Below are 109,424 nucleotides of genomic sequence, written 5' to 3'. Positions count from 1 at the left end.
TTATTTAAAAGGGTATAAGAGGCATTAACAACACAAACCATTTAACGTAATAACCAAATAACTTCTTATATATAATACACCAAATACAATCCGCCACTTTCTCAGCCAGATTGTGTAACACCAAGCCTCTATCCACCTCAACACAGAGGCGACTTTTACCCCAAAGCCGAAAACTCAAACATTGAAGTTTTCGGCCCCTTCCACACAAGCTACGGCTCTCTCCAATAAACATTGTAAACTACCGTATTTGCTCGATTATAAGACGAGTTTTTTTTCAGAGCAAATGCTCTGAAAAATACCCCTCGTCTTCTAATCAGACCTCAAATAGAGGTCTGATTATGAGACTAAGATCCAGATCCCCCGCACCGCTGCAGGGGACCTGGATCCTCCTGTCGTCCACCCGCCGCCCCCATACACACACACTTACCGGTGCTTCCTGCTGTATTGCTGGGGCAGCGATCTGTGTAGACAACGTCTGCTGCAGCCGGAAGGAGGTGTGGCTAGCAGCGGGGGTTGTCTGCGTCCGTCGCGCATACCTTCCCCGACTGTCAGAGATCAGAGTTCCCCCGCACCGGTCTCCTCCTGGAATGCCTTATACCTCCCTATATGCCACTCTGCCCCATAATATGCATTTTAACCCCCTAAATGCCAGAATGGGATATAGGGGTATAAGGCATTTCTGGAGGCAGAGTGGCACATAGGGGGTCAAAAGGCATACCATGGGGCACAGTGGCATATAGAGGGTTAAAAGGCATATCATGGGCCACAGTGCCATATTGGTGTGGCAAGCCTGGGGGCAGATGTGCGTAACTGGGGGACAGGTTGGAAAATACAAGGAAATAAAAACAAAAAAAATATTTTTCTCAATCATAGCTTTTATTAAAAAAAAATAGTTTACATGAATTAACATTTACTGGTAAAACTTTTTTTCCTTTAGGGTCGTCTTATATTCAGGCTCTTTTTTTCCTAAGTTAATATTCAGATTTTGGGGGGGGGTCGTCTTATAATCGAGCAAATACGGTATTATTAAAAATATCGTTACCGATGTCTGAAAGATGAATACCATCTCAGAAATAGAAGCCTTCACAACCCCCTTCTAAATCAACATGCCTAAAACTAAAACCACCAATTTTCGGCATAAATCTTTCCAGCGCCCTATGAACCTGTCTTCTTGTTCTCTCTAAAGGTTTAAGACCTTTCTCAAAACACCAAAGCCAGCGCGGAATGATTTCAGAAAATATTAACAATGTATCCGGAAAGGCATTTTTGATTTGAATAAAAACATTCTTTAAACATGACATTAATTGTAGCGATTTGATGGAACCAATATCATTTCCCCCAACATGTAGAACAATAATATCTGGCTGAGGAAAAACCATGTAACAATCATTTAACACCTTTAAAGCATTTGCAACTCTTAAACCACCGATGCCTTTCCAATAAATTTCAATATCTTCTTTGTTAGCTCCTAGGATCGGACCATAAGGCCGGATACACGCTCTTTTGAACGCCCAAGATATATAAGAGTGACCCAGGATCCAAACGCAAATGGACTTTTCTATAAAAAAGAGATAACGTTAGATAGCAAAAACTCACAACATTTCTGGTCTGACGTAACGTTTAAAACAGTTGGATCTCCATCTGCCCAATCTTTTAATGACTTCAGGGGAGAAGCCTAATTCAGCTGCCATCGTTGCTGCACCTATACGAAAGGAATGAGATGAAATCCTCTTTTTCCAAACCCAAATTTTTGATGCATTTCTTAAGCATTGCATTAAATTGATACATAGTCAAAGGATAGGAATCCTCATGTATTAGTAAAGGGCAAGGTTCCTTCGGTCTGCTATCCAAAAATATCTGTAAGCTTAATACAGGGCAAAACTCATTTATAGGGTTAATTTGAATCCACAGACCTTTGTTTTCTTTGTCAGTCTTAGACTAATACATAACCACAATTTACCATCACTTAAATCCACATCTTCAATTTGCAACCCCGATGGACTGAACTTAGATTTTGACACTAGCTCACTTAACCTTAGAGCCGCAAAAACCGCTAACAAGAATGCGGCCTTGAACAACATGAACTCGAAATAATTGAAAGTTAAACCCAGTAAGGATTTTATTAGTCGTTTCAATAGCAAAAAGGAGATTGGTTTTCTAGTATTTTTAATTGTTTTACCCCTCCCATAACCTTTAACCCCTTCGCGACCTTTGCCGGTTCAGGACCGTCATAACAAGAAGGTCACTAAATGACCTTTGACGGTCCTGAACCGTCAAAAAATTAAATAAGCTTAGAAAGTGATCAAGGATCACTTTCTTCGCTTAAACGGCCTTGCTGCAATGCCTCGATGTCGAGGCATTCAGCAAGGCCGAGATCGGCATCGGGGGCCATGTCTGGCCCCTCCCCGGGGCGTCAACAGCCGCCATACATTGTATGGCGGCGGACGCCCGTTTTAAAAGCGTTTAGGAGGCGATCAACGATCGCCTCCTAAACTTAAATGGTGTCGCTGGAATGCCTCGATCGGGAGGCATCCAGCGACACCAAACACTTACCTCTGGGTGGGCTGTGACCGCTCCGGAGAGCGGTCACAGCCGCCGCTGCCGGTGATCTTCGCCATCAAGTAAGATGGCGGCGGCCCGGGAACTACAACAATAAAGACGAAAAAGTTCGCTAGAGGGTCTCCAGACCCTCTAGAGAACTGGCTCCACTTGCAAGTCAATGGAGCCCAGCTTTCTAATCACTATGTGATTAGTAAAATATTCAAAAAAAAATAAAAAAAAAATAAAAAATGGAAAAAAAAATAAAAAAAATGTGCTAACATTTAAAAATAATTATGCAGTGATGTCACTAGATGAACCATCCAGTACCAGCAAAATGTGTAAAAAAAAAATATAAAAAAAGTATTAAAAAAAATAAAATAAAATTAAAAAATAAAGTTTATTATTTTGAGCAAGTGCTAAAATTTCTCAAAAATCTCAACAAAGAGTTAAAATAAAAGCACTTCAAATACCCAAGGGGTGTCAAATATAAAAAAAAAATGGCTGATGGGGTAAATTGGAGTGGCCTAGCTCAAAGATAAGGCATAGTGTACCTATCCAAAATGACTGACCAAAATGGAGAAAAAAAGCGCACTTCCCAAATGTGGCATTTTAAATCTGAAACAACCCAACAAACCCATGCATGTCGGGTATCACTGCACTCAGGAGATGTTCCTGAACACACATTGGGGTGTTGTTTGACAGTGACATATACCAGAACCTGTATATCTATAACTAAAGTACAATTTGTGTGAAAAAAAAAAAAAAAAATTACTATGACAAAGTTTGACAAAGTGTAGTTCTATAATTGGTGCATGGAAAGGGTTAAAATAACAGCATTTGGAATACCCTGGGGTGTCTAGTTTTCAAAAATATATGGTTTGAATGCGTTAAATTGAGTTAACCGGCTTCAAAGATTTTCCAAAGAGGAGATGGAGGCAGAATGACCAAATGACCACCTGAATTACGCATGCCCCAAAAGTAGCCTTTTACCAGCCAAACAATCTGACAAACCCATGCATGTGGGGTATCGCTATACTCAGGAGATGTTCCTGAACACACATTGGGGTGTTGTTTGATAGTGACATATACCAGAACCTGTATATCTATAACTAAAATACAATTTGTGTGGAAAAAAAAATAAAAAAAATTACTATTACAAAGTTTGACAAAGTGTAGTTGTATAATTGGTGCATGGAAAGGGTTAAAATAACAGCATTTGGAATACCCTGGGGTGTCTAGTTTTCAAAAATATATGGTTTGAATGGGTTAAATTGAGTTAACCGGCTTCAAAGATGTTCCAAAGAGGAGATGGAGGCAGACTGACCAGATTTGTTAAAAAAGATTTGGAAATCATAAAACGCTGCTTGTACTTATTGCCCTATAACTTACAAAAAACAGCAAAAAAACATAAAAACATTGGGTATTTCTAAACTCAGGACAAGTAGTAGAATCTATTTAGCTAGTTTTTTTACTTGCTTTTTTAGGTGAGTAAAAGATTTCAAATTTTTCACCATGTTTTTTTTATTTTTTTTATAGTAAATAAGATGATACGATCAAAATAATGGTATCTGAAGAAAGCCCATCTTGTCCTGAAAAAAACAATATATAACTTATGTGGGTACACTAAATGGGTGAGGAGAAAATTACAGCTGAACACAAGCACCACAAAAGTGTCAAAACAGCCTCGGTCCCACAGGGTACAAAACGAAAAATGAGCCCGGTCCTTAAGGGGTTAATTAATTGCCTTATAATAAAACTATTAAGCACCGGCACACCACCCAGTAGCTTTATACAGAAATCAATACCACTACACAACTTTTGCAACGAAGATTTTGACAATTTCTTCCTCATTACCTGAAGCATGAAACAAATGGCCGCTTCTAAACTCATACATAACGGGTTAACTTTATTATTGGCCGCAAAACGCACCCAACACTCCCAAGCCTTGGTGTAATTAGCCCAAGTAGCCTTAGCCACTGACGCCAACAGCAAATTATTTAACATGGTAAGATCAATTCCCAAACGTGGGATGGTACTGGACACGGCTCTTTCTCCGCATTCGGCGCCAGCTCCCTGAATCTCGTCCACTGTAAACGAGAGATGGAATCAGCTATACAATTAACCTTTCCTTCAATATGAACAGACTTAAGCCAAATATTATTGCAAACATAAAAACACCAATCTGCGCAATAAAGAAATCACCTGAGGGCAAGAAGCGTGTAAAGAGTTTATTGCCCCCACCACACAGGACTGTTATACGTTTATTAGCAAACTGAGAACCCCACATCTCAAGCGCTACCACAATTGGAAACAGCTCTAAAAGGGGTAAATTTCTCGTCCAGCCAGCAACAAACCAGCTTAAAGGCCATTTACCAAAACTCCACCTATTATCCCAAAAAAAAAACAAAACCAAAAGATCCAGAAGCATCTGTAAACAAGTTTAAATCCGTATTACATATAAAGCCCTGTTGCCAAATCGTGCGACCGTTAAACTGGTCCAAAAATTCTAACCAAACAGCAGTATCCTCTTTCATTTCTCTAGTAACCCTTACATGTAAGAAGGGGGATTTCTTACCAGAAATTGCTAAAGCCATCTTCCTTGTAAACACTCTGCCCATCGGAATAACCCTTGAAGCAAAGGCCAACAAACCTTGTAAGCTTTGCAAATCCCTAACCTTAACCTTATTCGCACCTTTCACTTTTAACAACATGCCCTTCAACTTAGTTAACTTTTCCTCAGGTAACCTGCATTCCATTTTATTGCCGTCTATTATTATACCCAAAAACTGCAAACAAGTTGTAGGTAATACAGTTTTATCTTTAGCCAGAGGAATACCGAATTTCTCTGCATTGTCACAAAACTCATAAAGCAGCTTGAAACAAGTCACCGAACCACAATGCCCTATAAATAAAAAAATCATCCAAGTAACGAATGATAGAACCAATCCCTGTCTTAAACTTCAGAACCCAATCAAGAAAAGATGCAGACATTTCAAAATAAAAGCAAGATAACGAACATCCCATTGGCAGACATTTGTCAAAATAAAATTTCCCATTTAACTGAAAACCTAGAGAATTAAAGCATTCTGGGTTGATGGGCAATAAACGAAAAGCAGATTCTATATCAACTTTAGACATTAAAGCATTTTTTCCAAAAGCAATAATCCAATCAAGCGCATCATCAAAAGAAGCATATTTTACAGGAAAAAGGTCCATATCAATTTCATCATTTAATGATTGCCCTGGCGGAAAAGAAAAGCGTTGAATCAACCTGAAGGAACCTTCTTCTTTTTTAGGAACTAAAGCTAACTGGGATAAACGAAAGCAACCAAACAGAACATTATCAAACGGACCTGCTATTCTACCTAACTTAACCTCTTTTAACACTTTCTCGACTGCAACATCTAAATTGTCTTGAACTGATTTTAAATTATTAACCCATGTGAACTCATTACAGACATAAACTGGAACTCTAAAGCCACTGCTAAACCCTTCAATTAGTATTCTGGCTTTCTCCTTGTTTGGGAAGATGCTTAAAAATGGAAGCATTTCTTCCAACTTCACTGGCGTCGGCAGTTTTGACACTTTGAAAATTAACCTGTGCATTGCTTTTCTTAAAACACTTACTAGCCGAATGCACTCCACCACATACTGAACATTCATGCTTATATTTGCAGTTACTCTGCCATCTGCATTGAGACTCATTAAAAGCCCAGCAGACTCCTTTCTTTTGCATAAATGGACCACTATTCGATGCTTTAGCTGCTGGTAAATTCTGCCTTTGTGGGAGCATAGTGCTGACCCACAAACCCACATCTTTTAGACCCCAAACAAGTCATCATAATTAAACCAGGCAAAACCCCCGAAATTTCTGTAAGCCTCTAACACCGCTTCTAAATGCTGAAAAAAACCAACGCTTAAATTAGGCTTTTTTTCACATATTACACTCGCAAATATACAAAATGCTTGCAGCCAATTGTTAAAAGATCTAGGTATAGGTCTACGGCGGTCCTCATCCTTATCCTTATCTTGTTTCATCAAAAATTCTTTAGACGCGGGTAACAGTGACAAAATATCTATATATTCACCCTTCCAGTTCTTCTCTTTCATACTCTTACTAAGATGAAAACCTAATGAAGACATTTCTCAAGTTAAAGCTTCCTTTAAACATACCTCATTAACCCTATTTGAAGTTACACAATTAACCGTATCCTCTAAACCCTGCACCCACGCCGGACCTGGACCTTGCTGAACCTGACCTAAAATATTATTTAATAAACCCACTACTTCCCTTAGCTTTTCTAAACTTTGTGCCCCAGGGAAGCACTCACCCATCCTTGGACCTGCTGCAGCACTGCTTGTCCCTTCGCCTGGATCCTGACCATCAGCGTGCAGCTGCTGAAAGCTGTCATTCTCTCTTCTTCTTTCTGGTCTGCAGACAGGAGTTTTCTTACTGCTAATCCTCTTCTTCTTTGACCCAGAAGATAGCTGAGGTGAAAAAACTTTTCTTTGCCGGCAGATTCTTCTCTTTCTCCCAGAAACCACTTCTTCTACCTTATCTTCGTGTTATTCATGCTGATAGGAGTCTCCTCTGTCAGTCAGAGTTGCAGAAGAACTTGGCACAGATCAAGCTCCCGCCTCTTCTTTCCTCATAATCACAGCAGAGCCATCACTGCCTACATCAATCAGCACGCCGTCCAGGAAGGAAGACACAGATGGAGAAGCCGATAAACAGCTTCTCAGCCACTCCAGACCCCCGGCTCTACTTGCTTCTTCTTCTAGCCGACGGACAAGATCCTCCATGACGCTTGCTCAGCAACAGCTCCTTGAAGATTTTTCTTGAGGTGAATTTAATCACCCTGCGCGCGGCTATTTATTTATTTTACAGTTGCCTCACGCTGTAAGCACAGCTGACTGTACCAATCAGCTGTGCTTATTTTTCCCGCCGCCCAGAATGCCCAATCAAACCTCGTGCTGCAGCACAGCTGATAAAACCAATCAGCTGCGCTAAATAAACTGCCTGCCCAGTAACCTAGAATTAGATTTAGCTAGCCTAGCCCACCAAAACTTTATGCCTCAACTATCCTGACCTTTTAGTGACCCTTATTATATAACTAATGTCCAGCAATGGAGAATTAGCGCGCCGCTTAGGCAGCTTGCGCTTTCAATTCCCACCCACAGATATAATTTATCTATACATTATACAGGGGGCCGGTCACTGATTTATCTATACATTATACAGGGGCCGGTCACTGATTTATCTATACATTATACAGGGGGCCGGTCACTGATTTATCTATACATTATACAGGGGGCCGGTCACTGATTTATCTATACATTATACAGGGGGCCGGTCACTGATTTATCTATACATTATACAGGGGGCCGGTCACTGATTTCTCTATACATTATACAGGGGCCAGTCACTGATTTATCTATACATTATACAGGGGCCCGGTCACTGATTTATCTATACATTATACAGGGGGCCGGTCACTGATTTCTCTATACATTATACAGGGGGCCGGTCACTGATTTATCTATACATTATACAGGGGCCGGTCACTGATTCAGAATTGAGGTCAGGACCGGGAAGACGTCTGTTCCCTGTGAAATATAGGAACGGATCACACAAAGGATCCTGGTTAATAAGTACCGGGGCTCTTGGCCACGGCACAGACCTCCATTGAGAAGAAAACAGAGGGTCTTCTCAACTGGCCAACGATCCCAAATGCCTGCAAAAGAGAGACTACCCAGGGCTGCAGAGCAGTATCTGAAAACTGGGACTGTTCCAAAAAACCCATGACACTTTGGAGGTATGCACACAAGTTGTTGTGATGCGTTGATTACACAATAAATAAAAACTTTTGGCTTGACAGGATGCCGCCGTTGAATAAAAAATCCCCTGCATTATACAGGGGGCCGGTCACTGATTTATCTATACATTATACAGGGGCCGGTCACTGATTTAACTATACATTATACAGGGGGCCGGTCACTGATTTATCTATACATTATACAGGGGGCCGGTCACTGATTTATCTATACATTATACAGGGGCCGGTCACTGATTTAACTATACGTTATACAGGGGCCGGCTCAGTCCTTCCTGTACGAGAAGCCGTTCATAATGACTTGGGGTTTTCTGGATAAACTCGGTTGCTCCAAACCCTATCAGCAAACCTTAACCCCTGGATGAGATTCAGTAAACATTATCCTCGCGGCAAAAACCCAGATCAGCGATTCGGTTTTATATAAACCCATAAACCCAGATAACCCGATAATCAAGTCCAGCTCTGCGATGCCAAAATATTTACTGATTGGAAGTCGACTGAGTTTATAGGTGAAAAGTATTTCTTTATATCATAGAAATGCCATTTTCAGGCATTTTAATGGTCGTTCATACAGGTATTCTATAGGCTCAGAGAAACCCTACGCTCTCTTCATTCATTCACCTTTACAGCCCGGGCTTATTAACAACGGGGAAAATGACAGGAAAATATCATTTTACATTTTTTTCTGACTCTGTTATACAAAATCAATGATTTTCAAGATTTTCTTGATATTTCTGACCCTTAAAGAAGATCTCGGCATCGCATGAGGACCTTTGGGCGTTTTTACTCTTCTTATCTTTTCAGAAGTTGCATTTATTTATATAAATAGGGTGTCGTAAAAATGTATAATAATCATATTGGTACAGGAGGAGAATAGGGCCCTGTTCTTGCAAGCTTACAATCTATTCCATGGTCGAGGTGGACAGTAGGAGATGACTCCTTGGGTGAGGATGAGCTGATTATGGGTGAGGATGAGCTGATTATGGGTGAGGATGAGCTGATTATGGGTGAGGATGAGTTGATTTTGGGTGAGGATGAGTGGATTACGGGGGTGATACGGATTTTAATCTTGCAGGTTGGGGTAAGAATGTAGAAAGAGACGATAAGAGATGGGTGAGGGCGGTGGACGATTTAATGAAGCCTTGTCACAGACACCGGTGTCCATGTACCAACACTTTGCCTATCCCCGGTGATGATAGCGAGAGAGCCGTGTGATTTGTGGCAACGGGCTGCCTTCGGAGGGGTTAAAGGTGGAGATGGATTGAAGAAAGGAGAGAAGAGCATGATTGAAATGTTATTAAAATATCTTAATCTCACTGTTACACACCGAACACACCACTGTCATTATTACCCGGGGGCCCTACGAGGGGCCAGCCCTTAAACATGTCGCTGTCATTAGTACCCGGGGCCCTAGGAGGGGCCAGCTCTTAAACATGTCGCTGTCATTAGTACCCGGTGGCCTTAGGAGGGGCCGGCCCTTAAACATGTCGCTGTCATTAGTACCCGGGGCCCTAGGAGGGACCGGCCCTTAAACATGACGCTGTCATTAGTACCCGGTGGCCCTAGGAGGGACCGGCCCTTAAACATGTCGCTGTCATTAGTACCCGGTGGCCCTAGGAGGGACCGGCCCTTAAACATGACGCTGTCATTAGTACCCGGTGGCCCTAGGAGGGACCGGCCCTTGAACGCATTACTGTTGTGGCTCCAAAATTCCTTGACTGCTTTCAGACGAGAGGTATAACCCTCCACCGCCGTCGGCACACAGACTGTGATTACTTTGCACCGCCGGCCAAGCTCTCCGGATAACAGGCTTTTCAGTTCACAGACTCCGAGCCATACTAGAACTTCCCTCCAAATCGTGTCGCGACACAGAACATGGTTCCGGAGAGCTTTACTCGAGTGCCGACAGCGGGAACGGCCCTTACAAAAAATTACTGGAGTTTTTTCTGAAGTAATAATGCAGTTTGTTTGTAGAAAACTGCAGTTTCTTGGATGTGAAATACCGTATTTTTCGCTCTATAAGACGCACCTGCTGATAAGACGCACCTAGATTTTAGAGGAGAAAAAAAAGGAAAAAATATTTTGAGCTAAAAAATGGGCTAAAATATTTATTACAATAACTGAATAACTTAACATGAACAATAGCCAACAGCAGCATTAAGAACCATCATTACCAATCCACAGATTCCACACATACCAATCCACACATATACCAATCCACAGATTCCACACATACCAATCCACTCTCACTGTCACTCAGTCTTACTGAATGATTTCCTACCTTCTTTTCTACCTCTTTTCTTCTTACAGCAGTCTTCTTCTTACAGCAATCCTCCTCTTTGCTCCTCTTCTTCTGTCTTCTTCCGGGTCAGAGGGCACTGTGGGCGCGGCTTCAGTGCCGCCGGGGTTTGTTGTCAGATCCCGGCGGCACTGAAGCCGCGCCCACAGCAGCAGTTGCCGCGCGGATCGCAAGGGAGCAGTATCGGAGGTCTTTAACAGACCTCCGGCTCCCTTGAGTGATATTAAGCCGGTTCAAGGGAACCGGCTTAAAATCACTCAAGGGAGCCGGAGGTCTGTTAAAGACCTCCGATACCGCTCTCTTGCAAGCCTGCTCCTCCAGCGGCGGACATTACTGTCCGTCTCTGGAGGGGTGCCGGGTGCCGGCAAGTTGGCACCCCCTGATGAGCGGCACCCGGTGCGCTTTTGGTGAGTATATGCCCCCCCCCTCCCTGCCTGCATCTTCGCTCCATAAGACGCGGCTGATTTTTCATCCTACTTTGGGAGGAAAAAAACTGCGTCTTATGGAGCGAAAAATACGGTAACTGCAATACTGCACTTTTACTGCACTTTTACATCATTATATTGCAAACCTACAGTTGTACTTCAATGTACTGTAGCTTTATTGCATTTGTTCTTCCTTACAAAAATAACTGCAGTACAGTGAGGTACAAATGCAGTAAAAGTGCAAACATCGTCCAGGGTGGCGGGACCACTAAAGAGTTTGAACCAACAAAAAAAGTTCCCTTACATGTTACACAGAGGACACCCTTTAAAAACACACTAAAATAGAAAAAAAAACCATAGAAATAGTGACTTTGGGAAATTCAGACGGAATTTCCTGTCTGTTTCTATCCACGGTGACCTGATAAACATAAAGATGTAAAGTAATAAAGATTATTACTATTATTATTGTTATATTTATATTACAATTATAACTATTATATTATTATTATAGTTATATTATTATTATTATGTTATCGTTATATTATTATTATATTATTATTATTATTATTTATATTTTTCTTTTACAGCCGCATTATCAGATTCCGAGGCGCTGATAAGACGGCAGCAGAACACAAATACAGATCAGACTTAATGACACCGCAGGAGACGAGGAAGCTGCACCTTTGAGCTCACAATCCATGGCCGGAGCCGTCATAATAACCATAACATTTATTGCATTAAAAATCAAAGTGCGGGGCGTGCGAGAGACCCCCGAGCGCTCTATAGAGGCCCCCCGGAGAAGAAGCATTCTGTGTATGGCGCTGATGACCGGGTCACCTGCGACCTCCTGTCCTTTAGACCTGGGAGCTCCTGAAATATTTCGCCATCAGGTGGTCACCGAGGACAAACGAGTTCCTCTCGGCTTAATATGAAGTAAGCGGGCAGGGAGCCAGGCTCGGGGCTATTGTGGGATCTCGTGTATAAATACCGTGTGGAACACAGGTGTGGCGATTACCTGAGAACACGGCCCCAGCATGGAGCTCCTCGGACTCTCCACCTTACTGCTCGTGGTCTGCGTCGTATTCCTGCTCTATGCTTTAACGCAAAGCAGTCCGAATCCGGGCAAAGCGCGGCTCCCCCCCGGACCGACCCCGCTGCCCGTTTTGGGGAACATTCTTCATCTCAACGGAAAAAAGATCTTCACGTCGCTTGTTAAAGTAAGTGAGAAAAAGAGCTAAAACACGGGAAAAAAGTAAAGAACCAGAAACGACCTCCGAAGGCAGGAGGGGGGGGGGGCTGATTTTATACACATTTTTCCCTGATTTCTTAATTTAGAAACATTTTCTAAAAACCGAAAAATAAAAACTACTATTTTAGTATTTGACGGTGATTTATTTTCAAGGAATTCTCTGGCGGTTTTTCATTTATTTAAAGGAAATTTGGCATTTCGTTTTTTAATATATTGTTGAAAAAATGAGGAAGCAAATTTTCTGTTAAAATGTAAAGTTTTTTAAGGGCTAAGTAAATGTAAATGGTTTATTTTGTCGCCCACAAATTCATTTAAATCCAATAATTTTGTTGTAGATTTCTAGGAATAATATTGTCTATTATTTTTGGAATCTTACTATTTTTGTGCCCATTCGGTATATAATATTCTACAATCATAAGTTATATTTTAACTTTTTAACAAATCTTTAACATTATTGTCCAATTTGAACGTATTAAGCTGGACTTAATGACTAGTTTAATATTGCCAGTACTTTTTTATCTGTTTACTATATTTCTTTAACCGAATTCCTATTCTGCCCGTAGAGATAAATTTACCTCCGTAAAATGATTTATAATAATTGTATTATGTTGCTGTTTTTGGACATTTTCTGTTGCTCTGTTATTTGTTTTGAGACGATGATGAGAAACACATCTTTTTGGCTCCACAAACATTTTGTTCATTATTGGTTAACAAGTTAGGAGAAAATTAACTTTTAGTAGCTTGAGATTTGATATTTTGTTCGATATTTTAATACATATTTTTTTCTGGGTAGATCAGACTAATAATACTAATAAACACAAAACATTTAATAACATATTAAATAAATAGAAAAAAAATAATAATAATAATATTAAAAGAAAAATAATAATAACAATAATAAATAATAATAATAATAAAAATGATGACAATAATAATAATATATTGAATAATAATAATAATAATATATTGAATAATAATAATAATATATTGAATAATAATATATTGAATAATAATAATAATAATATATTGAATAATAATATTTAAGGGTCTGCATTTCCCGCCCCTCTAGCTCGGTGAGAAATATGGTCCGGTCTACACCGTTTACATGGGCATGGAGCGAGTCGTGGTCCTCTATGGTTACGAGGCGGTGAAAGAGGCGCTGAACGACCGCGGGGAGGAATTTTCGGGTCGGGGGCACATGCCGCTTCTGGATAAGATAAGCAATAACGGTCACGGTGAGGATCGCTTCCCTCGTAAGGAAGGGCCGCCCCGGTGAGCATTACTTGTTTAATGCTAAATGACTTAATCGGCCCATTAAATATCCCCGGGCTTTTGTTCTGCGGGGGCGACCATTTCCGCTGAAAATACCCTGCCCTCATCTCGCCCCCCTCCCGGCGTTTATCCCCCTTCTGTCCATGTCGGCCCGCGGCGCGAGGGACTTTCTTATCCATTCTATTCTCTATTGCAGGCGTCATCGCCTGATTCTCTTCCACCTGGTCTGTTGCAGGCGTCGTTGGCAGTAACGGCGAGCGCTGGAAGCAGCTGCGCCGATTCTCTCTCATGACCCTGAGAAACTTCGGGATGGGGAAGAGGAGCATCGAGGAGCGAATCCAGGAGGAAGCGTCTTTCCTCATCGAGGAGCTCAGGAGAACCAACGGTGTGTGAATTATCCGGAGAATATCGACCCCGCCAACAAAAACACTTTATACAGAATCCAAGATATTATCACAAATCGTACCAAACCGAGGCAGATATTTTGAGGCCGAAGGGGGATAAATTTATCAGAGCGCCAATAATTTCATTCCATTGTCAGCAATTTGAATCCTTTGTGGGAATGTATAAACTCCGATCTTACAGAAAATGAAGGGTTAAATGGTCCTCTTGTGTTGGGGGCTTCAGCGGTAGTACCACCAGCTCCAGACGGTACGTTATCTGGCAGGAGTTTGGGTTTCTGATCGTTCTTTGGTCTCCGTTTCCCTCGTAGGGCAGCCTTTGAATCCCACCTACTACTTCAGCAGAGCCGTGTCTAACGTCATCTGCTCGGTGGTCTTCGGGAACCGGTTTGAGTACGAAGACAAGAACTTTCTGCGGTTACTCGGCCTCTTAAATGAAACATTTAGAGGCTTCAGTTCAGTTTGGGGTCAGGTGAGTGACACTCGGTTCAGTGTTGGGGAGCAGGTCAGGACAGTTTGACCTAATCCTCCCCAACGTTTGCTCTCTTACAGATGTATAACGTATACCCAAAGGTCTTCGGGAAATTACCCGGACCCCACAACAAGCTCTTCGACGCCATTAAGGGGATAAAAGAATTTGTTTCGGAGAGAGTCAAAATGCACCAGGAGACCCTGGACCTCAACTCCCCCCGAGACTTCATCGACTGCTTCCTCATAAGGATGGAGCAGGTGAGTCCAGCAAGCAGCAGAGAAGCTTCGTTGTGGAGTCCGGGAACCGGGTCTGGTGACGCTCGATAGACGAGGACGGCAAATATTCTATTCTAATATTTATTTCAGGTTTCTGATGGTTTATGTAGAACGCGGATGGTTTTGGGGAACAGCGTAGAATGTGACGTCGGATGCAGTAACATAGAACCCTACGATGGTTGCGTTAGAACGTGGGGAAGATGGGGAGCCCAGGACTCCATCTCGGGATTAGAAAGCAAATCGGAGAGGCCATGTTTGTGTTTTAACCAGAATTAAGCAAACCCTTATTTTCTGCCTCTCTCCCCCTTAATGTCGTCGCAGGAGAAGAACATGCCAGACACCGAGTTTCACATGGATGGGATTCTTAACACCACGTTTGATATGTTCGACGCCGGGACAGAAACTGTGAGCACAACGCTGCGTTACTGCCTCATGATCCTTCTCAAGCACCCGGACGTGGAAGGTACAGAGTCAGCCATGTTACCCCGAAGGGATAATAATAGAGCGAATATATCGGTATCATGTCTCCAGTGGGGATATCTTCCCCAAACTTATGTCCCTTGTTGTCTCCTTTGCCCCTAGAACGTTTACACCAGGAGATTGACCGGGTCGTTGGCAGAAACAGAGCGCCGTGTATCGAAGACCGTTCGCGCATGCCGTACACAGACGCCGTCATCCACGAGGTCCAGAGATTCATCGACCTCATACCCCTTGGACTTCCACACAAAGTGACTCAAGATGTTGAATTCAGAGGATACTTTATTCCCAAGGTGAGAATCACAAAGATAATTCAATATCAACTCAATGCTTGGCTCGCCCACCTTTTCCAAAAAATATCCAAACAACTGGACGGCCACCATCAGCCGTGGAGTCCAAATGTTTATTGCCCTGTATAGGAAGAGGCTTTGCCTTTATTATATCCCAAACTATTCCGAGACCAGGGCTTAGAATGTCTTCACCTCCCAGAGGGACCATCAGAATAATGAGAGTCTATGGGGAACGGACTTCATTAGCATAGCCATAAAGCATCAGCTCAGTGTGTTTATTGGGTCAAAAGCTGAAAGTTCCTTTTTTCAAACATTTTATTTTATTAATAAGCTAAACAAACGGTTTGATGTCTGATTCCCCTCGCTGTAAGACGTTCTCCCTCATTCTCAGGGCACCACCATCTACCCGCTGCTCGGTTCAGTTCTCCGCGACCCCAAGCAGTTTAAGAATCCGAACGACTTCAACCCGGGACATTTCCTGGATAACGAGGGAAAATTCTCCAAGAAAGACGGATTCATGCCGTTCTCCTCAGGTACCTCTCTCTGCCCAAATCCCATCACACACATCCGCATTCAAGTTAAAAACTCCCCCCATTATGTTTTTTTTCTACACAGTTTTAAACTTTTTTTCAAAAGGTTACAAGAGATCGGGCGGTCAAATTCCTTTTTTTTAAATGATGTCATCAGAAAAAAATAGGCGATCTCAGCGATTCCATGTCTCTTCTCTCCCACCCCGCAGGGAAGCGGATCTGCGCCGGAGAGGGCCTGGCTCGCATGGAGCTCTTCTTGTTCCTCACCACCATCCTGCAGAACTTCACGCTTAAGTCTGCCGCGGACAGAGAAGAGCTCGACCTCACCCCGGAGATCAGCGGATTTGGAAACATTCCCCGAGCCTACCAGCTGAGCTTCATTCCGCGCTAACAGAGACCGACGAGGGCGACGTGTTTTTATTATAACAAAGGTAGTGATACCAACAGCCTCCCCCTACGCCGCCGCCATACTTCACATAAGCTGTTAGAAAACCTTAAATGGGCTTCTTCATCCACTTTTTTTATTTTGACATTTTATTATTAAAATATTAGTGATATTATTCCGGATATTAATTAATAATAACTAAGGTCTCCCCAGAAAATCATGCAGAAGAGGCCCCATTCATAAATTTACCGGGAATGCTTAAATGTCATGTGATACAAAAGCAGGCACTGATAGGTTGTTGCACAAATAAGAAACTTCTGTAAACGTTTTGTTGTTTCTTTATGTGATTAAACCTTTTGATTAAAAAATGTAAATAATAATTATAATGATAATAGTAATAATAATGATAATAATAATAGTAATAATAATAATATTAATGATAATAATAGTAATAATAATAATAGTAATAGTAATCCATCCTATAATGTGATTGAAAGGTTACAGATATTTTTTGTAATTGGAAGCTCTTTTTTCTGTATATTTAGAGAGATTTTATGATATTCATTTTAAATAAATGCTATTTTATTCTACAAAATGAAAAGCATCTTTTTTTCTGAGCAGAAATATTATAATATTAATAGAATGTGGGCGCCAATAGCCAATAATGCGTATTTGGTTGGGTATATCGATGATATTTCTTCTGTCCACTTGTTATGGATGGAATCCATGGAAACAAAATAGAACGGTCACAAAGCGATTAAAGGGTTAAAAAAAAGGGTTAAGAAAATATTATCTTTAACAATTTTAAGATAAGGATTTGTTGTACTTTTCAAAGAATACAGAAGACGTGAAGCTTAAATAAAAATAAATTACACCATGACTGGATCCTTTTAGAATCCATTCAAGAGAAGAAAAATGTAAAATCTATTAATAATAGGGGACAGAACTCCTGCGAATATCCAAAAAGTTGTACTTTCAGCCCTGTGAAACTCCATTAAAAATCACGTCTTTATGGTTTTCCACCTTAAGTTGCGTCACAGGTGCCCACATGTGACATAACGAAAGAATTTTGATGTCATCAAATAGTTACCGCAGAAGGAATAGGAGATCTAACAGTGAGAGTAGAATCCCAGCAGGGGTGGAAGAGACATTCTAGCCGCCCGTTTCTCCTGCTGTAAAGACTCAACCCTTAATCAGTCGTTGGTCTCGTCTTAGATTCAGGAGCCGTATGTCTATCCCATGCATGTTTAATCCCCTCACTGTATTACCCTCTACCACCTCTGCTGGGAGGCTGCTCCACTTATCTACCACCCTCTCAGTAAAGTAAAACTTCCTCACATTCCATCTAAGCCTCTGGCCCTCTACTGTTCTAACGAGCGCAGGGCACGGTTCGGGTGCGTACTCAGACAGGCCAGGTTGTTCGCTCTGTTGGGATTAATTCAACGAAGTTGGCCGATTGTCAAGAACTCCGGCTCGGTTGGGGTCCACTGGCAAGATTAGCCGGTACCTCCCACCCCACGGTGAAAAATGAGGACACCGGATTCAATAACCGAAAGCAGACCCTACAGCAGATGGGGAATCCCTCGCAGACGGGAACCGGCAGCGGTCAGGGCCGGGTTACGAAGATGGGGAGCAACGGTGGTAGGAGTCTGGTCAGGACAACCTAAAAGGTCTAAGCCAGGGTCAGCGAGTAACAGAGATAAAGTACTAGATGGCAGGAACACTGAGTATGAGTGTTAGTGTTTAGATTGAGTCCTTCTAAAACTTTAATTTTGCTCACCTTGAGCTTTAACTGGTCCGCTCGCCTGCCCGCCATCCTCTGGCTCTCTGCCACCTCTTTCCTTCTGACCTGAAGCCTCCTGGAGTTCCGGACATTGAAACGACGACGTAATTACATAAGTATGGAGTCCACAAATGGCGTCCCACGCCCCATACGGAAGGCAAGAATTGTTCAAATGTTCAGAAAACAGAGATTTATTTCCAGCAACTCAGGATTTCCCACAATAGGTGTCACCAGAGGATGTCACGGCCCCATTCGGTCTTTGGTTTGGGTGGGAGAGGCAATGTTGGAGCACTGGACGACTCAGTGATTAGTGACTGCTGGGGCAGTGTGAGGTCCATGATGTAACAAGGGGTGAGCGTGATGTCGTGGATGTCCATGTGCTCACAGCCATGTCCTTCCGCTGTTACTCATGTCAAACTGGGAACAGGTCACTGACGTGGAGTCACCCTGCTCAACCTCAGTGCCACCACGATGCGTTAATACTCGTGCCATCTTCTGGCATGATGATGGATGATTAGGAGAACCTACGCAGTCCCGTAACTCCATGTTCTGCAGCTTCCATTGAACATTTAGTAATAATGGCACAATATACCAAATAAGCTCACAGATGTGCGAAGGACGGTGCGAAGGACGGTGGCCATGATAGTGGCGCATTTAATTTCCTTAAATAACAAGAATATTTCTTTCTTTATTAACAAAATATTGACAATGGAATATCGAAAGTCTGCATTTTCTGTCCCCTGTAGTTCAGTGAAAAGTTTGGTCCGGTCTACACCATTCACGTGGGCATGGAGCGAGTCGTGGTCCTCTGTGGTTATGATGTCGTGAAAGAGGCGCTGAACAACCGTGGAGAGGAGTTTTCTGCTCGGGGACGCATGCTTTTGGAAAGGATAATCGATGGCGGTCACGGTGAAGATGGCCGGACTCCGTGTCCCCTACTTCTGTCTGTGCCGCCCCCACAGGACAGATTCCGTGTCTCATAGCTCCCTCCTGTCACCCACCAGTGGCAGATAGGTCTCTCTTTATATTACCGGTTTACTGATTCTCTTCCACCTGGTCTGTTGCAGGCGTCGTTGGCAGTAACGGGGAGCGCTGGAAGCAGCTGCGCCGATTCTCTCTCCTGACCTTGAGAAATTTTGGGATGGGGAAGAGGAGCGTCGAGGAGCGAATCCAGGAGGAAGCTCAGTTCTTAGTAGAGAAAATCCGAAAAACCAAAGGTGAGTAAATTTACCGCGTCTGTTTTATCGAAGGAAGGGCTAAAGTTTATCAAACACAAATGGAATGATGGCAAATGTTTGGCAACACAGACAATGTAGGGTTAGAAGTGTTTGAGCTCGTTGAGTGCCATGTAAGGCAAGCCATTGGGCAAAACAAGGACCCTCTTGTTAAAGGAAGGGCAACCTACAGTCTCCTGAACCCTCAGGCTAAAATACCAGTGGTGTATACTGGCCTGATAGCCCCCAAACACCTTGTCTGTGTCATATTTGTCCCCAAACAGCTTGTCAAGTGCCCTAAGCAACTTTTCTAATCCATCTTTTTTCCGCCAAACACTCTGACTGTGTGACCAGTGCCACTAAACACCTTGTCAGTGACCCCAAACAGCTTGTGTGGGTCATCTTTGTGTTTCAAACAAATGGTCAGTGCTGTTGTTTCACCTTTGTCCCCAAACAGCTTGTAAGCTCCCCCAAACAGCACACATGCTTTCACATACACATTCATGCTAACACACACTTATATGTATACTCATCGTAATGCACACACACGGTCAGTAACACCTCATTACCTGGTGCCGCACATCCTGGTGGGCAAGCTCTTGTAAATAATGTCATATCCCGGCTCTCGGTAAGGACGATGGTGGTCATTAAAACACATTTTGGAGGAAGGGTTGTCTTGAGGTTGCCATGGGTCAGGCCTAAGGCAGAACCCAACCAAAATACATAGAAATATGGACTCTGACGACATAGCCACCATTTGGTCTATCGAGTTGCTCTCTTTTTCCTGCCTCCTTATTCAGTGGTAGGTCTTGCACATCTTGGTAAGATACAATGTGTTCATGTGTTATAATTAAGAGGGAAGTAGAAGCATTATTAACTCATCTACAGACACCAGAAGGCTTGTTTATCCCTCACAAATCTCATGGTGCTGCCACAACCACAATGGATTCTGGGTAGACACATGCAAATAAAGTTAACAACAACCACCTTTTGCCTCTACACCCACTTTAGACATGGATCCCTTGGGAGTAATTGCCCACTGTACAAGACAGCCTTCAGACTAAAGTCAAGTAAAGAATTCAATAACCAAATCTCCACTCATTTTTTTTCTTGCAATCTCTTTTTACACATCTTATTTTACACCAAGAAGGCTCAGGACCCCAGCTTTTTCAACTAATCGTCAAAGTCAGAAAGCTGTGTGCAATGAGCCCCAAGAGGCCCTGCTAGCTTTTCAACATCCCAGCCAGGAAGATGCAGCCTGGCAGAAGAGTTACTCAGCCAGAGACTATAGATGAAGAACTGAACTCAGCAATCCCTCAGAGGGCTCAGCTGGTGGCAATCAGCTCATCCCGAGCCTCAGAAGAAGCCATAAACATGCTAGCTGCTCTTTTTTATCATCAGTTAGAGAAATACCCTTTTTTAAGTTATGGTGAGCAAAGCTGATGGGAAAACCTTTCCACTTAAAATGAAGAGGGAAATAGAAGTATTATTAAACGCTCATCTACAGACACCAGAGAAGCCAGAAGGCTTGTTTTTTCCTCAGAAATCTCATGGTGCTTCCACATCCACCTTCTGGGTAGGCGCATGCAAATAAGATCAAGCCGGTATTAATCTAGTACCCCAACCTCATGCTGATGACTCCCATTAAGGATGAAGCAGCTGTCTGTGAGTGGTGATCTGGCTACTGCATCTCTAACCCGAGTTTTGTATAAAGTCTGTCTTGTACAGCGGGCAATTACTTTCAAGGGATCCATGTATAAAGTGGATGTAGAGGTAACAGGTGGTTGTTGTTGTTGTTCATTTGTTGGGTTGTTCTGTCTAGCAGGTGAAGCTCCTCAGGAAGCGGTCCTTTATAATCTGTAGTGAAGGCAGAATGAGTAGACATTCAACTGTCCTCCAAGCTCGCAGTTTAGTGAATATACCCCACCATGTGGTGAGGTAAAATTGAGTTGTCTGTTACTATGTTCGCTGCCTTTGTTTCAGGAGAAGGATATCCCGGACACTGAATTTCACATGGACGCGCTGGTTGACACCACTTTTGATATGTTTGGAGCGGGTACTGATACAGTTAACATAACCCTACGTTACGGCCTGATGATTCTTCTCAAGCACCCAGACGTGGAAGGTGTGTATGTGACGGACTGCCGGGATGCACGTGGCGTGCAGACAGACAGGTTGTTTATGCTGTGTCTAATATTCCTCAGTTCCTTATGTGTCCACAGAGCGAGTTCACCGCGAGATCGACCGGGTCATTGGCAGAAACAGAGCCCCGTGCATAGAAGATCGCTTGCGCATGCCATACACGGACGCCGTCATCCACGAGATCCAGAGATTTGTTGACCTCATACCCCTCGGTGCTCCACATAACGTGACCGAAGATGTTGAATTTAGGGGATACTTTATTCCAAAAGTGAGAAAAAAATTGAGGAGACAGAAGATTATTTATTTATTTTTGGTGGGGGTTTTTTTGGAAGCCAAAGGCCTTGAGCTCCTCCCGTTGTCTACTGTACATCCGGTCTGGAAAAAAGGGACTGGTGATCCAAAGAGATAAGGCCACAGTAAATATCAAGTAGTCAACCTTCATCATCTGAGGCTGTTCTCCCACAAGGGGATATGCAACCTCATCCTTCCTTCCCAGACCAAAGCCTAGGGATGGCCAGACCTTTTTGGGACTTTTTTCTGAAGTAATACTGCAGTTTTTTGGACATGAAAAAACTGCAATACTGCACATTTACTGCACTTTTTTTTTATATTGCAAACCTACAATTCAATGTACTGCAGCTTTATTGCATTTGTACTTCCTTACAAAAATAACTGCAGTAAAACTGCACTACAGTGAAGTACAGATGCAGTAAAACTGCAGTAAAAGTTTTCATGTCCAAAAAACTGCAGTAATTTTTTCGTAAGGGATTGGTCCGCCCGAGCAGGAAGTTGGAAGCCAATTCCTGTTCTCTCCCATCAGCCCGAGCAGGGTGAGGGGCGATTTACACCATTGATGGGGCAGCAAGATGGCGGCTCCTGCATACAACGCATCGGGGGGGGGGTAACAGATAATTTTTTTAAAAAATTAATAGTTTCATGATTAGGAATGGGGATCACGATCAAATAGACACTTCTCAGCACCAAAATATTTAAACCAGTCAGGTTTTAGCGTTGATGGATTTCAGTTAGAAGCAGAAAAAGTTTTTAAAAATAATAAAATTGTTTAAAAAAAAAAAAAGAGTATTAAAAACTGCTCTCCCCCCCAAGCAGGCTGAGACGTAAGCCTTCGAATGCACTCACTGCTGATACTCAATTTAGAGTGTGAGTGCGAGTGAACCTAGAAGAAATGACGCTGTTTTGAAGGAGGTCACCAGATACTGATTTGATTTTCTTCTGTTCAGTAAACGATAAATGTCTATTTTTTGAAAGCATTTTTACTTTACAGCATTTTTTGACACCTGCCTAAACTAAAACGCTCGGGGGTCCAGCCCCCTTAGCACGCCCCGTCGGGGATCTGTCGCCTCCAGGTTTTCATCAACTTTACCATCTCTGTTGGGATTCTGTACCGTCTGTCCTGGCAAACAATACGACGTTCAAACCCTTCCCAGAAAAATGCCATACATTTTTGCCGGGGACCCATTAATGTCATGTGACAAAAAAAAAAGATGGCACTTAAATATATTTGCTGTAGAACGTAAAAAAAGCTCCTTAAAAGTTTCTGATTTTTTTTAATGTGATTCAATCTTCAGAAGAAAGAGTAAAATGGCAGAAACACAATAAAGAATCAAACAGCAAAGTACTAAATAGCTAGAGATATTCCCAACAATCCAAACAGCCAGGGGGCGCTCTTGCTTTAGTGGGTGTGGCTATAATAATAATGGGGTTTATTTACCCCGTTTAATTTATAAAGCCGTTTCCTGCTGTTTCTATACACATTATCGGGGCTTTTAGGACTGTAGAACCCTGCGATCCCCTCATACCCAGCAAACATTCTGACCTCCTAGAAAAGAGGGGCATCAGTGGGGGAGAGAGGGGCATCGGGGGGCATCAGGGGAAGAAAGGGGGCATCAGAGGAGGAGAGAGGGGCATCGGGGGAGGAAAGGAGCATCAGAGGAGGAGAAAGGGGCATTGGGGAGGAAAGAGGGGCATTAGGTGAGGAAAGAGGGACATCAGGGGAAGAAAGGTGGGAATCCGGGTAAGAAAGAGGGGCATCAAGGGAGGAGAGAGGGGCACCCTGTGATACCTTCATACCCAGCAAGCAGGGCATCATGGGAGGAGAAAGAAAGGCATCATGTATTTGGGGGTAGGGACTGGCCAAGCTAACAGGGGTATGTGGCAGGTATGGGAGCATCGTATTGTTTTCCATGGTGACTGCTCCACATTTAAGGCTTTACCCCCGATGGCTCTCTATAAAAATGCCCCACTGATCCATACGATGCCCGGAGTGTAGCTATACATTATACGCAGCGGCGGCGGCACGTGTTATAACGACGCGGCGGCGCATGCAGAGAGCTTTATTATCATCACCCCAAAAGAATAAAAATCATGAATCCCTCAGCCCGGTTTATTCCGCCCTGCAGATTATCACACATTCATTACTCCGGCCCTCAGCGCGGGATCAGACACATTTTATAGGGCCACGGGATGTTTCCTAAGCCGCTGCTTGCAGGCGTAATGTCAATGTCTTTGGGGTCCACGAGGGGCTTCAGACTGAAGTTTTGAAGTATTGTGGTGAAGAAAATAAACAACTCCATCTGAGCCAAACCTTCCCCGAGGCAGATCCGCTTCCCTGCAGAGACAGAAGGGAACATGTCTAATAAGCATATCTCCTATACCCACAAAGACCCCCGTAACACACCCAGCTCTCCCATAATACCCCATAACACACATCCAGCTCTCCCATAATACCCCATAACACACATCCAGCTCTCCCATAATACCCCATAACACATCCAGCTCTCCCATAATACCCCATAACACATCCAGCTCTCCCATAATACCCCATAACACACATCCAGCTCTCCCATAATACCCCATAACACATCCAGCTCTCCCATAATACCCCATAACACACATCCAGCTCTCCCATAATACCCCATAACACATCCAGCTCTCCCATAATACCCCATAACACACATCCAGCTCTCCCATAATACCCCATAACACACATCCAGCTCTCCCATAATACCCCATAACACATATCCAGCTCTCCCATAATACCCCATAACACACATCCAGCTCTCCCATAATACCCCATAACACACATCCAGCTCTCCCATAATACCCCATAACACACATCCAGCTCTCCCATAATACCCCATAACACACATCCAGCTCTCCCATAATACCCCATAACACACATCCAGCTCTCCCATAATACCCCATAACACACCCAGCTCTCCCATAATACCCCATAACACACATCCAGCTCTCCCATAATACCTCATAACACACATCCAGCTCTCCCATAATACCCCATAACACACATCCAGCTCTCCCATAATACCCCATAACACACATCCAGCTCTCCCATAATACCCCATAACACACATCCAGCTCTCCCATAATACCCCATAACACACATCCAGCTCTCCCATAATACCCCATAACACACATCCAGCTCTCCCATAATACCCCATAACACACATCCAGCTCTCCCATAATGCCCCATAACACACATCCAGCTCTCCCATAATACCCCATAACACATCCAGGTCTCCCATAATACCCCATAACACATCCAGGTCTCCCATAATACCCCATAACACATCCAGCTCTCCCATAATACCCCATAACACACATCCAGCTCTCCCATAATACCCCATAACACATATCCAGCTCTCCCATAATACCCCATAACACATCCAGCTCTCCCATAATACCCCATAACACACATCCAGCTCTCCCATAATACCCCATAACACACATCCAGCTCTCCCATAATACCCCATAACACACATCCAGCTCTCCCATAATACCCCATAACACATCCAGGTCTCCCATAATACCCCATAACACATCCAGCTCTCCCATAATACCCCATAACACACATCCAGCTCTCCCATAATACCCCATAACACATCCAGGTCTCCCATAATACCCCATAACACACATCCAGCTCTCCCATAATACCCCATAACACACATCCAGCTCTCCCATTATACCCCATAACACATCCAGCTCTCCCATAATACCCCATAACACACATCCAGCTCTCCCATAATACCCCATAACACACATCCAGCTCTCCCATAATACCCCATAACACACATCCAGCTCTCCCATAATACCCCATAACACACATCCAGCTCTCCCATAATACCCCATAACACACATCCAGCTCTCCCATAATACCCCATAACACACATCCAGCTCTCCCATAATACCCCATAACACACATCCAGCTCTCCCATAATACCCCATAACACACATCCAGCTCTCCCATAATACCCCATAACACACATCCAGCTCTCCCATAATACCCCATAACACATCCAGCTCTCCCATAATACCCCATAACACACATCCAGCTCTCCCATAATGCCCATAACACACATCCAGCTCTCCCATAATACCCCATAACACACATCCAGCTCTCCCATAATGCCCCATAACACACATCCAGCTCTCCCATAATACCCCATAACACATCCAGCTCTCCCATAATACCCCATAACACACATCCAGCTCTCCTATAATACCCCATAACACACATCCAGCTCTCCCATAATACCCCATAACACATCCAGGTCTCCCATAATACCCCATAACACACATCCAGCTCTCCCATAATACCCCATAACACATCCAGGTCTCCCATAATACCCCATAACACACATCCAGCTCTCCCATAATACCCCATAACACACATCCAGCTCTCCCATAATACCCCATAACACACATCCAGCTCTCCCATAACACCCCATAACACATCCAGCTCTCCCATTATACCCCATAACACATCCAGCTCTCCCATAATACCCCATAACACACATCCAGCTCTCCCATAATACCCCATAACACACCCAGCTCTCCCATAATACCCCATAACACACATCCAGCTCTCCCATAATACCCCATAACACACATCCAGCTCTCCCATAATACCCCATAACACACCCAGCTCTCCCATAATACCCCATAACACACATCCAGCTCTCCCATAATACCCCATAACACACACCCAGCTCTCCCATAATACCCCATAACACACATCCAGCTCTCCCATTATACCCCATAACACATCCAGCTCTCCCATAATACCCCATAACACACATCCAGCTCTCCCATAATACCCCATAACACACATCCAGCTCTCCCATAATACCCCATAACACACATCCAGCTCTCCTGCACACTATATATACGTTATTATATATATACCTAGATTATTTTATACACCTATAGCTTCCCAACACAGCATCCCGGTTCCATACCTGCCGAAAACGCCATGAACGCTTCATTTTTCTTGAATGCTCCGTTCTCGTCCAAGAAATGCGTTGGGTCAAAAGCCTGGGGGTTTTTAAACTTTGTGGGGTCGTACTGGGACGTGCAAATCAGGGGCATGATGTTCAGACCCTAGAAAATTGAGACAAAAGGGGCTAAAGGTATTAAGGGGTTAACTGTCTACGCAATCTGCCCCATGCAGGGTAACAGAGATGACATAATGTTATGTTACCCCAAACCTTTTAACGGTGAAAGGACGCAGATCATACAAAGGGCTGTCACCCACTGTGACCCAAACTGTTACATAGCAAGAATCTGTCCTCGTTTCCCCTCGAGGGCCACGTCATGAGTTAAATATTCACTATTTCATTGGTCAAAAGGTAGCCCAGAAGCGTAACCTTTGCCTAATCTTTGTGGGGCAAATGTCCCCCCGTATAAAATCTAAATTATAATCCTCCGTTGGCGGAGATCCAGGGAATTAAGAAATAAAAGCTCGCAAACTGCCGATCCGGCAACCACTATTAAAAAGCAGGTGAGAGATTCACGGACAGGCGGAACGATCCAATCACAAGCCCCGGTACAATGTGTAGGGCGTGCGGCGACTACCTCCAGAACAGGCTGTTCTGAAACCGTCGGAGAGACGCCCGCCTGCCGAGGATTGTGTGTCAGCTTCAATGTCTGGCAACGGTAGCAAAAAATGCCCGTTATTTACACAGAAACATTCTGGGGTAAAGTTCTAGAAATGGAGCGATTTTCAGCTGCTTTCTACGGCGACTGGGGACGTAACCGGCGCGTAGACCTTGTTCAACGCTCTACTCCAAATGAACGCACCTCTGGCAGGTCGTATCCCCGAAACTTGATGTCCCGGGTGACGGTGTGAGGGACGCTCATGGGGACGATGTCTGCGAATCTCTGGATTTCGTAAATAACGGCTTCCGTGTAAGGCATCTTGCTTCGGTCATCCATGCACGGACTTCTTTCTCGGCCGATCACTCGGTCTATCTCCTCATGGACCTTCTCTGATGGGAACCACACAAGAAACGGGACAAACGGGCACATTTAACTCGAAAGCCACCATTACCCCAGGTTACACCTCCCCCTGACCCTTACAAAGGCTGCCTGAACCAATCAGCAAGAACCAGCAACTTAACGATAGGGGAGAGATTGCTTAATGGGGATCATGAGGTAAAGTAAGATGGTGGCTCATGTGGGAAACATAGAAGGAGGGTTTCTGATACATATATATATAGTGCTTATTTAAATCTGATAACCCCGTTCCATGGGTTCCTTTCCATGGGATTTGGGGAAAAATGGTAGATCTCCGGTTGGTTGCCAATATCATTATCGCATGAGAGTGACTAAACCAGCAACTGGATCACCTGTGCGCAGCCAGGAATGACCTTAATATTTGCCTAGAACCTGACAGCTCTATGTCTCCAATTACTACTTTGGGGTTCCTTGGCCATTCGTCATAAAGCAAACCCCTCTCCCCATTTAGACAAAAAAAGTTTCTAAACAAAGAATGTTGTAAGGAGCTTCCTTCCCAAAATGCGTTGGTTTACCTTCTACCTCTGGGTGCCGCAGTAAGATCAGGAAGCCGTATCTCAGGGTGGACCCCACGGTCTCCGTCCCGGCAAAAAACACATTTACCGTTGTCTTCAGCATCGTCTCATAGCAAAAGTGGCTCTGGGGATTCTTCTTCTCCTGTAGTGGGGGGTAATGGAGATCGTGAGCGGTTCTCTCCGTACTCTTGCGGCACAGAAGATATGGGGGCGTCAAGAAGAGTGGACAACAAACCAGGACTTTGGAGACGTCTCACCTTTGACCCGCTCCTTAACAGATCTCCGGTCAGACCTCACCTAGAGTAGTGGGTACGGTTCTGGAGACCCCATCGCCAGGTGGAAATTGAGTTTAGAAGAGAGCAACTAAAATAGGGAATGGTTTGCAGGAAAGGCTAAGAGATATCAATATGTCCTGCAGCATCAGACCTTAGTGCATATGGGGCACCAACGGGCAAGAAGGGACCCTGTGTCTGCGCAACACTAAGTGACGGCCCAGAATTGACCCGGAAACTTTTTAGAATATCAGCCATGCCAGCGACCGACCGTTCCAAGTGTAGACGACCTTCAGCCATCTCTTGGTCAATGATTCACCCAATCCTAGACTAACGCTTTTTCCCAGCCTTTACCATTCCTGTCCTTCTTTACTTTCTAACAAAATACCGCGGGTCCGGGGGGGGTCCATACCTGCTCGATTTTAATGAGGAAGCAGTCGATAAAATCCCGAGGGTTGTTGGGGTCAAGAGTTTCCTTGTTCATCCGAAGTCTCTTGGCCACGAAAGCCCCGAGTTTGACGTAGTTCTTGTATATCTGCTTGTGGGGACCGGGGATCCACTGCATGATTTTAGGAAACACAAACAGTAGCTGCAAAGAGAAGACCAAACACCCCAAACATATCAATTTATGGCTGTCCGGTCATCCGAGAGCCAAGATTTTTGGTGTTTTTTTTCATGATTAACCATTATTTTATGGATGTTATATATGTGGGTCCTATTTAAGGAGCTCCCCACATGGAAATGGCCGTCTTGTACATGTCCACATGTGTCTCAGATAGAAGATCCATCTGGAATGCTCTCCTTGTAGTCTATATAGGAAGGACATGGGACCTCGAGCCCCGTGGCTTAGCATAGACCCCATAAATCATTGTGTTTGCCCACCTGGCCCCACGTGGAACTCATTAAGTGCCAGCTGTTGTTGATGAGGTAGAGGAGGTTGAGGAACTCCTTGTCCCTGTAGTCAAAGCGGTCTCCAAACACCAAGGAGCAGATGATGTTTGACCCGGCTGAGCTGAAGCCAAACGTTGGATCAAAGGGTTTCCCTGTCAAGAAAAAGGACCATAGTGTGTCGACCCAGAAGCCCCGTTTCCCTGCCCCCCATCACCGTGTTAACTTCTGTCCAATGTCCGTTAAAAAATACAATATTTGGGAGGTGCAATGAGCCTATCTCCATACCCCACCACAATTCAGTCCTCTGTAAACATACCCCTGCTTGAACACAGGTGGAGGATGGAGATGTAGAATAAGTTCCTGTTCAGTTTCTTAGTACATAGTCATTCATGTCTCCTAAGATGCAGATTCTGAGAAAATGACTTTTTGGGCCAAGATATGGATTCTTCAAGACTTATTGTAAAAATATACTAATCGCCATGGCAGATACCTTCACTTTTTTGGAACTCTTCTATCAGGTACTGGGCCTCCTCCTTCACCCTCTCCTCCAGGCTCCTCTTTCCCATTCCGAAGTTCTTCAAGGTGGTGATCGCAAAACGACGCAACTGCCTCCACCTCTCACCCGTGCCGTACACTATTCCTGTATGGAAAGGGGCAACAAAATATTGACGTTGTTTATAAAGGCGTCGTGCTGTTTCTATACACATTATCGGGGCTTTTAGGGCTGTAGAACCCTGCGATCCCCTCATACCCAGCAAACATCCAAGAAAAGAGGGGCATCAGAGGAGAGATAGGACATCAGAGGAGGAAAAGGGGAATAGAGGGAAGAAAAGGGGCATCCGGGGAGGAAAGAGGGATATCAGGAGAGAAACAGGGGGTATCATGGGAGAAAAGAGGGGCATTAGGGGAGGAAAGAGGAGCGTCAGGGGAAGAGAGGACAGAGGGGTGTCTGTAGAAGAAATTGGAGCATCAGGGGAGAAAAGAGGGGCACAGAGATTTGGGGTCTCAGTTCAGTTGGGAGGCATGTGCTGTCCAGCTGCTTATTACATAGAAAACAAACCCAAATCTCTGACAAGACAATAAACCCCAAATACTGCGGCTGCAGCCATTAAAAAGTTCCAAAATTCTCCAAATAGGAATGATTTAGAAAGAAATGAAGCCACGCCGCCTGTCTGACGGGAGACCTCTTACCGTTTCCCTTGCTGTACATCTGGACGGCAGGGAAGTCTCCCCTCCCGCTGAACTCCTCCGCGTGGTCGATCAGCGCCTCCTTTAATACCTGGTACCCGCACAGCACCACCGTGGGGCGAGAGCCAAGGTGGAAGGTATACATGGGGCCGTACGTCTTACTGAGCTGGCGAAGGGAAGAAACGCTGCTTCAACAGAGCATCTCAGTTATAGAAATCAGAACCCGCCCGCAGATCGGCCCCATTCGGCCCCCCATCTAGTCGCGGGTTTCGCCTACTGTGAAGACTCAAACCTTAATCGGTCGTTGGTCTCGTCTTAGATTCAGGAGCCGTATGTCTATCCCATGCATGTTTAATACCCTCACTGTATCACCCTCTACCACCTCTGCTGGGAAGCTCTTCCACTTATCTACAACCCTTCATATTACTGTGAGCCTAGAAAAGAGGGGCATCAGGGGAGCAAAGAGGGACTAACCAAACTAAACAGGGACACTTGGGATAAGAGAATAAAACTATCTATTAAAACGAAGCACAGATCATTGAGATACCCATGGAGCAGGTTTTTATAGCTCGCATTAGATCGCGATTACATACACATACATGTTTAGGGTTTAGTTCCCAGCTGCATGTCGTGTGGAGGGATACTCATTAGAACTCTACGCTACGGTCAGTCGAAGGTTTTCTTAGACTTACATCCACCAGGGACTTGATGAGGTCATTTATCTTGACCTGGTGCATGTTTCCAATGAACGGCAGAGGAGTGGGACCCGGGGGCAATTTCCCGCGACGCTTCCTCTTGGCCAGGAAGATTACGCAGGTGAGGAGGAAGACGAGAAGGAGGGTGACAGAGCCATCGAGGTCCATGGTGAGAAGCCGAGGAGGCTGACAGCAGGGAGGCACGGAGCTTATATACCCGTCCTTTCATAGTCGTCATAAAAAAGGGATCATTGCACCACCTGTACTGGGTAAACACCACGTACAGATGTTACTGGGGCATTGGGCTTGGTACACGACCAACACAAACACAAGAGCCAGGGGAACAGCACAAACAAAGCGACATAAAGACGAACTGCACTCATCCGGCTCAGTGAAACGCAGAATAGAGTACATTTTGCAAGCACCCCGACGCGTTTTACGGCATGAAAATCAGTGCAGGCATTCTTTCGTTATCGGGGTTAGAAAATCAGACTTCGGTGTCATTTCCCCTCCCTCTCCTGTCCGTTCTGAAACAGGAAGTGTACTTAAGTATGCCAAAAGCAGTCACTTGCCACGTATATGGTAGCGGAACGCTGTGATTGGCTGCTGTTACCATCAATGACTGTACTTCTTAGACAAGACATTGGATTGGACCTTCTCAAGAAAATAAACCTTCGCAGATCTGCCATTATATTTTTCTACTGTTAAGGTTATGTCACATGACAATGAAGCGTTCCCGAAATAAATTATGAATGAGTCCAATTTTTTTCATCATTAAATAATTATTTCTCTGGAAAGGTTGATGATTTATTAATTTTTTTTTTTTTTAAAAAAACAGGTAAAGGTTGATTTAAAAACCCTCTAGGAACAATGAAAAAAAACCTTGCATTAGTCATTAAATATCTTGTGTTTTTTTTAGTAATGGTTAGAAATATCGATTTAAAAATTTTGGGGACCAAATAACCGATAATACTATTTTTTATGCTATATACTATATATATATATATATATATGCTACATTTATATATTCATTAGATCTTTATGTAAAGTTCTCATTTATTATATATTTATGAATTCCACTTATATGTGTAAAGTATATATATGTAGATATATATCCCCTCCATTTATTTTATATATGAATATATATTTTTCTTTATTTATATATTTAAAGTTTTCATATATTATTTGTATATTTACTCAATTTATTTAAATAAAGTTTATTTTATTTGCACATGTACATTTTCACTTATTATATATTTATTCATTTATATATGTAAAGTCTTCATATAGTTTATGTATCTCAATATATATATATATTCATTCCATTTTTTCATATATAATAGATTCATTCCCCCGATTTCCATTTATGTCAACTTTTCGGGTCCTTTTTGTGGGAAGTTTGGATAAAATACAAGATTTTGTTTTTTTGTCAGGATTTTATAGAATGTTAAACATTTACAAAACGTCGTATCTTCAGAACGAAAGGGGTGTGAAATGTTCCAAGTTTCTGACCTTTGCCGTGAAAGAAAAACAAAACACTTCAGTTAAAAACCTCAATCCACAAAGAACGCAGCCAAGAAATTGCAAAATCATTTAGTCCGTTTACGGATTTCGCAAGAGCTGTGAGGGCTTTGTAATAGAAGGAATACTCAATTCAAGTATTTTATAGCTATTTCATGTGGAATATCTTCTTCCAGCTGAGAGAATATATGTAATATATAATACATAATATATATATACACATAGACGCACGCATACGCATACACACACCACACTACATATATATATATCTATAAAACAGCCACAATTTAGATAATAAAAATCCGCCACACAGCCTCATAAACCTTAAAGGAATCCCATCATAAAGAGTGTTTATTGCCCCAAAAAAAACATTTAATGGCTCTCAGATCAAAATAGAATGTTCATCTGTATAAAATGACATATAAAAAACTATTGCTCTCATTCAAATAACAAATCCTGCTTTTTTTACAAGAAGGCTCGGGTTTAACAGTAAAAATGCGATCCCAGGACCCGTCACGGAGGTGGTGGGAAAAAAAAAAAATGCTAAAAAGTATTCAGTCAAAAAAAGAACAAAAATAATCACTGATGAAAGACTTCAAATATGTTTTTTAAAATCATTTACATTTTACTCTACTCTTAATTTTTAAAACTTTCCATTATTTTCAAACCCTTTCGCTGCGAGTTTTTCACTGAAATCCATCAACGTTAAAACCTGACAAGTTTTTTTTTTCCAATACATTTTTATTACATTTTGATACATATGAGGCATATTTAAAAAAAAGTTTTTACATATTTTTTTTATTTATTTTTATTTTTTGACACAATAATGTTCACGTTTAGGTAAGTACATTAAATATTATAATTAAATGGTATATAAAAACCTGACTATTTTTTTAAGGTTATTTTTATATTTTATATTATATTTTTTCTTTTCATTAAAGTATTAAGAGGGGAAAAAAACTTTGTTACTCCTTGTTGCGGGAACCGCCATCTTGCTGCCCCATCACAGGGTATAAATCGCCCGTCGCCCTGAGATATCTGTGATAATAGCGTTACGGAGGGACCTGCACGGCTGGAAACAATCTCTAGCGCTAGAGACTTGTGTGCCGTCCGCTAAAACAACGCGGGGAGAGAACAGGAAACGGCTTACAAGTTAAACTTCCTGCTTGGGCTGACGGGAGAGAACAGGAAGCGGCTAACAACTTCCTGCTCGGGCTCACCAATGGGATTCTGATACCATCTGCACTGAGGGATCATGGGAAACAGAGGTGGGAATTCGCCCCAATTATGCTTTTGGTGGCTGTCAAGGATTATTAAGTCCACATCTAAATAATTTGCATATGGAGTATTAGAGACAGATATCGTATAGACTTCTCATTACTTTAGGTCTGGGGGGAATAATCTGCCAGCTAACGATGATGAAACCACAAATTAATTTAACAATTTAATACCCGCATTGTCAGAACAGCAAAGGTTTAATGAATAATAAACTTTAGAATATATAATAAACTATATAATAAAGCCGAGGCGGTTTCCTGGTTCTCCACCCACATAACATCTCGGCGGCTAAAATGTAATTATTATCGCGTGATGAAGCAGAGCTGGTAGGGATGAGGACAATTTCCAAACCCGCTCATCTCTGGGCTCAGGTCGATGTCTTCTGGGTCCACGGGGGACTTGAGGGCGAAGTTCTGAAGGATGGTGGTGAACATTAGGAAGAGTTCCATCCGAGCCAAGCCTTCCCCGAGGCAAATCCGCTTCCCTGTAGGGAGACAGAAGACAAATCCCATCATCGCGCTCCCGCGTGTGCAGGACCTTGCGGATGGTCACACATGGTGGTACGGGGGGCTTTGGGGCAGAAACATACGAGCAGAATATAAAGAAACCCATTGGTTGACTGTCTTTTTTTGAGGAATTCAGCCATAGTTGTATCTGGAATCAGCCACAAAGTGATTTTTTTCTCATTTATAGTATTTGAAGTTTTATGGCCATTTATATCCAAGCAGAGCAGTTTTGAGGCAGAATCACCAAATGTATCTAGCCTGTATTTTTATGAATTTGTCTAGATGTTGGAATTTCCATTGGTTTTCTGGAATTATCATCACTGTGATGGCTCCATATGCAAATTAACTATACTTTGTTGCTGGGGTTTATTTGCATATGGTGTCTCCTGTTTCTATAGTAAATAAGGAATGGGAAATCCGTTCTCCATATTCTGTAATCACCGGGAAAGCTGTCGGGGTCACAAAATGACTGCCCGAGCCGACAGAATCCAGCGCGAGGAGCGGTTAATAATTATGTGAAATCTCAGATTGTGTTCGAGAAAATGCAGATACCTGAGGAGAACGGCATGAATGCGTCTTTCTTGCAGAATTTCCCCTCTTCGTCCAGGAAGTGCCCTGGGTTGAAGTTGTGCGGCTCCTCAAACTGCGTTGGGTCCGTTAAGACGGAGCCGAGAACTACGTACACCGTGGTATCCTAAAAAAAAAAATCAGGAGAAACCGAATTAACGGGACGGAAGATCAATCTAGAAAGGGAACCGGCAGCCCCAAAACATACATTCCAACCTAATCAATAGCGGGCATTTATTATTCCCCCAAGGAACTCGTAAGCAAGGGGGTCCGCATCTAGACTCACCTTCACACTTGGGGGCGGACGGTACGAGAACCCAACTGGACGGGCAGCAACTCAATAGCCCGTCCTGCCTAGAACTGTCGCAAATTTTAACCATTACAGGGCAGCCTAGCAGGCTTCTTCAGCCGTGGGAGGTATAAATAGGTCCAGCAGGCCTGCTTTACCACAGGTGCACATCCAGGAGGCTCAGTTGAAGAGCTGAACCCAGCAATCCCCTAGAAAGGCCTTTTTGCCCACTTGTACCTAGAGACATGAACGCTGTATGTCTGGAGGTGTTGATTAGCTTTTTTTTTGTTCTTTTTTTTTGTCTTTTTGAGTAATAATCCCTTACAAAAAAAATACTGCAGTTTTTTCTGAAGTAATACTGCAGTTTTTTGGACATGAAAAAACTGCAATACTGCACTTTTACTGCAGTTTTACTGCATTTGTACTTCACTGTACTGCAGTTATTTTTGTACGGAAGAACAAATGCAATAAAGTTACAGTACTTTGAAGTACAACTGTAGGTTTGCAATATAAAAAAAGTGCAGTAATTTTTCGTAAGGGAAAATTAGAATAGTTTTGTTTTCTCACTTTTGGAATGAAGTATCCCCTGAATTCAACATCTTCGGTCACTTTGTGCGGAATGCCGAGGGGGATGAGATTCACGAATCTCTGGATCTCGTGGATGACGGCGTCCGTGTACGGCATGCGCGAGCGATCTTCTACGCACGGGGCTCTGTTTCTGCCAACGACCCGGTCGATCTCGCGGTGAACTCGCTCTGTGGACACATCAGACACTCAACATTGCACTGGCCACGGAACCTCAGGACAGACTTTTCTGGCGGACAGAATGGCAATTTGTGGGATTTTTAGGATATGGGTAAAAGTTTTCACCCCCCCCCCCAATAGCCCTCTCATGCCCCTGCCTGTTAGGAGGGGGCTCTAATATACCGGACAGCAGGAGACCCGGCCTGAAGGCCATGCGCGCCCCAGCAGTCCGTCACATACACACCTTCCACGTCCGGGTGCTTGAGAAGAATCATCAGGCCGTAACGTAGGGTTATGTTAACTGTTTCCGTGCCGGCCGCAAACATATCAAAAGTGGTGTTAACCAGCGCGTCCATGTGAAACTCAGTGTCCGGGATATCCTTCTCCTGGAACAAACGACACAATTTTATCTCACCATGTGGCGGGGTATATTCACTAAACAGGGAGTTTGGAGGACAGTTGAACTCATACTTCTATGAGGATCACTACGGAAAACCAGAATGCAACCAGCTCATCAGCATTCGCTTCAGTGAAACACAGTTGGGATCCATCTATGAAGATGAAGGTCCATGTCTGGACCACCTTTACATGTAAGGTGAAGCCCAAGGGTCAAATCACATAGAGGGGGGCAACTACATCCCACTGATGAGGGCAATGAAGGCCAGAATGTAGATCTAGGGTTGTTGGTTCCCTCCTGAAGGAGAAATTTGCCTCGTATTTTGTCTCTGGGCGGCCTTGTGGTCGGATCAGACTGATGTAAATCTTTTCCCCCGTAATGGCACGAGAGCGAAGACGTGAGACACTCCCGAGTGGGGACGCACCGTAGGAGAGGCTGTTGAGCGGCTGCCTGTATTCGGTGGAGTTGTTCTTAAACCCCTCTTTATGTTATTTCGCCCTTTGGAGGATCTCTTGGGGATCACCCCAAGTGTAAAGGCGAGTCCAGATGTGGACTTCTTTGCTCGCTTGCGTTTGCAGCGATGCCGTGGATGCTTTCTTGATTTGGCCCATTGAGGGAAGTTAAGGCCATTTGTGTTTGTTGGTTTTGTATGTTGTTTGGGCTGCTCTTGTGTGTCGGATGAGGCTGACATGTTAATGGAGATTGTATGTGTGTGTGAATGCCTGTGGGGATGTCTGTGTCTCTATGTGTGTGTGCGTGAGTGCAAAAAGACTTGACCTGAAAGAGTTTTCTCTGCTATTTGCTGGCCTCACCTGTTCCATCTTTATGAGGAAGCAGTCGATAAAGTCTCGGGGGGAGTTGGGGTCCAGGGTCTCCCGGTGTGCTTTTGTTCTTTCCGTAATAAACTCTTTTAGTCCTTTCACAGCATTGAAGAGCTTGTTGTGGGGTCCGGGTAATTTCCCGAAGACCTCTGGGTATACGTTATACATCTGTAAGAGAGCACGTGCTGGAGAGAACTGGGAAGTATCTAAGAAAATAATCATTTTACTTAATGGCGGTGACACGTTTCAGGAGGACAGACCACAAAGGAACCCAAGGCAATGACTTGTTTAATGGGTTAAAGGGACAGTCCCGTGTGATGTTATTGGGATGTCGATCTATATAGTCCTTACCTTACCCCAGGCAGAACTGAAACCTCTTAATAATTCATTTAAGAGCCCCAGCAATCTCAAAAAGTTCTTGTCTTCGTATTCAAACCGGGTTCCGAAGACCACGGAGCAGATAACATTGGACACAGCTTTGCTGAAATAGAAAGTGGGGTCCAGGGGCCGACCTGGGACAGAAGAATAAACAGATCTCACTGAAATACGACAATCAGCTTTCTTTCGACTGTGTTGAGGTTGGGGGGGTATATGAATTTTGATATTATTCGATACATATAATGTATGAACACATTTTATCGTATGAAGATGTACCACTGATTAAGGAGGCAGGAAAAACGGAGCGACTTGATGGACCAAATGGTCCTTATCTGCCGTCAGATTCCATATTTCTATGTATTTTGGTTGGGTTCTGCCTTAGCCCTGACCCATGGCAACCTCAAGACAACCCTTTCTCCAAAATGTGTTTTAATGACCCCCATTGTCCTTACCGAGACATTACTGACAAGAGCTTGGCCTCTTGTGCGGCACCAGGCAATGAGGTTGTACTGACCATGTGTGTGCATTAGGATGAGTATGTATGTATAAGTGCGGGTTAGCATGAATGTGTATGTGAAAGTACGTTTGAGACCAGTTTGAGACAAAAAGATGGCCAACACAAGCTGTTTGGGGACACAGAAGATGACACAGACAAACCATTTGGGGTACTGACCAGCAGTTTACTGGCAAAGATGGAACAGACAAGCTGTTTGGGGGCTATGAGGCCAGTATACACCGGTATTTTAGCTACCAGATGGCGTGAGGGCTCAGGAGACTGTAGGTTGCCCTTCCTTCCAAGAGTCCTTGTTTTGCCCAATGGCTTGCCTTACATGGCACTCAACGAGCTCAAACACTTCTAACCCTACGTTGTCTGTGTTGTTGCCATCATTCCATTTGTGTTTGAGAAACTTTAGCCCTTCCTTTGATAAAACAGACGCGGTAAATTTACTCACCGTTGGTTTTTCGGATTTCCTCTACTAAGAACTGAGCTTCCTCCTGGATTCGCTCCTCGATGCTCCTCTTCCCCATCCCGAAATTTCTCAAGGTCAGGAGAGAGAATCGGCGCAGCTGCTTCCAGCGCTCGCCGTTACTGCCAACGACGCCTGCAACAGACCAGGTGGAAGAGAATCAGTAAAGCGGTAATATAAAGAGAGACCTATCTGCCACTGGTGGGTGACTGGAGGGAGCTATGAGACACGGAATCTGTCCTGTGGGGCAGCACAGACAGAAGTAGGGGACACGGAGTCCGGCCATCCTCACCGTGACCGCCATCGCTTATCCTTTCCAACAGCGGCATGCGTCCCCGAGCAGAAAACTCCTCTCCGCGGTCATTCAGCGCCTCTTTCACGACGTCATAACCACAGAGGACCACGACTCGCTCCATGCCCACGTGAATGGTGTAGACCGGACCAAACTTTTCACTGAACTACAGGGGACAGAAAATGCAGACTTTGGACACTGGCTTCCGTACGGGCCGCTGGACGCCATCTGTGGCCTCCATACTTATGTAATTACGTCATCGTTTCAATGTCCGGAGCTCCAGGAGGCTTCAGGTCAGAAGGAAAGAGGTGGCAGAGAGCCAGAGGATGGCGGGCAGGCGAGCGGACCGGTTAAAGCTCAAGGTGAGCAAAATTAGTTTTAGACTAAACACTAACACTCATACTCAGTGCTCCTGGCATCTAGTTCTTTATCTCTGTTACTCCCCGGCTTAGACCTTTTAGGTTGTCCTGACCGGACTCCACCACCGCTGCTGGTTCCCGTCTGCGAGGGATTCCTGATCTGCTGTAGGGTCTGGTAGTTCTCAGTTCCTGCCACGTTCCTGCTGTACCCCCTGCCTTGGGTTATTGAATCTGTGGGATGGGAGGTACCGGCTGATCTTGCCTGAGGACCCCCGACCCTGAGGACCCCTGACTTTGACCCCGACTTTGACACTCCTCATACACCGAGCCGGAGTTCTTGACAATCGGCCAACTTTGAGGAATTAATCCCAACAGAGAGAACGAGCTGGCCTGTCTGAGCACGCACCGGAACCGTGCCCTGCGCTCGTTAGCGGAGTAGATATTTACATTATTATATTGTTTGTACCATTAATTAAAAAAAAGAACTCGTATTCAGCCTTTTTGGTTTGTTGCTGCGTTTACTCAAAGAGGAGATAAGTTAGCAAGAGACCGGAATCGAACAGTAGAGGGCCGGAGGCTGAGATGGAATGGAAGGAAGTTTTACTTTACTGAGAGGGTGGTGGATAAGTGGAACAGCCTCCCAGCAGAAGTGGTAGAGGGTAATACAGTGAGGGGATTAAACATGCATGGGATAGACATACGGCTCCAGAATCCCAAACCTGGCACGAGAAACGCTTCGTGTCCGTTTGAGAAAAAGCCCGAGTTCTGCGTATGAAGCAGTTTCACAAATAACTTCCACTTCACACCCAGCCCCGTCCCACGCGCGACGAATTATAATTATAATTCAGATTATAATTAATTATTCATTAAATATTCCATTTATAAAGCAGAGAAATCACTTAATTTCCCAGGGCGTCTTCCATGAAGAAAAACATTTTATAAATAGAGCGATAATAAATAGAGCGCTACGGGAGCGGCATTGTGTTGACTAAGAGGATTATTCTCCGACATTTACATAAACAAGCGATTTGTTAAAGAGAAACTTCCACCCAATTGTCTCATTCCCAGTGTTAGATTAAAAATTATTTTCTAAATTATTGCCCTTTTTTTTAACCCAGGTGTAGTTTTGCCCCATAATATATGTTTTTAGACAGCCATTTGTATGATGCTCATTTTCATACAGTCTGTGGGATACAATAGAACATCTCAGTCTTAATCACCCAGCTGGACTCTCTGTCTAATGGAAGTCTATGGAGGAACGGACTTCATTAGCATCGCCATAAAGCGTCAGCTCAGACCAGTCATTACAGCAGGAGAAACGGGCGGCTAGACGGGGGCCAAATGCCTCGTCCACCCCTGCTGGGATTCCACTCTGTTTTTGCAGGGAATTTTCACTGGGCTGAACTGTTTAGATATTCGCGGGGGTTTCGTCGGCCGGCGATTAGCAGGACTATTGTTTCAGTTAATGTGAGCATTCCGGGGCGGAAGCCAAAAAGTCTCTTCCCCTGCCTTACCTTAATGAAGCATTTGAAGACCTCTTTCCCACTCAGCTGTAGAATATTCCCCAATACCGGCAGCGGAGTGGGACCCGGGGGAAGCCTCGACTTGCCCCCCTTCTCTCTGCCCTGCATTAGGGTAAAAAGCAGGAATATGGCGCAGGCCGCTAGCAGCAGGGTTATGAGTCCGAGGAACTCCATTCTGCAGCCATAAGCTCCACCGATTGCCGCGCCTGTATTAGCAGCCGGTATTTATACCCGTCCCAAACGGCCCGCCCGGCAGATGACTTCATATTAAACGCCGTCTCCAGGGCCACAAGCACCCTCGAGGGCTTCGGAGCGGATTAAAGCGCTCGTTCCTTCAGAAGCCCGTTGAGCTGGTCTGAGCCGGGCCCTCCGTACCTCTTCTCTCTGCCCGCTTGTTATGTCCTGTGAACCCATCGTACCGCGCCATGGAATATGTCAGTGCCATTTTACCCAATAATAATAATATTAATAATGTTTCTTTCTCCGTTCTTCAATGGAAATGTAAGATCTGGGATAAAATGATTACCCTGCACTTCAGTATAAGCACCGCATTCCGTGTTTTAACCCCTTAAGGCCTTACTTGACGTGTGTAATGTAAATAAGGTCAATTTCTTTAGCAGATTACGGGGCATCGCGCTCCGTCACACGCTGTTCCATATTCATGTTTTTAACACTTTTTGATCGGTGGTCAGAGGGGTTTTCAAAAGCTTTTGTTGATAATAAATAATAATAATAAATGTCTGCTGGAAGGGCTACGTTTGGGGACTTTTCCTTATCTTCTCACATGTGATTAGATGAGGCTCCTGATTATACTATGATGTCATCACAATACTCTCTGTAACGATGTATTACATAGATTTTACGTTTTTCTTCTCTTGAATGGATACTAAAAGGATCCAGTCATGGTGTAATTTATTTTTATTTAAGCTTCACGTCTTCTGTATTCTTTGAAAAGTACAACAAATCCTTATCTTAAAATTGTTAAAGATAATATTTTCTTAACCCCTTTTTTAACCCTTTAATCACTTTGCGACCGTTCTATTTGGTTTCCATGGACTCCATCCATAACAACAAGCGGACAGAAGAAATATCATCGATATACCCAACCAAATACGCATTATTGGCTATTGGCGCTCACATTCTATTAATATTATAATATTTCTGCTCAGAAAAAAAGATGCTTTTCATTTTGTAGAATAAAATAGCATTTATTTAAAATGAATATCATAAAATCTCTCTAAATGTACAGAAAAAAGAGCTTCCAATTACAAAAAATATCTGTAACCTTTCAATCACATTATAGGATAGATTACTAGTATTATTATTATTATTAATTTTATTATTATCATTATTATTATTATCATTATTATTATTATTAATATTATTATTATTATTATTGTTATTACTATTATTATTATTATTAATATTATTATTATTATTATTACTATTATTATTATTATTATTGTTATTACTATTATCATTATTATTACTATTATCATTATAATTATTATTTACATTTTTTAATCAGAAGGTTTAATTACATAAAGAAACAACAAAACGTTTACAGAAGTTTCTTATTTGTGCAACAACCTATCAGTGCCTGCTTTTGTATCACATGACATTTAAGCATTCCCGGTAAATTTATGAATGGGGCCTCTTCTGCCTGATTATTTCTTTCTGGGGAGACCTCGGTTATTATTAATTAATATCAGGAATTATATCACTAATATTTTAATAATAAAATGTCAAAATCAGCAAAGTCGATGAAGAAGCCCATTTAAGGTTTTCTAACAGCTTATGTGAAGTATGGCGGCCGCGTGTGGGGGAGGGGAGGCTGTTCGTATCACTACCTTTGTTATAATAAAAACACGTCGCCCTCGTCGGTCTCTGTTAGCGCGGAATGAAGCTCAGCTGGTAGGCTCGGGGAACGTTTCCAAATCCGCTGATCTCCGGGGTGAGGTCGAGCTCTTCTCTGTCCGCGGCAGACTTAAGCGTGAAGTTCTGCAGGATGGTGGTGAGGAACAAGAAGAGCTCCATGCGAGCCAGGCCCTCTCCGGCGCAGATCCGCTTCCCTGCGGGGTGGGAGAGAAGAGACATGGAATCGCTGTAGGTGACATCAGAATGCGGATGTGTGTGATGGGATTTAGGCAGAGAGGGGTACCTGAGGAGAACGGCATGAATCCGTCTTTCTTGGAGAATTTTCCCTCGTTATCCAGGAAATGTCCCGGGTTGAAGTCGTTCGGATTCTTAAACTGCTTGGGGTCGCGGAGAACTGAACTGAGCAGCGGGTAGATGGTGGTGCCCTGAGAATGAGGGAGAACGTCTTACAGCGCGGGGAATCAGACATCAAATCGTTTGTTTAGCTTATTAATAAAATAAAATGTTTGAAAAAAGGAACTTTCAGCTTTTGACCCAATAAACACACTGAGCTGATGCTTTATGGCGATGCTAATGAAGTCCGTTCCCCATAGACTCTCATTATTCTGATGGTCCCTCTGGGAGGTGAAGACATTCTGAGCCCTGGTCTCGGAATAGTTTGGGATATAATAAAGGCAAAGCCTCTTCCTATACAGGGCAATAAACATTTGGACTCCACGGCTGATGGTGGCCGTCCAGTTGTTTGGATATTTTTCGGAAAAGATGGGCGAGCCAAGCATTGAGTTGATATTGAATTATCTTTGTGATTCTCACCTTGGGAATAAAGTATCCTCTGAATTCAACATCTTGAATCACTTTGTGTGGAAGTCCAAGGGGTATGAGGTCAATGAATCTCTGGACCTCGTGGACAACGGCGTCCGTGTACGGCATGCGCGAACGGTCTTCGATACACGGCGCTCTGTTTCTGCCAACGACCCGGTCAATCTCCTGGTGTAAGCGTTCTAGGGGCAAAGGAGACAACAAGGGACATAAGTTTGGGGAAGATATCCCCACTGGAGACATGATACCGATATATTCGCTCTATTATTATCCCTTCGGGGTAACATGGCTGACTCTGTACCTTCCACGTCCGGGTGCTTGAGAAGGATCATGAGGCAGTAACGCAGCGTTGTGCTCACAGTTTCTGTCCCGGCCCCGAACATATCAAACGTGGTGTTAAGAATCCCATCCATGTGAAACTCGGTGTCTGGTATGTTCTTCTCCTGCGACGACATTAAGGGGGAGAGAGGCAGAAAATAAGGGTTTGCTTAATTCTGGTTAAAACACAAACATGGCCGCCCCGATTTGCTTTCTAATCCCGAGATGGAGTCCTGGGCTCCCCATCTTCCCCACGTTCTAACGCAACCATCGTAGGGTTCTATGATACTGCATCCGACGTCACATTCTACGCTGTTCCCCAAAACCATCCGCGTTCTACATAAACCATCAGAAACCTGAAATAAATATTAGAATAGAATATTTGCCGTCCTCGTCTATCGAGCGTCACCAGACCCGGTTCCCGGACTCCACAACGAAGCTTCTCTGCTGCTTGCTGGACTCACCTGCTCCATCCTTATGAGGAAGCAGTCGATGAAGTCTCGGGGGGAGTTGAGGTCCAGGGTCTCCTGGTGCATTTTGACTCTCTCCGAAACAAATTCTTTTATCCCCTTAATGGCGTCGAAGAGCTTGTTGTGGGGTCCGGGTAATTTCCCGAAGACCTTTGGGTATACGTTATACATCTGTAAGAGAGCAAACGTTGGGGAGGATTAGGTCAAACTGTCCTGACCTGCTCCCCAACACTGAACCGAGTGTCACTCACCTGACCCCAAACTGAACTGAAGCCTCTAAATGTTTCATTAAAGAGGCCGAGTAACCGCAGAAAGTTCTTGTCTTCGTACTCAAACCGGTTCCCGAAGACCACCGAGCAGATGACGTTAGACACGGCTCTGCTGAAGTAGTAGGTGGGATTCAAAGGCTGCCCTACGAGGGAGACGGAGACCAAAGAAAGATCAGAAACCCAAACTCCTGCCAGATAACGTACCGTCTGGAGCTGGTGGTCCTACCGCTGAAGCCCCCAACACAAGAGGACCATTTAACCCTTCATTTTCTGTAAGATCGGAGTTTATACATTCCCACAAAGGATTCAAATTGCTTCCTTTGTTGTTTCCTGACAATGGAATGAAATTATTGGCGCTCTGATAAATTTATCCCCCTTCGGCCTCAAAATATCTGCCTCGGTTTGGTACGATTTGTAATGATATCTTGGATTCTGTATAAAGTGTTTTTGTTGGCGGGGTCGATATTCTCCGGATAATTCACACACCGTTGGTCCTCCTGAGGTCCTCGATGAGGAAAGACGCTTCCTCCTGGATTCGCTCCTCGATGCTCCTCTTCCCCATCCCGAAGTTTCTCAGGGTCATGAGGGAGAATCGGCGCAGCTGCTTCCAGCGCTCGCCGTTACTGCCGATGACGCCTGCGATAGAGAATAGAATGGGGGATAAACGCCGGGAAGGGGGCGAGATGAGGACGGGGTATTTTCAGCGGAAATGGCCGCCCCCGCAGAGCAGAAGCCCGGGGATATTTAATGGGCCGATGAAGATTTAGCATTAAACAAGTAATGAGATAAAACGCTGTGCTCCTCTTCACCTCACCGGGGCGGCCCTTCCTAACGAGGGAAGAGATCCTCACCGTGACCGTTATCGCTTATCTTATCCAGAAGCGGCATGTGCCCCCGACCCGAAAATTCCTCCCCGCGATCGTTCAGCGCCTCTTTCACCGCCTCGTAACCATAGAGGACCACGACTCGCTCCATGCCCATGTAAACGGTGTAGACCGGACCATATTTCTCACCGAGCTAGAGGGGCGGGAAATGCAGACCCTTAAATATTATTATTCAATATATTATTATTATTCAATATATTATTATTATTATTATTCAATATATTATTATTATTATTCAATATATTATTATTATTATCGTCATCATTTTTATTATTATTATTGTTATTTATTATTGTTATTATTATTTTTCTTTTAATATTATTATTATTATTATTTTTTCTATTTATTTAATATGTTATTAGATGTTTTGTGTTTATCAGTATTATTAGTCTTATCTACCCAGAAAAAAATATGTATTAAAATATTAAACAAAATATCAAATCTCAAGCTACTAAAAGTTAATTTTCTCCTAACTTGTTAACCAATAATGAACAAAATGTTTGTGGAGCCAAAAAGATGTGCTTCTCATCATCGTCTCAAAACAAATAACAGAGTAACAGAAAATGTCCAAAAACAGCAACATAATACAATTATTATAAATCATTTTACGGAGGTAAATTTATCTCTACGGGCAGAATAGGAATTCGGTTAAAGAAATATAGTAAACAGATATAAAAATAAGTTAATACACTTTAAGTAATTTAACGTAGCGGAATATGCTAGAATTGGACAATAATGTTAGTGAAATACTACAGATAATTAATATAGAAAATATGTTAAAGCGTTAAATTATAACTTATTATCTGTGTATATTATTTACAGCATGCGCAAAAAACGATTTAAAAACGAAAAGTCGGTTAACAGCCAGAGAGTGAGAATAAAGAGTAAAATTCTAAAAAATAATCCTAAATAATTCTAAATTCTAAAAACGAATAGACAATTTTTTTCCTAGAAATTTACAACAAAATGATTCGATTTAAACGAACTTCTGTGTGACTATTTTTTTTTTAAAATGTACATCTCTTTAGCCGAAAAAAAAACCTGTTCATTCTAATAAAAATAAATTTTTCTCCTCATTTTTTAAAAATATGTATTTATAGTCGGAATTTTTTTTTTACAAAATAAACTTTTTCCCCGTGTTTTAGCTCTTTTTCTCACTTACTTTAACAAGCGACGTGAAGATCTTTTTTCCGTTGAGATGAAGAATGTTCCCCAAAACGGGCAGCGGGGTCGGTCCGGGGGGGAGCCGCGCTTTGCCCGGATTCGGACTGCTTTGCGTTAAAGCATAGAGCAGGAATACGACGCAGACCACGAGCAGTAAGGTGGAGAGTCCGAGGAGCTCCATGCTGGGGCCGTGTTCTCAGGTAATCGCCACACCTGTGTTCCACACGGTATTTATACACGAGATCCCACAATAGCCCCGAGCCTGGCTCCCTGCCCGCTTACTTCATATTAAGCCGAGAGGAACTCGTTTGTCCTCGGTGACCACCTGATGGCGAAATATTTCAGGAGCTCCCAGGTCTAAAGGACAGGAGGTCGCAGGTGACCCGGTCATCAGCGCCATACACAGAATGCTTCTTCTCCGGGGGGCCTCTATAGAGCGCTCGGGGGTCTCTCGCACGCCCCGCACTTTGATTTTTAATGCAATAAATGTTATGGTTATTATGACGGCTCCGGCCACGGATTGCGAGCTCACAGGCGCAGCTTCCTCGTCTCCTGCGGTGTCATTAAGTCTGATCTGTATTTGTGTTCTGCTGCCGTCTTATCAGCGCCTCGGAATCTGATAATGCGGCTGTAAAAATAAAATGTAATAATAATAATAATAATAAAAAATAATAAATAATAATAATATAATAATAATAAAAATAATAAATAATAAAAAAATAAATAATAATAATAAAATAATAATTATTATAATAATATAATAATAATAATAATAAAAATATAATAATAATATAATAATAATATAATAAAAATAATAAATAATAAAAATATAATAATAATAAAAATAACAAATAATAAAAAAATAAATAATAAAATAATAATAATTATAATAATTAAATCATAATAATAATATAATAATAATATAATAATAATAATATAATAAAAATAAATAATAATAATAATAATAAAATAATAATAATTATAATAATAAAATAATAATAATAATAAAAATATAATAATAATATAATAATAATAATATACAAGGTCTGCATCTTTACACCCTTGGGTTATGTTTGTCAGATCATCGTGGATAGTAGATATATATATATATACAATAATATACCCCCCAGCGCTGTATACAGTGATATAACCCACCGCGCTGTATACAGTAATATAACCCCCAGCGCTGTATACAGTGATATAACCCACCGCGCTGTATACAGTAATATACCCCCAGCGCTGTATACAGTAATATAACCCCCAGCACTGTATACAGTAATATAACCCTCAGCGCTGTATACAGTAATATAACCCCCAGCGCTGTATACAGTAATAACCCCCAGCGCTGTATACAGTAATATAACCCCCAGCGCTGTATACAATAATATACCCCCCAGTGCTGTATACAGTGATATAACCCACCGCGCTGTATACAGTAATATAACCCCCAGCGCTGTATACAGTAATATAACCCCCAGCGCTGTATACAGTAATATAACCCCCAGCACTGTATACAGTAATATAACCCCCAGCGCTGTATACAGTAATATAACCCCCCAGTGCTGTATACAGTAATAACCCCCCAGCGCTGTATACAGTAATATAACCCCCCAGCACTGTATACAGTAATATAACCCCCCAGCGCTGTATACAGTAATATAACCCCCAGCGTTGTATACAGTAATATAACCCCCCAGTGCTGTATACAGTAATAACCCCCCAGCGCTGTATACAGTAATGTAACCCCCAGTGCTGTATACAGTAATATAACCCCCCAGCGCTGTATACAGTAATATAACCCCCAGCACTGTATACAGTAATATAACCCCCCAGCGCTGTATACAGTAATATAACCCCCAGCGCTGTATACAGTAATATAACCCCCCAGCGCCGTATACAGTAATATAACCCCCCAGCGCTGTATACAGTAATATAACCCCCAGCGCTGTATACAGTAATATAACCCCCCAGCGCTGTATACAGTAATGTTTGGTTTTATATAATTTTCTCCCACCAACCCCTCTTTATCTGCAGATCTGGAGCCGCCGTCGCTGTCAGTCATGTGATATTTTGGCTGACTTTCCCGGCTCAAACACCACACTGAGCTGATGCTTTATGGCGATGCTAATGAAGTCCCTTCCTCCATAGACTTCCATTAGACAGAGAGTCCGGCTGGGTGATTAAGACTGAGACGTTCTATTGTATCCCACAGACTGTATGAAAAGGAGCATCATACAAATGGCTGTCTGAAAACATATATTATGGGGCAAAACTACACCTGGGTTAAAAAAAAGGGCAATAATTTAGAAAATAATTTTTAATCTAACACTGGGAATGAGACAATCGGGTGGAAGTTTCTCTTTAACAAATCGCTTGTTTATGTAAACGTCGGAGAATAATCCTCTTAGTCAACACAATGCCGCTCCCGTAGCGCTCTATTTATTATCGCTCTATTTATAAAATGTTTTTCTTCATGGAAGACGCCCTGGGAAATTAAGTGATTTCTCTGCTTTATAAATGGAATATTTAATGAATAATTAATTATAATCTGGAAATTGCTGCCATTATGAATTCGTCGCGCGTGGGACGGGGCTGGGTGTGAAGTGGAAGTTATTCGTGAAACTGCTTCATACGCAGAACTCGGGCATTTTGTCAAACGGAGCCGTGTGTCTATCCCATGCATGTTTAATCCCCTGTATTACCCTCTACCACCTCTGCTGGGAGGCTGTTCCACTTATTAACTGCGTATGGGAGGGACTCTGCACTTGCAACAGGGACGAGGCTGAAATTTAAAGGAACCGCTCAACTATCATATTAATTAACATACATATAACACACTTAGTAATAATAAAAACAATAATAATAATAATAATAATATTAATAATAATAATAATAATATTAATAATAATAATAATAATAATATTAATAATAATAATAATAATAATATAATAATAATAATTATAATAATAATAATAATAATAATAATAGTAATATAATAATAATAATAATGAGTGTCCCTATAAATGAAGAGGAGTTATATTTATGGGATACGGAGCTTTCTGTTTCGAGGACCTATTTTTTGGGGGAATCTCTGCAGCTTTTGGAGAAAACGTTCTATTGGTTGGCAGGAGGATTGCGTGATGTGTGAGTCAATGACATCTATTTATATAAATTGTTGACGTGATGTCAAATTACATTAATAAAGTTAAAAAATATAAAAATTTTTATTAACAAGGCAATTTTTTCAATAATTTCTGTAGGAGACAGAATTGTAAAGATTTGAGCTGCTTTTTATAATTTTAAGGGCAAGAAACTCTATGAGGTCATCATGTTGGCATTGGTGATGTCATCGGTGTAGTAGGAGACCACATGCCATCAGCTCCCCAGTTTACTTACCCTCTTTAACTCTTTACTTTCTGGTTTCCCCCTGCGGATATTCTCTCGGGAAATAGTTTTTTTTCCCTTAGTTTTAGGACACATCGTAGAGAAACCTGTAACTGGTACTAAGCAGGTCCCTGCCACAGCAGAAGCTCATTACAGGCCATGCTGTACAGGAGGCGGAATGAGGATGTTTCTTGTTTCTTATGTTTGTCTTTGTTTGGTTTTTTTCACCTTATAATTTGTATCAACTGATTTGTATCAAATTCTAAACAAATAATAGAATTACGTTTTTTGGGTCAGATATCGGAATCTTTGCGTCCTGGAGACTCCTGAGCGTTATATTTATTCTTTCCCCACCGGGATTTTTAATCTATAATCTAATGTATAGATTAACTATTTAATGAATAAATTATTATGATCTTTAAATTGTCTCAATTATCAATTGGACACGCGTGGGGCGAGGCCGGGTGCGCACCCAGCGGGAAACCTTTTCTCATGCGTAGCGCGGCACAAAGTGTCCTCGCGGATTCGGGTTTTTAATCTGTTTACGTTGCGCTGGTAAATAATCCGATTGGCTAATAGTTTGTAGTTTATGACATCTGATATTTAGTAACCAGTTGTTTCGGATAAAGGGATATTGGAATAAAGGCGGCACCTGCGCGGTGGGGGGCGAGGGGGTCACCACTTCTTTCATTGGCAGGTACATGACACTCCTACGCAAAGATACAGCGCACGTTATACGGAGGGAATCTATAAGGGATACTCAACATATATATATATATATAGTGAACGTAAGGGCGATTCTAGCACGGCCAGAGAGAAAGAAGAAGAGAGAGAGGAGAAGAGTGAAAGAAGGAGAGAGAAAGAAAAAAGCCAGAGGAGAAAGAAAGAAAGAAAGAAAGAAAGAAAGAAAGAAAGAAGTGAGAGAAGGAGAGAGAAAGCCCCGAAATGTCTCTTAATGCAGCTACAGGTCAGAAAATGATGTCACTGATACCGAGTATCCCGTAGAAAGCTGTCTGCTTTGTTTTGGAGGAGGTTTAGGCTTTTTAGGGTTAATTTGGGTTCGTAATCAGTATTTATCTCTATGGAAGCTATTTGTGCGGGAATCATTAATTAATCCCCATTGATAATCAGCCATCGAGGTATATTTGGGCAGGTTTTGATTGAAATGTTGGTTATTTATTGATACAAATGAACTGCTGATTAATCTGCCAAAGAAAGGCCTTTCATTCCTTAGCGGATTTCGGTTAATCTGTAACTTCGTTTCCTCTAAAAGGGGTTAATTACCTGAAAAACCACAACTTCTGAGCCGGAAATGATGTTTTTAATGGTTTATTCAGTTATGAAACCGGTAACTAGGTGGAAAAGTACATTTATTAGCGTTTTTACCAAAATATGTGCTCAGTGTCAGTAAAGTCCAAGATCTTAAATTATAGAGAATTAACCCATTAAACACGTCGCTGTCATTAGGTCGTTTTACACGGGACTGTCTCTTTAACCCATTAAACACGACGCTGTCATTAGGTCGTTTTACACGGGACTGTCTCTTTAACCCATTAAACACGTCGCTGTCATTAGGTCTCTTTACACGGGACTGTCTCTTTAACCCATTAAACACGGCACTGTTATTAGGTCTCTTTACACGGGACTGTCTCTTTAACCCTTTAAACGCGTCGCTGTCATTAGGTCACTTTACATGAGACCGTCCCTTTAACCCATTAAACACGTCATTGGGTCCTGTTACACATCACTATCCTGTTAACCCATTAAATATATCACTGCCAGTAGATTTTGTGACTCCTACATGAGACAAACAGAGCATCAGAACCATTGATAAATAGCTTAGTTCTGCAGGGTGAGAAGAGCCGGCGTGGATCGTTTACTAATCACCGGTAATTATCGCTCTCATTCATTTCTCAGGCTGGGAGAAGATTGAGCTCCGCTCCTTCATTTTAGGCCTCGTTGTCCTCTGTCTCTCCTACCTACTATTGCTCCAGAAGAGGAGAGGCAAACTTCCCCCGGGCCCTCGACCTCTGCCCCTGCTGGGCAATCTCCACCAACTGGACACCAAAGACCTGGTCAAGTCCCTGGAGGCCGTACGTCTGCCGTCTCTGAATTCAATTAACCTGTAATGAATAAATTATCGATACTTTGGGTTTCTCGTAAATACGCGGTTTCTCATTTGACGGAATTTCCCTCTTTTTTCTCTTTTCTTCTTCCGTGTTCCGTCACCGTTAGTTGAGTAAGAAGTACGGTCCGGTCTTCACCGTCTACCTAGGACGGAAACCCAACGTGATTCTCTACGGGTACCGGGCGGTGAGAGAGGCTCTGGTGGAGCAGGCGGATAACTTCAGCGGGAGAGGAGACTTCGCGGCCGTTCACTCCTTCACCAAAGGGAACGGTAAAGAGCAATTTCCCCAAAAACCACACGGTCCCCATATAAATAATTTACTAGAACCAAACCCAGGGATCCTTCTACATCCAACCAGATCAGGGAGAACAAAGAGAGAAAGGTGGAAAGATAATGAGAAAAAAGGGAGAAGAGAAGAGGCGAAATCAAAGAGACAGAGCAGGGAGACAGAGCGGGGAGACAGAGCAGGGAGACAGAGCGGGGAGACAGAGCGGGGAGAAAGAGCAGGGAGAAGACAGGGAGACAGAGCAGGGAGAAGACAGGGAGACAGAGCGGGGAGACAGAGCGGGGAGACAGAGCAGGGAGAAGACAGGGAGACAGAGCAGGGAGACAGAGCGGGGAGACAGAGCAGGGAGACAGAGCGGGGAGACAGAGCGGGGAGACAGAGCGGGGAGACAGAGCGGGGAGACAGAGCAGGGAGACAGAGCGGGGAGACAGAACAGGGAGACAGAGCGGGGAGACAGAGCGGGGAGACAGAGCGGGGAGACACCTTTGGTACAGAGGAACCTCGCGTTCTTCTTCTGGCCTCCATCCCAGATCATGTAGACAAACAATAAGATATAAATCATATCTGTGCCGAGTTCCAGAACACTCGATACGAGGATTACCGCTTTATTATCCGCGAGAGAGAACATTCAACACAACTATACAACCCCGAACAAACAGTAATGTGATCCGCGCGCCCCGGGAGGAGCAGGGGGGTAAAGACTACTTCACAAACACAATGTGATCGCTGAACCCAACAACGTCTTCAGGTCCGGCCCGGGTAGGGAATTCCGATGGTCAGGGAGACGCTTTATGAACGGTCAGCATAGAGGGAGAAGTCTGTAGCGCTGTTCGGTTCCAGGTTAATAATCTGAGAGCCGGGTGTTGGGTTTTGGGGATGATTGTTGGGGAATTGGGTCTGTGTTGTCCCGCTAGCCCAAAGACACGCAAGGATTTTGTCACTGATGAAGCTATTGTAACTGGAAACATTGCCTACAGTCTGTAGCGGGAACAGAAAAGGGTAAAATCTCAAGACAGGCATAGCGTGGGGGTCTTTCCATTCCGCTGGTAGAGACTTCATATCATGGGAGCCTCCGCCAGAAAGTAGACTTCTAGGTCTTGTGATTTCTTGATCCATGAAGAAACCAAGTGACAGAGTCTAGAACCTGATATTAGAGGTGGGATAGAGACAGTTTAGAAGGAAAGGTTAGACTGGCGGTACCCGCGTGCGATGAGTACATGCGCAGTAATCCACGCTCTGACTCCAGGAATCGCCTTCTCCAACGGAGAGAAATGGAAGGTCCTTCGACGCTTTGCTCTCGCCACCTTGAGGAATTTTGGGATGGGTAAGAGGAGCGTCGAGGAGCGAATCCAGGAAGAGGCCCAGTTTTTGTTGGAAGAGATCGGGAAAACCAAGCGTGAGTATCCCCACTCAGCGTGGACTGACCTGAAAAGGTAACCTACTGGAGCAAAGGCCAGTCACTCACACTTATACAAGGCACTGAACACTAACACACATGTACACACACTAATACGCACACAACACTATACCCAGACACTCACACTAACACAACTAGATGCTCGACACTAACACACAGTAACACACGTACACCCTGACACTCACACTAACACACCCAGACCCAGCCACAGGCAGCCAATGAGAGATCAGAGGCAGGACCTCCATGATGTCACAACTCCATTTCTGATGGGATGTCATATGGCAGAAGGTGAGTTACTGAGCGACATATCGCTGCCGAGCGCGGACTCACCATAGGGCAAGTCATCACTCGCTGGCGACATAACATGTCAGACGTGGCTCTGCTATTGGTCGGCGTTATACACAATGGGCTGTCCTTATTGGATACACAGACTGGATTTTTCAGTCGGCTCCTCCCTTCTTCAGAGCCGCCGGCGGTTGCCCGTTGACGGTTGATCTCGTATCCCACTTCACACCAGGGTCACCTCTCTCTCTCCACAGAGACTCCATTCGATCCCACCCTCTACCTGAGCCGCGCCGTCTCCAACGTCATCTGCAACATCGTCTTCGGAAACCGCTTTGATTATAAAGACGAGAAATTCCTGAGCCTTCTCGGGTTACTCAACGACAACTTCCGCCTGATCAGCTCCGGCTGGGGAACGGTGAAAAAAACAAATAATAATAATAATTAATTAATTAAATAATAATTAATAATTATTAATAATTAATAATAAATTAAAAATAAATACGTTTAATTAATAAATTAATTGATAATCATAATTTAAAAAAAAAATGGAAATAGAGATTTATGAGAGCAGAATAAAAAATCCAAAATCATTTTTTCCTCCTTAAAAATGTTATGAAGATGGTTAGATGCAAATTCTCCTATTGGCTGCCTACTCTCTTATGAGCCAATGAGAGAGCCGAGGCAGAATCTTCATGAAGTCACAACTCCATTTCTGGTGGGTTGTTTTATAGGGAAAAATGTGAGTTTCCTATATTTTGACCCAATTCCCAGTTTTAAATTGGTTTTCAGGTTCCTCAGAAAAAATGGCATCTGACATAATTATTGTGCTAAATATGGCTTAATGCAACTTTAGGGACTGTATTACCCTCTACCACTCCTGCTGGGAGACGGTTCCGCTTATCTAACACCCGCTCAGTAAAGTAAAACAATTTGGTGACGATTTCTCGAAATGTATCACTCGCTTTGAGTTTGTTTTTAGTGCCCCCCTGAGAGTGTTTTAACCGTTTGAGTGCTGGAGGGTACATTCTATGGTTATCGTGTTACTCAACACCCAGGAATGTAGGATAAGGAACTTCACTCAGCACAAGCTGGGATAATCATATTTAGGAGGCAAACACAGACCATGAGCTTGGGAACTAGCCAATGAGCTCACAGCAAAGGCTCTGACCCCCTAGTGGCCAATTGAAGAATTGCACAGGTCATCAACCGAAACCTTCTTGCTTTTGCATATTGGAAATGTAAGGAATCTTAGATAGATCAATACATTTTACTTTAATGAGAGGGTGGTAGGTAAGTGGAACAGCCTCCCGGCAGAAGTGGTAGAGGGTAATACAGCGAGGGTATTAAACATGCATGGGATAGACATACGGCTCCTGAATCTAAGACGAGACCAACGACTGATTAAGGTTTGCGGCAGGAGAAACGGGCGACTAGACGGGGGCCGGATGGGGCCATTGGCGGGATATACGATATTTCACCATAAGTCCTTATTGATTTAGCCTTGAGAATGAACAAAGGGGAGTCAGGAAAGGGTTAAGATTTAGTAGGTTTTGTTAACTATGTATTAAAGATTTTGGGAAGATCATAGAGGTTTCTGTGAAGTCGTTGGGCCAATCAGCTTGGAGCTTCCATAACTCTCTCTACTTCCTCCAGTTCTATAACATTTATCCGGGGCTCATGAGGCTTCTGCCCGGACCCCACAATCGCATTTTCCGGAACTTCGAGAAGATGAAGCGCAGCATTCAGGAGATGGTGAGGCGTCACGAGGAGACCTTCCAGGAGGACTGTCCCCGGGACCTCGTAGACTGCTTTCTGGCCATGATGCACAAGGTGGGATCGGAATCTCTCATTTTACGGGGAATGAAGGAATTTTCCGTCATTCTTCAACGTTCTTACGCGCGTTTTATAACCAACTCCGCAGGAGAAAGGGAACCCGGCGAGCAGCTTCACCGCGGACACCCTGGCCATGACCACGCTCAACCTGTTCTTTGGAGGAACCGAGACGGTCAGCACCACCCTGAGATACGGACTCCTGATCCTCATGAAGTATCCGGGTGTTACCGGTAGGAAGCAAGGAAACAGCTCCTAACGGGAGGGGTTATATGGAGTAATAGGAGGGGTTATATAAAGCAATGGGAGGGGTTATATGGAGTAATAGGAGGGGTTATATAAAGTAATGGGAGGGGTTATATGGAGTAATAGGAGGGGTTATAGGGAGGGATATATATATAGGGCAGGAGGGGTTAAAGGGGGATAATAGGAGGGTTGTAGGGAGGTGTTATATGGAGTAATGGGAGGGGTTATAGGGAGGTTATATAGAGTAATAGGAGGGGTTATAGGGAGGGGTTTATGGAGTAATAGGAGGGTTGTAGGGAGGGGTTATATGGTGTAATAGGAGGGGTTATATGGAGTAATGGGAGGGGTTATATGATATAGGATGCTGCATGTTCTGATAATTATAAAAGATTTTATTATATAATCTGGGGGAAACGCCTTTATATTATGTAACTAATGATGTAATAATAAATACTGTGACATAATATGCAGGGAGGTATTTCTGGCACCTCCGCTCGGTGTAATTACTGATCCTCGGGGCGCTTCCTTTCTGGCTCGATGTGGTGACGGGGAGGAATCGGTAATGAGTAATACTAAGCAGACATTGGGCCCCGAGGGCCGGGCTGGTTATTTGTATAAAGCGTTGAGACGGTACGTTCGGTGCACCCGGCTGCCCAGGGGTTGGGGCAGATTAACCAGCCGGCTTAACAACCCAAGCTTTACAGAAATCAAAGGCATTTTCTCCCTGCTTTAACACAGCTGGAATCCCTGCTTTAATACAGATGACTCCGTTCATAGAACGAGTTTTATTATAGGGGGGGGGGTTAATCGTATTCATAAAAATCCTCCCTATTAGCTGGGAATAATTATCCACATATCCAGACCCATGCGTTAATTAAAGCGGCAGAAGCTCCGTTTTGTCCTTTTCTGCCACCCAATTGGCAACGGCGATAAAGCTGCCGGCCGGCAACCTAAGGAAACCAAACACCACGACAGAGCGCGTATCCATATATTAATAATGAATATTAACCCGAGGGGAAGCGTGTTAGGAAAGATCTGTTCTTAGGACCCTTAGAATGCTTCTATGGCAATAAAGCTTTCCGACCTATCACGCGACTCCAAGTCAAACAGACCCTGAGAAATTCCGCGTTGGGAATTATGACAAATTCCATCGATTCTGCTTCTAACCTTATATTTCTTTTCTCGGAGGCGTTTCCCGGGTAACGCGAGTCCGCAAAACGATCTCAACCCAAAAGAATAGTTTGCAAAGAATGGCCGGGGAAATAATACGCATAATCCGGCAAAATCCTCCGGTTCCCAGGGTGTTCATTTCTCCGCACGGCAACGCACCATAATACATTCCGTGTTACGGCAACGCGCGATAATACATTCCGTGTTACGGCAACGCGCGATAATACATTCCGTGTTACGGCAACACGCGATAATACATTCCGTGTTACGGCAACACGCGATAATACATTCCGTGTTACGGCAACGCGCGATAATACATTCCGTGCGCGATAATACATTCCGTGTTACGGCAACGCGCGATAATACATTCCGTGTTACGGCAACGCGCGATAATACATTCCGTGTTACAGTAACGCGCGATAATACATTCCGTGTTACAGCTCGCGTGTTATCTGCAGGTCATGCTTTATACACAGGGGGGTCAGAACGCTTCGGTTTCTGGATATAGAATATGGTTTTTCGTATAATATTGCAGGGCTTTAAATCTCTATTATTTAGAAACAAAGAGCCTGCCAGCAGATTGCCCCCCGGCGGCCCCCGTCTAGTCGTCCGTTTCTCCTGCTGTAAAGACTCAATCAGTCGTTGGTCTTGTCTTAGATTCAGGAGCCATATGTCTATCCCATGCATGTTTAATCCCCTCACTGTATAACCCTCTACCACCTCTGCTGGGAGGCTGTTCCACTTATCTATCTGTTATATGTTAACCCTGAGGCAGGTGTGGACCCAATCTATATACCAACATGTTAAAGGACTACTTATTAAAACATAACTGAAATGTACTTCAGAATCGAATAATATTTATATTGGTTCTGCATTCCTTTATGCTAATGAAGTCCGTTCCTCCATTGACTTTCATTAGTAGAAGAGTCTGGCAGGTGATTAAGACTGAGCCATTCTTCTGTTCCCCACAGGCAGTATGGGGAGTAGGAGTCGGGGGGTTTGTCTAGTAGATTGGGGCTCAGATAACAGAGCGAGAATTTATAAAAATGGCTGAAAACATTATATTATGGGCAGAAAATAAAACGGGTAAAAAAGGGAGAAAGAGAGAGAGAGAGAGAGAGAGAATGCATAAGCAGTAAAGCCATCAAAATGATTAACTCTTCTGATTTGAGAATATTTTATGAAAGAGCCCAAATTTCCCCATTGTACAGCGCTGCGGAATATGATGGCGCTATATAAAAACAATTAAATAATAATAATAATGCAGCTTTTCCCGCTAACGACAGCCTGGGACTTTTTCATTGATTCAGGTCAGACCCTACGTACGCTGCATAAGAACTCTTTGCTTCATCTTTGAGTCCTGCTTTAAACGAGGTGGTTTTAAGGTGTTTTCAGACTCTCCGTTTCTTCTCTTTCTGACCAGAGAGAGTCCACGAGGAAATAGACAAAGTGATCGGAAGGAACCGCCGCCCGGCGGCAGAGGATCGGAGCAGGATGCCGTACACCGACGCCGTGATCCACGAAATCCAGCGTTTCACCAACGTCATCCCTCTGAGCCTCCCGCACCGCGTCGTCGAGGACACCTGCTTCAGGGGTTACCAGCTCCCCAAGGTGATGCACCCGGTGGTCCGCGCCGACGTCTCAGAGGGACTGAGGACTGGGGGGAAGCGGGTTGGTGTTAGAACCATGTGGTTGCCCCCGTGAACATCTAAGAGGTCCTACAGACATCTCCTGGCCCGGCCCTGGAGAACCTCCGTCTGTGAGGTAGGGGAGACGGGGCTGCAGGTCACAGGGTGGGGTGGCATTGATAGGACATAGACTTGGAGTGAGGAACATCACGATGGCCACCAGGAGGTGATGGATCACGGACGGAAGCGGGGTAAATATCCTTGATTTTTTTCAGGGCACGGGGGTGATTCCGGTGCTGACCTCGGTCCACTCCGACCCGACCAAGTATGAGGAGCCGCAGAGGTTCAGTCCACAGAACTTTCTGGATGAGAATAACCGCTTCAAGGCTAATGACGCCTTCATGCCCTTCTCTGCAGGTAATCCGCTCCAGACACGGCTGCGCTAACTTCCTTATTACCCTTCAGAAGGGCTGCTAGGCCCCCGGGAAGCCATTTATCTCCCCAGACGGATATCTCTAAAGACACGAAGCCAGCGCTCTCTCCGGTCCTCCGATAAGAGGTCACCGCGATTCCCACTACTGCTATGTATCCGCTCCCGAGTTACTGTATCTTCAGGAGATAAGTGTCTACCGTCGTACGAGGGGTTAATTTTCGGGCGTACGTCCCTGAGTCATCGGATCATGTGGTATTATATAAAGGGCAGGCCGCGCAGGTCACTTTAATCTCTTTATATCATGTTACAGCGGCTTATATAACAGAGATGGGAAGTCGCTCCGTATTCGTTATATAACCTTTATATAATACCCGGGGGCCACAGGAGGGGCCGGCCCTTAAACATGTCGCTGTCATTAGTACCCGGTTGCCCTAGGAGGGGCCGGCCCTTAAACATGTCACTGTCATTAGGACCCGGTGGCCCTTGGAGGACCGTGTCTCTGTCGGTGTGTTTCTGAGGGGTCTGACCCGGTCTCGTCCTCTCTTGCAGGGCGGCGGATCTGTCTGGGCGAGGGTTTGGCTCGGATGGAACTTTTCATTTTTTTCACCACCATCCTTCAAAACTTTGATCTGCAGCCCACGACACCCCCCGATCTCATCGACCTCACCCCATCCATCAGCGGGGTGGGAAACCTACCCCCCGCGTACCAGCTCCGCATCGTTCCTCGATAACATTCTCCTGAGGCCCCCCAAAAACACCCAAAACCCCGAAAAAATGTATTCCCGAAATGATAAAATCACATTTATTGCGAAATCTGCGCGATTCACTATAATATACCGTATGTAGCAGAAATAATGATTATTTTTATTATAAATATTAGATTTACAAATAAATGATATTAAAAATGTATCATAATTGAGTTTTTTTAAAAAATATATATATTTATTAGAGTCAGAGCCACAAATCGCGGTCACCAGATCCTCGCGGTAACGTTGGTAAGGATTGATAATGCGTTTGGACACCGTGTTTCTGTTTGAAGTTTTAAATAAAGCTTCCAAAAAAATGCTATTATTGAGCTAAAAAAGAAATTCAGTAAACCAAAACTTTATTGCATTCGCGCAGCATTCTTCTCAGAATATTCCCTTCCTTTTTTAATGAAAACTGGACGGAACGGTTGATAAAGCAGGGACCGGGCGCTTGTGACCGGTGAGTCTGACACCGACTGTAGAATTCACGTCAGAATCTTCAGCAGGGGGGATCTCAGGGTGTCGTTCCGGGCTTTTACACAGGTGTGTGTGTGTGTGTGGGGCGGTGTAAATATTTTAAGGGTCATGATGTGTGTCACGTGACCTTCTCCGCCCGCTCATTATCTCCGTTTTATTTCACCGTGAAGTTAATCGGATTATCCGCCGCGATCAATACACCCTGCGCTGGTAATGATTACGTAACAGCCCCGCGGGGTGTCAGAGCCCGGATCCGCCCCGTTATAGAGCCGGATCAGATGGTTTTTTTTGCCGAGGCTCAGATATTTTTTGGCACAAATATTTCATTTAGAACGGCAGAGACCCCCGAAGTCTGCCTCCGGGGGCGGGGGGGTTAACCCGCTAACCGCCAGTCGTTAGCACCAAATATATTAGTGCTTTATAGACTATTATTGTAAAATTTTTTTTATAAAATACGTTAACCCTTTAGTAGCCCATCACACAGACCCAACCGCATCGATTCGTTAACAGCGGCAGTCAAATGGCTCTAATAACGGCCCTTATTCTGAATGAAGTCACCTGTATTCAAGCAGGGAAACCAGCTGTGACATAGCAGGCAGAAAAGCACCAATCGGATCCTCGGAGTCGGCTTCTGGACTGTGTGACCCCGAGAATCTGCCCCTTCACCCCGAGACTGGGGTATAAACCCTGAGATAATTGGTTAAATCTGCGTCACGCGGTTTCCCCCGAATAAAGAGAATTATCGTTTATATCGCTGATAATCGGGTTGGGCGGGGCTGCAGAGCGAGGAGAGAGAATTAATTTTATTAATCCGACTGAAAATAATCAGGGAGGGGAATAAAGTCCTGAATAAAGAAACCCAGAACCTGCCGGCGGATCGGCCCCATCCGGCCCGTCTGGACACCCCCTTCTCCTGCTGTAAAGACTTAAACCTTAACCAGTCACTGGAGCCGTATGCCTATCCCATGCATGTTTAATACCCTCACTGTATTACCCTCTACCACCTCTGCCGGGAGGCTGCTCCACTTATCTACCACCCTCTCAGTAAAGTAAAACTTCCTTACATGACATTTATCTGTACCCAGAACCAACACAACCAATTGTCTTTCAAATAATCTGAACCCGACTCCCCCGCTTGAATAAATACCGTAACAAAGTGATATAGCGCCCTCTAGTGCCCAAATCTATTCATGCCGCTTCACTGATTTATCTATACATTATACAGGGGCCGGTCACTGATTTATCTATACATTATACAGGGGGCCGGCTCACTGATTTATCTATACATTATACAGGGGCCGGTCACTGATTTATCTATACATTATACAGGGGGCCGGTCACTGATTTATCTATACATTATACAGGGGCCGGTCACTGATTTATCTATACATTATACAGGGGCCGCTTCACTGATTTATCTATACATTATACAGGGGGCCGGTCACTGATTTATCTATACATTATACAGGGGCCGCTTCACTGATTTATCTATACATTATACAGGGGCCGGTCACTGATTTATCTATACATTATACAGGGGGCCGGCTCACTGATTTATCTATACATTATACAGGGGCCGGTCACTGATTTATCTATACATTATACAGGGGGCCGGTCACTGATTTATCTATACATTATACAGGGGGCCGGTCGCTGATTTATCTATACATTATACAGGGGCCGGTCACTGATTTATCTATACATTATACAGGGGCCGGTCACTGATTTATCTATACATTATACAGGGGCCGGTCACTGATTTATCTATACATTATACAGGGGCCCGGTCACTGATTTATCTATACATTATACAGGGGGCCGGTCACTGATTTATCTATACATTATACAGGGGCCGCTTCACTGATTTATCTATACATTATACAGGGGCCGGTCACTGATTTATCTATACATTATACAGGGGGCCGGCTCACTGATTTATCTATACATTATACAGGGGCCGGTCACTGATTTATCTATACATTATACAGGGGGCCGGTCACTGATTTATCTATACATTATACAGGGGGCCGGTCACTGATTTATCTATACATTATACAGGGGCTCGCTGATGGGTGCCCCCACAGAGTATGTAAAAGAATCCCCCCCCCCCCCGGACACTGAATGTGTCACTAAAATAACGGAAAGTAAATCTTTTCTACCCAAATACAGCAAATACGCAGAATACAAAGTAAGAAATCACAAAGAAAGAAACCTGAAACGCATAAAAAAATCAGTGTAAGAAGAAAAAGATATAATTTTAAAAGTATAACAATTTTTTTCAAAAATAGACCTTAAATATAGAAATATTCCTAAAAAACGCTTTTCTCAGCCGCAGCATTAGTGGGAAGAACGAAGTCAAATTGCAAAAATGTGATTCTTTTTTTTCTGTTTTTTTTATATTTATTTTTTTTTTTACATTAAATTCATACTAAATTATATACAAAGAAAAGTGCTATAAAGACAAAGCCCCCACCTGTCCCGTGTCGTGAAGGGGTTAAGTGCGGCGGGGGCTGCAGTACGGGGGGCCGGCAGCAGGTGGCGCTCCACACTCAACGATATTCACAGAAGGAGAAAAAAAAACAACTTTCATTATTGCGGTTTTTGCTAAACCTGTGATTTGGAGGGGCCGCTGGGGCCACGGGAATCGGGAGGCTATTTATATCCCAAATTTCTGCTTCTTTTCATCCCCCCTCCCAAACTGTTTGGTTTGCCTGTTACAGTAGCAATGTGCCATCTCTGCCTGGATGCAGTTCTATGCATCCACTACACCTTATGTAAACTATATAAGAACCAGATCCGCACCCGGCTGCCGGTGGTAATGAGGTAATCTTTATTGCAGCTTTTTTTTCAGTATAAGTTTTGTAAATCTCTTCTTTATTTAAAAAATAAACTATTTCTCGGCGTTAACCCTTTCTCGTAGCGCACACCCCGTAGCGTAAAAGGGGTGGGGTTCACTGGGGGGGTAAAACCTGTCTTCCAGTCTCTCCCATAGAGCCTATTGTTTGAAACCCCAGAGGTCCTCTATCTGCCCCACTCCCCGTTTAGTGAATAAGCCCCCATTCTGTGTCTCCTGCCCGTTCTGGGGTGATTTTGGCCGGCTTTGGGGTTGGTTTTTTTTAGGACTTGTGCTTTTTGTTTGGCAATTAGTAGAACTCGGATCATCCTTACAAAGGCGGCCGGGGCCAACAAACAACAATCAGCAACGATAGAGGAGGGATAACTCATTGGGGAGGAATAATCCTGCAGATCCTGAGAACGGGAAGTTCAGACGGCTTCTCCCGTGTGATACAGATAAGGGGGGGGATTTATATACTGGAATCGCTTCCCCCCCTCGAGCTCCCCCGGAACACACATTGGGGGGGATCTCCTGCCACCCAATTACCCCAGAATCCTTACTGCCCCCCACCCTCCATTTCTGTCTTCCCCATCTTTCTCCTTTGCTTTTTTACCCCTCTGCCCCCCCAAGTGGATGAATGCAGTGAGACCCCAGAAGTTAATACCCCCCCCCGGGAATTAAACCCGGGAAAGCAGCGTCCGGTCCTCTCTGCCCTGCGCCGCGTCTCTCCTCGGTTCGGAGGGTCATCTCCCCGTCCAGGGCTGCAGACTGTGGGGGAGAGCAGCCCCCCCCCCCCGGCTCCTGGCCCGTGGGCTCCTCGTGTCTGACCCGCATCACGGTGACGGCAGCCGGTGCTGCGCAGAGACTCCCACCGTACGAGCGCCATCAAACGGTACCGGCACACGAGACAGGGACGTGAATACCCTTCTGTCCGCTGGCTGCAGGAGGGAGAAAGAGAGCGTGATGGAGGGCAGACGCGAGAGAGAGAATGTGGAAGAGAGAATGCTAGAGAGAGAGAATGAGACAGAGAGAGAGAGAGAATGAGACAGAGAGAGAGAGAATGAGACAGAGAGAGAGAGAGAATGAGACAGAGAGAGAATGCGAGAGAGAGAGATTGAGAAAAAGAGAATGAGACAGAAAGAGAAAAGTGAGAAAGAATGAGAAAGAGAAGGAATGTGAGAGAGAAGGAAAGAATGAAAGAAAAAGAGAGAGAATGAGACAGAAAGAGAAAACGTGAGAGAAACTTGTGGAAGAGAAAATGAGAGACAGAATGTGAGGGAAGACAGGGACCGCGCAGTGCATGCTGGGACCGCGCAGTGGTGCCCCTTGTGACCTCACTTAGACGTCTCTAATTTAAAGGGAATCTGCAAACTACCCCCCAGACTCTAAACGAAATATCTTTAACCCAACCGCCCCCGGCCAAACAGCCCCGGCTGGGGTATTTACTGAGCTGAGTGCGCTCTCGGAGCCGCTCACCGAGTCTGTATTTATCTTTGGCTTCCGCTCTTTCTTTCGCGTCGAAATACCAGACAGTGATGGCGTACCTGCGGGGAGGAAAAAATGATGCATTACCAAGAGTGAAAATACCCTTACTGGGGTAATCAGTGCAAAAATACCTCCCACTAGGGCAGTATATAAATACCCTTCCTGGGGCAGTAAGTGTGTAAATACCCTCACCCGGGTAATCAGTGCATAGATACCCCTCCTGGGGCAGTAAGCATGCCCAGTCTACAGGTGTAGTAACCCATTGTGTGCCGGAGCAAAGTGTAGAGGTGGAGCGGTGCATTCAAAGCCTTAATCCTGTTGCCCCGGGCCCCTGCACTATGTGTATATATAGTTATATGTATGTTATATGTTTATATGTTATAAGTGTATGTAGTTATATGTTATAGGTATATATTTGTATATATTATTTGTATATGCTATATGTGTATATATGTTATATGTTATATGTGTATATATTATTTGTATATGTTATATGTTATATATGTTATATGTGTATGTATGATATATGTTATATGTGTTATATGTTATATGTTTGTATGTAATAAGTGTATGTAGTTATATGTTATAGGTATATATTTGTATATATTATTTGTATATGCTATATGTTATATATGTTATATGTTATATGTGTATATATTATTTGTATATGTTATATGTTATATATGTTATATGTGTATGTATGATATATGTTATATGTGTTATATGTTATATGTTTGTATGTAATAAGTGTATGTAGTTATATGTTATAGGTAAATATTATTTATATATGTTATATTTGTATATATTATTTGTATATGTTATATGTGTATGTATGTTATATGTTATAGGTATATATTTGTATATATCGTATTATATGTGTATATATTATTTGTATATGTTATATGTGTATGTATGTTATATGTTATAGGTATATATTTGTATATATCGTATTATATGTGTATATATTATTTGTATATGTTATATGTGTATATATTATTTGTATATGTTATATGTGTATATATGTTAAATGTTATATTTGTATATATATACGGTTCTATAGGGTACATAACACATGTGCTCGGCTTACCGTGTGGCATACGCTGGTTTCACTTCATGAGGATTTCGACGATCCGACCAGAAGATCAATAACCGGTCAAATATCGGCTCAATATTAGCAACAACTGAGCGGCCCTCGGGGAATATCTGGAGGAGACCCCCATGGACCTGCGCAGCAAAGACACACATGTCACGGGGTCGCGTAACACGGGACTGTCTCTTTAACCCATTAAACACGTCGCTCTCATTAGGTCACGTAACACAGTGCCTTCATTTATTAAGTCTATTAAACAGTAGTGGATACAGTGCTGGGCAGCCCTACCTTGGTGTCCCAGTTCTGATTAAGGTAGTAGATACAGGTTAAGCAGCGTCCGTCTCTGTTTGGATTATCCACGTGTCTCACGTATCCCATTCCATTCCCGGGATAACACGCGACCATCGCCTGCAAACACAACACAACATACTCAGCATTGCTGCACAATCTGTATTATTATACAGCGCGGGGTATAGATACTCGGTATTATTATACAGCGCGGGGGTATAGATACTCGGTATTATTATACAGCGCGGGGGGGTATAGATACTCGGTATTATTATACAGCGCGGGGGGTATAGATACTCGGTATTATTATACAGCGCGGGGGGTATAGATACTCGGTATTATTATACAGTGCGGGGGGGTATAGATACTCGGTATTATTATACAGCGCGGGGGTATAGATACTCGGTATTATTATACAGCGCGGGGGGTATAGATACTCAGTATTATTATACAGCGCGGGGGGTATGGATACTCGGTATTATACAGCGCGGGGGGTATAGATACTCGGTATTATACAGCGCGGGGGGTGTAGATACTCGGTATTATTATACAGCGCGGGGGTATAGATACTCGGTATTATTATACAGCGCGGGGGGGTTGGGTGTAGATACTCGGTATTATTATACAGCGCGGGGGGTATAGATACTCGGTATTATTATACAGCGCGGGGGGTATAGATACTCGGTATTATTATACAGCGCGGGGGTATAGATACTCGGTATTATTATACAGTGCGGGGGTATAGATACTCGGTATTATTATACAGCGCGGGAGGTATAGATACTCGGTATTATTATACAGCGCGGGGGGGTTGGGTGTAGATACTCGGTATTATTATACAGCGCGGGGGGTATAGATACTCGGTATTATTATACAGCGCGGGGGGTATAGATACTCGGTATAATTATACAGCGCGGGGGGTATAGATACTCGGTATTATTATACAGCGCGGGGGTATAGATACTCGGTATTATTATACAGCGCGGGGGGTATAGATACTCGGTATTATTATACAGCGCGGGGGGTATAGATACTCGGTATTAATATACAGCGCGGGGGGTGTAGATACTCGGTATTATTATACAGCGCGGGGGGTATAGATACTCGGTATTATTATACAGCGCGGGGGGGTTTAGATACTCGGTATTATTATACAGCGCGGGGGGTATAGATACTCGGTATTATTATACAGCGCGGGGGGTATAGATACTCGGTATTATTATACAGCGCGGGGGTATAGATACTCGGTATTATTATACAGCGCGGGGGGTATAGATACTCGGTATTATTATACAGCACGGGGGGGTATAGATACTCGGTAATATTATACAGCGCGGGGGGTATAGATACTCGGTATTATTATACAGCGCGGGGGGGTATAGATACTCGGTATTATTATACAGCGCGGGGGGTATAGATACTCGGTATTATTATACAGCGCGGGGGGGTATAGATACTCGGTATTATTATACAGCGCGGGGGTATAGATACTCGGTATTATTATACAGCGCGGGGGGGTATAGATACTCGGTATTATTATACAGCGCGGGGGGTATAGATACTCGGTATTATTATACAGCGCGGGGGGTATAGATACTCGGTATTATTATACAGCGCGGGGGTATAGATACTCGGTATTATTATACAGCGCGGGGGGTATAGATACTCGGTATTATTATACAGCGCGGGGGTATAGATACTCGGTATTATTATACAGCGCGGGGGGTATAGATACTCGGTATTATTATACAGCGCGGGGGTATAGATACTCGGTATTATTATACAGCGCGGGGGGTATAGATACTCGGTATTATTATACAGCGCGGGGGGTATAGATACTCGGTATTATTATACAGCGCGGGGGGTATAGATACTCGGTATTATTATACAGCGCGGGGGGTATAGATACTCGGTATTATTATACAGCGCGGGGGGTATAGATACTCGGTATTATTATACAGCGCGGGGGGTATAGATACTCGGTATTATTATACAGCGCGGGGGGTATAGATACTCGGTATTATTATACAGCGCGGGGGGTATAGATACTCGGTATTATTATACAGCGCGGGGGGTATAGATACTCGGTATTATTATACAGCGCGGGGGGTATAGATACTCGGTATTATTATACAGCGCGGGGGTTGGGTAGATACTACCGGGTATTACTATCGAGTGTCTCAGAGCTGTAGGGAAAGTCCTGATACCCTGCAGATAAATCACATTCCAGCCGGACGGGGTAAGCAGAACGCTGCGGCTCGGGGGATATTTATATCTCGTTCCAGGAGGGGACTCGTGTGACTCGGTGGGAAAAGACATTTCATTCCCAGAATATCCCAAGGCTGGGGGCCCGGGGCAGGGCCACGGCGGGGCCCCTGTAACATGGTCCCTGTGTTTGGACATTTTAATAACAACCCGACGCCACTTTACACAAGTTCTGCCCCTTTGTACTGCGCCACGGAATACACTGGAGCTTATTACTACACGGAAAGCCCCGGGGCCGGGCCGGACAGGTGAGATTCTCCTAGTTAGTGGGGTAACTGCCCCTTTTACCCAACCGATGAGAGGAATATGAAGGGGCACCAAGTAATGCAGCTACTCTGAGTTAAATTACCTCCCTTACAGGGGCCGCTCTTCTACATATACCCCTACAGGGGCCGCTCTTCTACATATACCCCTACAGGGGCCGCTCTTCTACATATACCCCTACAGGGGCCGCTCTTCTACATATACCCCTACAGGGGCCGCTCTTCTACATATACCCCTACAGGGGCCGCTCTTCTACATATACCCCTACAGGGGCCGCTCTTCTACATATACCCCTACAGGGGCAGCTCTTCTACATATACCCCTACAGGGGCAGCTCTCCTACATATACCCCTACAGGGGCCGCTCCCCTACATATACCCCTATCCTGCCTTGAAGGGCCGATTCTTCACCATTTACCCCTAAACTGCTCTATAGGGTCGCATCTTCCTCGTACAGAAACCACGAGGGCTGCGCCTGGGAAAGCAGCTGCCCGCACACAGCGGCTGGGTGAGCGAGGGGTTAACGGCCCCGGGGCAGTTGCTCCCATAGTTTCCCTGCTGCGCTGTGTTTGGGATTCCTGAGCAGTGTGGATAGGGGTATCAGAGGGGGGGTCACGGGGCACAAACCCATTTATCAGCAGGCTGGGAAAAGGGGGCGAGATCACCGGGGGTATCCACTAATACTACACAGCAGCAGGGCCACCCCACCACGCACGCACTACTACACTGTGACACATATACACAGCGGCAGGGCCACCCCACCACGCACGCACTACTACACCGTGACACATATCCACAGTAGCAGGGCCACCCCACCACGCACGCACTACTACACCGTGACACATATACACAGTAGCAGGGCCACCCCACCACGCACGCACTACTACACCATGACACATATACACAGCGGCAGGGCCACCCCACCACGCACGCACTACTACACCGTGACACATATACACAGCGGCAGGGCCACCCCACCACGCACGCACTACTACACCGTGACACATATACACAGCGGCAGGGCCACCCCACCACGCACGCACTACTACACCGTGACACATATACACAGCGGCAGGGCCACCCCACCACGCACGCACTACTACACCGTGACACATATACACAGCGGCAGGGCCACCCCACCACGCACGCACTACTACACCGTGACACATATACACAGCGGCAGGGCCACCCCACCACGCACGCACTACTACACAGTGACACATATACACAGCGGCAGGGCCACCCCACCACGCACGCACTACTACACCGTGACACATATACACAGTGGCAGTGCCAGGTCTGGCATGAAGAGGGTTAAGCGCGGCTGCAGATGTCACGGTGACTCAGGACTTGGACTCTGGAAATCATTAACTTGCCGATGGCATTGAAGTCACCTCTTAAATCAGGAGAGTGAGTGAGAGGGGGTGAAGGTCACGATCGGCCATTTATTACCCTCCTGCCCCACCTGATTTACCCCCAACCCCTCCCCCTGCTTTCAGTAATACCATTCACAACTTCTCCCTCCTCAACATCTGAGAGATTTCACTCCATTCCCTCTAATCGCAGACCCTTCTGACAGATCGGCCCCATCCGGCCCCCGTATCCTGCTGTAAAGAGTCAAACCTTAATCTACCACTTCTGCTGGGAGGCTGTTCCATGAAATATAAACTTCCCAAATGACATCCCCGGGGCAGGAGATCACTGCAGCTTTCTGGTAGATTCTTAAGGCTTTTATGAGGTTTCTGACTATAAAAGAACAGAAGAAAACAAAGTCCCGTTCCCCGAAGGGTTAATACCCCGTCCCAACCCGGACTGTCTCCCCCGCCGCACACCAGGAACCGGAAAACACCCTCTTCCTGAATTATGTAATAAACTTCCCAAAATACTGACTAATGAGAGTCTATGGAGGAAGGGACTTCATTAGCATCGCCATAAAGCATCAGCTCAGTGTGGTGTTTGAGCCGGGAAATTCACCCAAAATATCACATGACTGACAGCGACGGCGACTCCAGATCTGCAGATAAAGGGGGGTTATTGGGGCAAAATGAGATAAAACCAGACGTTATTTTATACAGTGCTGGGGGTTATATTACTGTATACAGCGCTGGGGGGGTTATATTACTGTATACAGCGCTGGGGTTATATTACTGTATACAGCGCTGGGGGTTATATTACTGTATACAGCGCTGGGGGTTATATTACTGTATACAGCGCTGGGGGTTATATTACTGTATACAGCGCTGGGGGGTTATATTACTGTATACAGCGCTGGGGGGGTATATTACTGTATACAGCGCTGGGGGTTATATTACTGTATACAGTGCTGGGGGTTATATTACTGTATACAGCGCTGGGGTTATATTACTGTATACAGCGCTGGGGGGTATATTACTGTATACAGCGCTGGGGGGTTATATTACTGTATACAGCGCTGGGGGTTATATTACTGTATACAGCGCTGGGGGTTATATTACTGTATACAGCACTGGGGGTTATATTACTGTATACAGCGCTGGGGGTTATATTACTGTATACAGCGCTGGGGGTTATATTACTGTATACAGCGCTGGGGGTTATATTACTGTATACAGCGCTGGGGGGTTATATTACTGTATACAGCGCTGGGGGGTTATATTACTGTATACAGCACTGGGGGGTTATATTACTGTATACAGCGCTGGGGGTTATATTACTGTATACAGTGCTGGGGGGTTATATCACTGTATACAGCGCTGGGGGGTTATATTACTGTATACAGCGCTGGGGGTTATATTACTGTATACAGCGCTGGGGGTTATATTACTGTATACAGCGCTGGGGGGTTATATTACTGTATACAGCGCTGGGGGTTATATTACTGTATACAGCGCTGGGGGGTTATATTACTGTATACAGCGCTGGGGGGTTATATTACTGTATACAGTGCGGGGGTTATATTACTGTATACAGCGCTGGGGGTTATATTACTGTATACAGCGCTGGGGGTTATATTATTGTATACAGCGCTGGGGGGTTATATTACTGTATACAGCGCTGGGGGTTATATTACTGTATACAGCGCTGGGGGTTATATTACTGTATACAGCGCTGGGGGTTATATTACTGTATACAGTGCTGGGGGTTATATTACTGTATACAGTGCTGGGGGGTTATATTACTGTATACAGTGCGGGGGTTATATTACTGTATACAGCGCTGGGGGTTATATTACTGTATACAGCGCTGGGGGTTATATTACTGTATACAGTGCTGGGGTTATATTACTGTATACAGCGCGGGGTTATATTACTGTATACAGTGCGGGGGTTATATTACTGTATACAGTGCTGGGGGGTTATATTACTGTATACAGCGCTGGGGGTTATATTACTGTATACAGCGCTGGGGGTTATATTACTGTATACAGCGCTGGGGGGTTATATTACTGTATACAGCGCTGGGGATTATATTACTGTATACAGCGCTGGGGGTTATATTACTGTATACAGCGCTGGGGGGTTATATTACTGTATACAGCGCTGGGGGGTTATATTACTGTATACAGTGCTGGGGGGTTATATTACTGTATACAGCGCTGGGGGTTATATTACTGTATACAGTGCTGGGGGTTATATTACTGTATACAGCGCTGGGGGGTTATATTACTGTATACAGCGCTGGGGGTTGTATTACTGTATACAGCGCTGGGGGTTATATTACTGTATACAGCGCTGGGGGGTTATATTACTGTATACAGCGCTGGGGGGTTATATTACTGTATACAGCGCTGGGGGTTATTAATGTGAAAGAGTTAATATATGGAGGGTGAGATCTGATGTCATATTTTACTTCCCTTTCCCACTCACTGAGTAACTGTAACTTGTGGGGTCATTCAGGTCACAGCAGGTGACTTCCAACTGACATAAGCAGTAAATGCAGAGCTGGGAGACTCAGTGCAGCTGGTAAAAACTTTAAAAAGAAGTTAAAAAACCATTTTTGTTGAAAACGCAGTAAATTAAAGCCGTTTCTCTTATATTGGGAAGATTTATATTATTTAAGCTCACGTGTTTAAAATCTATGGATACACAGAGAGAAGGAGCTATGAGCTGTTACTGAGAGGGTGGGAGATAAATGGAACAGCCTCCCAGCAGAGGTGGTAGGGGGTAATACAGTGAGGGTATTAAACATGCATGGGGTAGACATACGGCTCCTGAATCTAAGACGAGACCGACGACTGATTAAGGTTTGAGTCGTTACAGCAGGAGAAACGGGCGACTAGACGGGGGCCGCCGGGGGCCGATCTGCCGGCAGGGTCTGGGTTTTCGATGACACGGCATCTGCCCCTCCCACTTCGGGGTGACAGACAGAAGCAGCGATGAGACTGGGAGACTGTTGTGCAGAGCGCAGGGTGTCGGAGTCTGACTTCGATGCTTCCTGTTTATGACCAAGTCGCTTCCTTAGTGTGATGGATGGCAGGACGAGGCTTTAATAAACGGCCCCGTCTGTCGCCCTGGAGCCTCCGCGCTGCACCGCGCAGGAACAAACGCACAGTGCCCCCAATAACCAGGAGTCTGCCCCTCCCACTGCCGGGCGACACAGACAGACGGGAGCGATAGGGCACAGACTTTGCCCCTCCCACTGCCGGGCGACACAGACAGAAGGGAGCGATAGGGCACAGACTTTGCCCCTCCCACTGCCGGGCGACACAGACAGACGGGAGCGATGGGGCGCAGACTTTGCCCCTCCCACTGCCGGGCGACACAGACAGAAGGGAGCAATGGGGTGCAGACTTTGCCCCTCCCACTGCCGGGCGACACAGACAGACGGGAGCGATGGGGCGCAGACTTTGCCCCTCCCACTGTCGGGCGACACAGACAGAAGGGAGTTATGGGGCACGGAGTCGGCTCCTCCCACTGCAGCGTGACAGACAGATGGGAGCGACGGGGTGCAGACATTACCCTTCCCACTGCAGGGCTGACGCGTTAACCCTTTATCAGCCGCATATCTCCAGCGCCCCCCCCGTGTGACATCACAGACCCCCTGCCCTTACCTTGGTCCTGCCGTTGATGACGTAACTCCCCAGCTTCCCGCCGCAGTGCATGATGACCTCATCAATCCGAGACATGAGGACCCCGATGTTCTCGCAGCCGGGCTCCTTGCCCTCCACCCACGTGATCTGGTCACCCCGGATGTTCTTGGACGGGATGGTCCTCTGACTGACCAGCTGGCCGTCCCGAAACTTCCCGCTCCTGTTGAGTAACTCGACCTCGTCCAAGACCCCGGAGCCCAGAGCGTCTCCCAAAAAGTGATCCTTGACACAAATCCCATAATAGGCCATGCAGGGCACGATGTAGTCCACGGCCATGCGCTGAGAGCCCGCCGTGACGCTCCCGCTCCTGGCGTGTCTGGAGGCCAAACAGCCCTCGTGTCTGCCGTTGGGCTCCTGATGAGTTGGGGCATCGCTGAGGAGCTCCGACTTCCACCTCTTGCCCTCCATAGGAGGGAACATCGAGGGTCCCGTTTCAGCCGGGGCCCCTCCGACCCCATTTTCCACCCACTTCCTCTTCGCAGCCAGACCCTCGGCCCTCCAGCTCACGGCCATCCCGAATTCCTGGCCCTTGGCACCGCCGCCGTCTCCCACGCTGGGAAAAGCCCCCATTGTCCCATTTTTCCGGATAAGCTGCTTCTCCCCGTTGACCAAAACACGACCCCTCGCGGGGCCGGTTCTGCAAGCCGGCACGGCCCCCTCCTCCTCAGCTTGGACAGGCTGGCTCTCGCCGTCGGCTGGGGCCGGGTGACGGCGGTGTCCCCCACCGAACGAGCTGCTGGAGCCGTGGACATCAGAAGGTGGTTGAGATGCCTTCACAGGATACAGCGGGAAGCTTTCCACCCCCATGCTGGCACAACGTACACCGGCCACCTCCTCCTGTTCTCCCGAGCGCCGCTTTTCTCTCCGGACTTTACTATTTAAATGCTGGTGCCCTCTTTCCATCTCAACAGAATCATGTCCTTGGCACGAAGCGCTCGCCCCGGCTCCATCATTCAACTCTCACCGCGGCTCCCGGTGGAAAGGAACGGGGCAAGGGTGTCATTCTCCTCCGAACTCCCCCCCACCACCACCGATACCGCCACCCCCAGCGACTCCTCTTCTGGTCTTTTCCTTCCAAATCCTGCTAAATAACATAAAGGGGGGGGTAACGAAAAAGGGGGAGGAAAAACAAGGCATTAACATTTTTAAAGCTGGTGGCCGCGCGTGGATCGTAATCGTCGGCGGATCGGCGGATCATCGCAGGGAATCGGATACAAAGTAACGGAAACCTTATTGTTTATAAACATTCCGCAGCGAACCGGTACTGGGGGGGGGGGTGGGGGTAAAAGGGGTTCATTAGGCATTTAACCCTGTGATTGCCAGGGAGGGTAATAGCTGAGTCGCAAGCAAGGGGTTAAAAAATACATATGGGAGAGAACGAAGAGTCCTTACCCAGGCAGGGGCAGCGGGGGTCTCCGCTTATTCCGCGTCCGCAAATCCACGGTGCGTTGGTGGCTTCCACCCAAAGGCCACTCCACGTACAGACAGCCCCCGAAACTCAGATGTCTGGCTTTTCTGCCCAGCCTGGGAGGTGCAAATGCTGCTGTGGGGTCCACTTCAGGGGGGGTTAGGGGGTATCTGGTGCTCCTCTGAACGGGTTAATAGGATTAGTTGGTGGTATTTAGAGGCAGTCCCGGTGCTGGGGTGGTCTGGATGCCAGTGGCAGTGGGGAGAGGGGGGCAGAAATGTCCCCCCTCCTGTAGACTCCTAGGGGCAGATAAACGCGCCCACCACTCACACCTCTGATGGAGGGCAGGATCTGAAGCCCCCCGGCCCCCGGAAGGTGTTGGTGTAATAGAGAGCGGCCCCCTCCCTCCGGACCCTGCAAGTCAGAGGCTCTCACTCCCTCTCCATAAGGCTTTGTGTCATATACACGTGCACCAGGGTCATGTGACAAGCGACAGGCACAGCGCTGCACCGCCGGCCGGCGGCCACCAGAGGGCGCCCGAGAGGAGCCGCAGCGGCGCAGAATACCCCGCATTCTTCTCATTTATATTTATATATACCCCCCCGACCCCCCCCTTTTATAGAAAAGGGTTTTTCTTAAAAAGAGAATATTTTTTACGTTTGGAAGCTGCCGATTGTCTTTCACCAACTCATCTCCCAGAAATCTCCGGCCTGTCTAATAATCTCTAATATTCTCCAATAATCTCTAATAATAACTAATAATCTCTAATAATCTCTAATAATAACTAATAATTTACCTGACCTTCCAATAACTTATTTCCTGATTCTGTCTACGAAACGTCTCCAGGAAGCGAATTCCACAACTTTACTGCCCTTACTGCCGCTCCTAATACACAGACACCGGGACCCTCACCCCTCCTAATACACAGACACCGGGACCCCTCACCCCTCCTAATACACAGACCCAGGGACCCTCACCCCTCCTAATACACAGACACCAGGATTCTCACCCTCCTAATACACAGACACCGGGACCCTCAACCCTCCTAATACACAGACCCCGGGACCCTCACCCCTCCTAATACACAGACACCGGGACCCTCAGCCCCCCTAATACACAGACACCGGGACCCTCACCCCTCCTAATACACAGACCCCGGGACCCTCACCCCTCCTAATACACAGACACCGGGGCCCTCACCTCCCTAATACACAGACACCGGGACCCTCACCCCTCCTAATACACAGACACCGGGACCCTCACCCCTCCTAATACACAGACACCGGGACCCTCATCCCTCCTAATACACAGACACTGAGACCCTCACCCCTCCTAATACACAGACACCGGGACCCTCACCCCTCCTAATACACAGACACCGGGACCCTCACCCCTCCTAATACACAGACACCGGGACACAGACCCCTCCTAATACACAGACACCGGGACCCTCACCCCCCTTAATACACAGAAACTGGGACCCTCACCCCTCCTAATACACAGACACCGGGACCCCCACCCCTCCTAATACACAGACACCGGGACCCTCTCCCCTCCTAATACACAGACACCGGGACCCTCACCCCTCCTAATACACAGACACCGGGACCCTCATCCCTCCTAATACACAGACACTGAGACCCTCACCCCTCCCAATACACAGACACGGGACCCTCACCCCTCCTAATACACAGACACCGGGACCCTCACCCCTCCTAATACACAGACACCGGGACCCTCACCCCTCCTAATACACAGACACCAGGACCCTCACCCCTCCTAATACACAGACACCGGGACACAGACCCCTCCTAATACACAGACACCGGGACCCTCACCCCCCTTAATACACAGAAACTGGGACCCTCACCCCTCCTAATACACAGACACCGGGACCCTCACCCCTCCTAATACACAGACACCGGGACACAGACCCCTCCTAATACACAGACACCGGGACCCTCACCCCCCTTAATACACAGAAACTGGGACCCTCACCCCTCCTAATACACAGACACCGGGACCCCCACCCCTCCTAATACACAGACACCGGGACCCTCTCCCCTCCTAATACACAGACACCGGGACCCTCACCCCTCCTAATACACAGACACCGGGACCCTCATCCCTCCTAATACACAGACACTGAGACCCTCACCCCTCCCAATACACAGACACGGGACCCTCACCCCTCCTAATACACAGACACCGGGACCCTCACCCCTCCTAATACACAGACACCGGGACCCTCACCCCTCCTAATACACAGACACCAGGACCCTCACCCCTCCTAATACACAGACACCGGGACACAGACCCCTCCTAATACACAGACACCGGGACCCTCACCCCCCTTAATACACAGAAACTGGGACCCTCACCCCTCCTAATACACAGACACCGGGACCCTCACCCCTCCTAATACACAGACACCGGGACCCTCACCCCTCCTAATACACAGACACCAGGACCCTCACCCCTCCTAATACACAGACACCGGGACCCTCACCCCTCCTAATACACAGACACCGGGACACAGACCCCTCCTAATACACAGACACCGGGACCCTCACCCCTCCTAATACACAGACACCGGGACCCTCACCCCCCTTAATACACAGAAACTGGGACCCTCACCCCTCCTAATACACAGACACCGGGACCCTCTCCCCTCCTAATACACAGACACCGGGACCCTCACCCCCCCTAATACACAGACACCGGGACCCCCACCCCTCCTAATACACAGACACCGGGACCCTCTCCCCTCCTAATACACAGACACCGGGACCCTCATCCCTCCTAATACACAGACACCGGGACCCTCATCCCTCCTAATACACAGACACCGGGACCCTCACCCCCACTCCTCCTAATACACAGATCTCTCCCAGCTGATAATTTGCCCCTCGCTGGGTTTATATAATAGGTTTATTGATTGTTTGGGGTAATAAAGTGCCCGTGCGCTCGCTACGCAGGCGGTGCAGGACCCGTTCTCTCTGTATCTTCCATTCCCCCTCCCTTCCCCTGCTGGGTCCTCTTTCCCAATCCCCCCTCCCTCCCACCTCATTACTAGTGAGACGTGCAAAAGTCCACACACGCACCCTCGCACCGCAGGGAATTCTGGGAGAGGGATAGCCCTTAGCCTATAGCACTGACCTTGGCTCATAGCACCGGATGCTCTGCTTGCAAGGTATGGGGGGGGGGGGCACAAAATGAATAACACGGCTAAATTTATCCCGGAGAAAACCCGCGACCGGGGGACCGAAGAGACACGGCTCTTATTCCAAAAATAAAAAAAACTGGAAAAGCAGGCGTTTGATTAAAATAAAATTAAATGAAAATAAAAACCCCTGCTAAAAACACAAAACAAAATTAAAAGTAAAACAAAAATATCCTCTTTTCTAGGAGGTCGGAATGTTTGCTGGGTATGAGGGGATCGCAGGGTTCTACAGCCCTAAAAGCCCCGATAATGTGTATAGAAAAAGCAGGAAATGGGTTTATAAATTATTTAATCAATTAATTTAATTTCTAAAAACAAAAACTTAAAAATGTGAGGAAAGGGGGCCGACGGCCAATAAACGGCGAATCAGAGCATCGAGAGGTGATCGGCCCCGGCGTGGACCAATGTTTGCCGAAACGTGTTTTAATTGCAAACAGCGATCAGTAATCAGCGCCGCGGTGGGATCCGTCCCGTCATTTCTTTACAGCTTCGAGTCACAGGCGACGCGGGGAGGCCGGCGGAAACGCAACCTTCTCACCAAAACTTCCTGCCCCGCTTTCCCTCCGGCCTCCCCTCCCTCTTCCTCCCCGGGAAGATTGTCACGCGAAACCCCCATTATAGAATACCTCGGAAAACATATGCATGCGCGTACGTGTCAGACTAATGACAACAACACGGCCAGGAGGCTGGGAGCGAGGAGGTCGGCGACGTGTTTAATGGGTTAAAGAGACAGTCCCGTGTAAAGTGACCTAATGACAGCGACTCGTTTAATGGGTTAAAGAGACAGTCCCGTGTAAAGTGACCTAATGACAGCGACGTGTTTAATGGGTTAAAGAGACAGTCCCGTGTAAAGTGACCTTATGACAGCACCGTGTTTAATGGGTTAAAGAGACAGTCCCGTGTAAAGCGACCTAATGACAGCGCCGTGTTTAATGGGTTAAACAGACAGTCCCGTGTAAAGTGACCTAATGACAGCGACGTGTTTAATGGGTTAAAGAGACAGTCCCGTGTAAAGTGACCTTATGACAGCGACGCGTTGAATGGGTTAAAGAGACAGTCCCGTGTAAAGTGACCTAATGACAGCGACGTGTTTAATGGGTTAAAGAGACAGTCCCGTGTAAAGTGACCTAATGACGGCGCCGTGTTTAATAGGTTAAAGAGACAGTCCCGTGTAAAGTGACCTAATGACAGCGACGTGTTGAATGGGTTAAAGAGACAGTCCCGTGTGATGTCCCCTGAGAGTGACGTGTTGAATGGGCTGACACGCGAACCTGTCTGACCGGTGGATCCACGCCGTGGTTGATGTTTTATTTCATTCATAACATACGGATAACACGCTACATAATAGAGAACGGCGCGAGGTGCGAGACTCCTTTTAACCCCTCGTGTCCCGAGCAGGGAAAGGAACGGGAAGTGAATGACTGCGTCGGTGCGGACGGACTTCCTGCAAAAATATCTCCAACAAAACCATAAATAAAATACAACAAAACCAGACATCTTTATAGAACATCTTTAAGCGTCGAACAAAAACGTGCGATAAAAAAACAAAAAAAATACAAAATAAAAAGTTTGAAAACATTCTTCCGCTCGGAGAGAGCAGAGAGCGCGTGCAAAACGAAATGCGTCAAATGCCCAATGTCGCCCCAACGGAAATATAAGAATGCCCGGTGGCTAAAGGGTTAATAAGGTCTGTTTCTTCTTAATGACTTGTGGCTAACTTAACCGCTTAGGTACAGGGCAGGACCGGCCATCTTGAGACCCCCCCCCAGGCTGCTCCCAAATGCCACGGCATACAGCTGGGGCCACGACTGGACAGCCCAGCCTGAGGACACTGAAGTGCAAGGGGTTAAAGTGAAGCCGGGAGTTTGTGGGTGCGTGTCTGGGTACACGTAACACGTTTATCTATCCACGTACATGCATGCTAGCAGCTCCCCGTCCATACGCAGCCGGTTCCGCTGCCTGAGGTTCTACGCGTTCGGCGATCCTCCACCCGGGAGGAGGGACTGGCCCGCCGGGCCACGGGGCAGAGTGCGCTAGGAGCCGTATCAGGAACGACGCCGTCACACGGGGGCTTCTGCACACTGGGGGGGGTCGTTGGACGAGACGGATGAAGAATCCTGTATGCAGGACGAGTGCAATATGTCAACGGGGGGCGGACGAGCCGGTCCTGGACGGGCGTCTGTGCCGCGGAGGGCGTCTCCACCCGATACTGGAGCTGAAATTAATTACCCCGTAACACTTACTATATACCCCAACATGTCAGATCCCTCCGCCTACACCCCACAAAACCCCTCCCTGCAGCTCTAAATAACCCTCCTACTGCTCCATGTAGCCCCTCCCTATAACCCCTCTTTATTACGCAATATAACCCTCCATATCACTCCCCCCCCTCCATATCACTCCCCCCTCCATATCACCCCCCCCCCTCCATATCACCCCCCCATATGACCCCTCTTACCCGTCTCCGCTAGCAGTTGCATTGCTGCTTGCCGTGTGCTTGGGCCCCGTGCTGGTGCTTCGTGTGCCGCGGCGAGGAATCTCCATACTGGATCCCGGATCCCATCCTCTCGGGGTCTAGCTCTCCTGAACAGACGCACAAAACTATTGGCCGCCGCCATCAAGAAATCGCCCACATTTTCTAACATACAATATATGAGGAGTGCCGGGGGGGGGTCTCACTACCATTAATTTATCCCTCCCCAGTTGCCAAGATAATATGGGGTGGTTGACATAAGAACGATATACATGCAAACACAACAGGAGCTGAGGGCCCGGCCGGTGAGCTTACACTCTAGCCTCACGGAACTACCGTACAAGCTTCCTGGCAGGAACCGTGCGCTGCGGGCCCTGCACAGGAGCTTACAATCTAATGGTATATACCGTATATATTACTCGTAATGACAGCCTCCTGCAGCACATAACGGGCGCTCATAAGCAATCCGTTCCGGGAGGTTCATCCCGACGCCCGATTAACGAGCGCTCCTGCCGGGCAGCCTCCTCGCGCCGCCCCCTACGTGCCGGATTTCTGGTGGTCTGTATGAATGCGGCAGCCGGGGGCGCTGCGGGGCCAGTTTTCTCGCGGCGTCTCTTACCGGAATCGATTTTATTCAGGATCGTCCGGGCGCATTTCAGGAAAGCTTCTTCCACGTTCTCTCCGGTCAGAGCGCTGGTCTCCAAAAACATCAAGTCTGGAAAAACAAGGGTATGAGAGTCAGGGGGACCCCTAGAGTGCGGTATTGGGGGGGGGACACCCCCTAGGGCACAGCATCAGGGGGGCCACAACCCCAAAAGCCTGCATTGGGGGTTCCGCCGTCTCTCACCGTTCTCCTGAGCGAAGCGAGACGCCTCCAGGAACGTCACCTCTCTGTCCGCATCCAAATCCTTCTTATTCCCGCACAGGATGATGATGATGTTCGGACTGGCCAGGGTCCTGGCGTCGGTCAGCCAATTGGTGAGAGCGTTGTAGGTTTCACGGCTGGAGGGGGAGACATATATAGGAACAGATATTCATCTACTTTAACCGCACAGGGGGCCGGCTCGGTGATTTATCTATACATTATACAGGGGCCGGTCACTGATTTATCTATACATTATACAGGGGCCGGTCACTGATTTATCTATACATTATACAGGGGGCCAGTCACTGATTTATCTATACATTATACAGGGGGCCGGTCACTGATTTATCTATACATTATACAGGGGCCGGTCACTGATTTATCTATACATTATACAGGGGGCCAGTCACTGATTTATCTATACATTATACAGGGGCCGGTCACTGATTTATCTATACATTATACAGGGGCCGGTCACTGATTTATCTATACATTATACAGGGGCCGGTCACTGATTTATCTATACATTATACAGGGGCCAGTCACTGATTTATCAATACATTATACAAGGGGCCGGTCGCTGATTTATCTATACATTATACAGGGGCCGGTCACTGATTTATCTATACATTATACAGGGGCCGGTCACTGATTTATCTATACATTATACAGGGGCCGGTCACTGATTTATCTATACATTATACAGGGGCCGGTCACTGATTTATCTATACATTATACAGGGGCCGGTCACTGATTTATCTATACATTATACAGGGGGCCGGTCACTGATTTATCTATACATTATACAGGGCCGGTCAGTGATTTATCTATACATTATACAGGGGCCGGTCACTGATTTATCTATACATTATACAGGGGGCCGGTCACTGATTTATCTATACATTATACAGGGGGCCGGTCACTGATTTATCTATACATTATACAGGGGCCGGTCACTGATTTATCTATACATTATACAGGGGCCGGTCACTGATTTATCTATACATTATACAGGGGCCGGTCACTGATTTATCTATACATTATACAGGGGCCGGTCACTGATTTATCTATACATTATACAGGGGGCCAGTCACTGATTTATCTATACATTATACAGGGCCGGTCAGTGATTTATCTATACATTATACAGGGGCCGGTCACTGATTTATCTATACATTATACAGGGGGCCGGTCACTGATTTATCTATACATTATACAGGGGCCGGTCACTGATGTATCTATACATTATACAGGGGCCGGCTCACTGATTTATCTATACATTATACAGGGCCGGTCACTGATTTAACTATACATTATACAGGGGGCCGGTCACTGATTTATCTATACATTATACAGGGGCCGCTCGCTGATTTATCTATACATTATACAGGGGGCCGGTCACTGATTTATCTATACATTATACAGGGGGCCGGTCACTGATTTATCTATACATTATACAGGGGCCGCTCGCTGATTTATCTATACATTATACAGGGGGCCGGTCACTGATTTATCTATACATTATACAGGGGGCCGGTCACTGATTTATCTATACATTATACAGGGGCCGCTCGCTGATTTATCTATACATTAAAAAGCGTGAATGACAGCGGGGCCCCTGGCCCTCGGCCACATACCTGGCTATGTCGTACACAAGCAGTGCTCCGGCTGCCCCTCGGTAGTAACTGCGGGTAACTGACCTGGGGAGAAAAAAAAAAAAAGAGAAAAAAAAACCCCAAAACAATGAATGCATTTATAAAACTGATCCTTATCTGAACAAAGTTAGGTGCAGAGGGTTAAGCATGTAATGCGTGTTTACAGACTCAGAACATGGTTAGACTTCACATACATAACACACATGACGCTCCATGTGCAGCAACCTGCAACACTGTTACTAATGTATTAAACATTCAGAAGTCTTCATAACTCGCTGGGCCGCCCTCTGCTGGACACGTGTGAAAACTGCAGGTCTGAAGTGTGGAAGGAGTCAGACTCTGTATAGCGCAGCGTGGGAGGGGTCAGACTCTGTATAGCGCAGCGTGGGAGGGGTCAGACTCTGTATAGCGCAGCGTGGGAGGGGTCAGACTCTGTATAGCGCAGCGTGGGAGGGGTCAGACTCTGTATAGCGCAGCGTGTACCTGAATCTCTCCTGTCCAGCCGTGTCCCAGATCTGCAGTTTTACTGATTTGCCTCCAACATTAACGATCCGAGACCCAAACTCCACCCCGATCGTGTGATTGGAGTCCTGTTTAACTGCACGACAAATAGGAACGTTCAGAGGCGGGCGCAGGACTCGGGGGGGCGCAGGACTCGGGGGGGCGTGTATATTAGGTCTCTCTCTATAACGATCACCACTTACACTTGCTTTCGATGAACTGGTGCAGGAGGCAGGACTTCCCGGTCCCCGCGCTGCCGATCACCAGAAACTTGAACAGAAAGTCTGAAAAAGCCCAAAAATTCCGCATTCAGCATTTAAATACAAATTAATAATTATATCATTAGCCCTCCATCTACACCCACAACCTGCCGGCGGACCGGCCCCATCCGGCCCGGCTAGTCGCCCGTTTCACCCAAACCTTAATCAGTCGTTGGTCTCGTCTTAGATTCAGGAGCCGTATGCCTATCCTATGCATGTTTAATCCCCTCACTGTATTACCCTCTACCACCTCTGCTGGGAGTCTGTTCCAATTATCTACCGTAATTAAAGCTGCTGTTCCACTTCCACAAACCATTCATCGCTCTTCTCTAGTATGGAGAAAAATCAAACTCGGCAGATTAAACATTTTTATTTTTCTTCTTAGGGTTAATCAGCCCGCTTTGGTGTCACATGACAATTATCCATTCCCTGAAAAATTAGGAACGGGACAGGGAATGATTTCTGGGGGCGGGTTCCAGGCGGCCGGCGGGATTTCGTTGAGTTCTGGCGAGTCAGCGGGACGGCAGCTTCAGACAGGAAGTTTCTCTTCACCGCACGTTAACCAAAACATACATGCAGGAAATAGATACGGTGATTTAACCCCTCAGACACCGTCCAGCCCTGGTGATCCAATGACTCAGATTTAGGTTCCCCTCTACAGGCTATGAGATTTTCATGAAAGGAAAATTTGGGGGGCAAATGTATAAACGTGGGGCAGTTACCGTGGAATATTCCATCGGGTTACTGGAGAGGTAGAGCCAAAATTACCCATCGGTAATGCCCCCCTACCCCAGTCACAACACTGCATCCCCCAGGCTAACAACCCCCTCCCTGTCACTATCAGTAAGTGTCAGTTCCTGCCCCCCAATACCCCCCCTGTATCAGACAAAGACCCACAATATCAGACACTCCCCCCCAATACCACAGACACTGCCCCCCATACCCCCAGTGTCACGGACCCTGCCCCCCCTTGTCACAGACCCTGTCACCCCCCCTTGTCACAGACCCTGTCACCCCCCCTTGTCACAGACCCTGTCACCCAATACCCCCCAGTGTCACAGACACTGCGCCCCAATACCCCCCAGTGTCACAGACACTGCCCCCCCCTTGTCACAGACCCTGTCACCCAATACCCCCCAGTGTCACAGGAACTGCCCCCCAATACCCCCCGTGTCACTAGTCCCTCAGTATGTACAATAGACAGACATGGCGAGCCTCTCACCGTAAGTCTCAGACATATTGCCCGTTTGGGGAGTCCCGGCCCCTCTCCTCCTCCTCTGGCCCCGGGCCCCGGCCTGTCTCCGGGTCTCCTTGGTGCCTCAAGATGGCGGCCCCGGCTTCACCACCCGCTGCTGCCCACACTCTCCTTCCCAGGCTGCGGCATCACGGAACTTCAACCATGGCGGCCCAGGTTTCACCGCCTGACATTGCCCACATCCAGCGTGCAATGCGCGGCAGAAGCTTCCGGGTCTGGAGCGGGCACCGAACCTGGCTTGGCCAATAGGAAAGCGCAATGGAGGTTTATCTGCATATGGGCGTGGCTATCAGACTGCACCTTGCGGAGGGCCCATTGCTGAGGGGACAGATTACAGGGGCATGAGGGGAGCAGGATGGGGAATTATTGCCTATTACTTACCCCGCAAGGGCCGGGTCTGGGGGCTGTTGGGTAGAAATCCCACCGACAGCAAAACGACTAAAATGCTGCAAATCTCTGCAAAAAAAATGCCAGGAAGAAAATTGCAAAAAAGTCCTCGTTCTGTTATGTGAACCCCGATCTACTAAATCCCCCGACTGCGGGGAACAATAGAATGGCTCGGTCTTAATCACCTAGCCGGACTCTCTGACTAAAGTCTATGGAGGAACGGACTTCATTAGCATTGCCATAAAGCATCAGCTCAGTGCGGTGTTTGAGGCTGGAAAGTCACCCAAAATATCACATGACTGACAGCGACGGCGGCTCCGGGTCTGCAGATACAGGGGGTTTATGTAAAAGGTGGAGAATTATCTGAAACGGGGGGAAAAAAAAGAAAAAGTTACGGTAGACAAGGCCCCTGGGCCGGACGGTAAACACCCGAGCTGCATCGAGAGCCAGGTCCCAGGTTTTGCTAATCTGGGCGTTAATTCTTTGCAGGGGGTTAAGACAGAGTTGGGGGCCGGGCGGGCGAGTGACAGATGAGGTTCAGCATAGATAAACGCAAAGTTATGCACTATGGTGAAAATAATAAAAATGCAACCTATGCTATAAATGGAAAATCCTTGGGGGAAAAAACTACCAATGAGAAGGAATAACGGTTGACAACAGACTTGGTAACCGTGTGCCCAATGCCAGGAGGCAGCTGCGAGGGCCAAGAAGGTTTTGGGATGCATAAAAAGAGACGAAAAAAGTAAATGATAACATTATATAAATAAATGCGGGGCTGACATAAAGAGCTCTCCAGCGACCCGTTCATTAACAGAAATATACAAAGAACGAGAGGTCGCCCTCTGAGACGGGAAGAGCGGAGATTTCATCCACGACAGAGGAAGACATTCTTTACAGCGAGGACAATAAAGGCACGGAATCCACCGCCAAGTTTGGTGCTTATCAAATACATTTTATATATATATATATATTACTGTATACAGCGCTGGGGGTTATATTACTGTATACAGCGCTGGGGGGGTTATATTACTGTATACAGCGCTGGGGGTTATATTACTGTATACAGCGCTGGGGGTTATATTACTGTATACAGTGCTGGGGGTTATATTACTGTATACAGCGCTGGGGGTTATATTACTGTATACAGCGCTGGGGGGTTATATTACGGTATACAGCGCTGGGGGGTTATATTACTGTATACAGTGCTGGGGGGTTATATTACTGTATACAGTGCTGGGGGGTTATATTACTGTATACAGCGCTGGGGGTTATATTACTGTATACAGCGCTGGGGGTTATATTACTGTATACAGTGCTGGGGGGTTATATTACTGTATACAGCGCTGGGGGTTATATTACTGTATACAGTGCTGGGGGTTATATTACTGTGTACAGTGCTGGGGGGTTATATTACTGTATACAGTGCTGGGGGTTATATTACTGTATACAGCGCTGGGGGTTATATTACTGTATACAGCGCTGGGGGTTATATTACTGTATACAGCGCTGGGGGGTATATTACTGTATACAGCGCTGGGGGGTATATTACTGTATACAGCGCTGGGGGTTATATTACTGTATACAGCGCTGGGGGGGTATATTATGGTATACAGCGCTGGGGGGGTTATATCACCGTATACTGCACTTGGGTTATATTACTGTATACAGCGCTGGGGGTTATTACTGTATACAGCGCTGGGGGTTATATTACTGTATACAGCGCTGGGGGTTATATTACTGTATACAGCGCTGGGGGGTTATATTACTGTATACAGCGCTGGGGGTTATTACTGTATACAGCGCTGGGGGGTTATATTACTGTATACAGCGCTGAGGGTTATATTACTGTATACAGTGCTGGGGGTTATATTACTGTATACAGCGCTGGGGGGTTATATTACTGTATACAGCGCTGGGGGTTATATTACTGTATACAGCGCTGGGGGTTATATTACTGTATACAGCGCTGGGGGTTATATTACTGTATACAGTGCTGGGGGTTATATTACTGTATACAGCGCTGGGGGGTTATATTACTGTATACAGCGCTGAGGGTTATATTACTGCATACAGGGCTGGGGGGGTTATATTACTGTATACAGTGCTGGGGGTTATATTACTGTATACAGCGCTGGGGGGTATATTACTGTATACAGCGCTGGGGGGTTATATTACTGTATACAGCGCTGGGGGTTATATTACTGTATACAGCGCTGGGGGTTATATTACTGTATACAGCGCTGGGGGGTTATATTACTGTATACAGCGCTGGGGGGTTATATTACTGTATACAGCGCTGGGGGTTATATTACTGTATACAGCACTGGGGGGTTATATTACTGTATACAGTGCTGGGGGTTATATTACTGTATACAGCGCTGGGGGTTATATTACTGTATACAGTGCTGGGGGGTTATATTACTGTATACAGCGTGGGGGGTTATATTACTGTATACAGCGTGGGGGGTTATATTACTGTATACAGCGTGGGGGGGTATATTACTGTATACAGCACCGGGGGGGTTATATTACTGTATACAGCGCTGGGGGGGTTATATTACTGTATACAGCGCTGGGGTTATATTGCTGTACACAGCGCTGGGGGTTATATTACTGTATACAGCGCTGGGGGTTATATTACTGTATACAGCACTGGGGGTTATATTACTGTATACAGCGCTGGGGGTTATATTACTGTATACAGCACTGGGGGTTATATTACTGTATACAGGGCTGGGGGGTTATATTACTGTATACAGCGCTGGGGGTTATATTACTGTATACAGTGCTGGGGGTTATATTACTGTATACAGCGTGGGGGGTTATATTACTGTATACAGCGTGGGGGGTTATATTACTGTATACAGCGCTGGGGGGGTATTATGTATACAGTGGGAGGGTTATGTTCAAGGAAAAAAAGTTTAAGGATTTGCCTCCTTGGTTCTTGGGGAAGATCTTTTTGCCACCTGTAGGGGTATGTGAGAAGTTATTAAAACAATAGTTTGTCCACCAAAAAGCTATAAAATGAGCCCTTTATATATATATATAAAATATATTTTATATAAAAGCAAATTAAAATCAATTTCTTTAATTATTTATAATTGGTCACCAGGGGGCGCCGCTGCGCAGCGTAAGGCTGTAATTACATTATATTTATGGCTAAAAAGAAAAGTATTACGTTATTATTATTATTATTATTATTATTATGTATTTACAGAGGAAGAGCGAGTTCCGTAACGCTAATAAAATAACGGAAATCAAATTAACAAAAATATTCAAACTAATCGCTCACGAGATTAATCCATTGTACGGCGCTGCGGAATATGACGGCGCTATAAGTACATATTATATATAAAGGACAAGACCAACCACTGATTAAGGTCTGAGTCTTTACAGCAGGGGAAACGGGCGACTAGACGGGGGCCGGATGGGGCCGATCTGCCGGCAGGGTCTGAGTTTCTATGTTTCTATTGCAGTTCCCTCTTCCACCAGCAGGCATCTCTCTTACGCCACAAAGCGAGTTCCAGGACATTGAACACAATTTACTAAAGTGTGAGTCGAGCGAAAGGACTATTTTAGAGACTCGAGAGACTCCGCAGGTCTCCTCTGTGACGACCATTTATTTAATTACCCCCCAAAAAGAGTGTTATTCTAGTAAATACAGACCTTAGAGAGACATCAGCGGCACATTCTTATTATTATTATCATTATTATCATTATTATTATTATTATTATTATTATTATTATCATTATTATTATTATTATTATTATCATTATTATGAATTGTTTTCTATAGCGCCATCATATTCCATAGCGCTGTACAAGGGGATGTTTTCTACAGTAAATACCTTTTTAAAACACTGAAGCTTTTTGTATCCAGAACCCGGGGCTCGGAGATTTCACCGGCCGCCCCTGTTCCGGGTATCTGGATAGGAGTGGGGGGGATTCGTTAACCCCCGTGTGTCCGCACCTTTGCCAGGATCTGCACTGAGGGGCATCGGGAAGAAAAATGGGGGATCCGGTGAGGAAAGAGGCGTATTGTGGGAGGAAAGTGTCCCTCTTTCTTCCACTAACGTTACTCTTTCCTCCCCCTCCCCTGTCCAGCGCCCCTCTTTGTAGTATAGGGGGGCAGTAGGGGAGGAAAGAGGGGTGCGGGAAAGGAGAGTATTCTGTGAGTCTGGATATTAGAGATGGAGCCCTCGGGCCGCGGGATCAGCTTCTGCCGAGCGCCCAGGTGTGATGGGATCTGTACCTGCGCGGCGGGGGGGGGTTGGGAATGTCCCGGCCGGATGGAACCTCAGCATCTCCAGGATGCAAATAAATCTCTTCTGTCAACTTCTCTTTGTGAGGTTTATGCGGGATCTTCGGGATTAGGAAGAGGCCATTACCTCCCTCTAATGACTGAAGGAGCGACAGAAAAAACAACATCAGAGGAAAAACGGCCCATTGTTCTCCCGACAGCCTCCCCGGCGAACTCCGAGGCCAAGCGGCGCCTCTTAAAGGGACCCGGAAATCATCGCCTCGCATGCCCCACGCCGGCTTCTTTCCCTTTAAAACTACAGAAACCGAGAATATTCCAGCAGATCGGCCCTCATCCGGCCCGTCCGGTCTGCTGGCTTCCAACCTTAATCAGACGTCGGTCTCGTCTTAGATTCAGGAGCCGTATGTCTATCCCATGCGTGTTTAATACCCTCACTGTATTACCCTCTACCACCTCTGCTGGGAGGCTGCTCCACTTATCTACCACCCTCTCAGTAAAGAACTTTATGTCTTGAAAACTTAATTATAACGATATGGATAAACATTGATGTTATGACTCGAAACTTTTCCAATTAATTTACGTTTCAGCCCTAAAATATAGAATATGACAATTTAGCCCGCGCTTTAGACAACAAAACGTAACAACAGGGTCCCTTTAAGGTTATTCCGCCCCGATTAGGTTTCCTTATTTTAACAGACACATTCCAGTTTTTTGGGGGGAAATTCCTGAGAAAAATCTACAATAATGAATGAAATCTCCATTCTCAACGAAGGGACTGAGTGCTACGTTACAAGACAAAAGGATTATTAATCAGGCAGCGCGGAGGAATGCTTTACGGCTGCTGTAAAAATAGCTAATTATTCATCTTAAAGGGACACGTCTGATTTTTCTAGGAAAGGGTTAAGCAGTTATATGTATTCATTAGTTGTATTTATTAATTCTTAATTAATATTTTTGTTCCCTTACATCATAATTATTATTTTATGTAAATTAGCTGCCCTTGGCCCAAAACTTTGATATTAACCTCTAGATTGTAAGCTCACGAGCCGAGCCCTTTTTAATTAATATATTGGATTGGTCGGTTCTAGTTCTGTCAGATCTTTTGGATGTAGGGACTGTAAGAAGAGCTGCGGGAGTTGTTGGTGCCATATAATTAATATTAATAATAATAATAATATATATTATTATTAATATTTAATTTATTTATTATTATTATTATTATGTACGGCCTATTTTCGTCCAGAACATATTACACGCGTGTTTAACGAGCCGCTCGCGGTGCAAAGGTCTGCCCGGTGAGATAAATGAATATTTCTGAGGCATTCTCTGAAATGTGTGTCAAAGTTCCCATGGCAACAAAGAAAATAATACATAATAATAATAATAATAAAAAGATATATATTGTTGGTAATAATATTTCTTATTATTAAATAAATACATTTTATGATAATAATTTATTATTATGTAATATTTCCAAACGTAACAAAAAGCCGATTCTGTCCGTTGGCGCGGTGTTTGGATCGCATTCTGCGGCGTTTATCAGATCTGCCCCGTTTTACGGCGCAGTAAAGTGAGACTGTTAAAGGATTTATCGCGGGGGAGATAAGGAGGATAAAATCTCTAACATTAAAGGCTCAGGATTTCAAACGTTAATCCTTCCCGGCTTATGTCCCAATTATTCCGCTGATCTATCTGTTAAAGGGACGGTGTGATGTCATCGGTATGATGTCATCTCTATATTAAAGTATCTGTGAGTAATGCTTGGTGCCCCCCCACAAATATTTAAAGGGCCCACCCAGCTGCTAGATGTAGATGTGTTAAAGCGCATATGATGTCCCTTTAAATCCCTTTAAATCCTTTTCTCCGCCGCGGGATCTACCCAGTCATGAGGTCACGGGGGGGGGGGTCTGCTCACACGAAATATTGGCTATTTTAGGGCATGCAGCTCGTCCCCTGCGCACGCGTGGCTGCAGCACATCTGCCTGTCACCCCCAGGCCAGTCCTTTAAGGGTCACCGTCTGACCCCTGGGGGTCCAATCTGCCGGTGATCTCATCCTGAACCAGCAGGTTTATCCGAAATCCCCCCAATGTGATTACCTGAAACCGGTTCGACTGCTACGAGATCTCTGATACATTCTAACTGCAGCGTGCATAGAGAGTGAGGAGAGAAGAGAGAGACAGGGGGGGAGAGAGGAGAGAGACGGGGGGTGAGAAGAGAGAGACGGGGGGGAGAGACGGGAGGGGAGAGAAGAGAGAGACGGGGGGGGGGAGAGAAGAGAGACGGGAGGGAATTTATTCCAAAGGAGGAGAAAAGTTACAACAAGAGAGCGGAATCCAACACTAGAGAGTCAGAGACTGAGATGGAAGGAAGTTTTACTTTACTGAGAGGGTGGTGGATAAGTGGAGCAGCCTCCCAGCAGAAGTGGTAGATGGTAATACAGTGAGGGGATTAAGCATGCATGTTCTTTATTTGCCGTTACATTCTGTTTCTATGAACAGGGCGGAATTATCTGGAAGTCTGGCTTCTCTAAATCCTTATTGGCATTTCAGTAAATAGACCGGGCACCCGGTCAGGGGGTAGATTTATCCATAAATGTGAAAGAGCGGCGGCCACCTCCTTTCTGTCCCGCCTGCTTCCACTGACGGGCCAAATGCCCCTCCAGGGGCAACAATCTGCGGGGGGCTCTGGCCAGCTGCACAGGGCGGTCTTCTCCATGTATGGATCCTTTTTAGGATCAGATCATGATGTTATGCATCCATACAATGGAAAGTAAGCGCATTAGTTAAGCTCCACAGGGGGCCCTTTTCCACCTCAGGGGCCGGTCCAGGGTAGTTATTAATACCCCGGTGAGATCTGAGAGCTTTTGCCCCGTTGCTGGGCAACCCCACCCTGCTGCTTCCCCAGGGGCTACAGTAATAACCTCCCCACAAGGGGGTCCCAATAAAGATGTAATAACCCCCAAATTACAGGGCCACGGCCTAATCCCGGCGTCACTCATTGTATCTGCCCCTCGGGGCCACTTCATGCCGATTACAACCCACCGCTCTGGCCATCTTAGTTTTCGTCGTTTCTTCTCCCCCGGGGTCACCGCCCCCCCCCCCCGATACCGAGAGGTTGGAGAGTCTCAGATACTATAAAGAAGTTTAACTTTACCGAAAGGGTGGTAGATAAATGGAAGAGCCTCCCAGACTGCGTTATCAGGACTGGTCAGACAGCGGCGGGTCTGTATGTAATGTAGGGGATGTTGGTTGGTGGCGGGGGCCGCGGGGGCCGGTGCTGGTTTAGTTTTGGGGGGGGTGCTGGGGGCAGATTCCGGGTGTTTCTGTCTGGACGGCCTCCGTATGGGAAGATCTCGCGGGGTAATTACTTGCTCCGTGTCTGTGTGAGGCCTGGACACCGATACACGAGACGCGCATCGCAACACGCATGTCACATGATCCACGCAGATGGAAAAATGGCCCTGTGGCTGGGAGTGGAACGGAGATTCTATGCGCCCCATCGCGGGGTATTTGTGTAACTGAGGGGGGCATTTATTAGAAGAATAATGAGGTTTATTTGCCCCGTTTAGTTTATAAAGCCGTTCCCTGCTGTTTCTATACACATTATCGGGGCTTTTAGGGCTGTAGAACCCTGCGATCCCCTCATACCCCGCAAACATTCTGACCTCCTAGAAAAGAGGGGCATCAGGGAGGAGAGAGGGGTATCAGGGGGGAGAGAGGGGTATCGGGGGGGGGTAAAGGGGGTATCAGGGGTCCCCGCTGTCTGGACGTGCATGTTCCGCAGGCTGGGTGGTGGGGTATAAATCTCGTCCCTTCTTCTGGAGATTATGATGTTTATATTTCCAGATTGCGGGGCCCGGGGCCCACACACACACTGCTGTTCTCAGGCCTGGGTGGCCTTTGACCTTTGGTCTGGTAAAGGGTCTGTAACGTGTCATCTGTCAGCACGGGGCAAATGTGCCACCTTAACCCCTTCCCTGCCAGGACACGCGCAGTCACTCGGCACTACGGACGCCGCTGCAGCGGATGTTACGTTTTGGTGTAATAATAACAAATATAAAAAATATATATTATTATTATTATTATTATTATTTATTATTCATTATTATTATTTATTAAGCGCCAACAATCCCCGCAGCGCCTGTTACAATAAATCCATTCAAAGCGTCCGACGAGAACCGACAGCCTGAGACAAACCGATCAGACGGAGAGGCCGGCCCGCAAGATTATTATTATTATTATTTAATGAAATCATAATACCAGTAAAATAAATAATATGTATTTTGTTATTATCAGTAGTATTACTATTAGTATTATTGTCATTGTTATTATTATTTATTTTATTGTTATTATTATGGATCATTATTAGTATTACTGTTATTATTTATTAATATTATTGTTGTTATTATATATCATTATTAGTATTATTATGTATCATTATTAGTATTATTAGTATTATTATGTATCATTATTAGTATTATTATGTATCATTATTAGTATTATTAGTATCATTATGTATCATTATTAGTATTATTAGTATTATTATTAGTATTATTATGTATCATTATTAGTATTATTAGTATTATTGTTATTATTATGTATCATTATTAGTATTATTAGGTATTATTAGTATTATTATGTATCATTATTAGTATTATTATTAGTATTATTAGGTATTATTAGTATTATTTGTTCCGGGGGGGGGTTACAGAGCAGCTTCAGAATGATTATCGCTCCTCGTCGGTGTTTTATCTGCAGACCTTTGCACCGCGAGCGGCTCGGTAAACACGCGTGTTATATGTTTGGGTGGAAATCGCTCTGGCCATCTGACAGGCCGTGCATTCAGCACGAGGGCCGCCGCGTGTCCCGGGGGCCGTGCACATTATTATTACTATAGCACCAACAATTCCCGCAGCACTTCTTACAGTCCCTGCATGGAACGACGGACTGAGACAGACTGAGACATTGGGGAGAGAGGGTGCGGCTCATGAGCTTACAATCTATCTTCCCGACACCTGACCGATAATATGAAATGTGCAGAATGCGGCCCCCGGCGCATGTCTCCCATATCATATCCCATCCGCTCCCAACAAATGAGTCTGGCCAGGGCAGCCTGAGACAAAACTCTGGCTGTCATGACTGTTGTGGCAAACCTGGGACTGTTGGTGACTATGGATTAGCACGTAAATCGCACTGGGGGCAGTTATTCGAGTCTCTGGTCTCTGTGCCCCAGCCCTTGCTGGATTTGCCCTTTCTCACGGTAATCTGGGGCTTCCTCTCCTCTATAATTTGTATCTGCCCCGGGGCCGAGGAACACTACCTGCCTTCCTGCACTTCCCTCCCCTGTCCGGGGCTCTGTAATCAGCCTCAGCCTCAAAGTCTTTCCAAAGCTTTTAAGTTTCTGCGGATCCGGGGTTAAGTGCTGCGCCCCTGGCCTGGGGCTTTCTGCTGGAATTTATCCTCTGCTTCCTAGAGGCAGACCAGGCGAACACTACTCCATACAGCACTCCACGAGCAGCCAAAGTCATCCACTGCTGCCTCGCACGTAAAAAGTCAAACCTTAATCAGTCGTTGGTCTCGTCTTAGATTCAGGAGCCGTATGTCTATCCCCTCACTATATTACCCTCTACCACCTCTGCTGGGAGTCTGTTCCATGTATCTACCACCCTCTCAGTAAAGTAATGAGTCATTCTCTAACATTTCCAAAGGGACTAAATGAGAAATCACCAAATATATTAACTAAGAATAATTAATCATATAATCGTTATTAATAATTCCAATTCATTATCTATTGGACCCCCGTCAGCTGCTGTTGGGGTCGGCCGTTTATTATACACAGAGATGCGTGTACTATATACACTATATACATAACAACCCCGTACTATATACACTATATACATAACAACCCCGTACTATATACACTATATACATAACAACCCCGTACTATATACACTATATACATAACAGCCCCGTACTATATACACTATATACATAACAACCCCGTACTATATACACTATATACATAACAACCCCGTACTATATACACTATATACATAACAACCCCGTACTATATACACTATATACATAACAACCCCGTACTATATACACTATATACATAACAACCCCGTACTATATACACTATATACATAACAACCCCGTACTATATACACTATATACATAACAACCCGTACTATATACACTATATACATAACAACCCCGTACTATATACACTATATACATAACAACCCCGTACTATATACACTATATACATAACAGCCCCGTACTATATACACTATATACATAACAACCCGTACTATATACACTATATACATAACAACCCCGTACTATATACACTATATACATAACAACCCCGTACTATATACACTATATACATAACAACCCCGTACTATATACACTATATACATAACAACCCCGTACTATATACACTATATACATAACAACCCCGTACTATATACACTATATACATAACAACCCCTGTACTATATACACTATATACATAACAACCCGTACTATATACACTATATACATAACAACCCCGTACTATATACACTATATACATAACACCCCCGTACTATATACACTATATACATAACAGCCCCGTACTATATACACTATATACATAACAGCCCGTGTACTATATACACTATATACATAACAACCCCGTACTATATACACTATATACATAACAACCCCGTATATATACATAACAACCCCGTATATATACATAACAACCCCGTACTATATACACTATATACATAACAACCCCGTACTATATACACTATATACATAACAACCCGTACTATATACACTATATACATAACAACCCGTACTATATACACTATATACATAACAACCCCGTACTATATACACTATATACATAACAACCCCGTACTATATACACTATATACATAACAACCCCGTACTATATACACTATATACATAACAACCCCGTACTATATACACTATATACATAACAACCCGTACTATATACACTATATACATAACAACCCGTACTATATACACTATATACATAACAACCCCGTACTATATACACTATATACATAACAACCCCGTACTATATACACTATATACATAACAACCCCGTACTATATACACTATATACATAACAACCCCGTACTATATACACTATATACATAACAACCCCGTACTATATACACTATATACATAACAACCCCGTACTATATACACTATATACATAACAACCCGTACTATATACACTATATACATAACAACCCCGTACTATATACACTATATACATAACAACCCCGTACTATATACACTATATACACAACAACCCCGTACTATATACACTATATACATAACAACCCGTACTATATACACTATATACATAACAACCCCGTACTATATACACTATATACATAACAACCCCGTACTATATACACTATATACATAACAACCCCGTACTATACACACTATATACATAACACCCCCGTACTATATACACTATATATAGTACGGGGTTGTTATGTATATAGTGTATATAGTACGGGGTTGTTATGTATATAGTGTATATAGTACGGGGGTTGTTATCTATATAGTATATATAGTACGGGGCTGTTATGTATATAGTGTATATTGTACGGGGCTGTTATGTATATAGTGTATATAGTACAGGGGTTGTTATGTATATAGTGTATATAGTACGGGGCTGTTATGTATATAGTGTATATAGTACGGGGGTGTTATGTATATAGTGTATATAGTACGGGGTTGTTATGTATATAGTGTATATAGTACAGGGTTGTTATGTATATAGTGTATATTGTACGGGGCTGTTATGTATATAGTGTATATAGTACGGGGCTGTTATGTATATAGTGTATATAGTACGGGGTTGTTATGTATATAGTGTATATAGTACGGGGTTGTTATGTATATAGTGTATATAGTACGGGGCTGTGATGTATATAGTGTATATTGTACGGGGCTGTTATGTATATAGTGTATATAGTACAGGGGTTGTTATGTATATAGTGTATATAGTACAGGGGCTGTTATGTATATAGTGTATATAGTACAGGGGTTGTTATGTATATAGTGTATATAGTACGGGGCTGTTATGTATATAGTGTATATAGTACGGGGGTTGTTATGTATATAGTGTATATAGTACGGGGCTGTTATGTATATAGTGTATATAGTACAGGGGCTGTTATGTATATAGTGTATATAGTACGGGGCTGTTATGTATATAGTGTATATAATACGGGGGTTGTTATGTATATAGTGTATATAGTACGGGGTTGTTATGTATATAGTGTATATAATACGGGGCTGTTATGTATATAGTGTATATAGTACAGGGGCTGTTATGTATATAGTGTATATAGTACGGGGCTGTTATGTATATAGTGTATATAGTACGGGGCTGTTATGTATATAGTGTATATAGTACGGGGGTGTTATGTATATAGTGTATATAGTACGGGGGTGTTATGTATATAGTGTATATAGTACGGGGTTGTTATGTATATAGTGTATATAGTACAGGGTTGTTATGTATATAGTGTATATAGTACGGGGCTGTTATGTATATAGTGTATATAGTACGGGGGTGTTATGTATATAGTGTATATAGTACGGGGTTGTTATGTATATAGTGTATATAGTACAGGGTTGTTATGTATATAGTGTATATTGTACGGGGTTGTTATGTATATAGTGTATATAGTACGGGGCTGTTATGTATATAGTATGTATAGTACAGGGGTTGTTATGTATATAGTGTATATAGTACAGGGGTTGTTATGTATATAGTGTATATAGTACGGGGCTGTTATGTATATAGTGTATATAGTACGGGGTTGTTATGTATATAGTGTATATAGTACGGGGTTGTTATGTATATAGTGTATATAGTACGGGGTTGTTATGTATATAGTGTTTATTGTACGGGGCTGTTATGTATATAGTGTGTATAGTACAGGGGTTGTTATGTATATAGTGTATATAGTACGGGGTTTTTATGTATATAGTGTATATAATACGGGGGTTGTTATGTATATAGTGTATATAGTACGGGGTTGTTATGTATATAGTGTATATAGTACGGGGCTGTTATGTATATAGTGTATATAGTACGGGGTTGTTATGTATATAGTGTATATAGTACGGGGCTGTTATGTATATAGTGTATATAGTACGGGGCTGTTATGTATATAGTGTATATAGTACAGGGGCTGTTATGTATATAGTGTATATAGTACGGGGTTGTTATGTTTATAGTGTATATAGTACACGGCTGTAATGTATATAGTGTATATAGTACACGGCTGTTATGTATATAGTGTATATAGTACGGGGGTGTTATGTACTATATACACTATATACATAACAGCCCGTGTACTATATACACTATATACATAACAGCCCCGTACTAAATACACTATATACATAACAACCCCGTACTATATACACTATATACATAACAGCCCCGTACTATATACACTATATACATAACAACCCCGTACTATATACACTATATACATAACAGCCCCGTACTATATACACTATATACATAACAACCCCTGTACTATATACACTATATACATAACAACCCCTGTACTATACATACTATATACATAACAGCCCCGTACTATATACACTATATACATAACAACCCCGTACAATATACACTATATACATAACAACCCTGTACTATATACACTATATACATAACAACCCCGTACTATATACACTATATACATAACAACCCCGTACTATATACACTATATACATAACAACCCTGTACTATATACACTATATACATAACAACCCCGTACTATATACACTATATACATAACAACCCGTACTATATACACTATATACATAACAGCCCCGTACTATATACACTATATACATAACAGCCCCGTACTATATACACTATATACATAACAACCCCGTACTATATACACTATATACATAACAGCCCCGTACTATATACACTATATACATAACACCCCTGTACTATATACACTATATACATAACACCCCCGTACTATATACACTATATACATAACAGCCCGTGTACTATATACACTATATACATCACAGCCCCGTACTATATACACTATATACATAATAGCGCGGGGCGTGTGGCAGCGGAGGGGTTAACGGCGGAGCGGGTGAGATCAGAGCGCTGCGGTTACAGCCGGATTGTGCTTTATGGAGGATCGGTGTTGTTATAGAGGGTAAAGTCAAACAATCAGCCGCAAGGAACATGCGCCGACTCGTCTGCGGGACTCTGTATTTCCACACCCTGTTATACAGAGAGCGGGCCCTTCACTGCCGCATTACAGAGCCGAAGTCTGACATACAGGGTCTCGCCCCCACCCTGTATAACACAGAATCTACCCCCCCACTGTATAATACAGAGTCTGACCCCCCCACACTGTATAATACAGAGTCTGACCCCCACACTGTATAATACAGAGTCTGACCCCCCACACTGTATAATACAGAGTCTGACCCCCCCACACTGTATAATACAGAGTCTGACCCCCCCACACTGTATAATACAGAGTCTGACCCCCCACACTGTATAATACAGAATCTGACCCCCCCGTTGATGGCTGGAGTGTCCCTTTAGTGATCACATTGTGACGCCTCGATGGGGTCGCCATATTTTCCCAGCTCCATTCCGAGCACCACGGACGTGTCCACCGGGGCCAGTACAAACCCACTGACCGGCCCCTGGGAAGGAGACCACCTGGGCCCCAAAGCCCACAGTATTCCAGACACTGGTAGCCGACAATGATGGCCAGTGATGGAGGGTCTGTGACGGTGGGCCAGTGACGGAAGGTCAGTGATGGAGGGTCTGTGACGGTGGGCCAGTGACGGAAGGTCAGTGATGGAGGGCCAGTGATGGAGGGCCAGTGACGGAGTGTCAGTGATGGAGGGCCAGTGATGGAGGGCCAGTGATGGAGGGCCAGTGACGGAGGGTCTGTGACGGAGGGCCAGTGATGGAGTGTCTGTGACGGAGGGCCAGTGACGGAGGGTCAGTGACGGATCGGGTGGCCCCTGCTTGCGCACAGTATAGCCCATGAGCAGGTTCTGGTTGTGCCCGTCTGATGGTGGCCCCGTGTATCGCCCACATTTCGTTTCTGCCCTCCACGAATGCTGCCTGTGCCCCTCTCCTGGGCTCTCTGGACAGCTGCCCGTGTTAAATGCCCCCACGGACAGTTTGCTGTTCTGCTGGCCAAATAATTGCGGGACCGTATAAAAGAGCCGTCCGGTTGCGTTTGAATTATTTGCCTGGCGTTTACTTTGGCCCTTTTATCGCCCGTTTTATTGAGGACGGTGTCTCGCCGAACGCTCTCTCCCACCAGCCCGCGGTCTCGCTCGCTGTCACATAGCTGCCCTCACTATCGGGATGTTTAATTAATGCCCCCCGCGCTGGGAATGTCTCGCTGTGAATGGGGGTCTCATTGTGGGCGGCTCTCTGTAATCACCGTCAGTCTCGCTCACTGAAAGCAGTCATTGGGTTTTGGTTTCGCTCTCAAACCTCCGTTCCCGGCAGTCGAAACTCGCAGAGCGTCTCTCCCCCAGAACTCTCATTAACTCAACGAAAGCCGAGGCCGATCGCAGACCGCTCGTTATCCTGATGTGAACGCCCCCCCCAACACAACCACCCCCCCCGCGGGCGTCTCACGCTGACCCCAAACTCTACAGACCTCCCCCGACCCCAGCACTGTATACAGTAATATAACCCCCAGCGCTGTATACAGTAATATAACCCCCAGCGCTGTATACAGTAATATAACCCCCAGCGCTGTATACAGTAATATACCCCCCCAGCGCTGTATACAGTAATATAACCCCCCATCGCGCTATACAGTAATATAACCCCCCAGCACTGTATACAGTAATATAACCCCCAGCGCTGTATACAGTAATATAACCCCCAGCGCTGTATACAGTAATAACCCAGCACTGTATACAGTAATATAACCCCCAGCGCTGTATACAGTAATATAACCCCCAGCGCTGTATACAGTAATATAACCCCCCAGCGCTGTATACAGTAATATAACCCCCAGCGCTGTATACAGTAATATAACCCCCAGCGCTGTATACAGTAATATAACCCCCAGCGCTGTATACAGTAATAACCCCCAGCGCTGTATACAGTAATATAACCCCCAGCGCTGTATACAGTAATATAACCCCCCAGCGCTGTATACAGTAATATAACCCCCAGCACTGTATACAGTAATATACCCCCCCAGCACTGTATACAGTAATATAACCCCCCAGCGCTGTATACAGTAATATAACCCCCAGCACTGTATACAGTAATATACCCCCCCAGCACTGTATACAGTAATATAACCCCCCAGCGCTGTATACAGTAATATAACCCACAGCGCTGTATACAGAGATATAACCCCCCAGCGCTGTATACAGTAATATACCCCCCAGCGCTGTATACAGTAATATAACCCACAGCGCTGTATACAGCAATATAACCCCCAGCGCTGTATACAGTAATATACCCCCCCAGCGCTGTATACAGTAATATAACCCCCAGCGCTGTATACAGTAATATAACCCCCAGCACTGTATACAGTAATATAACCCCCAGCGCTGTATACAGTAATATAACCCCCCAGCGCTGTATACAGTAATATAACCCCCAGCACTGTATACAGTAATATACCCCCCCAGCACTGTATACAGTAATATAACCCCCCAGCGCTGTATACAGTAATATAACCCACAGCGCTGTATACAGAGATATAACCCCCCAGCGCTGTATACAGTAATATACCCCCCAGCGCTGTATACAGTAATATAACCCACAGCGCTGTATACAGCAATATAACCCCCAGCGCTGTATACAGTAATATACCCCCCCAGCGCTGTATACAGTAATATAACCCCCAGCGCTGTATACAGTAATATAACCCCCAGCACTGTATACAGTAATATAACCCCCCAGCGCTGTATACAGTAATATAACCCCCAGCGCTGTATACAGCAATATAACCCCCCCAGCTCTGTATACAGTAATATAACCCCCCCAGCACTGTATACAGTAATATAACCCCCCAGCGCTGTATACAGTAATATAACCCCCAGCGCTGTATACAGTAATATAACCCCCAGCGCTGTATACAGTAATATACCCCCAGCGCTGTATACAGTAATATACCCCCCCAGCACTGTATACAGCAATATAACCCCCAGCGCTGTATACAGCAATATAACCCCCAGCGCTGTATACAGTAATATACCCCCCCAGCGCTGTATACAGTAATATAACCCCCCAGCGCTGTATACAGTAATATAACCCCCCAGCGCTGTATACAGTAATATAACCCCCCAGCGCTGTATACAGTAATATATCCCCCCAGCGCTGTATACAGTAATATAACCCCCAGCGCTGTATACAGTAATATAACCCCCAGCGCTGTATACAGTAATATAACCCCCAGCGCTGTATACAGTAATATAACCCCCAGTGCTGTATACAGTAATATAACCCCCAGCGCTGTATACAGTAATATAACCCCCAGCGCTGTATACAGCAATATAACCCCCCAGCGCTGTATACAGTAATATAACCCCCCCAGCTCTGTATACAGTAATATAACCCCCCCAGCACTGTATACAGTAATATACCCCCAGCGCTGTATACAGTAATATAACCCCCAGCGCTGTATACAGTAATATAACCCCCAGCGCTGTATACAGTAATATAACCCCCAGCGCTGTATACAGTAATATAACCCCCCAGCGCTGTATACAGTAATATAACCCCCCAGCGCTGTATACAGTAATATAACCCCCAGCGCTGTCAGTCATGTGACATTTTGAGTCCATCTGGTGATTGAGACTGAGGCATTCTATTGTTTCCCGCGAGCAGTATGATAAGGAGTTGGGGCGATAATATTTATACCGTATTCTGATATTAGGAATAATAATAGTAATTAAATTAATGAGAGTCTCGGCTGCAGAGCGTTGCACGCGGGGGGAGTTCAGAGGATTTTTTGGAAGCCTCTTCATGTTTTCTGATCTTTTTTCTCTGGAAGTTGCTTTTCGCTCTGATTTCACGGATGGGAAATTACAGTAAATAAGGGGTTTGAGTTTTTTTCCGGGTTATACGGCGAGCGGGATTCTCAGGGTCTCCGCTGCGGCCGCATTAACCCAAGAGAAACAAACATGTAAAATGGCGTATGCTGAAGGAGCTCGGAGGTCTCCTGTTCAGATGGTAACGTGATTGTATTGTCTGGGTGGCGTTCCCGCACAGCAGGGCTAATGACCCGGATAGTCAACAGAGATCAAACAATGGCCACAATCCGCAGTCATAATACCCGGGATAAAGGGACATGAGAATGAGGTGGAAGTTAGCAATGGGGGAGGGGAGGGCAATAAGATATGGGGGGGGGGGGTTAAAGCTGCTGGGCCACTTATTCTGCTGAATTTAAAATTTTGACTCATATATTTTTGTTGGGAACACTTAATTGTCATGTGATACAAACTCAGGTTCCAGATAGGCTGTTGCCATGGAAACAGAACAAAAACAAATTAATTGTGATTAAATGATAGAACGGCGGATCTGCTGGGGCCAAACCGGCTGGAGGCGGCCATTCATTCCCGTTTTGGTGGAACAGCAGCTTTAAAAGCCATAAAGTGTATTCGCCGACATCAACAATCTGCCCCTTCAGCCTGAGACCGGGGCAAAAACCCTGAGGCTCCGGGGCAGATGCCTTAGACTTCCCAGGTATGCGATGGGGCATCTGAGGGGCAAGAGAGGCAGGGAGAGGGGTATATTACTGTCCGGGGGGCAGTAGACGCAGGGAGAGGGGTATATTTCTGTCTGGGGGCAGTAGGTGCAGGGAGAGGGGTATATTTCTGTCGGGGGGCAGTAGGCGCAGGGAGAGAGGTATATTTCTGTTTGGGGGGCAGTAGACGCAGGGAGAGGGGTATATTTCTGTCTGGGGGCAGTAAATGCAGGGAGAGGGGTATATATCTGTCTGGGGGGCAGTAGGCGCAGGGAGAGGGGTATATTTCTGTCTGGGGGGCAGTAGGTGCAGGGAGAGGGGTATATTTCTGTCTGGGGGGCAGTAGGCGCAGGGGGATGAGTATATTTCTGTCTGGGGGGCAGTAAATGCAGGGAGAGGGGTATATTTCTGTCTGGGGGGCAGTAAATGCAGGGAGAGGGGTATATTTCTGTTTGGGGGGCAGTAGGCGCAGGGAGAGGGGTATATTTCTGTCTGGGGGGCAGTAAATGCAGGGAGAGGGGTATATTTCTGTCTGGGGGGCAGTAAATGCAGGGAGAGGGGTATATTTCTGTCTGGGGGGCAGTAAATGCAGGGAGAGGGGTATATATCTGTCTGGGGGGCAGTAGGCGCAGGGAGAGGGGTATATTTCTGTCTGGGGGCAGTAGGCGCAGGGAGAGGGGTATATTTCTGTCTGGGGGGCAGTAGACGCAGGGAGAGGGGTATATTTCTGTCTGGGGGCAGTAGGTGCAGGGAGAGGGGTATATTTCTGTCTGGGGGGCAGTAAATGCAGGGAGAGGGGTATATATCTGTCTGGGGGGCAGTAGGCGCAGGGAGAGGGGTATATTTCTGTCTGGGGGGCAGTAGGTGCAGGGAGAGGGGTATATTTCTGTCTGGGGGGCAGTAAATGCAGGGAGAGGGGTATATTTCTGTCTGGGGGGCAGTAGGCGCAGGGAGAGGGGTATATTTCTGTCTGGGGGGCAGTAGGCACAGGGAGAGGGGTATATTTCTGTCTGGGGGGCAGTAGGCGCAGGGAGAGGGGTATATATCTGTCTGGGGGGCAGTAGGCGCAGGGAGAGGGGTATATATCTGTCTGGGGGGCAGTAGGCGCAGGGAGAGGGGTATATTTCTGTCTGGGGGGCAATAGGCGCAGGGAGAGGGGTATATTTCTGTCTGGGGGGCAGTAGGCGCAGGGAGAGGGGTATATTTCTGTCTGGGGGGCAGTAGGCGCAGGGAGAGGGGTATATTTCTGTCTGGGGGGCAGTAGGCGCAGGGAGAGGGGTATATTTGTGTCTGGGGGGCAGTAAATGCAGGGAGAGGGGTATATTTCTGTCTGGGGGGCAGTAAATGCAGGGAGAGGGGTATATTTGTGTCGGGGGCAGTAAATGCAGGGAGAGGGGTATATTTCTGTCTGGGGGGCAGTAAATGCAGGGAGAGGGGTATATTTCTGTCTGGGGGGCAGTAAATGCAGGGAGAGGGGTATATTTCTGTCTGGGGGGCAGTAGGTGGGGGGTATTTATAGCCTGTGTTATTTTGGTTTGTTTGTTATCTGCCCCCGCCCGGGACGGAGAACAATGGCCGTCTCTTTATTTTGGGATCTGTCTCGTTTTCTGTGATTAATGAGCCTCCCCAAAATACACCATTTCCTCCAAACAAAAGCCTCCGACCCGCCGCCGCCTTCCACCATCGTTCAGCCGAACCGCGTCCTGCGAAGAAGCTGCAGCTTGGTGTCTTCCTCTTCTCTGGGGGGGGGGTATTTTTATCTCATCGCCAGATCACCAGGATCCCCACCAACCACACGACCTGATTTTGGGGGAATTTGTTGTTTTTTCCCCGGATAGATTGTATCAGCAGGAAGGAAAATAATAAAAATAATAAATAAAAAATAAAGGAAATAAAGCGATTTCTCCTTTACACAGAAAGATAATTTTAGTATTTTTCACGTTCAAAATCCCAAAAATGTAATTAAAAGAAAAAAAATATAAGATTTTTTTAAAGAAACTATAATTAATATATTTGTTTAAATAATTAAATTCTATTTAAAACTATTAATTATATTTAATGATTTAAAAAAAATGTATTAATTATATCTTTAGACTTAAGGCGGTTTCAGGGGCCGATTTTGGGCCGTAAATAGAAATCGCTGTGTCTGCCCCTAAAGGGGTTTTAGTCGGGGTTGATCGGGCCAACACAGCTGTAAAGTTACATGAGGTCTCAGGATATTTCTTCCATCCATTTCGAAAAAGAGACCACCGAGGCCTCGAAAGTTTCTCTAACTTCCCATCGGGTAATGAAGACGCTGTCCGCTGGTCGGCCCTCGTAGGTATTCCAGTGGCTTTTATGACAGAATCTCTTACGCAGTTCTATACCCCGGCCGCGCATGTTTATCTGCCGGAATGTTATTGAGCGGCGAGGTTTATTGGCGAGAAACAGAGATCAAAAGAAAAAGATATTGTCAGCAGAAGCAGTTAAACGGCGTTTATCTACCCGGCCCCCGTTACCCAGCTCTGCACAGAAAGGGCGCCGACGTCACGCGAGGCTCCCAGAAACATGAAATCCCCGAGAAAAACAGAAAGTTATCGCTGCGTCGACAGACGACCTTTAAATCAGCTTTAACTCCGCGCGCGCCAGGGGCTCGAACACCACGCGCGTCATAGAATAACTAATATTTACATTATTACTTTACTGAGCGGGTGGGAGATAAGGGGAGCAGCCTCCCAGCAGAGGTGGTAGAGGGTAATACAGTGAGGGTATTAAACATGCATGGGATAGACATACGGCTCCTGAATCTAAGACGAGACCAACGACTGATTAAGGTTTGAGTCGTTACAGCAGGAGAAACGGGCGACTAGACGGGGGCCGGATGGGGCCGATCTGCCGGCGGGTTCTGTGTTTCTCAGGACAGCCCGGGGCTGCGGTTGCCCCCTCCGGGGTGATTATTATGGGACGCTGAGTGTTTCTGCGATGAGTGAGCGGCCGCTCGGCGTTGAGTGGCGTTTGTTGTGTAAACAGAGACCGCCGAGGACGTCTTTCAGCCTCCGCTCCCCGCTGGGAAGGAAACCGGATTCCCTCCGCAGATCCCGCATCCGCCTCCCAGCGTGACGCTTCCCTCCAAAGCGGCCGCTTCCCGCTCCCCGGCTCGTGCGTACCTGCCAAGTGTCCCTGATTAACGTGGACAGAACCCCCACTCACCCCACCGCCCCCCCCAAACTAACACCGGCAGCCAACGCAACAATCAAAGCCCCCTCCACCTACACCAGCCAACGCTGAGCCGATTACCACCTTCTCCGGGTCTCCCTCCTCGAAATAAACCCAAACAGGTAACTCCAGGACCGCCGATCACCCCCGAAACCCAACTGCCCCCCCCAAGAGTGTGTGGGGATATTTTATCGGGGCTCGGGGCAGAGAAGAGGCACTTTGGGCATAACTGCCCCCACCTGACTTAGCGTCTGACTCACCCGGACCCCGTCTGGTCGGCGGCTCTCGGGGGTCTGGAGGGCGATCTGCTCGATGTGACTCACCTGTCTCTCCATCCGAGAGACACCTGCAGAAAGAGACTGCTTTATGACACAACCCCCCCCCCCGGGCACCTGGGGGATCCTTGGAAACTATTTTACCCGTTAATAACCCGAGCAGTCTCTCATTTACCTGACTCACCTTTACCTGTCTCTCTCTCCATTACCTGTCTCTCCTTTACCTGTCTGTCTCTCCATTACCTGTCTGTCTCTACTCTACCTGTCTGTCTCCCCTTTACCTGTCTCTCTCTCCATTACCTGTCTCTCTCTCTCCATTACCTGTCTGTCTCCCCTTTACCTGTCTCTCTCTCTCTCCATTATCTGTCTCTCTCTCCATTACCTGTCTCTCTCTCCATTACCTGTCTCTCTCTCCATTACCTGTCTCTCTCTCTCTCCATTACCTGTCTGTCTCTCCATTACCTGTCTCTCTCTCCATTACCTGTCTCTCTCTCTCTCCATTACCTGTCTGTCTCTCCATTACCTGTCTCTCTCTCCATTACCTGTCTGTCTCCCCTTTACCTGTCTCTCTCTCTCTCCATTATCTGTCTCTCTCTCCATTATCTGTCTCTCTCTCCATTACCT

The 109,424-nt window shown here is 45.3% G+C and overlaps 6 protein-coding genes across 6 annotated transcripts; 2 read left to right on the top strand and 4 right to left on the bottom strand.

Moving 5' to 3' along the window:
* The first annotated feature begins 12,127 nt into the window (after positions 1-12,127).
* LOC128502717 (cytochrome P450 2C5-like) lies at positions 12,128-16,497 on the top strand. The gene is made up of 9 exons (XM_053472609.1): positions 12,128-12,316; positions 13,418-13,583; positions 13,856-14,005; positions 14,333-14,493; positions 14,574-14,750; positions 15,090-15,231; positions 15,351-15,538; positions 15,927-16,068; positions 16,275-16,497. Exons 1-9 carry the CDS (start codon positions 12,134-12,136, stop codon positions 16,454-16,456), a joined length of 1,491 nt encoding a protein of 496 aa, XP_053328584.1. The 5' UTR covers positions 12,128-12,133; the 3' UTR covers positions 16,457-16,497.
* A 7,430-nt stretch (positions 16,498-23,927) lies between these two features.
* LOC128502700 (cytochrome P450 2F3-like) lies at positions 23,928-31,651 on the bottom strand. Its single transcript, XM_053472590.1, has 9 exons — positions 31,481-31,651; positions 30,792-30,954; positions 30,091-30,240; positions 29,592-29,752; positions 29,122-29,298; positions 28,438-28,579; positions 27,707-27,894; positions 26,866-27,007; positions 23,928-24,218 (listed from the first exon to the last, which is right to left on the bottom strand). The coding sequence occupies exons 1-9, from the start codon at positions 31,649-31,651 to the stop codon at positions 24,037-24,039; spliced, it is 1,476 nt and encodes a 491-aa protein (XP_053328565.1). The 3' UTR covers positions 23,928-24,036.
* Positions 31,652-34,584: 2,933 nt separating this feature from the next.
* On the bottom strand, positions 34,585-47,115 carry LOC128503948 (uncharacterized). Its single transcript, XM_053474143.1, has 18 exons — positions 46,927-47,115; positions 45,732-45,897; positions 45,367-45,516; positions 44,863-45,023; positions 44,606-44,782; positions 44,125-44,266; positions 43,818-44,005; positions 43,288-43,429; positions 43,022-43,198; positions 41,118-41,332; positions 39,245-39,410; positions 38,938-39,087; positions 37,958-38,118; positions 37,598-37,774; positions 36,633-36,774; positions 36,212-36,399; positions 35,341-35,482; positions 34,585-34,766 (listed from the first exon to the last, which is right to left on the bottom strand). Exons 1-18 carry the CDS (start codon positions 47,107-47,109, stop codon positions 34,585-34,587), a joined length of 3,009 nt encoding a protein of 1,002 aa, XP_053330118.1. The 5' UTR covers positions 47,110-47,115.
* Positions 47,116-51,393: 4,278 nt separating this feature from the next.
* On the top strand, positions 51,394-60,466 carry LOC128502706 (cytochrome P450 2F2-like). The gene is made up of 10 exons (XM_053472597.1): positions 51,394-51,406; positions 52,266-52,405; positions 52,548-52,710; positions 53,973-54,122; positions 54,683-54,843; positions 56,082-56,258; positions 56,350-56,491; positions 59,098-59,285; positions 59,578-59,719; positions 60,285-60,466. The coding sequence occupies exons 1-10, from the start codon at positions 51,394-51,396 to the stop codon at positions 60,464-60,466; spliced, it is 1,458 nt and encodes a 485-aa protein (XP_053328572.1).
* Positions 60,467-63,765: 3,299 nt separating this feature from the next.
* On the bottom strand, positions 63,766-75,279 carry EGLN2 (egl-9 family hypoxia inducible factor 2). Its single transcript, XM_053472601.1, has 5 exons — positions 74,215-75,279; positions 66,658-66,777; positions 66,367-66,503; positions 65,271-65,338; positions 63,766-64,732 (listed from the first exon to the last, which is right to left on the bottom strand). Exons 1-5 carry the CDS (start codon positions 75,154-75,156, stop codon positions 64,680-64,682), a joined length of 1,320 nt encoding a protein of 439 aa, XP_053328576.1. The 5' UTR covers positions 75,157-75,279; the 3' UTR covers positions 63,766-64,679.
* A 6,072-nt stretch (positions 75,280-81,351) lies between these two features.
* Positions 81,352-86,065, bottom strand: RAB4B (RAB4B, member RAS oncogene family). The gene is made up of 7 exons (XM_053473415.1): positions 85,861-86,065; positions 84,582-84,662; positions 84,361-84,475; positions 83,860-83,922; positions 82,205-82,359; positions 81,977-82,072; positions 81,352-81,467 (listed from the first exon to the last, which is right to left on the bottom strand). The coding sequence occupies exons 1-7, from the start codon at positions 85,874-85,876 to the stop codon at positions 81,352-81,354; spliced, it is 642 nt and encodes a 213-aa protein (XP_053329390.1). The 5' UTR covers positions 85,877-86,065.
* Positions 86,066-109,424: the final 23,359 nt, after the last annotated feature.

This window comes from Spea bombifrons, chromosome 8 (genome assembly GCF_027358695.1).
Source record: "Spea bombifrons isolate aSpeBom1 chromosome 8, aSpeBom1.2.pri, whole genome shotgun sequence".
NCBI lineage: Eukaryota > Metazoa > Chordata > Amphibia > Anura > Pelobatidae > Spea > Spea bombifrons.
This window is presented reverse-complemented; position numbering and strand designations above follow the sequence as displayed.

Excerpts from the sequence above, each read along its gene's own strand:
- LOC128502717 (XM_053472609.1), top strand. The coding sequence starts at position 12,134 with ATGGAGCTCCTCGGACTCTCCACCTTACTGCTCGTGGTCTGCGTCGTA. Across the intron at positions 14,751-15,089 it reads TCCTCATAAGGATGGAGCAG|GAGAAGAACATGCCAGACAC; the intron begins GTGAGTCCAGCA and ends ATGTCGTCGCAG. Across the intron at positions 15,539-15,926 it reads GAGGATACTTTATTCCCAAG|GGCACCACCATCTACCCGCT; the intron begins GTGAGAATCACA and ends CCTCATTCTCAG.
- LOC128502700 (XM_053472590.1), bottom strand. The coding sequence starts at position 31,651 with ATGGACCTCGATGGCTCTGTCACCCTCCTTCTCGTCTTCCTCCTCACC. Across the intron at positions 29,299-29,591 it reads TGAGTTCCACGTGGGGCCAG|CTACTGTTTGTGTTTCCTAA; the intron begins GTGGGCAAACAC and ends TTCTCTTTGCAG. Across the intron at positions 28,580-29,121 it reads TCCTCATTAAAATCGAGCAG|GAGAAGAAGAATCCCCAGAG; the intron begins GTATGGACCCCC and ends CCCCCACTACAG.
- LOC128503948 (XM_053474143.1), bottom strand. The coding sequence starts at position 47,109 with ATGGAGCTCCTCGGACTCTCCACCTTACTGCTCGTGGTCTGCGTCGTA. Across the intron at positions 45,517-45,731 it reads GATAAGCGATAACGGTCACG|GCGTCATCGGCAGTAACGGC; the intron begins GTGAGGATCTCT and ends TCTCTATCGCAG. Across the intron at positions 44,267-44,605 it reads TCCTCATAAGGATGGAGCAG|GAGAAGAACATACCAGACAC; the intron begins GTGAGTCCAGCA and ends ATGTCGTCGCAG.
- LOC128502706 (XM_053472597.1), top strand. Across the intron at positions 52,711-53,972 it reads CTCCTTCACCAAAGGGAACG|GAATCGCCTTCTCCAACGGA; the intron begins GTAAAGAGCAAT and ends CTCTGACTCCAG. Across the intron at positions 56,492-59,097 it reads GAAGTATCCGGGTGTTACCG|AGAGAGTCCACGAGGAAATA; the intron begins GTAGGAAGCAAG and ends CTTTCTGACCAG.
- EGLN2 (XM_053472601.1), bottom strand. The coding sequence starts at position 75,156 with ATGGAAAGAGGGCACCAGCATTTAAATAGTAAAGTCCGGAGAGAAAAG. Across the intron at positions 66,778-74,214 it reads TCATCAACGGCAGGACCAAG|GCGATGGTCGCGTGTTATCC; the intron begins GTAAGGGCAGGG and ends TTGTGTTTGCAG. Across the intron at positions 64,733-65,270 it reads CAAAGATAAATACAGACTCG|CCAGCGGACAGAAGGGTATT; the intron begins GTGAGCGGCTCC and ends TCCCTCCTGCAG.
- RAB4B (XM_053473415.1), bottom strand. Across the intron at positions 82,073-82,204 it reads TCGCTTCGCTCAGGAGAACG|ACTTGATGTTTTTGGAGACC; the intron begins GTGAGAGACGGC and ends TTGTTTTTCCAG. Across the intron at positions 81,468-81,976 it reads CCTGAATAAAATCGATTCCG|GAGAGCTAGACCCCGAGAGG; the intron begins GTAAGAGACGCC and ends GCGTCTGTTCAG.